General features: G+C 40.5%; 1 protein-coding gene across 2 annotated transcripts; it reads right to left on the bottom strand.

The window, feature by feature from the left end:
* Positions 1-5,076: 5,076 nt before the first annotated feature.
* LOC147152722 (TOX high mobility group box family member 2-like) lies at positions 5,077-114,214 on the bottom strand. Of its 2 annotated transcripts, XM_086051803.1 has the most exons (9): positions 113,606-114,214; positions 74,734-74,826; positions 59,339-59,398; positions 42,084-42,365; positions 19,251-19,481; positions 12,662-12,742; positions 9,839-10,231; positions 8,579-8,718; positions 5,077-6,588 (listed from the first exon to the last, which is right to left on the bottom strand). In XM_086051803.1, exons 1-9 carry the CDS (start codon positions 113,708-113,710, stop codon positions 6,546-6,548), a joined length of 1,428 nt encoding a protein of 475 aa, XP_085907929.1. In that variant the 5' UTR covers positions 113,711-114,214; the 3' UTR covers positions 5,077-6,545. The 2 variants fall into 2 exon arrangements, with proteins under 2 accessions (XP_085907929.1, XP_085907936.1); XM_086051810.1 differs by lacking the exon at positions 74,734-74,826.
* Between the last annotated feature and the right edge of the window lie 11,385 nt (positions 114,215-125,599).

The following is a 125,599-nucleotide window of genomic DNA, read 5'->3' as shown; positions in this document are numbered from 1 at the left end:
AATAAAGCTATTTTTGTTCAACATTTGCGTTGTATCAAGCGTACACAATCATGGTATCGTATATCTAAATTCAAAAGAAGCCTTTGTTTTGCATGTGTTAGTGCAACAATTGGTGTGAGATGGTTGCTCCTTTCGAGTCTCGTCTTATTACTTGCTTGTTTGTGTCTGTCTGCAAATGTCAAGAGAACTCATATCCGCCTGAGGGGGAAATGAAAGGCTCTGATGATGGCTGATAGAAGCAGTGCCACTGCGGGGACACAATATTAGACATAGTAGATAGGAGAGACAATACTGGATTAGTATTTGTGACTTTCTGTGTCAACTATGTTTAAATATAGCAGTCACAATTAAAAATGGAAGGTCTGCTTGAATTTGAAGCTTTATGTTATTGGTAGTAGTTGTCAATAATGACTGTTTATAAAAACAAATGAGATGCAGCATGGAAATAAAGTGGAATTTCTCCCGCTGACATTTCACTGCGCTTCATATGTAAACGGTGAACTGAGGGATAGAACATCCGTAATGACAGCATTAGATTTGGAAAGGTCAGGTATTTGTGAGCACAGGGAAATGCAAACAGGCCATGAGAGAAAAGAAATCAAAATACAAAATTCAGATAATCCAAGCATCCTTATTATATACCGCATGTCCTTTTCAATCAGCGTAGCATGGATGTTTTGGGAATTTCGTTTAAAATTCATGCAAGCGCGGGGGGAGAACATGCCAACACGAATGCCAAGATTCAAACCTAAAACCTCAGAAGTGGGAGGTATACACGCTAACCCTTGGGTTAGTGAATCGCAACAGTTGTGATTCTCAATTGTGATTCCCAACACAATTCACACTGAAAAAAAAGTTCTTAAGTTTCAAAGTGGCAAACGTTTGCAATTTTGTACTCTTTCCCTTGAAAATTTTCAAACGATATATATATTATTTTAACACATTTTAATCATGTGCAACCAAATTAAGTAAATCCAACAGATTTTTTTCCCTTCAGTGTAGTAACAGGCGGGGGCGGAGCTATGGGTGGGCCTGTGCCCACATTGACAGATTGCCCACCCAGTGAGAGTCATGATAAAATATATACTTTAAAATTTGTAGTAAATGATTATTAAATTATTTTTGAATTTGTGTTTCGTTGTATTTAAAATATATACATATTTTATTGAATATTAAGAATAGCATAATTGTGGTTGTCTAAAGAAGATCAGAACTTCATATTATTCAATTGCTCATTTCATTTGAATATACGTTGTGTCGAGATGGGAGGATCGTGCTCAGTGAGAGAAATATTCAGGCCCACCCAGATTTTTCCGGGCCCACCCATCAGCCACGTTCTGGCTCCGCCCCTGGTAACAGGCAAAACAGTTAAATGCGCTTCCACAAGATGGCAGAATGTACAATTAACTTGTCTGTCTACCTTCTGTCTTTCATTCAAAAGAAAGATTTTGCACTTACAGTAAATGTGTGAGTAAATTAAGACAGGATCATGATTATTATTTCAGGACACAGTGAACGCTATTCGCGAAAAAAAACTTTTTAGTTGGCCATAGATGCCACAAAATGGCCTACCTAAATAAAGCTTCTCCCCTCACTTACGACATATTCTCCTGTGTTTTAAAGTCTGAAAAGGCACAAAGATTTAATTTCATTTTAAGTGTGATATATATTTTCCAGATGGATCCCTATGGAATTCATCTTGCCTCATCAAAACTTCACGATAAGAAAATAGCGCCATGCATATTTAAACTTCACCGAACCACTCTTGTTTGGTGATTGCACTCACATTTCCTGGTTACCCATAGTGGGTGTGTCAGAAGTCCGGATGGGAGAATTGCTGCACCTTGAAAGTGTGCAAGCCAGGCGCATGAAAAAAAATGACTTAAGGGGCGAACAGGAGAATTTGAGAATTGAATAGCAATATGGTGCCAAAGCAATATCTTAATATTAGAAATGACTTGGGTCTGAGCACAAAAACAGTGAATATTTTCTTTAAGTCTTTCAGTCCCCCAAATCATCAAAAATGCGCTTGTATTTAGGTAACTGTGTTTGGCTCCAGTAAATTCATCATAACTTTATTTTATGAATTATTTACCAGTTTTGACATGGATTGGTTCGTTAAACACATCAGACATACAGTTATGATGTCAGACACGTGGGTCATTTTATAATCGTGGTTTTCACAATATATCAAATATAAAGGTAAGACCAAATACTTTCATTTTAAAAAAGAGAGATCAGGAAAAAAACATCAACAACAATTAACTTGGGCTTGAAGTATTTTTTTTTCCTTGCTATCACAAGAACTGTTGAATTGTTGAACAGTATGGAATTGGTTAAAGCATTAAATGATTTGAAAACAAATGAGTCATTAAAGGTAAAAATTGAAATACAGGATCATCTCCTCTTTTGGGTTCATATCTTTATATCCAGAGGAGTCAGTGCCTCACCAGTCATGATTAACCTCATCGCACATCACCGAGTGAGTGTGAATGTTATTATCTATCTGTCTGTATGTGTCCTGTGATTGACTGGCAACCAATCCAGTGTGTACCTCAATTCTCGCGCCAAATCTTGTTTGGTCCCCGTTTCACCAGCAGGTGGTACCAAAGCATTCCAAGCTTATTTACGGACACTGTTTAACTGTCATGTCCTACTTTACCAGCAAGAGGCGATATGGGTTTTTAAGGAAACCTTTTTTTTTTAATTTTTTTATAACAGCACGAATAGGAATGACTTTTTCTTTCCATGTTGTACACCATTTGACCAGTAGATGGTGATAGAAGTACATGACATTTGTGCTGCTCTTGTGCAGTCAAGTCATCATTTCACAATGTGCGCCATAACCTTGTATACTCCTTATTTCATTTGTTTTTGTCCAATCAAGCACATTCGACTTTATCTGTAAATTATGAAAAACATTTGTAATATCACTTTTAAATATACTTGGGTAATTATGTTTTCTAACTCAACTCACAACCAGGTTGCAAATGACTTACGAGGGAAGAAAAACAAAAGAAAAGAAAAGATAGAAAACCATAAACCCTTAAACGACCTTAAACCCTTAAATGTTCATATTTTTTTCTTCAATCATGTTTTTTTTCTTTTTTACAAATCCACCGTAGGGGGCACTGCCTGTTCATCATAATCATGAGAGAGGGATCGAGCGAGCGAGCGAGCGAGCAAGCGAGCGATTCCATTTCCATTCGATTTTTAATCCAACTGTGAAATTCAAAAGTAAAACGCTGTGCATGTGTGTGTGCGTGCGTGTTTTATGTTTTTCTCCTCAGGTGGCTCTGTCAAAATCTTTGCACTGCTGCATTAACTCCGAGTTTCATCATCACACTTTAATCAAAAACAAAAATGACCAGTGTGCAGACAAATGTTGCTTGATACGATATTGATTACGTCTGATGGGCAGGGAACAAAAATGCAGAAAAAAACGTACTTAACTTAAAAGGCACCATCGTACTACAGAATACCTAACAATCCATGTGATAAAACTCTTGTACATCCAGTGCCGGCGGGAATGGACTTACAGTTTATCTCAGTCGTTTTGGTTCATTTTCTCACATCAGAATTGAAACAGTCAAAACAACTTATTCAATCTTCACGTTGTAGTGTCACTTGTGCACTTCAAAAAGGGAGGCTCTCATTTATCTGAACAACTTTTTGCACATGCATGCAAATGATTCTGTACAATTCTGTCTCCTACATTATCAATTGTTCATGTTATGTTGATTATATTATATTATGTTGATTATATTATATTAAATTATATTATATTGTGTCTCTGTTGAATTGTTTCACACCCTACCCTACACCATTCTGGTATTACTTCATCGTATCAAGACATTACTTGCAAAATGGTTGAAGTAGTTGTCATAATGTCAAACATATTTCAAAACATTTCCATTACATTTTTCTCCCAGGTGAATCTTGAATTTTTCTACATTTTCTACAAACATAGGATAACCCAGTGATCAATCAGTTTGCTGCAATCGCTCATAGCAAGAAAGTGATGATAATTGTTGTGATGTGCATGAGCATTTGTGGGCCAAAAGCCAGGAACGTGAGGTGTTCAGACACGGCACTGTAATTGTTATTTAATGTACAGTTTCCCCCAAATAGACTGTACTATGATTACATTTATAGTTTTGCATTTCGTTTTTTCTTTGTGCTGTGCAAGGCCGTCATTTCCTTTCTGCAACGCAAGGAGATGGTCTGTCAACAAATTGCAGGACAAACAGTAAAAGCATCAATGTGAACCTTGAGCAGTCACTTGCAATCAATCTTCCACATACACTAAGGTGTAACTTACAATTTAGAAACATGGCCATCAAAACTCAAGCCGCAGTTTTACATCAGAACATCCTTCCAGAGTACACTGTTATATTGAGATGACTACTGTAAGTAATTTGACTGCCTTATCCATTAGGGCTGCAGGATATTGGAAAAACATAATATCGATATTATTGCGATATTTAACATGTACCTAAAGAAATGACATTTGTATTATCTAATAAAAGAAGTATATTTTTTTCATGCTTCAAAAGAAGAAAGCTAAGTGTGTTCTGAGCTAATTAATTGTAATTCCCCCAGATAATGTCTAATTATTGGGTGGTTAGCATCTGACTGGTCAAATTCAAATAAAAGCATACAATAACATAAGAAAATGATTGCATGTCTTTGCGATATGCACATTGCATAGGCCATTACAGCGATATCGATATTTTTTCAATATATTATGCAACCCTACTATCCATGCACAATAACACCGAGACTTGTCATTCACATGGCGGTGACATTTTCGATGGCACAAATATTTGGTCTTGAGAGATGAAGTAAGGATTTTGAGAATGCAACAGGCTTTTGCAGGGGATCCATGCTGTTTTGTAAGCCACACAAATTGTTTTGATCAATGCATTTTCTGTTTTGCAAATTTCATGAATGATTCAAGAAATGTACCAAAGCAACTGAGAAAAAATGTAATAGATTAAAATGTGATCAGGTTTGCACAACAATCTTTTAAATATAAGTGTTGGGATGCAGAGACACAAATACAATTGCTCCAAAGACTTTAGACATTTTATTACAGACAAAAAGAAAACAAAGGAATATTTGTGACACAAAAAGAATCCAATGCTGGTCAAGTGGTATTGTACCAACAATTTCTGAAAAATATTTGAATAACCCATGTTATAATAAAATATTGATATTAATAATAATAATAATAATAATAATAATGCACCCTGATGAAAAAAGCCAGCATCTTACTTCTTTATTATTTATAAACCAATGTGAAACCTTTTAACCAATTGAAACAGAAGAACCTTTTTGCAAAACCAATATTCATCAAAACAAAATGGATCTCTGGTGTGACAAAGTAAAGAAATACATTTGGCAGGATCTATACACAAAATTGAATTATACTGTATACCCCGATGTCCGTTCCTCTTAAATCCTGCTACAGTGAAAACCAAAAGATCGTTTTTTTTTTGTTTAATTCTTCACAAAAGATGATAAAGATGAGTTCAACACAATTCTAAAACACCTAATAAAACTAGTCAAAACTTCAAAACCCCACTGTTTTTTTCTTTAGTTAACATTTCACATTTAGCTTCTTTTTTTTGTTTGTTTAATTCACCTGTACAAGTGGTGTTGGGACAAAAAGAAGGTTGGGGGAGGATCAAAAGGGTTTGAAATCTTCCAACTCTGCACTTGGGCAACGTCCTGAGGTCACGTGACGAAAGTCGACGCTCCCTACGATCGGCAGGGAGATGGCTATTGTTTTTTTTGGGTGTCCTCGTCCTCCTCTCTTGTGACACGTTTTTTTGTGTGTATTCCTTCACCACATAATTCAATGAAAAGCAACTCAAGACAGCAAGGGGCTGCTGCTAAATACACACATAAGAAGGATTTGATTTTGGTGTTATATACAATCTCTGTGAGAAAGAAAGGAAATGAGAAAGTCCTTCATTAGGGGCAAAGATGGGGTTTGCAAACATCTCATGTGTTTGCGACTAGCTTGAAAATGTCCTGAAGTACATGCACCCCTACTGAGGCGTCTAATTTGGAGAGCCTTACTCTTTGAGGATGCTCAGAGCATGTCAACTCCACCGATGAGGCAATAGGAAAGCATCTCTAGGAAATTCAAAACTAAACGAGAAGAATTTTTTTTTTTTCTTTCTTTCCAGTATGCTGGCAGAAGCTCATAGCTCACTGCCCACGCAAAAAAAATGAAGAGTTCACTGACGAGAGAGAGAGAGAGAGAGAGAGAGAGAGAGAGAGAGAGAGAGAGAGAGAAAAGTGCCTCAGGCATGTGGCTGATCTAAGTGCTTGGCGAATAGGTGAAGATGCTGGAGCAGTCTTTGGGATTTTTAAAATCCGGCAGAAGAAGAAGAAGAAGAAGAAGAAGAAGCAGAAGAAGAAGAAGAAGAAGAAGAAGAAGAAGAAGAGGAGAGCAAAACGGTGTCGAAGCAGATATATTGATGATGTTACGTTGGAAATCTCCCTGGAGTCACACGTGTGGAGGTCTTTCAACTTCAAGTGAGGTAGAGAGGCTTGTCCCGGGCTCCCATGCCACTGCTGAAGAAGAACAGACGTTATGTTCACGTCATACCACTCATACCTGCAAACACGGGAACATCATTGTATGTTGTACGAGTACAGTAAGAGTACAACATTGTCAGAGAGGTACTCATTGAACGCGTATTATTATACTGGCTTTGAGATCATGTCAAAATATTAGAAACAGCACCCACTGTGGTGCAGTCAAGGTCTTAAGAATATTTGAGTATATACAGTATAGTATTAGAATATTCTCGTAATGCTGGTTGGTACTGAACATGCACTGTATGCGTGACTTTCCGAAAGTTTTCTTACCGAGCTTGTAACTCGACCGCAAAACTCACCATGATATCTATCCATCCACTTTCTACACTGCTTATCTTGCTTATTGGAGGCTGCGGCCTATCCAAACTGATGTCAGGAGATACCCGTAGCCAAATACAGAGACTCACACTTACTTTCACACCGCAATACTATCTGAAAAGCCCAGCCATATTATTGCCGTGATTTTGACAAAAATCGATATATATTTTCAAAAGCATGAAGAAATACAACACCGTGGCTGGCACAATACAACAATTACTCCCTACACTTGTGTTTTCAAGAGAGTCAACATGGATGCCCGCGGCGCTGCGTTGGTTATAGCCATTCTCAAGGCGCTTTTTGCTTACTTATTTGTCGGCAACCAACTACTGCTTCTCGTTGAAAGGTGTAAAAGCAGTTCCGACCTCTTGTCGGTCCTCACGAACGAGCCTGGCGCCGTGTTTTCGGTTTCGTAGAAGTTCCTTCTGAATAGACAGTATTTGGCTAACTACTGCCGCCTACTTGGCATGCGTTTGAAAACGTACTTCCGCGGTGTAGTGTTCGCTGCGTTTTTAACAAACGAGGATGTGTATTCCAACACGGAGTGGGGGAGAAATATTTGGTTGTTTAAAAAAAGCCCGGCTACGTGCAGACAAAGCCTAAAGTATATCCTGAATTTTTAAGGTTGTTGATGTTTGGTTTATGAAAACAAAATATCGCCGTGTGTCTCTCGCAGGCCAATGGAGACACTTGATAGCATATTTCAATGGGGTTTCATTTGCTCTTTAAAATGGACGGATGGATGGATGCATGATGGATAGATAGATGCTGAAGATATAACTATCTCCCAGACACAAACCTTTTTAAGGGATTCAATCGTTGCCTTTAACAAATGACAACACAGCCACCTTCATGCACCATCACCATTCATGAACCGATGAAGCCTGCTCAGATGAGAGGCAAAACATCTCCAAAGACAATCTGAATAGTCCACTTGCGATTGATTCAACGCCTTCAAAATAAAATGACCTGGATGAATGAGAATATTCACAGGCATAGATATATACGATGTCCTCATAGAGTGGACTTCAGCAGTTAGCTGATCTTGATAATTTGGATAATCTTTCACATCTTAGGAGACTTGAAGTGTCAAATGCAAAAAAAAAAAAAAAAACTTCCTTCAATGTATCTTTCCAGAGGCCGAGGGCCCTTCAAAGCATCAACAAGCTATTCAGAGCGGGAGAACATTCAAGCAAATACTCAATGTGCCTCAAAGAGCAGCAAACGTGATTTGACTCAGGCATGATCCTATTTGACCTACAGCAACAGAATGGGCTCCAAGTGGAGGAGCTGGCAACTTCCCGCCGCCCCACATCTCGGCACGGCGAAGCCGAGTTTCAGGTGTGAGACAAAACAAGAGCCCTCTTGTAGCCGCTTGAACGGCTCGATTCGATAAGGCAAAATGCGCTAAACGAACCACAGGCAGAGTTAATTGGATGTCAGGGCTGGTAATGGTGTTATACTGCTGCCGCGTATCACTTTTGAGGAGGTGCGTCGCTTTAAACGGGAAAATGAGAAGGGGATTATTAATGGAGTTTTAAGAGTTGGTCGTGTGACAGTCAAGCGGTTCATAGCAACTCATTTAGAAAAGGAATAAAATGGCAGACAATTCTCATTTGGTGACATGGTGCTGTGTTGAGCTTACCTGCAAGGGTTGGGTCCGCAATCCCTGTTGCAGTATTCGCTATCCCAGTCTGGGTTCTGGCCATGAACTGGGTTGGGGGCCCCTGGAGACTGTGAGCCCCCCACACTGTTCTGGTACTCAGCCTGAATATGGGAAAACCCCTGAGGGTCAAAAATGTTACAAGTAAAAATGAATGTGAAGATCTTGCACCGATGGACTGGACAGGAAATGCTACCGATTAAACGTGTAAGAAAAGACAAGGTATTTTGGGAACAAACATACAATGGCACCTCAAAGTTCAACCACTTTGAATTCTGTGACACTGGTCAAGTTTTGATTTGGTCTACTTTCAGAACAAAATTCTGCGCATGGTGGCCAAGTGGTTCGCACATCTGACTTCCTGTGTGGAGTTTGCATGTTCCCCCTGTGCTTGCGTGGGCTTTTTTCTCCACGTGCCCTAGTTTTCTCCCACATTCCAAAAACAGATTTCCGAGGTTAAGTGAAGCCTCGAAATCGTCCATTTGTGAACGTGAGTGTGAATGGTTGTCTGTCTAAATGTGCCCTGCGATTAGCTGGCGACCAGTTCAGAGTGTATTGGCCCAAGGCCAAATTCAATATAAAATATGAGTTGCACTTTATAACTGGAACTACTGACATAAATGGCGTTTTTGGAGGTATTCGAATTTAATGAGGTGTTCCTGAAAAGGGATGTTATAGGTCTCATTTTTTTAAAAATTTGAAGTGTCATACAAGTGTAACGTTAACACATAACACTCGCCTCTACCGGTTGATTACGGGCGACAATATGGTAGCTAGCCAGTTGTGGGCTACGTAGCTCATGACTAGCGCGATACGCTAATCTACATACCCACTCACTGCTCACAAACAGATGCGAGTCAAATGCATGACACCAGTCACAGCAGATTCAAATCAAGTATTCACAAACAGTTAGGAGTTGGATTGCTTTAAATGTGGCGGCAATGGAGCAAAAGCAGGAAGTAGAAACAAAAACAAAACAAGTAACAGCGCTAAACATGCCTTACTGGAGACAGCACTTCAACTCATTCATTTACAAGACTATGACTACCATGATATGGAAACACCTGAACAAAAATACTTGGACACCAGCAGTCCTTTCTGCTTACTTGATGGTCACAAACTCCAAATTGTAGAACTTTTGGAGCGACTTCAAGGCAGCACTGTTTCTCAATGAATTTGTACACAAGTACAGTAAATAGGATCAGACAGTAAATTAACCTTATGATGAAAGTGCACACCCACCTGTTGGCTGAGAGGCGGGGAATGCAAAGGTGGCTGGAGCCCCATTTGGTGCGAGATGATTGGCTGCGACTGCTGCATGCGGATTGGCTGGTTGAGAAGGGAGCTCTGGTGCAGGGAGAGCTGGGCATGGGGGTGCAAGGGTGGGCTGATCTGGAAGGAAGCAGGGGGCGAGGCACTCATGCTGGGTGGCAGCATCTGCGATTGGCTGAGAGTGGAGGCCAGGCTGTGGCGCGGCGGCCCCGCGTAGCTCTGGAGGTCCGACAGAGGGAAGGAGCCCGATGGGCCCAGGTAGGGTGACGAGGGCTGAGGACTATACAGGGGCTGCTTTGGGGGCAGCAGGTGGGAGGGCTGGCTTGTCTGCTGGGCACTTTTTGGCTCTGGATCATTATATGTCTGGAGATAAGACACCAAAATTAGTATCATGCAATCAAATACATGCCCCCACCTGAAATGCTAGGAAATGGTATATATTGAAATATTGCTGATTGACTGGCTACCAGTCCAGGGTGTAACCCGCCTCTCGCCATATTCTCCGTGGGCTCACCACTATAGAAAATGGATGTAAAGATATTGAAATCTGACGTACGGTAGATACAAAAAAAAAAGTCTACACTGCGCTTTTCAGATGCCAGGTTTTAGTGGTATACAAAAATAAGACCAAGATAAATCATTCAAAAGGTTTTTCCACCATTCATGTGAATTAATGTACAACTAAATTGAAAAACAAACAAACAAACAAACAAAAAAATGGAATACTTTTTGGAGGGGACGTAAAAAAAGAAATAAACAACTGACATAATATGGTTGCAACAGTGTGCAAACCCTCTTTTGACTGCGGATTGTTTTTAGAATGATCAATTTTCATTCAAACTCAGGGTAAATGGGAATCAGCACAACCAACCATTGAAAGTGATTCCGCTCAGAGGCGGTTTAATCCAGGTCCAGAAAGTAAAAATAGCCACAGGTGCTTCTAATCAACTGAGCACATTTACCTACCGGTTGAGTAGTGTAATGTACTTTAATGTGCCCCCCATAAAACATTAATTCCACAATGTTTACATTTGTAGTTTGCAGTGGCGTTGGTAGTAGAACAGCACCGTATCACATTTAGAGGTGTTTCTATAAATCTGCCCAGTGAGGTAGCTTCAAAAAAGGTGACCAGCATATTAGAAACACCTCTCAATGTAATTGCTGCAATTGCACACTGGTGCCAAAACTACAACCACAATAATAAGATCAGATTAAACAAAACAGCTCTCAGACAGTGTCAATCACGTCCGATTTGATTGTGCGAGTGACCGAAGGGGACTAAAGGAGCCGGCAAATGTAACAATCTTGCACGTTTTGTCAGAACTAATTCATTGTCAGATTTTTCCAATGAAAATCATGAAAAAAGTCCTCCTACAATTAATACTGGGTATATTCATATACAGATATATTCTTGCAGAAAAATGACCCCGCCATCCATTTTCTACAGCATTTGTCCTCCACGGGGTTGCGGAGAGCCGGAGCCCTTCAAGTGACTTTGGGTGAAAGACAGGGTACCTCCGTGACTGGTCGCCAGTCAGTCGCCGGCCACATGTCCACGTACAACCATTCACACTCACATTCACATCGATGGACAATTTCAGAATCTTCAATGAACCTAACTTGCATGTTTTTGGCATGTGGGAAGAAGTCGCAGAACCCACTCAAGAACAGCGAGAACATGCAAACCCGACACAAGAAAGACACGATCCGCATAACCAATGTCAGAACTGTGAAGCAGACAAGCTAACCACTAGGACACTGTGTCGCAGCTCCAAAATGAATCTCAACTTAGTTTTCAATCCATCTTCGGCTTGACAGCTTTCACTATGTATTTTCCATGCCCTCATTGTACTATGGCTGACGAATGAATGGGCGGATGAAATTTGATGTTTAGCAAGAGCTGCAATGGAGGCGGTGTAAAAACTCGCACAAACTCCGCCAAACAAAAACTTGGTGACTTGACCTTTCCCGTTGTGGGTGCGATGAACAAGAGTAGCACTGCACAGGGCACCCCGTTTCCGCCCTTTTTATGATGAGCTGTCACACTGCTCATCTCCAACCATCAGTGTTGATTAGACAGTAATGGAGCCCATTTGTATGAATAGATCTGCGGCTGGGGTAATGATCAATAGACACCTTGACAGGGATGGGAGAACAATACACGCACACATGTACACACGCAGGCAGGCACACACACACACACACACACACACACGCAGACAGAGACCGAGGCAGAGAAATGAGGCTGTTTGCTTGCAGAACAAATGGAATGACAAAAGGAATCTTCCTGGCACTATGTTGTGTTGTTAATACAAGACGGCACTAAACAATGCAATCCTTAGCCCTCCTCCTTGCTCTTCTTTATTGCAGCGCTGCCACATTTCTGTAAATCATTCCCGGGGCACGCAAATGCTACTCATCCGAATTAACAGGAAGCTAAAAATAAATGATCAAAGATCTAAGTCCGAACATCCTGCCTATTGGCATTAAAGAGTAATGTGCTTTCTATCTCTAATCCATCGTACTGTAGCCGTTATGGTCATATGCTTGCACTATGAGTGGTTGCCCCCCCCCCCCCCCCCCCGAATCTCACTATTGTATCTACAAGCCCCCCCCGACTACATCTGCGCCCGAAGGAAATCAGGTATTGTTCCAAATATGGATGATTCTTTTTGCATCTAATGCCCACCGCTCCCCCTCCCCACCACCGAGGCCCCTCCCAGCCCATTAGAGAGGCTTTTCCATCCAATCCATCATCAGTCTAAGCCGGGGCCTGTGTGTCATAAGCGTTACCTTGGAAACCAGACTGGCTCTGTACGCCGCCAAGGCTTTCAGGTACTCCTTCTTTGCCGCCTCAGTTTTTCTCTTGTAACCCTGAGAAGAAAGGTGAAAATCAAAACATGCAGTTTCAGGTGAGACAAGGGCTTGACATGCTCGTGCGCAGACGCGTGCACACACACACGCGCACACACGCACCCTTAATGTTTCCCGTTCCATCAGAGCCAATGGCACAGAACATTTTTATTTCCTCACTGCAGCACTAATACTGCCTCATCTCAATGTGTCTCCTTCTATTGTAGAAACACATCATTTCCATTCCAATCCACCCTGAGAAATGAACTGGAACTTCTTTCTTTGGCTCCTTTCAGCGCCCAAATAACAGTCCTATCAGCGCACTGACATTAGACACCCACCAGACTAGCTTGCTGCAGCCTGTAAAGAGGGTTTGCACTACCCTGCTTGTTATTACTGCAACAACTCTTGTCGATATTGGCTTTATTGTAAATGTAGACACATGCACGGGTTTTATACTACCTGGGTAGGATGTACGGGAGCAGATTGAATAGCCTATTATAGAGATGGGTAAAATAACTGAAGGTATATAAATAATCGAACGGGAAAATATTGCTGCAATTGCTTGTAATGTTGACTCTTCTACATGAATCAGCTTTTTTTTTTTTCATGACTAGAACGGTGTTGTTTTTCATAACAGAACAATTTCAATAACCCAAACTGACCCTTTTGCATAAATGTTGTGAAATGAAAATGAAAATAATAAAAGAAATGAACATTCTAAACATCAATACTTTGGATTAAATCTAAATGTATAATCACTTCTGTAATACAGTATGTGTTGAATATGGAATTATGTATATTGTGTCGGGGCGGCATGGTGGAGAGACTAGTGCACATCAGCCTCACAGTGCAGATGTCGCGGGTTCGAATCCGGCCCCGGCCTCTCCGTGCCTGTGTGGACTTTCACTGGGGTACTCTGGTTTCACTCCCACATTCCAAAAACATACATGGTAGGTAGGTTAATTGGATCGTCTAAAATTGTCTCTAGGTGTGACTGTGAGTGTGAATGGTTGTTTGTGTATTTGTGCCCTGCGGTTGTTTGGCAACCAGTTCAGGGTTTACCCCGCCTGCTGCCCGAAGACAGCTGGGATAGGCTCGAGCACGCCCGTGACCTTCGTGAGGATAAGCAGATATACACACACACGCGCGCACACACGCCCACACACACTGTATTGGTACGGCTTAACCGTGACTTGCTGGGTTTCGCTTCATATTTGAAAATGTATATCTTTGTTGTGAAAGCTCTAGTGCTCGACATGGCGTTTTTGGTACATCTGTGAAGTTTCAATGCCGTTCATCAGCGATTTAAATTTTGAAGCAGCAAAACTATTGGCTGACGATAGGCCACTCATGAAAGCCAGTGTCAGAACCCCACAGACTATGCAACAGTTCAGTCGGGTTAAGCTGAACACACTCTAAAAAAAAAGTCATCAGTTATGTTATTGTATCAACACGTCAATAAATGTTTTCAATTGTTATCATATATTCATATGTTCAAAGGTAAAAAAAACTCTTTTAAGTGAGTTTCCCAAACAAAGGGTAAAATTAGAAAAGGTCAACTTGACCTAATGTACTAAGTTTAACAGTAGAAACCGGATCCTGTTAACGCACAACCATATTAATGCGCCGCACATATAGTGCTTGAAAGTTACATTTGTAATATATTGAGCATTATATGGCCTTTAGGGCAGGGGTCACCGACTCCGGTCCTCGAGGGCACCTGTCCTGCAGGTTTTCAATCTCTCCCTGTTGTAACACACCTGTTAAAATGATCTGGATCGTTATCAGGCTTCTCAAGAGCTTGCTGATGAGCTGATCATTTGAATCAGGTGCGTTACAGCAGGGAGAGATTGAAAACCTGCAGGACAGGTGCCCTCGAGGGCCGGAGTTGGTCACCCCTGCTTTAGAGAGTAATTAAATACTTTTATAAAACTTTTGTCATCCTACAATTTAAGAAACACTAGTGAGGAACCGTTAATCTTGAACAAAGATGGCGACTTGGCGGAAGAACACTGAACATAGAGCTTTGTGACGTACTATGGCGGTGTAGGCGCGGGTGAGTAAAAATAATTATTTCTTCCTATTTTGTATTTCTTCATAATCTGTTTCCAGTGTGGCAATATAACGAAGTGAGGCTACAGGCAACGCTGCCATCATTTTGGGGGTGAAAAACCTCTGTTAGTGTTAGTGTCGCTAACAAGAACAGCTATTTTTTTTTTCGTTTAAAACAGAGTATTTCTGCCGTGGTACCGCGAGTTTCACGCGAATAAATTGTCTGTTTTTGCTATTAGGTTAAAGTGACAATGCTGCTCGTTATTTCATCCCACCGTGTGTGACGGGGGCCTGGAAAGACAGTTTATACAATAGGGACATATGTCAAACCTGGACAGAAAAAAAGAACTCCATCAATCCATTCAATGTTAATAAGTTAATCACCACAAATATCTAAACAGTGTGGGCTTTCTAACAATCTGTAAGATCCGACAAATAAGAAAAATGATGGGGGTGAAAGAACTATAATGTTTTACCTAATTAGAATCAATGGGAATCCTTCTAGGTTCATCTTTTAAGTCGCGTTGGGAAAACTGCGTTGTTACAGCTACAGCTGTGACAAAACATTTTTTTTATTTCATGAAATATCTTCTAATTAGTATATAAGTCAAAATTTCACAACACTAGTGTTGTGTTTTTTTTCATGTTTAAGTGAAATGATAGTTAAGTGTGAATACACAATATAAGTACTGTGAATATATTTCTGAGAAAAGCCCAGTGTGCTGAACTGATGTTGACAAAGTGATTGTTTTCCTTTTGTTGTCTTTATGTACAGTACAGGTTGTTTTAAAGATACAGTTTAGTTTGAAGATGCAGTATAGAGTGTAAGTATTTGTGACTGTATTTCGAACAAAAGACAACAAGCCTAACTATTGTTGATTAAGTGACTAATTTTCTTTTTTTTTTTATGTTACAGTGAAGTGACAGTGAAGTGTGAAGACACAATGTAAGTACTGTGAATATAATTATGAGAAAAGCCAGGGGGCTGAAATGATGTTGACAAGTGATTGTTTTCCTTATGTTCTCTTTATACAAGTTATTTTAGAGCTACAGTTTAAAGTGCAGAAAGCTGAAGTGTTAAAGGCTTTGTGAGTATATTTCTGAGAAAAGCCAATAAGCTGATCTGATGGTGACAGTGATTTCATTGTTGTTTCTATTTAATTTTCATAATATTATGTTATCATATTTATAATCATATTTATGTTATGTACTATTTTAGGACTTGAGGTACTTAATTTCTGTGTATTTTAATCTAACATTTTGTTATAATTTTGTATTTTTGCTGTTTTTAACATTGTGTATATTTTTCCAATGTTATACTTCAACAATTTGCATTTGAAAAAAGTTTTGTTTTAAATAAAAACGTGATCTATTGTGAAATTGCAAATATCCTGTTTGTACATGCAGAGGTATTGTCAACCGGAATTAAAAACACACTTTGTTTTAACTTAAACGGTTACGTTTATTTTTCGCCATAAACACGTATGTTCTCCTAACATAAAGTAGTGCAAATAGAAAAAGTAGAATTTTGTGTCGTAGTGACAAACCTCTGTCATTTTACTTAACTCAAGGGCATTAGTTCAACAATTATCCAACATAAGTTACTATGTGTGCTTAAAATGCTGTGTTCTCCTAACAGAAGGTTGTTTGTTAAAAAGCATTTCAACTTAGTCGGACGTGTTTAAAAAACATACACACTGGCATTAATATGAAGAAGTAACACCGGTTTGCACAACACGCGCTCAGCGGCAAGAAGTCATACCGTTATGTTGTAACAATTTGTATTTCTAAGTAACTTACAACGTATAACTTTGTTGCTTCGTTTGATTAAACATAGACTGGTATGTGTGAAGAACTTAGCGCATCATGGCGAATTCTCAACAAAGACTTTTATGTTGAACGACCTCATTTTTTTTTTTACAGTGCATGTCCCTGCCGTGTGGTGGGCCTTATACTGTACATACACAATGCAAAGTAACCCAACTCTCTAGGTGTATTAAATATTCCCCGAAATATCCAACGAGGTAAGATGTTCAGCTTCATTAACTGGGGCTGTTTTACTTCTGCTGTCGCCCTTCTCCTTCCTCTTTCAGTGGGTAGAATTAAATTTTGAGAGAAAATCATTTTAACGAGAGTCAGGGGTGTGGGGGATAAACGGGTGGATTATCTTTAGAAAGAGGAAAAACTTGCTCATTGAGGTGAGTGTTATCACAGGGCAATGTTCTGGTAATTACACAGTGGATAATGCTGCAAGACTCACACACACCATCCACTGGTGCGAGAGGAGAGCTATTGTGGGATGTCATAAGAAAAACAATAGTCCTTCGTATAATTCCTAGGAAAAAAAGCTTAATTTTCTTATCGATTCATGGAATGTTATACTAAAGCATTCTCTAATCGTGACCCCTCAACCTCAGCTGTTTTAAAGAGCATACAGTATTATGTTTTCGGCATAGCATGTACTCAGGTTTTTTAGTCTGCATTGTTGTAGAGCATATGTACTGAACAGGGAGCTCAAACAGACACAGTGATTCTCATACTGACAGAAAAGGCAATTTGCAAATACATTTCCATAATAACCCATTGGAATGATGGACGGTATCTTTTTGGGGTTTGCTTTTTTGGGGGGGGGGGGGGGGGGGCAATAATAATTGATGAATATTGGATGATAATTAATGAAGCATAGCATAACATATGGCAAATTAGCGTAACGGGCATTCCTTTCACAGGAGGTGACTGTAGTTCAGCCAAAATATTCAAATGGTTGTAATGGTTTCCTTAATTAAGCAAACCAACACTGCATATAAGGCAATGCTTTTTAGCTACTTATTTTGTTTAGAAATTATGGACATTTTTTTTCACCATATATGCTTCAGATGGTGATACATTTCACTACAGAAACCTGCAGAGGGCACATTAATTCAGCCCCATATTGTACACAGCATGAATGGGTGCCAAACATTTTTTTGGTCAATATTGCCATATAAAGCTTTGACACAGACTTGTTGAAAGTGGATGGGATGAGCTTCCCAGTGCCGGTGAAGTTTGTTCATCAATATAACATTGATTAACGATCCAGAAACTGCTTTAAGTAACATTTTTTAACATCCTTAATGGTCATATATGTGTAAAAACGAAGGCAATGGCAACATTGCAAAACTGAAATAATGTATAACGACTCACCTTTTCAAAGAGAGAGAGCGAGAGAAGAGAGCGAGAGAGAGAGACAGAGAGAGAGAGAGAGAGAGAGAGAGAGAAAGAGAAAGGGAATATATTGTAAATGTGTTTACAGAGTGCGCTAATCTTGTGCTGTGAACGAAAATAGGGCCCAAAGTCTCTCGAGTGGGGTCACTCATAATGATGTGTGTGGTCATACTGTATGTCTGGTTTGACTTTTGACACATATTTTTCCAGAAGGTTTTTGCTGCAACTCCAAATTGTGACACTGACAACGTTTACATGCAGCCAAGAAACCTTTTAATACCAGAATACTGGCAGTGTTTGGGTTTTTAAAAGCCATGCAACCCATGCGTGCAGTAACCCGAATAAGCCCTTATTTGGGTTTTGAAAATTCCAAATATTATGGCCGGGCTACTCCTTTTTTAACCCGAATATGATCGCATCTATACGTCAATCGGAATAACCCGATTGCACGGGCTACTCTGCACATGCTCAACCGCAAGGAATCTTGGTTTTCGTAGTACAGGAAGTGCTTGTAAGCGCATCCTCATCGTAGCAAGCCTTACTTGAATACAATGATTCCTTTGTGGCGTTTTCACAGTTATTTCTTTCTGTACCGCAAAAATGGCACAATGTGTACATAAACACATATATACGTCCATATGTCTGGTGCGCATCTTGCTGTAAACACACAAGCAGAGAGGTAAACAATCATCGAGAAACTCAGAGGCACACTTTTGGAACGCGGAGGAAACAGACCGCTTGATTCCTGTGGTGCATGACATGATTTTAATGTTTTTTTATTGACAGTGGAAAGTAACAAGCGGAAATGACGTCTATTTGCGTCGCCGTACACAGCGGGTTATCCAAATGCGGGAGTACCTCTGCCCGCTCACGCATGTAAACAGGTTTTTCTGAGTGTTTCAGAAATCGGAAATTTGACGTTAAACTGAATATTGACCGCATGAAAAAGTAGTCACTGTGAGGCCTACAACTTAGGTGGTTCCCTTACTGATTTAGTTTTATGTTTTTAGCTGTTAGGCATTGTAATGTTTATAGAATACCTTATTCTGTTTGGACACAGTTTTGTTAGATTGTAGAATATAAAATTGAAATAATAAGATTGAAATTGTGGACAAAAAATACTTTTCTTTCTAAACAGTTTAAAAGAAGGATTGGAAAAAAAAAAGAATTTACTGGTGCTTGATAAATTATTGTTCCAATTGCATACTGTCCATATAGACAGTAAAAGCGTTATCAACATGCACTTCCACAGACCCACTGTAGTTTGTACCTGCTTCTGTTCCTCTCCTAGGCTGTCCCACATGGAGGCCACAATCTTGGAGACGTCTCCAAAGGTGGCGTTGGGGTTCTGACCCTTAATGGCCGCCTGGGTATCTCGGAAGAAGAGCGCGTAGGCCGAGACAGGTTTTTGTGGCTCATTGGGATCCTTCTTCTTCTTCTTCTTTTGCGGTTTGGGTTTGGGCTTCATCATTTCTGCTGAGGACCGCTTGTCGTTGCTTATCTGCAATTGGGCAACAGGTAGGAAGACAGCTATTAAATCAGGTGATAAAAATAACTGTTTACATCAGGTAAGAAGATGAGAAGAGTTGAGGTACAGAATGTGTTTGGAAACACATGACATTGACTAGGTGGGGATATAAGGATGATTGTTGTGTTTAAAGGTGAACTGCAGCACACCCCTCAAAACAGCAGAGCGAGGGTGGAAACAGACACGTTCTGTGAAGTGCGGCCAGAGTTACTTCTAAGAAGAGGGAACGCATTGATTTACGAACTAACAGGACATCAGTGAGACTGCTTAGCCTCTGGGGTGGTGAAGAGCAAAACTGGCCAAAGATAGAAATAACTTCTATTTAATCTTCTTTGAAGCATAGCACTAGTAATATTCTTTCTTATATTCAAATAAATCCCAGACGTGCTTTCACACTGCAAGAAAATAGAGTGGGTGAAAAAATCTGAAATCTCTACATTTAAAGGCTGAAATCACATGGTTTGTCTACAATAACAGTGCAATCTCACTCCACTTTCAGGAGGCGTAAAGTGCTCACGTCCGCATGATGTGCAACATCCAACACACATGAATGCACTTTCATTTTCTGTGAGGGGGTTTAGACGGGGAGTCAAATCCAGGTCACCTGATCCTGGTTGTGATTCTTTATGAAAATTGCCTTCTTGGATGCAGAGAGAACACATCAAACACAAGAGATGGAGAGGGAGGGAGGGAGGGAGAGAGGAAGGGAGGGGGACAGAGAGAAAGGGAGCGAGAGAGAGAGAGAGAGAGAGAGAGAGAGAGAGATGGGGCATAGGGTGTGGGCGGTGAGCAAGCGTGAACACATTGCAAGGTGGACGGTAAGAAAGTAGTCGCTTGATTCTTCCATTTGCATCAGTGCAAGATCAGTTAACTTGATTTCTTGATGGTTCTAAAAAAAAAAATCTTTTTACTCATTAGCATAACAGCAAATGTAATGGCGCACTGCCCATTATGATCATCCCATCAACCCAGTCTGCTGTGTGCTTTCTCTGTCATCAGGATTTTCTCATTTAAGATCTTGCAGGAAGAACAAAGCAGAAGATGTCAAACGACAACTTGAGGAAACACACAACATTATACCATTTGCATTTAAAGTCATTCTACTATTTGCGTCAAATTATTCCAAACTTTTTGTTGTCAGCTTTAATTTGTTCTTCAAAAATGCATGCCGTGCTTTGTAATAATTACCTATTACTGCTATTGCTTCTCCTGTAATGATGATCTGACCTCATTCTCTCCCGGACGGACGCCAAATTTGTGGACGGACGGAGGACAAGAAGTCTATTAAAAAGGACGGACTAAGCAGTGGGTTTTCATCCCTACCTCTATTCGTCCCCAACCGGGTCAAGTACTGGCTGACGTGTTGTGTTGAGGTCCTGTAAAAATAAAGACCACTGTTCTCTTCCGCGATACCACAGAGCAGCTATGACTAACGCTGCATGACAATGGAGTGCTCTTTTTCAAGTGCGTTCCCTCCTTGCACTATTGTTCTCACAGGAATAGGCTTCCCTCTAGTGGACGCCAATTTCTTGGACGAAGAAGAAGGTGGATAGCAATTTTGTTTTGTTAACTAATTGTTAACCTTGAGTACAAACTTTATCCCTTTGCATGCAAAGTATGTCCTTGTCTTGGACAACTCTAGTGTGTAAAAATATATCCATACCAGATGACTCATGCCAGCTCCACCGTACACTGAAAGCTATGACACGGAAGTGGAAGACGTCCGTTGTTCTCCTCCTATAATATCATTTTGTAATTTTGCATAACTATTTTTATTGTGAATAATTATTATATAATAAATAATTATTTTTATTGCAGCGTCATTTTGCAATAATTATTTTTATTGTGAAATAACGCAATAAAAACGGAAAACGTCTTTGCAATAAAACGCCATTGCATTACGTATTACACAATCTTAAATATTCTCGTGATGTCTCCTGGCTTGCTCCAGTACGCATCATCACCATCACCATCATCATCACCATCATCATCATCATCATCATCATCTTCATTACATCTCAACGGTTTTGTTTTGGCAGCTAAATGCTATCTTGGTTAAACAGTTGTAAACAATTCAATCCACTCACGATACTCCCAGTCGGTAAGTGGATGTGCATAGGAAATTAGCCACGTAATGAGCTTTAAATAATGTTTATGAGTGCACGACCTTTTTTTTTTGTCAATGGAATGTAAGGACAGAAGCGCTTTAAAAGGACGAGGACAAACGGGGTGGAGGACGATTATTTTTATGAACAAGGACGGAGGGTACCCAGGTCGCGGACGGACGACAGACCGACAAAAAAGTCTCAAGTGCCCAGCTCTGGAATGTACAGGATAACAACTGTTTTGCTTTGCTTTGATATATTTTTTTATTTTATTTTGAAATTGGAGCTGGAAACTCAGTTGAGCACTAAGACAGTGGACAATATTGCGTTGGTTATTTTTTTGTCCTGCCTTCTGTTGTTGCCACCATATACCGAATGTACAGAATTGATTGTGAATGTACTAAAGTCAACTTGAATTGTTATTTTGCACTTAATTTGTTTTTATTGACTTTATTTGGGTTATTTCTCAGGGTCCTTTAGTTTATTTTGTTTCATTTTATGTGCAACACATTGTCATGTTTGAGGTTGAATTTACGTAACCCAAATGGAAGAAATGGGTCATATTTTCTCATACAGTACTTAGTGTTGCTGACTATACTTCTTTGTATCGTTCCTGCTGATATCGTATCAGATCAATATCGGTATCGGACAATACTCACGGCCGGAATATCGGTATCGCATCGGAAGTGAAAAAAGTTGTATCGGAACGCCCTACTGCTATTGCTGCTTTTGGATTGTACAATTACCTCACTAAATGAAATGCATACTTGCATCAGGTTAAAGCATCAGCAGCAGATGCCATGTTTATCCTTTAACTGTCAAAGTAAAAGCAGGAAAATGAAGGCTCTTAAAAGTCTCATTGTTTCGGCAGAAAACTCACCGGCAAATCAAGAGCTGTGCACAGCTTTACACAACATGAATTTAACTCATCAAAATTCAAGGTCCAGGAGGGCAATTGGTGGGAAAAGAAGACAAAAAAAGTATTGAAATGAAATAAATAAACATTCCCATTCAGGGAGATGAGAAACATTGCTTGTCTATTTCACAGCTTACAGGTAACATTCATTTCTTGTGTGCAAGTATGCCTCGTTTCATTAAAACATAATCAGCCCTCGCTTCCAGGCAATGAGGCAGAAGACAGGCATTAGATATGACATCTGTTCCATCCAAGCCTTTGAAGTGAAAAGAGACTAAAATGAAGGTAGGCAAAATTGAACTAGCAAAATGGGGGTGGGGGAAACAAAATACGGCTACAATATTTCCAGGAAAATTCAGATGCATTTGTACTCTGGAGAGCATGATGACAACAGCATGCAACAACATGCAATTAACTAGACGATGAACAATGGACGCATGCTTTCATTTCCTCTCTTGGTTCTCCTCTTTTATTGTACAAATGGTGATGAAATTACTTTAAAAATGAAAGAACAAATACAGTACTCAGAACAGTGCGCCTCAAAAGAAACCCACTGGACTCACGACTGAAATAAAAGATAAGTGTACAGTTGCCTGCCTGGCTGATTGAATCTCCTGTTTGCTTGAAACACAAACATGTTCCCCATTATATTTGCAGGCTAAAGCAATCTGGAAATCCACTGTGGCCTTGTAACAGGCAATGAGCTTAAAATTGAGTTATTCTTAACTATAAAGAAATCATTGCATAGTAGACTGATAAAAGATTGTTATGAATGTAAAAGAATCATAAGGATTTGCATTTCTTTTGCCTGCTGTACAAAGAAGGTTTAGGATGTCTCACTGTGCGTGGTTGTTGGCAGACACACATTGCTGTGTAGCCTGACAGCTTCTGGGTTATGCTGCATTATTTCTGTCTATCTAAAATTAGATCTGTTTAATTCATACTGGTTAGACTGTGTGTATGTAATGTTGTAACCGCTGGGTGCATTTGAACTGTTTTCCAGAGAAAATGTTGTCATTCCGCTGGAACTGCTATCTAGCCATCAACTATTTAAGGCCAGAACACACCGAATACTGTATATTTGGTAAATAAAACTATGCTAAACATATGCCAAACCTCGATAAAATAGAACTTTCCCTATGACGACCAGTAGGAGTCACTATTGAAGTGATGTCCCGTTGAGTGGAAAATCATAGATTAGTCCCCAGCATGTAAATCCTCACTTCACCGAGGGGAGAGGAGGCCACATTGTGTAATTAATATTACGACTGTACCTTTGATGATGATGATGATGATGATGATGATGGTGATGATGATCATGTGATTGTGTGCCATCATGGTGATGGGAGAGAAGGAGCGTGTGCACATCCGCTTTACAGCACAGTGCCATTTCTATTTGAGCCACACATTGCAAGCCTGTTCACATGCATTCAATCTAAGTAAATGTCATTCAGCATCAGAGCGGGCTATCATTTCAATTCATCATCTACGGAGATCCATAATAGGCCTGACAGACATTGTCAGACATTTTCTTGCAGTAAACTAGAGGACAAATTGTAGGTTGACACATCAGATTGACGCTGTGGTTATAAATAAAAGTACATTTTCACTTATTGCAGGTTGTTGCTGGGTAAGAGACCACCGCCATGCTCCATAAGGAGCAGTCAGTCAGTCTAAATATATATTGCACTCCACTTTCTAGTTTACCATCAAAAGACTGAACTATGGTGTCAGCCTCAGCTTGCTCATCCCATCAGCGTTTCTGTTGTCTGAGGGGAAGCGAGAGACGGAAAGGGGCGGGGGGTGGGGGGGGGGGGTGGCTGCTCCTGAGGAGGGTGGGGGTCGCTGTAATTCTGAATGGAGAGCACTGCATCGGCAAGACAAGATTAGAATTGACAGCCTGATAACTGCGTCACTACGAAAACAGCAGCGAGAAGGAGAAGGAGATGAAACAGAAAAAGGAGAGGCAAAACGAAGGACGAGCTCAGACATGCAGGCTGACAGTTTAAAAGACGTGAAAATGAGGCAATAAAAGCAGGTAACAGTGTGGGAGCCTGGGTATGAATGTGTTTGCTCACTAACAGTCTTCATGTTCGCTATGCATCATCATCATCATCATCATCATCGGATACACAGAGCAGCAGAGCGGCGATAGGCGAATGTGCGCAGCATTGACTTGATAAAAACAAACCTCTCGTTACACGATGGCCATTGTAGCAACGCGCGTCGCAGACACTCAGCGCACGCGGAGTTTACATTGTGCTCCAAAAACAACGATGATGAACACAACAATGTCCTTCAGTTGGAGTGCAAGCACCACCAAGGCAACACATTATGCATCCCTCTCACGAAAGCAAATATGCTCTGGCCTGAATAAGATGAAAAATGCTTAATGATGCACACTCGAGAACTATATACGGTGGATTCAAGTAGAACAAAAAGCCTTGAAAAGTTTCAAATGAGATCATACCTAGACCTCGTCGTCACTAAACGGCCTACATTCCTTTCATAAAAACAAACATGACGCATTCTTGTAGTAAAGAGCACACATTCCAAACAGAATTATAGCCGGCCGACAGAATTCCATGTTTGCGATACAGCACAGCGCAAGGCGCAGTTACTGCCGCTTTTTATTCTGAAATCCGAGCACAACACAGTGGCCACAAAAATTCCCACAGTGGAAGGAAAAAAAGACGTGTTCGCGGCATGTAAATGACTTGCGGTGCTTAGCTGCAAAGACTACAAACTCATAACAACTGTCAGTGATGACAAGAAATGATGATTCATGTCATCTTGTTTAATTTACTGCTCGTATAAGTCACACGGCGCTGTCGATCGGGAGTGCATTCTCACTCTCTGCAGTGACAACTCGGGAGACACAATGACAGGAAAAGATCAGATTTAATTGTCTTCGTTTGCAAAGAGTCCCTTGAGTTATTTGATTTCCAGATGTCAACAGCTGCCGATCTCACTCGGAGAACCGCAGGCGAGGTGTTAAGAGCCAACACACCAGTTGAAATCTTGAAGAGGGCCGCGCGCGCTACGTTTAGCTGTGGCACAGTTAGCAAGGATCCCAAAAGGCACGAATGTGTCTTGCCGGCAAAAAAAAAGAAGCTGTGGCTGCAGTAGCAAAACTCTTGTTTTGAATGATGTTGTTTAGGTGCTAATTGTGTAGGCCGAGCAGTCACAATAAGACCATTGTGCACCTCCTGATAGAAGGAACATCAACTGTTTGCTATGATTGGAAACGGAAAGCATCCAAACGCAAAGCCAGAACCTTTTGACTGTGAGGCAGGTGCACTAGCCAATATATGAGCATTTTTCTGTTGCATAAACGGCAATAGGTGGATACGTGTGTTCATTGCACCTTCTGCCATCTGGTGGAAGATCGTTTAATTGTCCTGCCTGTCAGTATGCAGCATTGGCATGGATAGATGAAGGAAGATACATTATTTGTAACAAATAAACAAGTCATAAATAAATAAGCACTTTTGGTCCGATTAAGTCAAACTGGATGATTTCCCATGGCGCACTTTCTTTCTCGTGGCACCATGCCAAAACACAGTGGTTGGGAACTACATTCCATCGCACGCCATGGAAAATGTTGATTATGAAAGGAAATCCAAGGTTGTCTGACAAATCTTGTTGTTTATGTTGAGCACTGTAAATTGTCAAAGCAAATAAGCAGGATTGTGAGTAACGCGCACAGAGAGTAACGAAGCGATGACACCAGCATCTTGGAAGAGGATAACATAGCTGCTCACAAAATATTCTATGCTGTGATATTTATTGAGCGTTTCGGGGCCTTGATTAATCCCTTTATCCTTTTTTTCCCCCTTAAACACATTTCTAATTAAGAAGTGACTTCCATTTTTAAGATATGGATCCAGTGACATCCTGTCAGTGCAAGTGTAGTGCACTCGAGAGCATTTCCTCAACACTCCAAGCATGGAGCATCGCAGTGCTCTGTGCAGCTGTTATATGCACTCCAAGCCTTAGTGGGTTTATAAATAGATAAATGGCCATGGTTAAAGCAGCCGCAGCAATGAGAATAATGCAATTTCAAAATGCCATACCACATGTAATTTTTCCACCACAAGATGTACCCTTAAGAGGAAAAGTGGGTTCCTGGAAAGTTGTGCAGTGCAATAAAATATCAGACACATGTTGAGAGACAAAGATTTTGCATGCGGCATGCACGTGTAAATATCCAGCCAATGATGAAGATTACACATCGCCTGTAATTTTCAGATTCAGGTTGGAAGAAAATAAAATGAACACGTTTCTCGTACAAGTAGCGGTCATGTCGATATTCATTTTGTTTTTATGAACATCTGCAAGCAATATGCAGCACGATCATGATTGGTCTTATACTGTATCATGTGGCCGACAAAAAGAGAGTGTAAACAAAGCTGTTTGATGCTTGAGCTTTCTGACCACGGATGGAATACAAAGTAGTAGTTCTTAAAACTACACAACATGTGATCATCTACTTAAATGTCTCCCCACACAATCTTCAGATTGTACGAAATCTATAAATCACCCCGCATAGGTGACGTTTGGTGGTTTTCGACATATCTTGAAAATACACCAGGCGCTTTTCATCTGGAAGCTATTACAGGGCCATGTCAGAGCAGCCATCTGTAAGCAATGAGCAGGACCGCATGTCAAAGCCACCTCACAGATCTCTGAGCTGAAAGAAGAAGGCAATCATTCCGAGAGTAGCACTCATCAAATAAAAATACAGCCCGGCCCAAAACAATCATCAACCGGAAGTGCGGATTCATGGTTGTGGTTTTAAAAAACAACACGAGAGGATCTAGATCAAGACTAAACGTGTACTCGGTCCTCATGCCGTTCGCCTCCGATCTATAGAGCTTTCATAAGGTACAATATGGCTTCGGACTGACAGGCTGTACCAGCGAGCTCCCGGCTAATATTACCTTTGCAGATATTCTAATTCCAACTTCAAACCAGAACCAAAGCAGAAGTCGGTGTGCATGATTTAACAGAGGGTGGGAAAGCACTGACAGCTCTGAGGATCTCCTCTCAGCACTGGACTGACTTAATCAGCCTAAATTGCAAAGTCGAGAACCTTGTATTCGGTAATGTGGTCAAAACAGTGGCAAGCGAGAGCTAATTAGATTAACGGTAGTTTAACGAGCTGTTGGAGGGGTCCATGCAGATTGGATTTTAATAAATAGCGGCAAAAAAGCATCTGCTGTGCACTTCCTGGCTCTGCTGGCATTCTAATTGGCCCCAGTGGGTTGCTGTAGCTCAGCGCTGCAGTGTGCAATTTAGAAGGGGAAAAGGCAAAAAGATGATTTTCCATCCAGGTAGAAATGAGACAGGATCTTTTTCACACGTAAGACTTGATTAGCACGCGTATAAAAACAAAGATTGTGTCGAAGCACTCACATTGTGCATTTCATGCGTGTCGCGTTTGTGCCGTGAGAGAGACAATATCAGAAGGCTCAAATGGAATAACCTTATCCTGCTGTTTGTTTTCAAGCTAAAATGTCGCCACGGTGAGGTCTTTGTAGAAGCAAAACGCTACGACAGGGGAAAAAAAAAAACAATTAATCAAACATGAATGAGCGACCATAGCAGGGTTATTTCCATAGCAACAGCCCGAGGGGACAACTTGAAGCCTTTAATGTGAGCTGGTGATGTCTCTTTGTAAACATCTGCGCAGCGGGGGGGAGAAAGCCAATGAGAGAGCCTGGCAACAGAGGCATCACAGGGCAGCAACCTCTTGGTGGCGATCGAAGTTTCCATTATCTAGTGCTGAAAGGACCGAAAAGCGGTTTACGTATTGCATGAGGTCGCTTTTTACATCATGACATGCTTCGAGAGCCGATGAAACAATACATATGCAAATGATTAGTAAAAGAAAAACTATTTCTCCTACTTGTGAAAGTAGCATCAAAGCTGCACAAAACACATTCTGATACGATTTGTCGACCACATTGCGCGATGATGACAGACATCATCGCTCTTAAGCTGCCACTTGATGGAGCGGGCAATTAAAATGGCTCTTCCAGCATCCAGCTGTGTGCAACAGTGAGCGTGCTAATGTCAAATGTAAAAATATTCACATCATAAAGGGATTCGGGAGAAACTGATCCGAGCGTGCTTTTTTTTCCCCCTCATTGCTGGACTGTCAAAACACTCACAGGCATATTCACAATGCAGGCACCTACGTTCTTACTGTGAAATCATATCAGTAGCTTCCCGTTCAAGTAGAAGCAAGCACTTCTTTTCTGCTCACAGCAGCAACCACTGTGACCTCACCAGAGCACTCGCACAACACGGGAGCTGTCGGGGCTGGTCCACCAGTAGTATTAAAGCCACGCCAGTGCAACATCTATGGGGCCGTTATTGAAGCTAAACAAATTGCAAACGTGTAACCAGAGTCACAAATATATCGAACCGGATTGGCAAATACGCAACCAGGTTCACAAACCGCTGGCAAACGAATAGCGTGAACAACGGCAGTCATAAACTCATCAAAGATCACAGGCAGTCTGCTGAAATTACTTTACGTCGTGTTACGTCATACCGTCAAATGATTTTATCCTATACTTTTTTTCTCAAAATTGTGATGTTGATGTGATCCCATTTCCGGAAATGCTTAATATGTTGCCGTTAATGTGGTCCATTGCTCAAATGTTGAGTAATGACACATTTGCAAATGTATTTCATGCGAGTCTGGATGTGTATTTGTGAATCTGTTTACATAGGTTTGTGACTCTGGTTTCGCATTTGCAAATAGTTTGCAACTATAATGGCCACATAAACATTACAATGATTTTGAAACGTCCCCCCCCCCCCCCCCCCCCGAAAAAAAATGAGGCCAGATAATTACATACACTTTAAATGTTCTTCTACTGTTCTCATGCGTGTATTTCTCCTTTCTCCTTGACTATAATGTATACCTCCAGTGGGCCTCCAAAGACTTCAGACAGTGGCTTCCTGGTGGGAGTAGAATAAGATCAGGGGGCCGGTAAAGCTGAAATTAACTCATGGGGCCTACCATTATGCTTTGACTGACAAGCTGTGATCTGTAAAATCGAGATCTACTTTTACAACAAAGCTCCAAAACCCTCTGTTGTGTCTGTTGGTATTGCGGGGATGTAAAAACATACAGTATGTTGTTGTTTCCCTGTCATTATTCTACCACTCCGAGGCAGATGCTTGGTTGCTTTTATGTCTCTTTAAATGCAGAGTGCAATTGTTGTGTCTGTCTGTCTGTCGGCTGCTAGGCCTTGTTAGAGGGCCTTATTACTTGCTATTCAGGTACAAGGGTAATTTTTTGGTCTTTTGGTTTATCAAATTGTTCAGCTTCCGCCAATGTATGATGAGGATTTTTCAAGAAATACACCCTCGAGCATAAGGGTGACACCTGGTTACAATCTAAAAGTCTGAACAACGTAACTGTACACTGGAGTAGCGGAACAGTATTTCAGTCAACCGCATGGGCCCTACATTTAAAGGTTACAAAGAGCAGTCAGCAACTTAGTCCTCTGTTATCAGTGGTTACTAGTTCTAGGGAAAGTCAGCCCAAGTCAGATAGTTGGAAAAGCAAACAACTGATTATTTCTATGAAGACAACGTGCAATTTTGTTCTCCTTGTATCCAGAAACAAGTAAACCTTGATTACATTTGTGGAACCTGGCAGCAGCACCGCAAGCGGGATGCAGGAAGCCGTCGCTCTCTCCCGTCCCAAACCTCAGAGGTTCCTCGGGCAAGAGTAATGGCTCTTCTGCGCTGGGCTGCGCCTTGCTATTGTAGAATCACAGAGCGGTTAATTGAAACAAATGACTCTAATAATGGGACATTATCCCCACAGGCTGACTTTGTGGCGGGCCTAATTAGCGTAGCGTCGCTGACGAGAAGGACGAGTCATCGCTCGGATCCCTCAAAGGAAGCAGCCGAGGCGGTGTGGGATTCTCCAACATCCAGCGCAAAAAGTCTGATGTACGTTCTCAAAAGCAGCGAGGTGCACTCAACACTTTTCAGATGCTTACATAATTGCCCCGTTCGTTGGATTATTTTCATTTTTTTAAGCAGCAACTTGAAGGATAACCAGTTTTGAAAACAAGTCAAAGAATAGTATCCTGCAGATTTCACATACTTAAGTACATTGTGAATTTTATTTTGGATAATGTTTGGCACCAAAGCATTTGATTATTTGTTAAATATGTTAAACTGCAGAAAATTACATTGAATCAAAAGTGAATACAAATTGCAATTGCAGTTCAAATTAACTGCCCAAAATTAAATGGACAAATGCAGGAAGCACGATCAGAAAGCAAATGGCGCTTATTACTGTATAATGGCAGCAACAATTAGACTTCCGTAATTTTCACAAACGAACTCGGCGAAAATTAACTCCTTTGAGACATACAAAGAGTCTCTCGCAACGGAGTCTCTACATACTTTTGAGACAACAATTACTATACTAGCATTTACCTATTTAACAGGCATTTGGCTACATTTTGTGCTATCTTAGGAGGTTTTAGAATGACCGCAAAAACTGCAAATAGGTGAGTTTTTATAATTTTTTTTAGCAAAATAGTTGAGCTTAGGTTGGTTGCACATAAAAACAACACGCAAAGGTCAAATTCCATGAATAGTGAAGCACAAACCTTGTATTTGATATTTTCTGTAAAACCGCCGTATTTGTGCTTAGGCTGAAGCATCGTCTAATAAAATCATACTCTGGCGCCACCTTGTGGCATTTTGATGCCAATGAACTATGTTGAAGTGAGAGGAGAAGCTCGATTATACAGCCCAAAGCGCTCACCAAAAACGGTAGTGGTGCTTTGCCGGCATTTTGTGGCATCTATAAGCAATTGTAAATCTTTTTAAGGGGGTGTCAATGATCCATCCATCATCCATTATCTGAACTGCTTCTCGTTACTCACAGATTTTCCCCATCCGAGGCAGGGCTCAGCCATCTTTCCCCACATATTTGCAGTTTGGCATTTGCGTATTCACCTGCTCGCTGAAAAACACACCTAGTTGCAATTTTCTGTCATTTGGAAAAAATAGTCACATAATATCTTTTGTTTCTTTTTGTGGAAAAATACTGTCAACAGTAGGCGTGATATTTATTGTGCCGTAGCGTCTTTTCAGATGATAAAACGTGGGCAAGCAGCAGTCGATCAACAACCTCTTTAAATGAGGAAAAACGAACAGCTTCTGCCGAGTGTAACTATGCCCCAAAAAGACACCAAACCAATCGTCTGCTCGACATTCTGCGTTCTACCAATAGAACACACACGCACGCTCACTAGCTCCAGTTCTTCTTGCCCATCGGCCACCTAACCCTATTGTGGTATATTTATGGTTTTAACTCTTAATGTAGAAAATTGTAGTAACTTTTAGGGGAGCATCATTTATTTGCGGAAATTCACGATTCACAGTTGGGCTTGGTCCCTGTGTCCCCCAAGAATAGCGGGCGGGGTGAGGTTCAATAATTACTATGCGTTTTGCCACTCTCCAGTTTCCTTGTCATTTAAACACAGTGGGTGCGATGCACATTTTCCATGTCATGTATTCTTTCCATTTTAGCAGGCCATATTTACCATCTTTCTTCTAATTACAGCCCGTTCCTTTTTGTACAAAGTCCTATTAAATTGCGGTGAGGCTCCACAATACGAGGACAAACGGAGGTGTTCTCTTTTTGTCATTCAATACTTTATTGACTGACAAGTGCTAGCAGCCGTACACGCGCTATTGTCTCTTGCATGTCATCGAAGCCTCCTTCTGTGTCCCGTAACAAAAGTGCAATGCAAACATGGGGTGTTGCTCAAATCATTTTTTCCCCCTCAAATGGTTCACCCTTGTACACGATGCTCCCGGAGAGTCAGCTGTAATGCAGTGTTCAAATTGCTGTGACCAAGCTGTTTGAAATATTCATTAGTCCTAACAGTCGCCTAAGGTTGTTTGCGTTAGTGTCATGAATATTCATGCGAGCCAATGAATGTGCATTTGTTTTTAATGCTCAGTCCGTTAATACTCCACTTCATTACTCCAAAGCCGGCATAATGAAGTGCCGCAAAACAAAGCTGTATTTTTTTTTTTTTAAAGCACCATTCTCTTTGCAAGCTTATTTGTTTCACTTTAAATGAAAAGGGAGCGCCCCGCCAATTATCTTGCTGTCATTTCTCTTGACAACCGCAAGACACATTGTTTGCCCCTGTGCTGGAGTGTAACACACCGAAGGGCATCTGTCTCTTCTTTTTTTAATGAAATGAAAAGGCACAACAGAAAACATTTCTACTGCTCCAAAAAGTGATTTATCTGCGAATGTCACCAAGATGTCATATCTGCCCCAGTGAAAGGCAGCAGAGCATGCAGGTCATATGAGATATGTCTCAAACCTTTGGAAATAAAGACAGCTGTTTCAATAAGCACAAGTAATCCAAGCAAGCAATGAACATGTGAAGTCAAGTGCAAACTGTGATTTGCTGCAACTTTTTAAAATTCATATTACTTTTGGTGGTTTATTTGAAAGAAGTTGTTTCATTGTTGCTCTACGGAACGCACTCAAACTAATTTAGTGTGCCTTTCTGCAGTCCGAGTGATCACGCAGGATTTAATTGCGATGCACTTTTGTTTCGGCATTATACGCGGTACTGTCCACTTTTTGTGCATGATCAACTACAGATGTGTCAATCCTCTAAGAGGATTCACAACAGTGATTTCTGCACAGTGTTGATTCACCAAGTCTGACTTTTATAATTGCTCCATTGGGCCCCAATCTAACAATCTCTAAGCTGCAAATAAACATAGTAGTCTGCATCGATTTTATGTCACTGTTTTAGAATTGGTATTCCCCCCATTATCGCCCCTGTCCTAAATGCCAAGTGATGCAAAATAAATTTCCTGTCAGATTACAGTAAATGAAGTCGAATGGAATCAAGCTCACATAACCTTGTAGCGATCAGTGACTCTGACAACGTCTGACATGTGCGCGCGCGCAAACACACACACACGCACACGCACAAACCTATGGTTTAATAACATTACAGCGCATTTGAAAATGCATGCTGTATTTCTGTCCAAAGTGGGCAGGGAATTACAGAGTAATTCTCAACACAAAACCGTATAACCATACCATACTTTGCCAATGACAATATCACATAGCAATTACACAATAATTGATGTATTCCACATCAAAGATACATCACAATATGTGACTGAGGAAAGGAAGGTACTTGTGGAATAGGTCTACATAAAATAGCTAATTGAAAAGTGGATTTTTATTACTGTACATGAAGTATAATATAAAGAACATAAATAAGCATTTTATAAAACCCTAACACAAATGGCAGTTCATTCAAAGCCACAACTGTATGATTTAAGATGTTTAAAGTGGAAGTAAACCCAAACATATTTTTTTCAAGAATATGTTCCCAGCAGGCCCACTAGTTGAAACACGGCATTCTAATTAATTTTGCGTTTGTGGAATATAAGTTAAGCAGCAAAATGCACTCATTTTTAGCCATCTCTAGGGGCGGACATTTTGTCTTCTGTCGACTGAAAATGACATCACAACTGCTCACAACGACCAATCATGGCTGACCTGTTTTCTGAATCTGAGCCGTGATTGGTTGTTGTGAGCATTTGTGATGTCATTTTCAGTCGATAGAAGACAAAATGGCCGTCCCCAGAGATGGCTAAAAACGAGAGGAGTAACACTTATTCCACAAACGCAATATTTATCAGAATGCCCTGTTTCAACTAGTGGTCTTGTATAGAACAAATTCTTGAAAAAAATGTTTTTGCGTTGACTTCCTATTTAAGAAGATTTATGTTTCATAATGTAGTACACAAGAGAACGTCATGAATCATACTTTTTGTATGTCATGTTTAGACATGTCGTGTTGACAATACACGGTGGAGCCAAGCAAAATCCACACCAAAAGTAAAATTGTCAATAAGTATGCAACTTTACATAAGTGGGCACTGGACAGCTACAGTATCAATTCAGGCCCGACCGATATGGATTTTTTGAGGCTGATGCCAATTTTTGGCAGAAAAAAAATACTGATTACCAGTTAATCGGATGATTAATTTGAATCGTAAACAATGCATAAAACAATATGTTTTACCCCCTCAGAGCATTTCAATGGGTGTCAATTATATATATATATATATATATATATATATATATATATATATATATATATATATATATATATATATATATATAACAAAAAGAGATATTCATATGGAAGATGTTGATTGAAGTTGTATTTTTTACCTCTTTGTTCTGATTTTACAGACACCCAGTGGAACATATAATTAAACACATTTTAAAAATTAAATAAATAAAATGAAACACATATCTAGTGGGCAAAAAAACCCTCCCAATCAAACTATGTGGTTGAACAATATATTTTTTCAAGGCAAGAGCAAAAAGTTATATTGAATACAACAGTGTTTCAAATAACATTTAGGATTAGGAATATCTACCATTTAATCTGAGTTTTAGTTTGTCACAGTTTAATTTAACTCTGGTGTCTCACTCTGAACACTGGGGGGCGCCCACGTAATGACGCACATGAATAGACAGTAGAAGAAGAAAAGCAACAAAAAAGAATACTGAATGAATACCGTAGCATCATGTGCGGACTGTTGAGTTGTAAATAAAATTAATAAAAACGAAATACAAGAGTGATTGTTGAAACAACATCGATCAAACCCGAATATCTGGTATAGGTCCAGACAGGGACCCCCACCCATTTTGAAACCTTTGCAGAGATCGGAGGCTTTCATCTACGCTGACTACAACAAATCTAGATGTTAATGATAATCGAAGCTGTCTATCAGGTCAGTGATTGGCAAGGTATAAGCTTGTTACAAAAGCACAGGCGCTTCAACTGGCGTTCCGACAATGCAGTAAAGCTCAGCAGTAATTTAGTTAAATCATAATCATTTGACAAGCGATTTTCACTTAGATTTTTACAAACACCAAAATGTGTGCTATCAATACAGAACATGCATCCTTGGTTTTTGGGGGTTTTGGTTTTGTGATGTCCACAAACATGGATCACATGGTCACACTTTGCTGTTTGGTCTTAAAGGTCTCCTTACAGACATGTCATATCAACCTATTTTGTGTATCTGTCGTTCCCAAAATGCGTGGTGCAATGCATTTAATTAATGAATTTATAAGGACGGTAATCCCTGTTTAACGTAGGGTTGGGCATCATTTGAATTTGGACGAGTCCGGTTACGATTCCGGTTCTTTGATAAGATTCCGGTTCCTAACGATTCTCAATTCCGATACTTAAAAAAATTAATAAATGAAAAAGTTATTTTTATATCAATTAAATCGCATGAACTTCTGTTTTTTCATTTCATGAACATTTTACTATTTGTGAACTTTACTATGGATTATTCAAAGGGCTGTTTTTAACCAGTATATATATATTTATATTTTTTGTATTATATTTCACAAGAGCTTTATTTTTGAGAAGCTCAAAACCCTACAATAATGAAGCTGTTACTGAAAGCATGGTACTGAACACTAATTAATGGGCTTACCTAATGTCTTTCTTTAGAGAGAAAAATATACATATGACAAACACAACGCTGCATTTTAAGAGAAAGCAAGGAAACCTAAGCAGTCTTCCTAACCATATGATGTATCTGTATGTACAGTATTTATGTATATGCTGCAGCTGTGTATGCTATAAGCTAAATATTAGCTGGAAATGTGCATTTGTGTGTTGAACTTGTTGGCTCAATGTTGGCATTAGGTGTACTTAGCCGATTCTGCGGGGTCCTAGCGGCCGCCGCAGCTGTGGTGATCCGTGTGGGCAGGGCTCGGTGCCCGTCCAGAGTGGCCGCCGCTTGCCGGCCGGCACGAAGCGAGCGGAGGGGCTGACTGAGAGGAGCAGCCAGTAGGGACGAGCTGCCGACCAGTGTGCCATGGTACATTAGTTTGCCTTGAGAGATCATCAGGTGTGTCGTGGAAATTATCCAATGTCAATTATTTTGACCAAAAATGTATATTTCCTAATAAAAAAAAATGCATTTATGCCAATCACGTACAGTAACAGGCAAAACAATATAATGTTCTTCCACTATATGGCAGAAGGTACATAAGGACACTGTATAGCCACTTTTTGTGAATCGTTTTGCTAAATGGGGTGGCGTGAGATTTTTTTCCAATGTCATATGTGTCTTGGCTCAATGAAGGTTGAGAAACACTGTAGTAGTTGAATATGTGTCATATTTGACACAATTATGTATGATTTCTGCTGCACTGTTTCGATTTTTTTAAACAAACCATGACTTTAGATTGTGTGTAAAATAGTGACATCCAGGTCAATTCCTTGCACAAATTGTAAAATTGTGCTTAGCATTATGTTGATAGGCAGGTCTAAAAAATAACTAAATTAAATTCTTCATACATAATTAAGGATATAAGGTTATAGTATAGTTTTACGTGTAGCAAACACTGAGACCAATGTTATCTAATGTAAATGGTTCGAGTACATATAAGTAAATACAATGGGCAAACAATTACTAACAATTATTTTGGCCGATGTTTGAAGTGGCCATAGTCGGCCGATTTAATCGGCTGGCCGATTAATTGGTCGAGCCCTAGTATCAAGATACAATGTTAGTGTGTTGACACTCTACTGTGAGCGATTGCGATGTAATATTTTCCACAGAGTGCAAAGCAATTCCTAACAATGCCCCCACCACCCACTCATTTTCTGCACCGTTTGTCCTTCTTAGGGTTGCGGATGAGCTGGAGAGCCTATCCCTACTGACTTTGGGTGATAGTTTGCCAGTCAGTCAGAGGACACACGATAGACAACCAGTCTCACTCACAATCACACTTGTGGACAATTTTGAGCAGGGGTCTCACTTTCAAACTCAACTAATGTGGGGGCCGTGAGAGACGCAGTCTAGGTGTGTCTGGGCCACATCAAGTATTCCACAAAAAAGGGGTTGAAGAACTATAAAACAACAACACACAACTAATCAATTATTATTCTAGTACTTTGCATAGTCCTCAGCATGTCTAGTTGAATAATGATGTCTGATTTCTTGAGCACCACAACTTTGCACATTCAAAACATGTCAGAGTGCCTCTATACTCAACAAAAATAAATACATCCATCTCCTGTTTTGCTTGAAGTTAGCTGCTTTTGTTGCCAACCTTTCACTTAACAGCAGATTTTGAAAAAGACATGACTGGGACTAAGTGATCTTCGTCTACCACTTGGTGTCATTTCAGCATTATGTTTGGCTGAAATCTGTCATGAGCCTGAGCTATGGAAGCCCATAAGTGGAAAAAACACAACACACACACACACGGGCACCGCACTAACATTAACCTTTGATGTCAAGTAAGCAAACCTCAAAATATCATCCTACAAAGGGCCCCCGGGCCCCATGTTTGAAACTCCAGATTTAGAGTCTTTAATGAACCTCACATGCAGGCTTTGTGAATGTGGGCGGAATCCCGGAGAATATGTGCACAAGCATAGCCAACGTTTGAACCCAGAACCTCTTGCTTGTGCCACCCCCAATGCCACCTTAATTCCATGAAACCGATGTATAGTACGTACTGTAGGCCTCTTCTTCACCCGTGCAGTGTGATCTTAAACTAACAACACACATGATATCAATAATAAGACCCCTTGATGAGTGGTTACCTCTGCACATTTCTATAAATCCAACGTCAATATGAGTGGGAGTCCTGCGAGTCAAGTGTGTGGCATACACAGTACAGTAGTTGTTAAACTGGCATCTGTTTTTCTGGCAGTCGTGGCTTTGGGCTCCCTTAACTAGCCTCATTATAGCAGTAATGAGACAGGGGCCGGTGCAGTGTTTCAATATTTAAACGCCGCTGTGCCCCTTAAGACGCTATTTTGGGCCCCTCCACGACCCCTCATTACTGTCTTCTGGCAAGTGTCACTCCTGCTTTATCTTATCAAAGAGCAAGAGCTTGCTGGCAACCATCCCTTCCACCCACACCCCAACAGCAGCCTCAAGCAGACCTGAGTGATCAGGCGGCTTGTTGAACACGAGACCCCTGAGTGCCACCTCTTCCCGGGCTGGCAGACATCCTGACAGCGAAGGATGAGACAGGGATTCTCCGGTAGTGCTCAGCATTCACACGCCAGCACGTTACATTTCGCAGTTTGCGCTCATCCAAGACTGGCCTCTTTCTGCATTGATTCACACTCGCTAACACAGTCGGTCAGCTTGGATGGGAGGAGCTGTGACAATGGAACCAAAGCTCGAAATAGCACTCCCGTGTCTGGCATTGACATCATTATAGCTTTCGAAACCAAAGGCCGGCTGCGGAGTTTGGCACAGTATTGTACATACGCCGACCAGCCACAACATTAGGACCACATCCACAATAAAACCATATCAAGTACAAGATATCATGCATCAAATATTCTGCCCTGACAAGAGAGCTTTGTCTAATATGTTGGTTTCTTTGGTGAGTTACATGACAAGGGACAAAATATTATAAACATACTGAAGTGTCATCTTCCACACCGCTTACGGGGAGGTGCTGGAGCCTATCCCAGCTGACTATGGGCGAAAGGCGGACTACAACCTGAGCCAGTCGCAGGGCACACACACATACACCGTCACAGAGTGGGAACCGATCCCACGCTGCCCGCGCAAAACGCAGGCGAGTGTGCCACTACACCACCAGCGACCCTAATAAACATATTGTTAAATTAAATGAATAGCGTTGAATAGAGATGGCACAGTGTAGTACCTTTGTAAAGGCGGCTCTTGTATTGTATTTTATTACATTATGCAGGTGGTCATAATTGTTTCTATATAGCAACAGGTCAGTAAACCCACTATTGAATACTTGGGTACATAGCATAAGGCCGAACCTTTTACATTTACATTTGGGCATAAGCACTGGCAATAACTTGCCTCTCTTACAGAGGAAGTCAACCCAAACATATTTTTTTTCAAGAATGTGTTCTATGCAGGCCCACTAGTTGAAATACGGCATTCTGATTAACATTGCATTTGTGGAATAAAAGTTTATCCATTTGTTTTTAGTCATCTCAGGGGGCGGCCATTTTGCCCACTTCTGTTGACCGAAGATGACATTGGCCCAATCCCTATATCCACACTTGCACTCTACGGTCTTCGCTGAAGTGCACACGTAGTCAAAGTGTACGGATATTAAAAAGGTCTTGAAAACAGCAAATCAAATGGCGGCAAATGACTTTTGCACAGCAATACACACAAAAAAGAGACCATATCAGGTTTGCTGTACATCACATTCAATAGTGTTGTGCGTCAGATTTGAGACACATCTTGCGATTTTGTGGCTAATGTGTGCAGCAGGTCCCAATCGTAAGGATAAGAGGAGGCTGGCAGGATGACTTGGACGCTCGTGTGTAGAGCCATTTAAAGTGAACATTTTGTACCTAAGCAGCATGAGGGTGGTCAATCCACTGCTCTCATTCCTGAAATGATTTAACTCTGTTTGCCGTAGGATCGATGTGCGCTGAGAAAGAGAATCCCAAAGCAGAGAGAAGTTTACAGAGCTTTAGCCTAAGGCTACATGTTGTACAAAAACCAGCAACAACATCCCTTGAGAAGAAGCGAATCTGCTGCTCCAGCTGAGCTTGTACTTGTAGGAGGTTTATTTGTGCACTGAAGGATAGCTTTTATTGCAGAGAAGCGTATCCTTAAGGTACAGATTTTTATTTGCTTTTTTTAAATGTATTTTTTTTTTACTGATGGCGAACAAGTCTGCAAACGATTAGTATTTTGGTTGTCAATGCAGCGCCGAATGTTGTTTCTTCAGACGTGACGAGTCACACCGAGACCGAGAGCCTATTTCGATCCAGCCTCATATTTCTTGAAGCATTCAGCAGACAGAAATTCAATCTTACTTATTATATCCTTATCAGTATGAAATTAAGGTTAATTGGCTTTGTGCGGGAAACATCAAATGAAACATCCCTAATGGAAATAAAATGAAAACAACGTCATCTTCAATTTATTTAAATATTTCTCACTATACAGCCTATTTTCCTATTCCACAGCCTGAGAAATAAGCTCCTCTTGTCCCAGGAGATAATAAATGAATTGAAATTCCCCCCACCCCCACCGCCACTCCCACCTCCCATCCCCTCCTCTTTCTTTCTTATCGGTCATCTATTTTTCCAGAGTAAGCTATTACTTGTGGCGGTTGCCAGGCAACAAGAAATATTATTAGTGGCTATTATTAGTGGGGCTCTGCAAGAGTAGTACTAAAATGTAAAAGTGGGAAACATGAATGTGTTGCATAAATCTTCGGCACTTTCAGCTTGCGTGTAAGTCTGTGTTTGGGCAGTGATTTACTGCGATGATGGTCCATTTAGGAGAAAAGGGGGTGCGAAATAAGAAAATGGAACATTACTCCAAAGGGCTCTATTTGAAGGTAAATGCAAAGGTGAAACCAAAGCAATATTAAACAATATTATTGTACAAAAAACAGTTGCTTTATTGCAAATTCATCAACCTGGGTTACACACTAATTCACCTTCGGCAATCATGCACCTGCGGGGAGCGCTAATCTACTTATCCGCGTGACTCTATCGCTTTCTCAAGCCAGCAGCCACTATATTGACCATATTAGTCAAAAGCACCTTTTTAGGGATTGAGAATATTCAGCACAGCAGCCTGCAAAATGTGACCTAATCCCGACTAACAGAGGCCCTTAGCCACCACCCACAGTGAAAACAGAGCAGACAACTTATGCCGTTTGAGAAAGAAAACCACATAAGACCTGATTAACAGAGGATAAATGCCACGGATGCTCACATTAGAGCATACATATTCATGAGTGGGTGTTAGAGTGGGGGAAAAAAAAGTCATATTTATGTCAGATGAAAGTATATGACGTTGAATAATTAACCACACGGGGCATCTATAATTCATCGGGTTCGATTCTATGATTAAAGCATCTGACTGTTCAGCAGGGGTGTTTACATGTTGGGTCTGAAGCATGTTTGACACAAGAAAAAGTCCCTTTGCTTTCACAGAGGGGGATGAGGGTCCCTTTTGGAAGAGAAAAAGTAGCTGACAAGGGACATTCCCTCTTCTTGTCGAGCTTTCTGTTCAAAAACCTCCCGCGCCCCTTCAACCTCCTCTTTTTTCCCCCCTCTCTTTAGCTTCGCCGGTCGTAGCAAACGAAAATGTGAAACGCTGAGTTTCTCGCTCGCTTTCTTGGCTCACTTTGAGGTAATGAAATCTTTGAGACGCGCAGCCGAGGAGATATTAGAGGAGCTGTGCGCGGCTGCAGCTCCGTGCACTCTGTTTATAAATGTTTCATAGTCAAGGCTCGAGCCTCTGCCTTGACTTCACTGTCTCGGCTTCCATGGCCTCTAACCGTGCTAATTATCACGCTAATGGATGAACGCTTTGCCATTATGAAAAAATGATCACAGACAATCCAGATAAGCAGCGGGAGGCATATCGCACCACAGCGTTAGATGACAAAAGGGGCAGAGGTTGGAGAAAGGCGAGTGAGGGTCTACTTACTGAGTGCATAGGCCCCGAGAGGAGGTGGGTGTCCTGACCCAGCATGTTGGACATCATAAGCGCGGGCAGCTCGGGGTAGGAGTAGGTGTTGAGGAGGCCATTGTGAGGCAAGGAGTGAAAAGGGTACCCTGACTCGTGCTCCATGAGGTGCAGCAGAGAAGGGTCAGCATGATTGGGGGGTGTAATTGGGGGGATCTCGTAGTCTTCATCCCCTGCCCCTCCTCCTCCTCCTCCTCCACCGCCGCCGCCGCCATTGCTGCTCCTGCCCTGACTGGAATAGCTCTGCAAAAGCATACGAGACAAATTAACAGTGATCTTGACTTATCGGGGCATGCTTGTCAACCAGTCTGCTGTTGCCAGTGAATGTTGGCATTAGATTTTAAAAAAAAAAAACATGAGAAATGCAGGTTACCAAAAGGACCCGCGTTCATACCCACGGGCAATTTAGAGTCTCCAACCCACCGACATGCATTAGCATATCTTTCGATACGTGGGTGTGAAGTGGAGCGCACAGAGGAAATGCACAAAAATAAAATTAAAATATTAAAACTGCACCTGCAAAGCACAGCCAGATACTCAAGTTAAAATCACGTATAGCTTGCCATTTAACGGGTTTCGCTACAGATGGAACTTCAACAAGAGCAAAAATACAATGCTCGAGTCAAATGCCCAATTATTGCAATTCATCTCGCTTTCAGCAATTCATGTGTTTTTGGCACAGATTGCTGGAATTCCACCCAGCAAGAAACTATTCAGCAATAATTTGATACATTATTATCAAATACTTTGAACTAGGCACACCCCACATGTGTTCAGCAGAATATTTTGCCTCACAAATCCCAATAACAACAATAAAACGTCAGTTTGTATGCAACGGAAAAGAAATAGCATATTTCATAATCTGATAAATATAATCAAACCATTGCACGTTCTTCATTATAAAACAAGTCCAGTATGCGTAAATGAGCTGTAAAAAACACGCACATGGGGTGATGCATGAGCAGAGACTGAAGTTGACATAATGCTGCACAGAGAAAGATGGTTTTCTGCTCTCAAAAGCATACTGAGGGTATTCACCAGGGAATGAAAAGCAATTTTGTCAGCGGCAATCTGATGCCAACTCCCCTTTATAATGACTGAAGAAAATTAATCATCACAAATAATATTCCAGTGTCAGCCATTCAAGAGCTTTTTAATAGAATTTTTATTATTCATGTCTCGTGGTACACATCAACTAGTCCGTTCTGCAACATTTCAGGAATCAATTCAATATTGTCCTGATGTAGCCTGTCATCTCGCCTGCCAGTGCAGCAATTCATCTTACAAACAAACATTTAAGCAAAGAGAAAATGTGGAAGAACAGCTATGATATCGCCCAAACACAACTGGTGCCTCAAGTTAGGCTGGAGCGCTCCTAATGCATGCCATTATTGGAGAGAATGTAATAACACTAAAACATTTTATTATGAGTGCTGAATGTGCCTTTTCTTGATGATTGCTTAAAATGATCACTAACAGTTGTTTTTCCCCCACAGTAAAAGGTTTTTGCAATGGCTGGTGTCATTTCGAATTATGGTTGCCAGGCACTTAGTATACAAATAGAAACAAATCTCTGAATTGTTACGCTTATCCAATGGTACAAGATGTATGGCATCTATCAAAGTGCTCATTCAGCAGCATGAGGACATTAAAAGTGTGGCTACCGGTTCTGTATTGTATTTTGTTTGGTACCTTCCCATGTGACAAGTGGAAAACTAAAATGGAAAAAAAGAAATGGACAAAAATAGCCTGCCCAGGAAAAAGCCTACTGTCCCTTGCACTGCAATGATTCCAAAGTTGTTGCAATCCCTTATTAATTGTAAAGAAAAAATTCATGGACTTCTACTGTCAGCATGTGCAAATACTAACACACAAATCATAGAGCACAAGTCAAACACCACGTTGCATGTAGTACTGCTAGCTTTGTTAGCTTAGCTGGCTAACTATTTTGGTTACCGACATAACAACAACAAACCATTATTTTACATTCATAAATGGATATAGGTTGTTTATTGCCGTGTAATTATTATCTAAACAAGGCAATCATTCAATAGCAATATATATCGCAATAGAGACCTAATCAATATCAATAGAAATTGCACTATTTACATTATAATATCGATTTAAATAAGTCAGAAAGCAAACCCTGACCCTGGCATTCTGCGTGCTGTAGGCGGAGGTTACATAATAACGTTAGATTTGTGCTACACTCGCAAGCGCCTAAGATGAAATTTGGAGCACAAAAGTGTGTTTTGAATGCACAAGAATTGTTTTTGTGAACCGTGTCCGCCGAACAAGCAAAGATATGCCAAACCACCAAAGAAAAAGTGCACGTGTGTGTGGCGCATACGTACGCTGAATGAAAGTGTGGCTTAACGTTAACGTCTTTAAAATAAATGACCAGTTGTCTAATTGCGACTCTAGCAAAAATATTAGCATGTGCATACTAACACAATCAAACACCTTCGAATGGATACGTCGTGTAGAAGTAAAGGACTTGCGAGTTCTGCTCGTACTGCTCTGGGAGTACGAGAGCAGTCATTTTGACTGTTTTCAAACTTTGATGTGTTATTAATCTGTGTATATTGATATACATAAAGTTGCTCCTGGCCTCTTGACTTTTCCTAATTCTGTATACATATATCATTTCCATGGTGCAATTGTGTAGTACTAAACGATATAAAAATCAGTCATTTTTCTTTTAACTACGGCGTCCCAGTCATTTTGACGGTCCTATTTACTCTAGCACGGTGCGCTGGGAGGGCGCCGCCGGGTTTCTATAGCAACCAGTGGTTGCTTTGAGAAACGCTGCTGGTCACCATGATCGATTAAAAAAAAAAATCTTATAGAGTAAATTAGGTGTTACACCTGCTTCAAAATACTGATGAGTCTGAGGATGAATTGCTCCACTGACACACAAGTCAGAGTAAAAAAAAATCCTGTTGCGCCGGCCAGGAAGAGCCATTTCTCGTGTCGTATAAAAACCTGTTAGATGTGATCGTCATGATGTTGTGGGTAGTGCATGCCAGACAGTCAAAATGAATTAAATAATAATCTTATGTGGTGCTGGTTGACATGGAAAAAAGAGTTCCTGGGTGCGATCACGACGGAGTTGTTTTGTGTGCCGTTCTTGGGATTTACTTCCTCTTCATGGATGTAAACAACCAGAGCTGGGCATCGTCTAACTGTCACCACCTTCCGTCCTGCATATTTAATCGATTACGTTCTCGACGTCGATTGGCTGTCGCCGACGAGGGATGGACCGGAACCACGTGGGCAATTAAATTTGCAGGACGGAACGCGGTGACGGTTAGACGATGCCCAGCTTTCTTAACAACATTGCACGTTACACTACATTACAATGTACAAAGCAACAGTGTCGATTCCTTGAAAAATGGTTTTTCTACCAGATAATTTCATTTTTATCTTTAAATAGTTTATTCTCTTTATTTTATCTGTAATCAATTTGTTTTTGTATTTTAAAATGTATTCGTATTACTGTCATTATTAAACTTACAAATATGAATAATTATTGATGGACTGAAATGAAATACGTACATTGTGATTCGCCCAGCACTACAAAGCACAATTATGTTTAAAAAGACATTTATTTAATCTTTAAATTGACCGGTTAATTTGACTTTTTCATAGACACCTTATTAAAGTTTAAAGTTTAAATAATACATTTTAAAATCAAATGACCTAAATTCAGCTTTTTTTCCTCTGGGTCCTTCTTTTTCAGACAAAAAAAAATTGAATATTCAATACAAATCTACATCGACTGATTTAATGTACTTATATCATCATTCACTTTTCAACCATATCGCCCAGCACTAATATAAACGTACTGTATAAACACATCAGCAACACAGATTTCTGAGATTATCGGAATGGCAGCTGACTTTGACCGTGCTAACAGCTAACATCTGAACTTGAAGCCAATGTTAGGCCAAGTCAATGCTGTTTGAGCTAAAGTAAGCCAAGCTGTCAACTATTCCGATCATTGAGTGAAACAGCCGTCTCAGCCGTCATTGTCGTTTGTCTTTGCACACAGTTAGGCGGTGAGGGATGTTTGAATTGTGTAGCGATCATTATAACGACCACAGTCATCACCGTTGCATTTTAAGTTTCTCTACACACTCTTGTCTACTTTTTAGAACATCTTTTAACAAATCTGAGAAGGGAAAATGTAAAACACATCTGATATGAACTGATTAGGGTTGTACGGAAAAAAACCTGAAAAACGAACATGATTTGGTCTACTAGTCTTTCCATTTCAAGTCTAGCTTATCATCCCGATGTCCACGTCCAACACGACAGAAAAAATATCGATCACCTGATTGAAAACTAAACAGTAAAATAAATAAGGTCCTGATAATAATTCATACATTTTGCCCTTAAGAGCGCTGACAAGAAGCCTCTTTGGATACAGCGAATGCAGCAGTTCTAAAATGCAATCATCAGCTAATTAAGCTATTGTTAGTGGCTGCCTAACACAAGAATAACCTGGAGAAAAAAAATGTAAACATAAAAGCTGTCATTGTTCTTGTGAGGAAAGTGCAGATAAGGAGTGAATTATTTGAGGTAGAACTAACTCCAGTCTGCTTGTGGGCGCGCATGTGTGAGCGCGAGTGTGCGTGGGTGAGAGCGTGTGTGCCCTTTTGTGATTAGTATAGTTAAAATTTTTTACTTTGGTCAAAACTGAACCATTCAAATTGATGTCCATAAAATAAAAGCATTGCATTTAATATAAATGTAAAAGCAGGCAAGGCAACATGAAATTGTAGGCAATCATTCAAATGGCCAACTCAAACACAAAAAATGATTTGGGGTTAATATGTTGATGAAATTATGTTATACAGGATTGTACTTGCTGTATTTTGGACACCTCTCTGTGATAAAACATAAGTGTTGACGTTTGCAATTTCTCTGGTTTAAATGCTGTCAGAGGCTATTCGATAGGTTTTTTTTTTTTTTTCATCTTTAAGGCTTCCTACGATGCCCTTGGAGATAAGCCACGAAACAAGGACATTTCATGTTTAATATTTTCAAATGTAAGATAAATAATTCATAAATATACTGTCTTTCAGGACATGAGGGAGAGTAGATCAAAGAGGGGTCAGAATAAAACACCAAATGTTGATTCAGCCCTCTCCTTCTAACCTTCACACACCCCCTCCAGAGGTGAAATTTGAACAAATGTGTCATTTTCTCAGACAAGGGTATTCATTTGAATCTTAAAGGGCCAGCACATAACTTAACAGCAATGATAACTATTTTATTTTTTGTTCTTGTGTAATGGTGTTTGATATCAAAGAAATGATCGGGAAAATGTAACTGCGGACAAAGGACAAAGTTGGAGCATTATTTTAGTGCTTGCATTTTGTCGATGTTTTGTGCCAGCCGAAAAAAAGGGATAACACGTTTTAATGCCCGATGTCAGTTATTTGGAGTGCATAAACCTGTCAGCATTACCGATTATGCTCATTCATATATCAATATATATCTTCCTAATTCAATCCAAACCACAAAACATTTGGAACTTAAAAACATACCTTATTTGAATGATTATGTGAATATGCTTTTATGTGAGTAAAATAAAGTGAGTGATATTCTCTAACAACTGAGACATGAATAATATGGTAGTCTTCATTTTTGAAGGATGCGTTATATGTTATTATTGCACTGGGCTGCGTGGTTCACATTATGTACATTACTGAGGTTTCATTAATTTCATTTTTGTCATACGTCTTTGTATTACAAACCACTGTCTATAGTAAATATTCAAACTGCTCACATTGTAAAGTTCTCTCAAATAATGAACTTGTCTTCAGTGGCAACAAATATATCAGCCTTGTGGTGGGGAAAACACTTTTGACAAACATCAGCGTAAGTCATGGGTATGTTGATGGAGTCATTTGTGGCTGATGATAGACAGCTCATATGGTAATGATGACATGTTAGTTAAAGAAAGGAAAACAAAATGTTGCTGAAAACACTCAAGAGCCTGGCATGGTTGATGGCTGGGACAAGCAGTCCAGTGATTGGAAATGTGAAGTTTAGAATTCCTTACGAGATTGTGTAATGAAATAGGACACACTAGAAAACGTGATGAAAATAGCTGAGAAGAAAAAAAAAAAGCCTTATCAAACTAAATAACTTTGAATGAGTATACAATGTCCTATGGAAAGTCATTCAGCCATATGCTGCTCTGTGAATAAAATGACAGTGCAGCATGGTTTTTGCGACAAACAACAGCTGGCCATGCATACATAAAGATCCTCACGTCCAGTTTGTGCATGCCAGATAGACACATGGCAACAGTAAACCTTTAAAAACATCTTATGGGGAATTTCACAATTCACCTTCAAAAGCAACCTTGTGGCGCACTCAAAAGGCAGAAAATCAAGCTCATCATCAGCTCCACGGATGAAAATCCTGCCTGACCCGTCTTTGAAAAGACAAGGGAGTTCATTTGTATCAACAGGAGCGGACAGTGTGATAGAAAAGAATGAAATAGCACCCGGTTGACTGACAGCGGGACAGAACTGGGATAAGTGTGCGAGTCGGGGTGGGTGTTACGACAGTACGGCGGGGGCATAGTTCGTGTCTGTCATTCAAGGACAGGTGGGCTATGGAAAGCCTCAGCCAATGGCGAGGCAGTGAGCTAACCTCTTCCCTGCTTCACGCGTGCACTGGTAATTCTCTCAAATGTCACATCAAAATGGATCTCATTTAAGAAAGGCCCGACTCTCAATTGCAGATGTGGGTGGACCTGAGCTGGACTTTTCCACGGTGGTGGAGGATGTACTGTATTTTGAAAAGGTCTAGAAAAGAGCAGTTTTTCACACATTCATCCTTTTTTTTCCGCCCTTGGAATTCAAGGAGGTAAAGTTGGAATTTTTCAACAAAACATCTTTCATCTTTACAATGGAAGAGAAAGGTCTGCACCGCATTTCCTCTCCTTCTTCTCATTTGCAAAGATATATATTAAAAAAACATATCGTATCTCAGTGGTTCATCTCCCCAGGGCACATGCAGTAGAAGCCTCGGTAATCACATATGGCACAATAGCTGGCGTATAATCGCCTTTATTTTTATTTTCATGATGTCACTCTTTTAGCCCCTTGCTTTATGACTCGCAAACCGAGCGGAGACAGCAGAAGGGGAGGGGCGCCGGGGAGAGGAAAAAGCTAGGGAGGGGTGAAAACAAATGATGTGGATCCCTCATTGTTCTTTCTCTATGCCCTCATTCCAGTCAGGGTAATAAGAGAACATTGTGATTTACTGTCAGCGAAGCGCAAGAGTGCATCAGAGAGAATCCACTGCGGCAGGGGCCATTAAAATAGATTTAACTTCCCACAGTATTAGGCCAGATGTCTACACTTCTATTATATTTCAATCAGCCATGACCTTGGCCTCTCCATGTGATGAGAAAGATCACAAGGAGAGTGAGAGAGGGTGAGCGTGAGTGAGGGCAAATACATGGGGAAAACCAATAGAAATACCAAACTACTTAGTCCCGCTAAATCCCTCCGCTCCATCGTGCTGCATTTACAGCGAGATGCTGGGACCGAAATAGAGGCAAGGCTTCAAGTTCTGTTAAAAGAGTCTATGAATCATTGAGTGCTCTCTTGGTGCTGATAAGTTGCTGCTTTTTGGGAGGGAGTGCTGCTGTTCTGCAGGAAGACGCATTTTAAGCAGCATACCGAAAAGAGTGGGGTCATTTTGATGTTCTTCAGTTCTTTCATGAAATGTCACCATTAGTCGCTGTATCCCTCTTCTATCCACCGTTCACACTCAACTCCCGAATATGACCGTTCTAAACATGTTTGCAATTCAGCCCCCCCCCCCCCCCCCGACCCCCCCGCGTCCCACAATGTGCCATCCTTGCGTCAAGTCCTGCATCCATTTCATGCTCATGAAAGCGGAGCAAAGGTTGCTGCTTGTTCTATTTCTGAGGCTGACGGTAATTGGACTTATTGGCGGGCATGGACTGACCTACATAAAGAACTACAGATCCCTGGCTACAGCTCTTTCCAATCCCTCCAAGCATGGGCGTGGATGTTGCGCCAATGTGACTCTGATGTTCCTCCAGCACTGTTTTCAAATATCGATTTGACTGTGATGCCTTTTGTGTGTGCTAAAAACAGTGTTTAGCCTGACATGACGACACTCAGTCTGAAAATTTGAATATATTGTGAGACCCTCCTGACCTTGCCAACGGCTCTATATGACCTCATAGAGGGATTGAAATGTGTGTTGGCGTTTTCAGACACTTGATTTGTGTTTCTCATCCTTTGTCTTAAATGTCCCTTTATGGTGGTGAGAGACAAGCAGAGTCACTGATAAGGGTGAGAAGAGTGGCACTGGGGCTATAATGGTGCACTGTGAGTCACTATTGAGTAACGAAGCCTTCGCCTACATCGGGGTGTGTGGATCCAGTGTGTGCCGAGGTGACTCAGAGAGGGATGGCGAGGAGAACGAGGTGGTGGTGATAGTGGGGCTTAAAGGATGACATCAGCTGTTTATAGAGGCTAAACCCCATCTGGATATCAATAAATGGGAGTCGCAATAATCGTGTCGAATAGTTTGAATGGAAAAAGTTTACATTGGTTGACAAGTTAGCCACGGTGGAATTAAAAACAGAAGCATGTCTCTTCTCTTGTTTTGAGAGCCTTGGAAATAAATGATCTTCCTTTCCATCCACCTCAAGGTAACATGCAAATAATATGGGAAACATCTAAAACGCTTTCCCTATGGAGGACATTGTCTGCCATATCAAAGAATCAAAGGAGAAATAAAAACAGCATCTCTGAGCCAAAGTGGAACATACGGAGCATACGAGTCCAAACGCTCTGTGCATCGTGGTGCTGATCGACTAGTACTCAAGAAGTGAACCCCATAAACACGCCTTTTCATTTGCATAATGAGCACATTTGTGCAAATATGCATATTTCGGGTGAGGAGACTTTGACTGAGAAGCGGACAGGACACGGAAGTGGAAACTTTATATGCAAAAATATTAAGTAACAACAGTGAGCCAGGCTGGATGCATGCCCATCATATTTCTTTTGCTATGTTGCTAGACTTTGCACAGGGTAGAATTGGGCATAACGGGGCGTTTATGCTGTTGTGGGATGGAAGTAGCGTTTTACCGGATAATCGTAGCGACATCCCTCATTTGCATTAAAATCAGGGCAGTCGGAGCGCAGGACGCCCTGATTTGTATTGTGCCAGCAACGGTTCTGTGTTTCTTCATGCTTTTGAAAATATATATAGATTTTTGTCAAAATTACAGCAATAATATGGCTGTTTTTTCAGATAATATTTCATAATAGCAGTCACCATAAATAAATGGAAAAATATACAGGTATTCCAGGTGATCGGAATCGCTATCGGCCGATCTCACTCATGCATGATCGGTATCGGTGTCATAAAACCTGATCGGAACATCCCTAATTGTATTGCATTGTAATTATGGTTAGAGTGCCCCTAGCGGTGGAAGAAAATCCACAGAATAGACGCACCTTTATATAAGCCACATGGTTCAAAACCTCGGAAAAAAGTAGTGGCTTATAGTCTGGAAAATACAGTAATCATAGTTGGAAACATATACCGCACAAGCATAACAAACCACATTGTCAGCTGAGCATTTATTAGGCTGATATATGGCGACGTCGTTAACTGAAGGTTTATTTATTTTTTTTAGAATGACTAAAGAGGCAAGACATGGCTTTTATGAAGTTAATTCCGGTGAGAGCTAAATAAGTTTAAAAGAGTAAAAAGCGTGAGAAATATATAGCCAATAAAGGACTTCAGACAGTATCTGAGTCTAAAAAAAGACCAAAATAAACAAGAGCAAAATGAAAAAGGAACATGGAATCAGAGGGAGCATGAGACCAACTACAGAGCTTTCTATTATAATACACAACATCGGCCACAGTTCTCTTGCAGTTGGCCAAATCAATAAAGACACATACCACAGAAAGACACCTGCGAGCAGAATTCACAAGAAGAAACTTAGAGCAGTGGCCCCTTGCTCTGCTACAAAAGAACACAAAGCAACAGGTCCAACACAAGCGAGGGACACACGCAAACTCCTTTTAACTTCCAATGTACTTATCTTCACAGCTGCCTCTCGAAATCCTCTTTTGTTGTCTCTCATTTTCAAATCACTATCTCAAATATATCATTTATACCGTATGTACATGCATGCAGGCTAATTACAGGGTGAGTAGAAACTAGGGCTGCCAAGATTAGTCGACTAATCACGACGACGTCGACGATCAAAATCATCGACAATTAATTTTGATCGTTGACGCGTCGTTTATTTGTATATTTATTTATTTGGCACACTATTTTTTTTTTCGAGAGTGCTGCGTCTCGCTCTTCTCCCGCTGGCTGTTTTCCTATCTGCAACGCACATGCGCAGTGGTGGTAATCCGGGGGATGTAAACAGAAGCATTGTGGGTAAAGTAGTGTAAGCCTTATACTGTAAGGGCTAATTCGTGTTGGCAACAGAGTTTGAAAGTTACGGCGCATTTCACCAAATATACTCAATACAATGCAAACTTGTCTTTCATGGCAGCAGGATGGGGATGCCCAATCATTTAAAAAAAGGAAGCAAGTTTTGGCTTATGCCTGATTTCATATCTGACATAGGCACAGTTGTGTCTAGAAGCTAGCTGCAGTTAGCATACACACGTTACGATTTGTTTGATGTAACGCTCCTATTTGGTACGCTAACACGTCGTAGCATCTTCTATGGATTAAGCAGCCATTATTCAGTGAACTCGCGTTGATGAACAACCAAAACTCTGTGCCTGTTCATGCCTGTGGTGGACATCGAAGCAGGAAGCGCACGCTTGCTCCCTCTCTCTCTCTCACTCGCGAACGGAGTGATGCGTTCATGAACTGGGAAATATCAGCACTCAACACAAAAACGACGTATGTGCCACATTATGTTAGAGTGCAAAAAAAAAAGGTCCTCCTTTTTTTGTTACAGGTGCATACCACATTTTGATTGTGTAGATCAATTTACTACTTAAATTATGCATACTAGTGAAAACAATAACGAAACCTTTTTGATAAAGTTTAAATTAACACAAAATTAAAAACCAATACAAGTGTTTATTTTCGTTTTCTTTAGCACAGAGCATTTGCCCAATTTACTCCTCTGATTTCACTACCTTTCGTAAAAAAAAAAAAGTCTTGGTGCCCAAGAAGAGTCAAATATGGAACCGGGCGGGGGCCGACAATGTTTATGAATATGGCCGGAGGGTCGCGGACCGGCAAAAAAGGGTCTTTTTTGTAACATAAAGAATTCAAGCTGTAAGCGAATGATGCTTATTATAAGAGCAGCAGCTTGCTGCTGCGATTTGCCGCGATTTATATATTATCCGATTAGTCGACTGATCGCGACTACTGTTAGTGATTAGTCGACTAGAAAATAATCGTTTTTGGCAGCCCTAGTAGAAACCAGACAAAACTTCCTAAACTGTACATGGAGGATATGTCTGCACACAAACGCCAACAAATCAGGCCTGACATAAATCCAAAAAAACACTTATTGTCCATTGAACCAAATTAGAAAATGTGCGATCGGTGGTGAAGGTAGCCATTTTGGTTTGGCGGTGAGCCGTGTCACGCAGCTATTACATTGCTACAAAAATATACACTGCAATCAGCATTTTATGACACACGCATGATAATCAGAATAAAGTGAGATGCTTTCAGTGGAACGCCAAGGGGTGGGGAAGCTGTGGAGGGGGGTTCTCTTCTGCTCAGAAGTGACAGACAATTTTCAGTTGCCACAAGAATAGCACTTAACAAGTAATCGAGCAGCCCAGACAGTTTAAATCGTTATTTCTGTGCACTGTTCCGCAACAAAATAAGATGTGCAATGTTTCTATTCCTAATTCCTTGTAAAAAAAAAAAAAATGATTGTCTAGTTTTATCAAGCAAGGGACAATCAACTGTGCGACTGAATAAAATACGTTGAAACTATATACGAGATGCAATGTGAACTAATGAATCACCCAACCAAAATAACAGAAAAGAATCATTTATTGCCCTACTGGTTTTGGATACATTATATACACAAACAGAATAAGCTGTCCACAGTTTGACACTATGAGATGAATGAGACACATGGAAAACATCACAATGATATAGAAACTGTACAGTGGTCAGAACCTTGAAAACATCTTGTTTGAATGAAGTGATTGCGTCTAAGCAGACAGTAAACGGTCCCCTTTCAAGCTGTTTTTGATTAGCGGTTCTCTCTTTTTAAGAGTGCAGAGATGTTATGTGTAATGCAATCTCCTGGCTGTGTCAAACTGCTACCTCACTGTGTATGCTGTGGAAGACGCAAACAATGGACTCTCTGTTCTGGCTCCATACACCTTTTTCACTGGCATGCATCATGGTTAGGCTCCTATATGATCCTGAATCCAGTTAAAAATGGCATAAAGGGACTCTTCTGTTACAAAATGAGATCCTTTTGAAGGTAGAATGCTGTATCGCTTGAGCCTTTTTACAGAAGAAGTTATAAAAGACAAATATATACACATGCTCAATGATTTAATTACCATTAGAGTAATCCCCATTTCAAATTAAAGCAGAAAATCATTCCCTATTCGAGACTTTGATTTGTCGGATGTGAAGTCAAAAGCCAGAAATATTTAACAAGCAAAATGCATGAAATGAAGCATCCATTTAATAAATGACTCACATGCACAGCAAATTACTCAGATTTCTTATTTTGCATGGTTTTCAAATAATACAGACTTTTTAAACGCAGCTGTGTTGAAATTAATCTTTGCAGAACTTGAATCATTGGTGCTGTGATGTCAAACAAGCAATTCTGCTAAAATCCACAATCCAAACCTTGGAATAGAATCAATGAAAATCACAAGTGTGCAGAAGCAAAGTAAATTGTAAATTTACTCCAAAATAATCAAAACATTTTTTGGAATGATTTTGACAGGACACTGGCATGAAATAAAGAGAAGCGCATGTCTGTCATCGGCATGGCCGCCAGAGATCCACAGTAATATTATTACTTAACCAGCCAGGAGACCTGAAAAGATGTGTTAGTGTGGGTATTTATACTAACTTCAGAGCTATGTGCAATGCCTGCACAGGTATTGATTTTTTTAAACAGCGTCTAAATGTGAATTACAATTTTTGCACTGAAAATCAAATCAAGCAACAAATGCAACTCGAACGGTTGCTAAGTGTTGTTCCAGCAACTTGCTACTGCATAATAAGGAACAACATGGTACAAGACTGACAGGCGGCTTAAAAATGGTCCTTTTATAGACCTTTGTGCAAGTGAAGGCCAAGTTATTAATCATTCTAGTATTTCATATCACTGCTTAATATTTGAAACCATCAAGACTAGAGCAGAGCCATGCAAACGTCACCCCACTTTCCCATTTCAAATGATTGTGGTGCATTAAAGGATTTGGGGAATTAAAGCCAGAAAGTGAACTTTGTGTTTGTGGTGGGGAGTTTTGGGACTGGTGAGTAAGCTTCTCTTTGACATCACTGACACAGCATCAACTGCAGCTGAGATGTTTTGAAAAGCCCAAATTGCTTTATCCACTAAGAAGCTATTTGTTGACACAACAGTGCAGACCTGCCGAGGGAGTCCGTGATTGACACGTGGCTGCCGCAGCGGAGAAAGTACAAAGCCGGACATTTATCCCAATTAGTGTGCACACATGTATGCATGCAAAGTGACATAATTAGGGCAGGACAGCAAATGTGGCTAACAATAATGGACCCCTGCTCTGTGATGTGAGCTATAAGTAGACAATAAGCTTTAAAGCTCCCTCTCGACCTCTCATTACAGTCACTCAATCGCAACATCAAAGGTAAGACAACCTTTTGACAATATTACAATCGTCTGTGTGTGTGCGTGCATGTGCGTGTGGGTTGTTTTATGAGCATGTTTTGGTGTTTGTCTTGGAAAGAACAAATTTAGGTTTTACACCAAAACATTGACATTGTCGCTGTGGATACTATTGGTCTGTCCCCACATCATTGGTATTTGTACTATTAACCAAGTCAAGTGTTGATATAACTGGAGAACAAATGTAGCAACTCTCTTGATTGCTCAGCTGTGTTATCTAAAGTGTTATCAAACTCCGCCTATTTCCTCCTCTGAGGGAGCCATGGAGCATTATGTCACCCCGAGATTGAAAGTCTGGCTGTTTTTTCGACATTAATGAGTGAAATAGTTAGCTTAAGTATTTTTGAGTCTGCTTTGTTAAAAGTGTAATATCTGTGATGCTCTGCGGCAGAAGAAATTCGTCGGCCACAAAGGTAAGTCCATGTAGATTCATTTCTGCCTATTAAATGGCTTAATCAGCTCATCGTTTTATTTATTGCTCAAATCATGGCTCAAAGACCTCTGAAGAAGAGTAGGGGAGATGATAACCACAGATGTTTGCTTTTGAGAAGTATTAAAGTTTTTTTGGTCGCATCAGCACAGACGTGTTGGACTACCATTTTAATCAATGACAGCGTAATATATTAACATTTTTTTGCCACGTAGATTAGTGATGATTTAGGGTAGTGTTGTGTAAAACTCAGCTCAGCTTCATAAAACAGGTGAGCCGTGGTCGGTTATCTGAGCCCTGAGGGTGTGTGATGTCATTTTCAGTCGACAGAAGTGACAAAATGGCCGCACCGTGAGATGGCTAAAAACGAGTGCATTTTTTTTTTTTTTGCTTAACTCATATTCCACAAACGCAATATTAATCTGAATGCCATGTTTACACGAGTGAAGGCACATGGAACATATTGCAAATAATTTTTGGGCGGGTTCTTTTTCTTGAAGTGAAGGATTACCAATTCCAAGCAATCAAAGTGTACCAACAAATACCGGTAGAGCAAGCCCATGCTATCTGAATTAGCAACAAAGAATGTGTCACTTTCTATGCACAATAAGTGACAAGTTCATGTGTGTTTTTCTGCGTGCCCGATGGTCTTGACCGGTATTTAGCAAGGCGCTAATTGATGAGGAGGGTCCAGCTCACCATGTTTTCACTCACTTTTCTGACTGCTGGAACAACAAATCACAACGTTGCACAATTGGCCATATGTCCAGCCGTGTGTTCCCGCCTTGCAGCTGGGAGCACTCAACGCCCGCGCCTGTGCTTACCTCCCCGACTGTGAGCGAGACTGTGCATCCGTAGCAAGCAAGCAGTGCATCAGCGACGCTGTGAGCTGTGTGATGTGGCTGCTATAAGCTGTGAGTGACCTGTTGACTCGCGCGGCGTTAACACTGCTGATGGTGTAATCCATACGCTATGTTTAAAACAACATAATCTGTCAAACGGCATACATTTGCGGTTTGTGGAGATTTACATAATAGTGATCGCTTACATTAAGAAAAACAGGGCAAACTCAAACATCCCTTTGAGTGAGTGATGTTCAAGACAACTAAATATGACTATAATCAATCTATTTCTACTCATTTTTTAAATTATTGGTTATTCAAATGCACTATTTTAGTTGTTTAGTTCTTGGTCAGTGGTCTGCACTGCTAGCCCACAGTAGAATGTTTACAGGTATAATTCTGCAATAGTGTGACAGGTGATTTTCAGCAATTCGTCCATTTTTATTCGGACACGTCAGTTGTGATAATTTTAAGAATGGTGCAAGTGTTGTACATTGTATTAGATGCCAATAAAAGTCCTACTTGGAGATTATAGACCTTCATTTGCCCCTTGGTTTAAGACATAAATCGGTTAACAACAATGTCTGCTATTGCGAGTTCTGAGCTGTTAGAATTTTGTAAATTCTGATTACTAACTAACAGGCAACACATTTTGACTTTCCAAATTAAACCCGATGGAAGAATTATAACATCCCAGCAATCACAACAACAGCACACATAAACAACTCTCACTGACAGAAAGCTTTCAGCACGGAGCTTTGCGTCCAAAGCCTTTTTTCCAGAGCGACTGAATCACAACCACAACCACAACCAACATTTTAATACAGTAATGATAAATCAGAGTTTGTTTACTTTAATACAGAAAATGAACTCATGTATTAGGGCATAGGTACAATTTGGGAAGTAATGATGGAAAATCTAACCAATACTCCAATTTCCAGAAACAAACAAAAACTGATTTTTCCACTGGCAGCATGAGTTTCTGCATGAGGTTAGCACATCTGTCTCAAAGCCAAAGGTTCTGAGTTCGAATCTCAGCTCTGACTCTTATTTGTGGAGGCTGCATGTTTTCTCTGTGCGTGTGTGTTTTCTCCAAAGTTATTCTTGCCCCCCCCACACACACACACATGACATGTTAGTTTAATTGAAAGCTCCAACTTGCCCATATTGTAGCTGTGAATGCGCAAAGTAATCTGGGATGGGGTCCATCTTACCTGTGGTCCTCAGCAGGTTTTATGGCTGCACTGCATGGACTATTGTGATAAACATTAACAAGTAGGGTGTGACTGTGATTGCCCTTATTTTGGCCAAATTTACGAAACCTTAATGTATTTTCTGAAGGTAACTTTTACAACAGATCCACATGCATGTTCTGGAAAATATTTTTCATGCATCCTATCAATCATTCTCCCAGCTCTATAAAATTCAACATCTTTCATTGCCAAATGTGCTTTCATAACTGCGCTACTAAAACACAGACAAAAATATTACACTGACATAAATGTAGACACTGTTTGTTTTGTTTTAAAGGGGAAGTCAACCCAAACATATTTTTTTCAAGAAAGCATGCAAGCCCAGTAGTTAAAACAAGGCATTCTGATCAATATTGCGTTTGTGGGATAAGAGTTATTTCACCTGTTTTTAGCTATCTCTTTAGGGCGGCCATTTTGTCACTTCTGTCGACTGAAAATGACATCACAACTGCTCGGGTAACGACCAATCACGGCTGACCTATTTTCTGAAGCTGAGCCGTGATTGGTCGTTACCCGAGCACTGAGCAGTTGTGATGTCATTTTCAGTCGACAGAAGTGACAAAATGGCCACCCCCTGAGATGGCTAAAAAGGGGTGGCTTTTTCTGCTTAACTCATATTCAAAAAGCGCAATATTAATCAGAATGCCATGTTTTAACTAGTGGCCTCTGCTGGGAACATATTCTTGAAAAATATATGTTTGGGTTGATTTCCTTTTTCACGTCTACAGCGTCACATAAATAAAACTGGTGACAGATGCGGGCACACCTACCTGGTTTGGTGACCGAAACTCTTGGTTATTGTCATTCATGTACATGTTGTCACCATCAAACTGTGGGAAGACACAGAGAGGAGACATTAGCATACAATCCAAATAAATATCAATAAATAAATAAATACGCCATGGAGGATCTGTGCAGCGGAGAAGCCCTTTATGGGTGGCCTGAAGTGTGAGACTAACGACTTTGTCACTTTGGTTAAACCTTATATGTGTGGCATGGAACTGTCGGTAATTACTGTTCATCAGTGGGGCCGGTAATGAGGCTACATGAGCTCAGTAGTGAAAGATAGGCTGTTCCCTGTGGGCTCTGTGGCGTGTGAGAAGGAGTGTGAATGAATCAGCGCGTAGCGGCGACACGCCGTGTCTTCGAGAGCGAGCTAACAAGGCATTGAAAGATCACTTGCTGCAGGTGCCAAAACATTGTCTGACGGGGGTTAGGACTCAAACGGTGACCCCTAAGCCCCCTCTCCGAGAGTGTGGGGAAACAATCCTGGGCCACCACTCGAGTGCTACATGCAACACGCTAGCTCTGATGTCAAGTATGCTGGAAGGATTAATCCCAGAGGAATTCCCAGCAAAGATCAGCTGTGACAAAGAGGGGGAAAAAAACAACTCACATTCTGTTTTTAGCTCAGGAGAAAATGAGATTCCTCCCCACAAACAGCTCAGTAAGTGAACAGGTGCAGTGTCAAGGTGACGGAGAAACTGCTACCCTGTTAAAAGGAGACGTATTGTGAAACGCCCTTGGCGTCCAAAGGCATCACACTTTTTCATGGCAAGCACACAGCAAATGGAACAAACCTTGACTGGGCTGGATAATAACAATCGTGCACACAAACGCGTGCACACCCCCCCCGTACACACACACACAAAAACTCAATGTGTCAAATGAAGCCCCCTTTTTGTTTGCTGACTGAGGTCACTCTTTGTAATATCACTGCACAGAAGCCAGACAGCAGAGACAACATGATCAAACTCGACAGCGTTCCACACCAGATTCCTCAGATATGAAGCTACTGGGAGCCCTTTTTTATTCGGGTGGCCGTCTTTGTGCACACACAAAAAAAAGAAGCCTTGAAGACAAAATAAACCGCACTGGGAAAGAGAGGACAAGAAATAAGATATGACATACCTGGTTAAAACAGTGACCAACAAGAGAGCAGACCTTCATCAAGGTTTAAACATTTGTCATCTGCAAAATCAATAAACTAGGTTTTAGAAAAAAATAAAAGTCATTTTTTTAATTTGCATACTTTCTTCCGAATCCAAAATAAAATGACCCTACATATCACAACGTAATGTATATTGTTGCAACCTAATCTTAATCTGAGTCGTGTACAATTATGTGGCAAATGCGCAATCTGGATCAGATCTTTGTTGAAACAACTCAAATGTTAAATGCATAATTGGAGTTGGAACCAAAAATCAATAGGAACATTCTTATAAAATTACCAATAAACCTCCAGGTCGATGAGGTGTAAACAGGAAGTTGCATACACACGCAACATAATTTCAACCCTCAACACGTTAACTTGACTAATAGACCATATTATATCGAATCATCTTGTTGATATGAGAAAGGTAGCTAAATGAGCAAGTGAGACGCGAAAAATAAAAATGTCGTTATTGGACATTTCCTGGTTAACGATGCACAGCGTAGCAGCCCTATGGAGATTTTATAAGGCTGTAAGAGACATTATACAGTGGTGCCTTGATTTAACTAGTTTAAGTAGTTCCATGACCAATCTTGAATTCCAAACACTCATATCTCCTTTTCCTACCTTTTCCCATTGTCTTGAATAGAAATTCCATTAATCTGTTCAACAAAACTTTTGTAATGTGTTTTAGATAAGAAAAAAAGCACTCTAAAATATTATATATAATCAAAACATAAAATAATAACATAATTAAGCAGAATGTGAAACCAAATGCTTTACTTATCATTATTAATTAATTGAGCAGGTCCTTCTACTGTGTGAGCCTTGGCCACCTGGGGTCAGTATAATATAGACATACAGTACATGATACACAAAATTCAAAATTAACTGACCACGTAAACGTCGGTAAGATTAGTCGTTTTTTTGCAAAAAAATTCTAGTGAGTATTGTTATATTGTTTGGTTACATGTGTTGCTGCACTGTTTGTGATCAAATATGCGATGCATAAAAGGTTACAACACCGCAATATCGACGCTATTTGTAGCCCATCTATGACATTTTATTTAATTGCGTGTTAGCATTACGTTAGTAGACTTTTCTAAAGCAAAGCTCTGTGGTTGTTTTACATACACAACATATAACTGTCATTATTTGGGCTTAGTTTGACAGAAAAATTCAACTGCGAGTGATAATAAACAGCTTGAAGCAAGCTTTTCGCATCTGTTTTGAAAGTTTGCTGCCACCATCCAGCACAAAAATGTGAGCTATTAACATTTTTGCTTGTGTATCAAAGTAAAAAAATTGGTCGAGAGATGGCTGGTCATGCTGTTGTATTATTTGAATGACTTTCAGCAAATGAATGGGTCATATTCAACTCATCACTTACCAACTGGTAACTGGAAAAAAGATCAACATTTTGCGAATCAAGATCATGCATCACAGAACCTCAATGCCTCAATAAATGTACACCTTGCCAATATTACTTTTTAAAGAAATATAGCTCAAATCATTGCTTCTCTCATGTTGTATTTTATTTTATTTGAGAAAAAGCATTCAATTATACTCACGGGGAAAGATAAAACTGTGAGCAGTGAATGCTACACACTTACTCCAAATGAGATGCTGACTAATTTACTTGATGCTTTGGCGAAAGAGCAAATTTGCTTAATGAAGCACGGCGTGTGGAGTTGGGGAGGGCAGTTTAATTTGAAAACCACTTTCATATTAACCTCGCGAGTCAGATGGACCCAAGGGAGGTTTATGTCCATCTTGTCAAAGTGTGTCATAATATTGAATATACAGTACCAGTAGCAGGTTCGTTCAGTGTCCTCTTGAAAACGGAATTCGAGTGTAAAGGCACCCGTGAAACTTTGGGCCCTGTTTTTGTGCCCAAATCAAGTCTAACGCAAAGTGCAGATGCGCATGGGGGGAGTTTTCTTTCTTTTGGTATTTTCGTCGACAGGTGCAGATAGAAATGGTTGTTTGCGCTGTTGTGGGAGTGAACACAGCCGACTTGATTCACAGCCAATCAAAGCGTCTCCCCTCATTCCCTTTAAATTCAGCGGAGAAGGGGTGCGCGCACTACATGGCATAAGCATAACGGACTCGCTGGAGTCCGTGCAGGAGATCGTGTACAGAAGCTGTCTGCCTGCGTCTGGATCACATCCACCTAAATCTCATTACAGCACCCGCGCCAAACCTTAGACCTGGTTTCATCTGGTCTAAAGTGTAGTCTACTTTCTGTCACTAAATTATCATGTGGGGGCGTGTAGTAAAAAATGCCCTCCATCCACCGTAACGCCGCAGCATTACTCTGTGAAAGCAGAGCCCTCTAAGTTCCAAACACATTCAACTCGACAATGCCGCGAGTAATCTATCCATCCATCCATTTTCAATACCCATTATTCTGGTCAGGGTGACGGGAGGCCAGAACCAGTAACAGCTGACTTTGGGGCGAAAGGCGGTCTACACCCTCGACTGGTCGCCAGTCTGTCGCAGTCTACATGAGACAAACAACCATTCACTTTCAACATTCACATCATCACTGAGTGGGAACTGAACACACCCAAATCATGCAAATGTACCACTGTACCATCAGTGACCTGCCACAAATAAGAATAAATGGCATCAAACATGGGGAGAAAAAGTACCCATCAAAAAGATGAAATGCAACCTAGAAAGGTCAGCCATTTTGTGCTTCAACATGGCTGCTCATATATTGCAATGTAAAGCACCCCCCACCCCCATTTTCAGCTCTACTATGCACTGCCTCACTCTCACACTTAAAATGCCAATTTGTCCTGGACTCAATGCTATCAGCTCTGCCATTACTCCACATTTACAGCAGAAATCATCTTCTCATTCACTGCTCTTCCATTTCTCTCCACCCCCCTCCTTTTCTTCCTCTCATGTTCTCATCGTCTCCAACCTCTCCTTGCAGTTGCAGCCTGCCTCTACTTCTCTCCCCTCTCTTTCTTCAGAGGGCCTTGGCATCGCTCGCGCCCCGGCAGTCTAATTGGGCATTCTGCCTGAGACAAGGGCCTCATTAAGCAGTAATTACACACATGTTGTTTTCGGCAAACATCTCTATTTGGATTGCTTTGCATAGTAATTGTTCAGCGGGGACCACTGCTTGCGATGTTTCCCTGCATGACACGTGGTGTGCAGCGAGAGAGGAATAAAAAAGGATTTGAGAGAGTAATAATAGGATGTGGAAGAGAGATAAATTGGGAACTTGGGAAGAATGCATACATAAAAGGATAATAGGGAAGACTAAGGTAGACGGCCAAAAAGGATGAAGGTGAGACCCTAAATTGAGAGAGACGATAAATAATAGGGATTTGTGTGAGAGGAAAGGTGGTGGAGAGTGAGGAAGTAGATGGGGAAGAAAGTAGCGCAGATAGCGAGGCCCACAACTAGGTCATGCCTCGCAATCATCGACAAAGCTCAGTGTCTCAAAGCTAATGAGGCCGCAAGGTGGAAGTAATGCTAACTAGGATATCCAAGGAAAACGTGGAATATGCACACCGCGCTAATAGCGCGACACACTGCTCGGAGCATTTCATCCAGTCACAGGTGAGACGGAGGGCGGCCGAGTGACGGACATGCATACAAGCTCGGGTTTGATTGATGGACAATACATAAGCTCCACAGAAAACCTTGGAGGCAACATCTGTTTGTGATGGGGTTGGGTACAGAGCGAGAGAGAGAGAGAGAGAGAGAGAGAGAGAGAGAGAGAGAGAGAAAGAGAGAGTGTGTGTGTGTGTATGTGTATGTGTGTGATGCATCTGTTTTTTATGTCTCTTTCCAGTGAAGTCCCACTGTCAGATGAATATTATTATTTTTCAAACTAATTAAACTTTTATCGCCATGTGCACGGTACAAAGACTGTTACGTATGCCCCGGATTAAATTATTCAACAAAGTAGTCTAAAATGCACACAGCAGCTGCCACATTATAGTTTTGCTGCATTTTTTTTTTTTAAAAATCACATTAACAATCAGCCTGTAATATAGCATTACATTAATTACAATGCAATACGTGCTTTCATGGAAATCATATCTTTTATTCATATTATCTATGAATAGTACAAGTGTTGCTATGTGAGAAATTTTAATTTCCAGCAACAACTAAACTGAGACAAAGTTATCATGAATAGTGCATACTTCCATGCCATGGTAGTGTCGTTATAATTACTGTTGTGCATCTGAGGGAACAGAAGCACAACAAACACACAACTAATGTCATCGTTTTGAATTGGTTTACATTTCCGACACCACTTATATATTAGGTATCGTATTTAATGTGACCGGCTATATCTCAGAAGTCGGATTGAATTCGATCTGTGAACTACACGTCCATCAACATTCAAGCTAACATTTTATACATATGTCATATACTGCTGTATATGACATATGTATAAAAGGCACATAAAAGCAGGGTCTATTACTGGTACAGTTGTACTTTAAACTCATTCTACATCAAAGTGGATCATGGCTATGGCAATAAAGGTGGAGAAAAAGTACAGTTTCTTAACATTCAACAAACTTTTAGAACTTTTCAATGTATATAAGAGAATCTCAAGCAGAATGGGTAATACTTGTGACTTTAAAAGCCTTTTCCAGCACACCAAGTCTCTAAAAATAATTCTCTCACCGAGCGGAATTAATAAACCCAGAACAGAACAGTACATAGCCATTCTGTGAAGAAAGGGGTGTGGTGGTGCTGCTGCTGGTGCTGTGGTGTGGTAGAAGGGGTGGGGATGAAGGGGGGCGGGGGGGAGGGTCCTCATGCAATATGCATGCCTGTTTGAGCACCCTCCTTCCTCATCTTCACCCTCTTCTCTTGATTTCTCTTTCTACATCTCTCACTCGCTCCCTCTTTCTGTGTTCAATTAAGCTGCAGGAGAGACCGAACAAACCTCAATGTGAGACAATGTGCCCCTGAATTTTGATGTTTCCCAACACACACACGCACACACACACTCAAAATATAAGAGGGGAGAATGCAAAAAAAAAAAAGACAGCAAGTTGCAAGACTAGAAAGACTACAGTAACAATCCTGCCACCACACCACTAGCAAACAAAGAAGATGGAAAATGCATGCAAATGCGCACACGCACACACGTAAAAACACACACATGGACACAAAATTGTAAAGTAATGTAACAGTGTACCTGTATTTATTACTTCATTATTTACATTTCTGTCAACTTTTCACTTTTACTCCTCTACCCTACGGGTCCCCAACTACCGGGCCGCAGGCCACTTTGGAGCGGGCCGCACAGATGAAAGAAAAAGAAAAAAGGGGATCTCCGTTACTTCCATCTATGACTAACTCTTTTCGCATGTCAAGTTGTCTCCCTCGCGTATCGCTAATATTAAATGCACAAGCTAGCAAATGAGTAAAATAAACAGACGTAATGACATACTGTCATTTTCGCCGTGCGGACAGAAGATAACATGAAAACGCCACAAAGAAATCAATCCATTCAAGTTAGGCTCGCCACGGCGAGGCTGCTGCGCATGCAAGCATTTCCTGACCTGTACTACAAAGACCAAAATTCCTTGCGGATTGTGCAAGAGCATGCACAGAACTGGAACCAATGCCACGTTCGAAGGAGGTAATCCCATTCCGTTTTCATGACAAAATATTTGGGTTAGTAATCCAGAGGTTTTACTCACCAGAATACTGACAATATGTGTGTTTTAACAAGTTTAGTCACTGCATGTAAACATAGTCAATGCTAGGAGACGGTAATGAAATGAGACACAGGTAATCAGGAAGTCCTTATTTGGGCGTACTTTGTGCGTGTCTCTTTCTGTCTCTCTCTCTCTCTGTCACTCCTTTTGACTTGAGAACAGTAGACCGCAGTGTTACGTGATTTCCAGGCTAACTATAAAGGCTAAAATTAAAATAAAATTTAAATGTATGAATACCTAACTACATTTAATATCAGAAAAAGGGTTTTTTTTCTACTTTTGCTCAAGTAATAGTCAACAAGATGACTTCGACTTCTCCGAAAGTTGTGTTCTGTTAAGATACTTATACTTTTACGTATGTATCCAGCGGCATAGCCAGAAACTTTTCAGCGGGGTGCCCTGGGGTGGCTGCGCATGCATCCGTCAATCTTTAACATACCAGCCACAGTCAGGAAATACAATTCACACAAATCCAGAACAATACACAACACACTCATAATCAAGAAGGAACAAATGTAAGTAAAAAGCAACATTTTGCTGATCTTCATGAACTCGATAATTTCCATTTGCTTTGCAGTGGCTTTGCTTTTGTGCATCTCATAATCTTCTTCAATCTCATGCACGGATTCGCTAGCTAACCGCCAATCAGAGTGATCAATTGACAGCCGGCGCCATTTGGCATACTATGAGCAATGGCTCATTCATTCAAATCATGTCGATAAGCACAACGGCACTAAAGTCTCGTCATGCTTCACAATTCTAAATGTTGCTTTTTACTTTGTTTATTCTTGCTTGTATTATGAGTGTGTGTGCAAGATTGGAATATGTGTGCATTTTACTTTATGAAACCATGACTGTGAATTGTATGATAAACAATTACTTGCCTGCCATGTTAATTGATTGCTATGGTGCAGAACGAACGATTTTGATTGATGGCGACTATAAGAGTGGAATGTACTTTACTTAAAACAGACGACTTTAAAGTTTGCATTCAGATTAATTGTAGATTCATTCTTTAAATATGTAGTTAATATTAAAAAAAAAAAATACTCCAAAAATACTGCAGCCGTGTGAAAAAGGTGGAAAAATCACAGATATCAAAATGTTCCCCTACGTATAGGGCCCTTGTCGCCCTGCAAGTATCGCTTTCAAGTTTTATATACAAGAGTGCACACACACACACAAAGCCTGGCAGGGGTGTTAAACTCATATTTGTGGTGGGCCACACTGCAATTACGGCTTCCCTCTACGGGTCTTTATGATTGTGCAACCAAATAAATGTTTAACCATCTCATCTTATTATTACATATACACAACAAATTGATGGATTACTAGCATTGAAATCAAATAGGATAATAGTTTGTTCAACTATTGCTCAAGTGACTGTAAATAGCACAATAAAAGAAATATTGCAAAATATCAACATTATTATTTATTATACATGACAATTTGAATTTTTTTGGAAAGACTTTCGCAAGGATCAGTCGACACGCGTGATTTACTTTTGGGGGCTACATAACGGACTGTGGCGGGCCGGATCGGGCACCCAGGACATAAGTCTGACAACTGTGCTCTACAGCTTGTGGCCATGGCGTCACATGCTGTTGTTGCTGTAGTTAGATAAGTGAAACAGGGCCTCTTCCTGGTTTGACATCACGCCACACGCACCTAAAACACACCCACACTCCGAATACAGCTGGACCTGACTGCCACACAACAAAAGTCCTACGTCTTGTAAATTGACTCATTTTTACCGGCTTTGTATTCATATGCAAAAAGTCACAATATGTTTATGGAGGCAAATTGGTTAATCGACAGCATTCCTAACTTGATCAGATATGGGACAAGATAAAGATGATTTACCGACTTTGTGTCATCTTGGAAACTATTAAGTGAGCAGGTCAAGGGTCTGTTGTTCAGTGTAAAAGCTAGAACCCCCCCCCCTAAAAAAGACATACTTATTCTAAATTTTGAACTGTTCCAAAAGCACCCTCAAGTGACATGTCACTCACAAAAACAGCACATCCCCTATCAGAAGCTGGGGAAAAACATTTAACACCCACAAAAAACAAAATACAGGTTTCAACCACTTCCGACACCACCGATTTAAAAATAAAGATGGTTGCAGCTCTCATTCATCCGCTTTCTGTTACAGGGGAGCAGCCACAAACGCATCCAACTTTCAACTGCAGCGCTAGTGACAGAAGTAAAGCAAGACTGAGGAGAACGCTTCTGTTTCCACTCTGAACTCGTGTTCAGTGAGCTAATGAGCTCTCATCAGAACCGATAGGACCTCAAACTATTTTAGTGCAATTCAAAGCTTCGAGGTTGTCCCCCCTCCCTCCCCCCACCACCACAAAACAAAACATGTAATACATAACTTGTATTTGAAATGCAAAACCAAAGAATTGAGTCATTACTGCACAACATGCATAATTCCGACAATTATTCACGTTTTGCGACCCAATGAGACTTTGATTGCTTAGCAAAGTACCAGCTGAAAAGGAGGCAACAACATTTATTTCACCCTTGTTTTCAAATCAATGCATGGTGCACTGGCTAGTATAAAATAGCATACCTATGGTTGTCATAGCAACCAACACATCTCATGCTGTGATAGGAGAGTCGCGTGCAGTCCTTGTACAAACTTAGTCACCCAATAACAGATCAGACATGTTTTACCTCCAGTTGCTTCGTCTTCTGTTAGCATTTTGTACATTCCTTCATTGGCTGGAAGACAAATGTAGTGTTTTTAACAGCACCTGACATCTCAACTTGGGCCAAAAATGAAATGAAGTCATTACGCTTTAATGTTAGTCCCCCCCAAGAGAGTCACACTCAAAATGCTTTCATTTGACATTTACGTTTCATTTTGACACAGACCCAAGTTGAAAGGGGAAGTCAACCCCCCCACCCAAGTTATTTGCAATAATATGTTCTATGAGCCGTCACTAGGCTAAACATGGCATTCTGAATAATATTTTCTTTGTGGACTGTGAGTTAAGCAGCAAAATGCACCCGTTTTTAGCCATCTCAGTGTGCAGCCATTTTGTCACTTCTGTTGACTGAAAATGACTTCACAGTTGCACCGGGCTCAGGTAACGACCAATCACGGCTCACCTGTTTTCTGAAGCTGAGACATGATTGGTCGTTATCTAAGCCCTGAGCAACTGTGATGTCATTTTCAGTGGCAAAACGACCACCCCCTGAGATGGCTAAAAACGTCTGGATTTTGCTGCTTAACTCATAGTCCACAAACACAATATTAATCAGAATGTCATGTTTAGACTAGTGGGCCTGCATAAAACATATTATTGTCAAGAAAATATTTGGGTTGACTTCCTCTTTAAATATGTATCCAAATATGGCGTTTAATGGGTGCATTTTCAAGTTGTAGTATACAGTACTTTTTCTATATTCCAGAGACTCGAGAAGTTTTACATTTCCCAACTCCAAGTTGGAGATGCAATGGCACCCAACCAAATGCAGGTTTCCAAATCAGTGTTGACTGACTTGAGCAAAACAATAACGCCACTCTACACAGACACTTTACAGTATTGCTGATAAAAGACTTATCACAACCTGGATATGCCACTCCTCTCTCTATGAATTTATTCAGTCAAACGTTGGATTCAAAACATTATGTTTGTATTTAGGATTGGTGTCAAGTCAGATTATCCATTCACAAACCCATCAGATATTATCTTATCGCCTTTGTCAGCTGTGTTTTTACTTCATGTGTGACTGGAACAATTTAGGCTTTAGGCTTTTGTTATTCCTTTCAAGAGTGAATTGATGCTTTGGACAAATGCCCCACTGTCTGTTCAACTCTATGTACAATAAGCACAAAGCAACCATGCTACCTCTCTCCATCGGACCATGAGAAATAATGTGTGCTTCAAAGATATAAAAGAAAAACAAAACGCAAAAAAATACAAGACTGCTCAAAGTGCTATCCCCACAGCCACGGTGGATAATCGATAACCGCGTGCTAACCGGCCGAAACACCTGAACAGCTTCAAGCGCAGCAGCATCACATGCAACGAGCTGGGCCCAGCAGGTGCAGGATAGTGCTATATTTAACGACATGGGCGCCACTAGGAAGTAAGTAGTTATTCCACCAGTCTGCCTGGCGGTTACACATTCTGAGGTGAGAGTGTGTGTGTGTGCAGGTAAGTGTGTACACGTGCGCCCATACAATACTGTATGTTGTTGAGGTTTCTCAGGAGAGGATGCAGCACACAAGGCACTAAATGAGGTAAACAGTGATGAGGAGGAGATAAAGGGCAGAGTGAATGTCACATTAGCCCAAGCCCTTTGCCTCAGTGAACCGCAGCATCAGATAACTAACTGCAGCTAGGAGGGGGGGGGGGAAGTCTGGTTTCCTCCATCATATAATTGGTTATCTCATTGCAATCTACTGCTCGCTGCCTCTGCGCAGAATAGCAAAGAAGCAAAAAGAGTTTGACAGTTGTGGTAGTGACAACGACAAATGATTACAAGCACAGGGAACACTCATCTACTTCCATAAGTGTTTCCCTTGTCTGTTCGACACTTTACAAAACGAGGAACTTTTGCCCTATCCATCAACAATAACAGATGGAATCAAACACTATTTGTGCATTTGAATGGAAACAATATTGCAATATGTTCATAAGTCACACTGAATGCCCGAGAGATATTGTTTGTTCTCTGCTCAACAATTCCTTGCCACATTTTGAATTAACAACTAAATAATAATGTAAACATTTACAAAAAATATCTTTTACAGGTATAAAGTCTGTGCTTATTTTCACGCATGTGCTTTTAAAATTACATACTAGAACATTGAATATAAATTCTGGTAGGTGTGCCTTCCTTCCAATACAAGCAACATATAACTGTGGGGACTATTTGCAGCGGAAAGAGTACAACAGCCCAGTCATAAGTCAGCTAGCGTATCGACGTGAAAAAATTGGGCCAAATTTAATGTCTTAAGATGTACCGTTTAATGAAGGCATATTCATTTGTTCCAGGCTCAAACTGCTTCCACACATACACACACACACTCAAAATTATAGATAAGTTAACCACAGTGCAATAAAATAAAACTAAAATTACTCATTGAAGATAACTGAGAAACACGTAATTGAAAACGGGACTGGGAAGTGTTGGCTGTCTTTTATAGGTATTCAAACACAATGTAGTTTACAATAAGAATACATTTACATTAGCAAATGCTTGTATGTATGTGATTGATATTTATTTGATTTAGAGGTGCAACGATTAATCGATGAATTGACAACTAATGGATTATCAAGTTAATAAATATTTTTTATAATTGATGAATCATTCAGATATCTTTTTTTAATTTAAAATTCTCAAAATGTTTGCTCCTTAATAGTAAATATTATCCAATTTCCATATTCCTCCATGAAACTGGAGTGATATTTGTGTTGACCCAAAATAAAACATTTTGCTTTTACTTTGTAAAACATTGATCAACATTTTTTGCCCATTTTTGGGATGTTACAAACCAAACCAGTAACTGAGTCATAATCAATGTATGTTTGTGCATTTTTTGCATTTTCTGCACTGTCAATTTGAAATAATGGCATGTTTTAATTAAAGAGTTGCAAATTAAAACATGTTTTTAAAATCAGGTTCATTGATTAATCAGCAAAATAATCGACAAATTAATCAAATAATCACTAGTTGCAGCCCTAATTTTACCAAATACCTCATACTGTATGGGAGCGGCATGGCTCAGTGGTGGAGTGGTTGTCTCCGAATCTGAAGGTGGTGGGCTCGATCCTCAACCATGTGACCATGTCAAAGTGTCTTTGAGCGAGATACTGAACCCCCATTTGCTCCTAGTGCTGCGTCATCAGTAGGTAAATGAGGAAACTGTGTTTATCGCTTTAAGGTAGAAAAGTGCTTTACAAATGAACGCCCATTTGTCTATGTCACAGTAAAATACATTTTGGGGTCTATGATTCATGACACTTGATCATTGAGATTCTCAGTGAGTTAATCCCTCAAGAGATTTTCGACCATCTCGAAATTGTGTTTAGCTGTGATTGTGACTGTAAATGGTTGTTTGTCGATGTGTTTCCTGGAAGTTCCCTGATTGACAGGTCAGCTGGGATATGCTCCAGTTCACCCGACCCTAAGAGGACATGTGCAATAGTAAATGGAAGGATGGATTTTAAGACTATTAATAGGGATGGGCATTCAACTACATTTTTTTTATTGACTAGGGGAAAAAAATGACCAAAAACCATTTAATTTTATAAATGCAATTTTGGGGATTGGAGAATCTTTATCTGTGTTCTTTTTCCATGCCAGAATAATGCTACTTGGACAGGTAGCCATTAGCAGAGAAGTAGTTGAAGCTGACATCACAAAAACATAAATCACGTTGACTTCTTCAGACAGCAAATTAGTGGAACTGAATCAACAGCACCTCTGATGGTTGCAGGGCGGTAAAGCATTTCATTTTGGTATAACTGCTTCAAAGCAAGACTTTATCAATCAATCAATTCAACACAAACAACCTAACTTTTAATGTCAAGAATGTGTTCTATGCAGGCCCACTAGTTGAAAGACGGCATTCTGATTAATAGGGATGTTCCGATCAGGTTTTATGACACCGATACCGATCATGCATGAATGAGATCGACCGATACCGATTCCGATCACATGAAATATCTGTATACTTTTCCATTTATTTATGGTGACTGCTATTATGCAATATTATCAGAAAAAAAAAACAGCCATATCATTGCCGTAATTTTGACAAAAATCTATAAATATTTTCAAAAGCATGAAGAAATACAAAACCGTTGATGGCAAAATACAATAATTACTCAATCACAAAGATAAGTGAAAAACTTACATTTACCAGCTTTTAGTACCACAGTTTTTAACAGATCAAAATAGTCAGTCTCAAAAGACGTCATTATGCAAAAAGTCAAATAAATAACATGCCACCTAAACATTGCATGGTTCAGAATATAATCGAAGTAGGAAAAATAGTCACATACAGGCTTCACTTCAATGATTTCCTAAATTGAAACGACTCAGGAACTTTATTGTCTTGTGCATAGACAAACTATGTTGTGCATTTGTCAACAAGAAAAAAGTCACCGTTAATCTATTTGTGAATTATAAAATGATATAGTGGGTCTGTTGCCCACAAGTGACCTACAATGCATCTCCCTGTGGCAATAATGCCACTTATACTGCGCCGTGTCCGCCTTGACTTTATTCAATGCAGTGAGCCTCGTAAACTCACCATTGCTTGCTCTTCAAATGTCGGATTAAGTTGGTTGTGTTGAAACTTTTGGCCACACCCCCCGCGCGTGGTACCTTTTCATGGCATATACAGTATTACAAGATGCAAACTCCACACACACAGCAGACAATGCTATGTTCACACCAACTGCTGTGGGAGCATTTCTGGCGGCGCGCAGTCAATGTAGCTTGCGCGGGCGGGCGCTGTTGCGTTGCGGGGCGGCGCGAGTGATACTTTTGGATCGATGGTACGTCATCGCTTATTAAACAAATCAACTTTTATTTTTTTTAAGAGTTTTTACAGTGGCTCTGTTTGGCTGTGCGACGTAGTATGCCCGATGCTGATTGGCTGCCGCGAGGCGGAATGGCCAAAAAGTTGACTTGTTTTACACGCGACGAATAGGGCGAATGGACAGATTTTCGGTGCTTCCCCCGCGAGCTACATTGACTCCAATTGAAACGCGCCGCCAGAAAGGTTCCCACCGCAGTTGTTGTGAACGTAGCAGCCGCGCCTCCGCAACGAGCAGAGGGGGAGGGACGCAACACAGCTGTAGGCTGCAAAGCATGAGCTGCGGGTGATCGGATGTTTTGATCGGCAATAAAAGGCTTTGATCGAATATCCAGATCACGTCATTTTTCACGAAAATCGACCGATCGTGATCTGTGCCCGATCGATCGGAGCATCCCTACTGATTAATATTGTGTTTGTGAGTTATGAGTTAAGCAGCACAATCCACCCCTTTTTAGCCATCTCAGGGGGCGGCCAACGACCAATCACGGCTCAGCTTCAGAAAACAGATCAGCCGTGATTGGTTGTTACCTGATCCCTGAGAAGTTGTGATGTCATTTTCAGTCGACAGAAGTGACAAAAAGGCCGCCCCCAGAGATGGCTATTCTTGCATAAAAATATGTTTGGGTTGACTTCCACTTTAAAGATTAATCTGGCATTCTTTCTTTGTTAAAACAATTAGCATACTGCTACCAAGGTCAGAAAGAAAAATCTAATCAAAACAGATTGCTATTTTTGGATGACCAAAAAACTGATACTCCTTTGTAGAATAATTGTGTTCCCACAAGTCTGCGTCACAATAGTTTGTGTGGTTTGTATTAGAAAGGTCTTTGTCAGCTATCTTCATTACAACTTGACATCATCATTTTAGGGTCAGGGCTGCGGGGCCAAAGGTCTCCAAACTACTGGGCAGCACAAACAGGAGAGGTTTTCATAGAGTGGCGCTTGGCTAATGTATCTCACCACAGCAGTGGGTAGTCTTTTCCTAGCTGGACTGATGCCTGGAGGGGGGGCAGAGTGGAGCCTGACCCCTCGATCACCCACACTGTACCGGGCCTGTGGTTTGAGAAAGAGAGACGGAGCGAGACAGAGAGAGACAGCAGGGAAAGGAACAAGAGGAGAGAGAGAAGACAAAAGTGGGGAAGGAAACGACATGGTGGGGCTTTAGTTTGCAAGGTACAAGCAGGGCATTAGTAAAGGAACATGTCAAGCCAAACAACCCCGACACACACACACACACACACACACACGCCCACACACACCAACCTTCTAAATCCTCCACATCCTTTACACCCTTCGTGCCCAACGCACACAAGCAAGGGAGGAGTAATGGCATGAGACAACACAGTGGTTCCACCTTGGGGGCTGGGTGGAGAATGGAGGTTAATGAGCTGACATCCCATCCGCCCAAAATACACGCCCCCCGCCCCATAACCACCCTTCACCCGTTCCCCTGCGCTCCTCCTCACACTGACAAGCAGATACACAAAACCCGACAAGGCAGCGGCACTGAGCCAAGACTGTGGAGACTAAAGGTGCATCGTGGAGCTTTGAGTGAACTCAGCATGCCGCTCGCAGCAACGACTGCTTTTGAACAACTGCAACTGCAGTCATTGTCTTGTGCAATCAGATTTAACTGCAATTCTCAGGGAAGCAGGTGTGCACCAGCCCATCGTTTTTGTAAGGCCGCAAAAACTAAACAGGATATGGCGAAACTTCACTGTCAAATCGGGCTATTGTGTACATGGTTCGAGGACATTCCTTTTGTAAAACACACATAATGGTGTTTAATGAAACCATTTAACAAATATAAGTCATGATTAACATCTGTATCATATCTGAACGTATTTCATCGTTGGGGAGTAAATAGCACTGTTGACAAATCCCTGCATGGCCAGTAGCCTATGAGCCACAAGGTAGCCCAAAAATAACTACCATGGGGCAAAAACCTAGCCGAATGGTTGATTACAAGAACACAAAAAATGTAGTCTAGAAATAGCTCCGAGATAGACAAATGTTTCCAATTCCGCAAACACGTCTCAAACTTGCTAAAACTGAGCACCCGAAAACATTGTTTACAAAAACTAGCCTTCAATTAGCTCAAAGCAGCCTGAAAGCAGACATTACTAACCTAAAACAAGCCTCAGTGTGGACTTGCTTTTATCTCACCAAAATTACCACTGCTGAATACAATCGAAAATGTGGCTGTCCTTGATCATTGGAATTTAAACTGTATGACCAGAAAAGTGGAGACCATTTTAAATGGGTAGCGCTCACTGCTAGCATGTACTGTATAATATTTGTTTGCCAGTGAGATATCCAATGACTAGTGGTGTAAAATCTATGTAAAGTATAATAACATAAAGCCTTGTTATTCATATATCACCATAATTTCATGTTGTTTTCCAGGTCAACAGTTGCATTACACTCCTACACAAAAGAGCGTGCAGAAAGGATACAGCCATCTACAAAACTAGAGTTACACTAAATGGAAAAAGCACAAAAGTAAAATAGCATCGTTAAAAAGAGCATTATCAAAAGCACATAGAGGATTGATGAAGTCACTAAATGGGTTGAAAAGCACAAAGAGGAAGTATTAGTTATCAGAGCCCACCGAGACAGTCTTAGGAGTGAGTCATTTGTGGGAAGACTTGTGCATTTTTAATATCCTTAAACTGAAGAGCCAGAAGAACACAATCGACATGAAATAATAACAGGCATTTCACCTTAGCACTATCCGGGCCTCTCAATTATTTACCACTAATGAATAGCCTTGGGCAATATTCATCTTAAGTACAATATCAACCATCCCAGAGAGGCTGAATCAGCATGCTGAAATACTTAAATACATTTACTCAATTATGCTCACTGTCCCTAACGCCAAAGAGACAAGCGTGTACAAGCTTTCTCCCTCCCCACCACTAGCACCCCCGCAAACGACCATCTGCTCACAGTCAAGCAGGAGACTTCAAGGAAACAAGCACAACAACACTGGTGCTTCATTCAAAGAAGCAACAAGACTTTTTATTTATTTATTTATTTGTTTTTGTTTTGGGGGGGGGGTCCATTCCAGCTTGTAGTGTAAGAAGACGACACTGATCATTACTGCCGAATGATTGTTTGACTAATATCACCATCCAATGCAGCGTCTTGTGAAAACAGACATACATTAGGAATGGAATATGGCAATATTTGTCCAAAATCTGAAGTTAACGACTTTTTAATATGAGGTCAATCTCATTATTTCCCTCCTCCGTGTGCTGTCGACATGGCGCATATGACCAATGTTTTTACACATCGCGGAGCCCAACGTTGTCACTTTGTTTTGATCAACCAAGTGTCGATTCCAATGAGCAGTGTAAAATATGTGAAAACATGAAAATGTACAAGTACGACATACATTGACAGATTTACATTTGTAATTCAATAAAAGTGTTAACTGGACAGATAAGCTTGCATTGGGAAAAAAAAATATTTATGCTTGAAGTGAAAAAAAGTCTGTTTCTACAAGTTTTCCCTTCTACCTTAGCTAGCACGCTATGGTATACATTTTGTTGTTGTATATACAGTATGTTTATCGCTGTATAGAGAGACACTTGATGCCATCACTGGGAAAATATTGCAGAAATATGGAATGATGTGTGACTTCATGATTCCCACCACCATTAGATGTGGCTTTCAAATGATCACTGCCAAGTGCAAAGAACTGCTTGACAACCTTCAGTATATAAACATCAACCCTGTGCATGTTAATAGACACCGCCATCTGTTACGTTCATCTATAAGCAACAACTTGTGCTTGTATGCACTTATACTTCAATCTGTGCTGATTGTTAGCCTTGCTGATTACTTGACAAAGCACGAAATACTCATGCAGTTTCAAAAAGACAAAAAAAGGAAAATACTGTATATGAGGCAGAAGAAGGACTGCCAACTTGTTTGTGGCCTGCAAGAAGGAACGGAAAGGAAAGGAGTTCGGAACATTGGATGTGAGATTCTCCCATCCTTATAGAAAGTAAAGAGTTTTATCCAGGCTAAAAAAAAAAAGGTAGCACAAAAGTATCGCCGAATTACTTCAACTGTGTTAATAATTACTGCTGGACTGATTGTCTTGAGACTGTTTTCATCCTCAAGAACTGCATGTACTTTATTTTATTTACATCCATGTTAAACATATTTGCAGCATAGCTTTTCTTGGACCTTAGGAAAGACTTGTCTCAATCTCTACTATTTCCTTTTTTTTTGTGCACACAAAATCCACTCAAATAAGTAATGAGCATTGCAGTTTGGGATGACAAGGTTTGCTCATTTTCTATTTGTCAGTGTTTGGCTGTAAATATACCAAAATGGAATTACACTGCTGAGGATCTTGTTCCTAGAAAGCCTGTAAATAACGGCCAAGGAAAATAAAAATAAATAAATAAAAATAAATAAATTAAACAGAAAGGGAATGAGGGAGAGTTTGAAAGAAAAAAAAACATTCTATTTTCATTTCAACTGCTTTAGGGATTAAGGCTTGGGTTCTAGAAAAAAAATGCATTAAAATAATCCACCATTTGCATTTTTTTTTTATCTCACAAAGGAGGCAAACACACACACACACACACACGCGCGCTGGCACACGCACTAACCCACTGAGCCCCTTCCACCCTAACCCCACCTCACTTCTTCTCATCCTTCCCCTCCCCCATTCTGGGTCAGCACACATACAGACACGCGCAAACTCATATGCATGTCACACATACACAACTGTCATCATTAAATACACAAGGGCACACACGCGCGCGCGCGCGCAAACACGCACACGCACGTCGAGATCAACCTGCTGCCATCTGCTCTGTGCGCTCTGTACAATCGTGGCTGAATATATTATTCACTACAATATATCACATCACATTCCCTCAATGTCACAGCACCATACTGGAGAGGAGCGAGGGGAGGGGAGCAAAGAGCAAAGCAGCAATTGTACTCGGAGGGGTGGGAGAAAAAGGTACCACACACCAGTCGCAATGCCGGGCTCAATGCCCCTTTCCGGTCCCGTCCTATTTCCTACTTGTTTAGTCCCTTCGTCACAGGGTGAAGCACTACAATCCCAGTCCACACAATACACAGAGAACCCAACTCCTGTGTAACGTTAGCGCAGCCACATTAGGGTTTTGTTTATACTGCTATTGTTCTCTGTTGGTCTTTTCTGTTCTTTCAGCTCTCTGTCTGTGTCCTGTCAAACCTTGTTCAGTCTGACTGCATTTCCAATAAACATCCATCACAATGTATGTACCCTACGTAACCACAGAAGGAGTATATCAAACGGCCCTGTTGCACGGAAAAACATTCTGGCATTAAAAGGGATAAAGACACCTCATTCTGCTGGAAAAAAAAAAAAGGGAGTGAAAGACATGAGACAGTTGTGAGCGAAAATCAAAACCAGTTGTGCATTGTCTTGCTTATGTCGTTTGTTGAAAAATGAAGGCTGGCAGAGTGAGACAACTGACTGGACTGACAATTTGGAGCCAATCCAAGCAGAATTAGGCCTCAACTTCCATCGTCTATGACGACAGCATAACACACGAACTGTCGCATCTCACCTGATTTCAGCCAGCATCAGAGAATTAGCTCAGTGCGTGTTTGACCTTTTCTTGCGGCTTTTTGCCACACTTGTTCTGAAAGCATGGCCAAGTAAGTAAGCACATGTAGAACCTTTATAAAGCGTTAGCAAGTGTTTCAAAGTCCTAATAGTTGGAGATCACCAGTAGTCGTGGATGACTAAGAGGAAGTGTCAGTTCTGTTGAGCGATGTTTCCAGCTTCGAAGCTGTTTGCTTCCTGTTTTTGTTTCATTGCCGTTGGCTTGATAGGACTCTCAGACAGCATTTGTGAACAAAGGTCTTTGATTAGAAGCTTCGCTGACAGGTGTGCGTATGAGTCCATCTGTCTGGCATCAAGGAGCACTGAGTGATCATGTACGCGGCTATTTCAGCTCCTTATGCTAGCCACGAGTTATTTTGTTGCCATATGCTCACGCGTCAATTGAGGTGCAAAGGTAGACTGTTATGTCTGTGTTACATTTTGGCAGATTTCATTTATACTTTGTGTGACAGAGGCGATACATTCAGCTTTTTTTCACAATTTCAAATAATTCTGACGTGTGTCAATAGCATGTCTTTCTTCCAAATCATCCAAGGATCAAATATTGTAGCACATGTTTCACACTGCATTGTAGCCTTTCTGAAATTAGCCTGGCCTGAGTTTGTGGCCCTGTCTCAGTCAAATGAGATGGCACTCACCTGCCATCCTCTAAAATGGCACAATTACCAAGTATGGCCTACGTTACCATGATGCTAGTGGCAGAAAAAACTATTGGTGACATTTGTGTCTAAAGAAAAAACTAGAACAAACTAGGAAGGGCAAGTGAGCCCCAATAAAGACAGTAGAAGCATCAAGTGGATTTTCCCTCATTGAGGTGGCACTCCACTAAGATGCAAAGTTAGTTAAGTCGTGAGAAAAAACGTGTATGTGGTAAATGCCAAACTGCCAAACGTAAATTTCAGACCCTCCACCCTCTGTTGTTCATTCATGGCATATTGATAGACCGCATATTTCAGATCCAAACATTATTCCTATAAATGGCAGTTAAAAATGACAGTTGCATTTAGTAAACATTTTCTGCTGTGTTTGTTTACATCATTTGTCCCTGTTCTGTATTGCTTGCATGCACATTTATTTTTGGCAGAGCAGTGGGACAGAACAGCTGGCAAGCCCACACTTGTCTACCTACTGACCTGCTTTGTATTCACCTGCTATTCGGTCCAACATATTCTTTCCATTTAACTCTCTAGAGCCGCTGAGTGGCAATTAACCTTGCTGCAGGAAAGTCTTAAGCAAGCTTTCAAACTTTACAAAATGTCATGTCGGCTAAACCTATAAAAAAAAAAAGGAAATATTTTTAAGTTATGCGCCCGCACTAATATATTTTACAGTTTGGACAGGTGATAACTAGACTATTAAGGGGCATCTTGCTTGCCCAAACAGATCTTTGAAAAGGAACATGATGTGTGGAATTCCTCTCTCCCTTGCGATCATCATTTTTTCCCACCCTCCACACCTCCTCCATCCTCCACCCAGCTTTTCCCAGATGCTCCCGGCTCTTGTCTGTGTTTGGGCGACTGTGCGGGGTCACCGCCTGCCTTGTTCTCACACACGGAACACTAAATGTGCGTGTGTGTGTGTGTGTGTGTGTGCTCTCGACTGAGCGAAAGACCACACACATTGTACAACAATGTTTGTGTGCGTGCACAAGTGTGTCAAAAACAAGCGTGGGGATTTCTCCAAATATAAGAACCTTTTCCAGTGTGTGTGTATGTGTGTGTGTTCGTGTGTTGCAAGCTCAGTGCCAGGCCTCTTTAATGAGTCTGTCAGGCGCTGTTAGCGACGGCGTGCTCCCCTGGCTCAGCACACTCCTGCAGACACACTGTGATTAGCCGGGCCAACGGCACACCACCGGGCCAGATTAAACACTCACCATGCCGCCAGGGAGCGAACACACACACGCGCGCTTCAACACACACACACAGCTTCGTCACCATTGCGCCTATTAGCCAGCTCTGATACATTAACATGCACTTTCCCTCAGAACCAGGTGTCTAGCTCGCTAAAAGAGAAGAGAAAAAAAAGGCTGAAGTACAAACAAAATAGTAGCCTGCAGCGCTAGCAGAAGGTGCTAATATTTTGATAATAATCTGTCCATTTTTATTGAATCTCTCTCCGACGCTAATCTCAGAGCATCAGTCTGAATTAAGGTTACCCCCTCTGACTCCACCAGCCTTCTAGGGCTTTATTAAAGCGACATGATACACTAATTACAGGTAATTAGCCGTTAATGAGCGTCCTCGATGAATGGGCAGATAAGCAGATGAGGGGCATGCCCGAGGGCATGTCGTAATCGACTCCTCGAGGGCCTGATGGGTTTTACAGATTGACCGCTCAGACGTGATCTTCTAGATAAACAGAACCGACTTCCAGCAGAAGGACATCGTTCCGTAATACACGACATTGACTAAAGTATTTGGCCACTTCTACAACGGTTAGACGACTCTGAAGAAAATGTTGTTCAGTCATCCAGAAGGGCATTTGCATTTATAGTTATAGTTCTACTCGAAGGTGTTTGATAGGCTTGAGTGTAGTGATGGGCGGATACCAGGTATCTGTATCGGGCTGATACCAGCCTTATTTAAAAGTAGGGCTGGCACAAACGATTATTTTGCTAGTCGACTAATCACTAAGAGTATTCGTGATTAGTCGACTAATCGGATAATATATCAAACGCGGCAAATCGCAGCAGCAAGCTGCTGCTCTTATAATAGGCATCATTCGATTACAGCTTGAATTCTTTATGTACAAACTAATCATGAAGACAAGATGATAGTACATTCAACTCGTATTAAACTCAACTCAAGCCATCATTCCTGACATGTTTATCAATAAGGGAGCGACTTAAATTGATGGTGATACTCTGGCCTTAAAACTTTTAGCTGTAATACTTTAGTGCATTTTAAAATGGAACCAAAACTATACACTATGCAGAGTTGCACTAATACAGTGAAATTATCTATGAATACAAAAAGAAGTACTTGTATTCATTTTTCACTCTGGGCACCAAGACTTTATTTTTTTTTATGGAACGTAGTGAAATCAGAGGAGTAAATTTGGAGAATACTCTGTGCTAAAGAAAACTAAAATAAACCCTTGTATTGGTTTTTACTTTTGTCTTAATTGAAACTGTATCGAAAAGGTTTTGTTTTTCTTCACTAGTATGCATCATTTAAAAGTAGTAAATTGATCTACACAATCAAAATGTGGTATGCACCTGTAACAAAAAAAGGAAGGATATGAAATCAGGCATAAGGAAGGACCTCTTTTTTTGCACTATAACGTAGTATATTGCAACAAACTTAATTATGGGTTTTATTGTCATGTGATGCCGATGAGTGGCACATATGTTGTTCTTGTGTTGAGTGCTGTCATCTCCCAGTTCATGAACACATCACTCCGTTCGCGAGTGAGAGAAAGAGCAAGCGTGCGCTTCCTGCTTCAATCTCCACCACAGGCATAAACACACAGAGTTTTGGTTGTTAATAAATGCGAGTTTACTGAATAATGGCTGCTTAATCCATAGAAGATGCTACGATGTGTTAGCGTACCAAATAGGACATTGTGTTACAGCGTTACATCAAGCACATACGCGTGTGCTAACTGCAGCTAGCTTCTAGACACAACTGGGCCTATGTCAGATATGAAATCAGGCATAAGCCATAACTTGCTTCCTTTTTTTTTTTTTTAAATGATCCGGCATCCCCATCGTGCTGCCATGAAAGGCAGCTTTGCATGGTATTGAGTATATTTGGTGAAATGCGCCGTAACTTTCGGACTCTGTTGCCAACACGAATTAGCCCTGACACTACTTTACCCACAATGCTTCTGTTTACATCAGATAGGACCCGGATTACAACCTGTGTTGTGCATGTGCGTTGCAGATAGGAAAACAGCTAGCGGGAGAAGAGCGAGACGCGGCAGTCTCGAGAGAAAAATAATGTGACAAATAAATAAATATAGAAATAAACGACGCGCCGACGATTAAAATGAATTGTCGACGATTTTGATCGTCGACGTTGTCGTGATTAGTCGACTAATCTTGGCAGCCCTATTTGAAAGTGTCGAGTTCTGGCTAAGGCTACCCATATCAGTCACCGTCACCAGTCACTGGTGCCCGCTCGTGGCAACTCTCCTAACAGGATGTTAATGGCATGCATGGCTGACCGAACGTTTTTTTCTCAGCGAACTCCATCCCTGTCAATCCCAAGAAAAGTATAAGGATGTTTATAAGGTTCCAATTAATACTTACTTTGCTCGTTAAAGTCGTCCTAAATTTGCAGTCGGAATCGCTAACGGACGCTCCGGATTAGAGCCGAAATGGGCAAGACGAGATCAGTCTAACAAAAAAGGAGTTTTCAATTTTTTTTTCCTGTATAAAAATTGTTATACGCCGTTCACAATTTGAAATGATCAAAAAACGTACAAAATACGGGGAAAACGTACAAGTTGACAGGTATGCTAATGTGTTACGGAGATGTGCGGCTTTTAATAACGTAACATGATGACGATGACATTGCGGCAATTTTATTTTTTGTTGTTACATCCTTATTTGCTAACTCAATTTGGGTGGCATGATGACTTTCTCTATTGCATTATTTAATTTATATTGTTGCTGTCCTATAAAAAACACTTATGTCCATTTTTTTCAATGTTTTTATTTTTACGTGAATGGGGTTTCTGCATTACAGACATTTCATTGCTGTGAATTGTTTTTATTTTTTTTAAAAAAGCTCTGTTATAAGTCACGGCAGTGATATAGACGACATGCTCGCGAACTTTAAAGCCGTGAAACCATCCAAACGTGATGTATGGTTAAGATATATGTTCATAAACAATGACGATTTCAACGTCTTTGTAAGAGAATACAGCATGGCAATTACCACTCAATTTTTTAAAAATAAAAATAGTGCTTCCACTTGCATCTTAGATTGAAACAGTCAAGATTAATACATTTGTGCCTGTGTGAAAGCCACATGTCTAAGCTCTAAAATTATTTTAGAATTATGTTTCTATCTGCTACAGGGGCTGAGATATTAATTATTTTGTAGGTGGCGAAAATGTCAGGTTTTCAAGGATGACTCCAAAGACGAGCGTAGGTTTTAGAGAGATGTCACACAGGGGCCTTCAGGCTTTAATGGGTTAATAGAACTTTATGTATCAAAAGTACTAGTGATATTGGTTAATTGGTGTTGGTATTGGTGAGTACTCAAGAGATGAGTTATCGATCTGAAAAAAAGTGGTATCCACCATCCCCACCTTGAGTACATGGGCTAGTCAATTTTTTCCACACTAAACTCATCTAGACATGCCTTTATAAACACCATTGTGTGTGCTAGAATAAAAAAGGGAAGCATATAATTGTCTTAAAGGGCGTGATGGGCATCATTTTAAAACTGTTTGTAAGAGTATGACAGCTGTTACAGTCACGGCCGTGTAAAACGTGCTGCAAAGTCTTTTTTTTCCGGTGCTGAGTATTCCAAATATGCCGCGAGACATGCAGCGTTGCTTAATTCACAACTTTATCAACTGGAATTGTGTAACTTTTTTCTGATATTATGCAATCTAGCATCTCTTTCCTCTTAACTATAATCTGCTGAGCCAGAAACAATATCATTAAGGCATATTTGCAACGACAGCACATACCCCGTTGGCTGCAGAAAGCTTACTACGCCCATTTATGTGGTCAGCCACTAATCACGAATATACTTTACATAAAGTGGACAATACTTTCAAAATGCATATAGCACACATGAAAATGCAAGTGCGAGCATATTCAGAATTCTTGCCGTGACACACAATTGTTGAATGCTAAATAATGTATTCAAATCCATATAATTGTTGTCAAATAACATTCTGTAAGTATTATTCTCCTTCCAATTTTTTTTTAATTTTGTCTTTAAAAGTCAATGTAAATGTACTCACCGAGCCATATAAAGTTAGATTCATTCGAATTTATTCAGGTACCTTCTAAGATCTCGACAATAATCTCTATCAGTTAGTATTGAAAATGTTCAGGAACAGCAAGAGAGTACTGAAAACACAAAAAGTTACCAGAATAATGCCACACAATAATCCAACCTCTGTATTTTACCATATGAGCGTCAAAGTGGTTCAACTTTATGTGTCCTGTCAAGCTCAGCACATTGTGTCATGTCCAGTTTCCATGACAACAGCCATAAACAGAAGGTCCTGACCCATCACATGAGGTGAGGCTCAGTCAAGTTAAGTATTTTAACCCCCATAATAGTTCAGCCACATTCATAACACAGTTAAGAAAAAAATGGAGGAAAAAGTCCCTACAGTAAAATGTTCCTTTGCGGTTGCGTCTGCTCACCCACTCGTATACCGATTGGCCTGATTTTGCCCCTCCGTGTGGCGCATCATGGTTTTCCTTGTCACCACCTCATTTCCTGCTGTCATTGGGGAGGCCCAGTTAAACAGTGCACTTACCGAATAGGTCTAACTGACACTCTCCGATGTGGTGGCAGCTTTTCTAAGCCTCTTCATAATGTCCTCTGTTTTCCAAGACAGACGAAAAATATAGATATTTTAGCTGCTTAACCTATAGTTTGTTAATCCATGCCATTTTGCATTATGATAAATGCTGACGACCAGTCCGGGTCATCTTGGATAGGCTCCAGTTCAGCTCTAATCATAATGTAGACACACACTTTAGAAAAAGGACGGATATACTCAGTACACCACCCTGAACTGCATTTCACCTCCTCCTGAAGCGGAGTTTACAGGGTGCCTTGTGACCCATCTTAACAGTGCTTTTTTTTTCACTGCCTCAACTCTGCACAATTGGGAAGAGCACAATGTTGTGTTTTGCCCCTGGAGGGGAACTATGAGTTGCAGTTGCAAATATCCAAGCCAGATGTATGTATGCTTTGGAAAAACCCACAACACAATCCAATTAGGAGCGGGGCCATCCTATGAAAATATAAATGAATAACCTCACCTCTGATCCACAGCTGTCCTGCGTGACCTCAATCAGAGAGCACATCGATAAATACTAGTGTTGAATTGAGTTTTCTTCAGCGCAGTGCTTTTTCCTAAATTTCTTCTGATGAAAATAATATCGATGACTCAGAAGAGTGATATAGGTTTAAGTATTTCTTTTTTTTGTATTTACAGATAATTGTATTCATAGTGCAAGTATGCATAGTGTATACAGCAATTGTTGGTTCCATGTTAAAATGCTCTAAACATTTACAGCTAAAAATGTTTGTTTAAATTGCTCTATCGTTTATGAACATGTCAAGAATACTGGTACAAGCTGCAAAGTTTAATCGGAATTGAATGTACTATCATCTTAATTGTCTTTATTTTTAGTGCATTCACTAGTCTAAACAGTCTGATTAATAATGTGCTTGTGGAATATGAAGTAAGCAGCAACATTTACCCGTTTTAAGCCGTCTCAGGGGGTGGCTATTTTGTCACTTTTCTCAACTGAAAAAGACATCACAGTTGTTCAGGGCTCAGGTAAGAACCAATCATGGCTCAGCTGTTTTCTGAAGCTGAGGTGGATTTTACTGCTTAACTCATATTCCCCAAATGCAATGTTAATCAGAATGGCCTGCATAGAACATATCATTGTAAAGGAAATCTTTAGGTTGACTTCCCTTTTAAAGAATTCAGGCTGTAAGCTATTGATGGTTATGTGAGAGCAGATGCTTACTGGTGTGATATGCTGCGATTTAAGGATTGTTTTATATTTTTATTTTATGTTATTTATATGTATTTAAACCAGCTTATTCACATGACATACATAAAACTTGAAGAAAATGAAACCTGATTTACAAATAAGTGTCTGCATGCATTGTGTGTGTTTGCATCTATTTGTGTGTGTGAGTGTGTTCGTGTGTGTGTGCGTGTGTGTGTGTGAGGGTGGTGCTGGGTGCATTATAATCTCTGCACTCCCAACTGAACCTACTACCACCCCCTCACCACCCCAGGTATAGTGTCTGCAGCCGTCAGTTTGTTGTATTTAAATATATAATACATGTAATTATTTTTGTTGTGTGCGTGTAGTTTCACACTAACAGCACAGTAACAGTTTTACAATAAGTGCCCATCTTCTTTCTTGTTGGGCTTGAATTTGAAACGTTGCAATAATAAATATATTTGGAGAAGGTAAGAATATTTGTCCACTTAATAACATCATTAAAAAATTCAAAAATATCCTTTTATTGCATATTTAGAAGAAAATATATGACAATACACACATACATACGTCGCTGTAATTTTTTTCATTTTTCTTATTTTTACATGCATGGTGTTTCCGCGTTATAGACATCGCATTAATTAAAAAAGTTTCCGAAATTGGACATAAGTGTTTTTCACAGAACAGCAACGATATGATACATACAATGAGTGATTAATTTGCGATTAAGCATGAGTTAACTATGGAAATCATGATTAATCCTAATTAAAAATTGTAATTGATTGACAGCCCTTGTTTACATACAACAACAAACACATTGTATAGAGAGTATCGGTGCCATACAATGAAAAAAACCCAGAGTAAATTCAACACCATTTTGTCAGTGTACTTGCAATGACTTTTGACTGGAATTAGCATGTAAACATAACAATTGGGTTAGATGAAGATGTTAAATTGGCTAGTTGTGTAAATATAAGCAGTTGTATATGTCTGTATGTCTAAAACTCTGTAGCAGTACATGAATTTCTTTCTCCCCGCAGTTCTGTACAATATCAAATAATATAGCCTGTACAAGGATGCATGGATTACATAGTAATAAGTTAAGTGTTAAGTCAGCTGCTACTTTATTTGCAAGCTCTGTGATTTTAACTGAAACTACTTTTTACAGTGCTAAAGTAATGCCATTATGTTATAATGAATCTTGGCTGACCCTGGAGAGGAGAGACAGGGTGTCAATACATCACTTGCAGCCAATCAAAGCATTTGCTGATCAAATACTCCTTGGCTACTTTCTTTGGGCAACATATGTGACTTATTCCTGATCTAGAAGAATTTTACAAATAGATGCGTATGGTTAGTAGAATTACAAGTGTTCAAAAGTCTGAAATATGGGACCTTAATACAAGGTCTCATTGCAGGGCAAACGGCGAATTGGGCTTTTGTAGTCTTAACCGGCTAAAATCTGTTCCAGATGTTTAGAAGTGGATAAAATTCTTCCCCCAAAAGACAAATATACATTGAGATTTGAAACGATAAACAATGACATGCCACAAGGCTGCTTGAAGTTTGCTGTCCTCTTTTAACTACAGCTTGCCTCCAGTGTGACATACACTGCTTCTTTTGTTCTGCCACTCATTGCTTATGTTACTGTAGAGTGCTAATGCACGTAGATCGATAGCATACTTTCCATTTCAACACATCCAGCTGATGTTCGTACATCAAGTTAGAATTGATCCTGTCCTGGCTACTCAAAATGTGTGTTTTTTCTTTCTATGCAAAATAAAGTGAAGCCTTTTTAGCAACATGGCCAGAATTCATTTGTAGCCTGACATTGTCATCTCTATGTTAACATTTGGTAAAGCTGATAAAAGGTAAGGTGGCAGTGGCAAATGCTGCAAAAAAAATATCTGTTCAGATCAGATCAACTTTTCAAGTATTTTCAGCAGCTTTCTCTTTCCAAGTAAAAAAAAAAAAAATCATCCACGCACAGATAAGAGATGGTTTATCAAACAACTACAGTTTTTCCACCAAAGGCAGAGGATGATGCAAAAAAAAAAATAAAAAAATGGCAAGACAGAAAATTTTACCAATCTGCACCTCTAACAAGGTCAATGTTGCACAGAGTCCCAATTGACTATGAAACGCAGAGAACAGGAACTGGTGGCTCTCATTCAAACAATCCATTGTAGGACAGAATGCAAGCAATGTAACTTTGTATGGAATCAGTTTTGTGCGTGTGTGTGTGTGTGTGTGTGAGTGTGAGTGTAGGCGGAATCCCTTTCTCAGAGCACAGCGCAAAGTATGAAAGCAGGCACAGCAGCATGTCAGTAGAGCCACGTCAATTCATTCCATTTTTCATCTGTAAAGTGCTGTTTTAGCAGATATGTTTGATAACAAATAATGACACATCGCAAAGTTAGTCACCAATGCCTCCTGTCTCCTCATTATTCACTTACTTTTGCTTTTTGACATTCACTGCGCACTGAATATTTAGAGCCAATGTCTATAAGCTTATGATGGCGTTAGTTTAGCTGTTTATTTGTCAGAGACCATGTGTAGTAAACATTAAACTCGATTGGAGAGATTCACTTTACTCTCATTTCTATCCGCCGTCCCTAGGGAATAATAGTATATTACTGATAACAATTTTCACACTCCATCAATTATAAACATTAGATGTCCAATTAAAATGACACCCAAGCTTTTGTTATATTACACAAAATACAAAAAAAACCTACAAAAAGCATTTGTAATGCTTAATAATAACAATAATAATAATTACAATAATAATAATAATTGTGATGTGAGGAGCAGAATTTGGACCGAGAAGCAGAAATGACATGGAAGTCACATAGTAAACGTCTTTGTATACCAGTACAAACCCTAATCACCCAAAAGGCGGTGAACGGCACAAACAAAGTAACAATAAAAAACAGGGCTGGTCTTGGCAGTGGTCAAGCAGGACTGACAAGCAGGCATTGAAGGACACTAGATGTTCTGGCCACGTGTGACGGTCGGAGCAACCAGAGTTGATATACTCAAAGACACCAGCCCATGGCCAATCCTGTGACAATATAAAGGACCATAGCTAGCGACCGACAACATAACGGACCCAAAAAAGCGACAACAAATAATAATAAATATAATTTAGACTTATACAGCGCCTTTCAAGAGCCCCAAGTCAAAGATGCTTTTAATGTTAGAAGAATGAAGTTGCAATTCAACCAAGTGATCTTCAACCTGTCCACACACACACCAAAAAGCAACAGCCTCCACCAGCAGCAACAGTCTCTCTCTGTCTCTCTTATAATTTCTCATAATATTACGTCTTTGCTCCCATAATATTTCATAATAATGTGTGGGGGCCGACCATTCAGCTTCAAGTTGCTTTAATTTTTCACTGCGTTTATTACCAGTCACCTTGTCGTAGTTTGCATGTTTCGTCTGGTAGTGACGCTTGATATTGAATTCCTTGAAAAAGCCTCAGTCTCTTCGCAAACTAGAAAGACACAATTGTTTCGTATTTCTGTGAAAAAAATTCCACTTGTCCTGGAAGCAACGGCCTTCTCTGCCAACTTTTTTTTTCTTCACTACACTCTCTATTTTAAAAATGGGCTGCAAAGGGCCACACAAAACGGCATGCAGTGAGGTGTTCACTCCGACACCGAACACGACTTTGAGATGGGGAGTTCAGAGAGTCACAGTGCTGTCTGAGCCTATTCCCAAAATTACCTGAGAGGGCAACCACAGGTCTGCTGTCATCTGGCAGTCAAATATAAAATACCTTTTTTTACATGTGTATTTTGTACTGTGGTCAACACTACTGACGGGCCAGTAGAAATTTATAAGCGGGCCGCATTTGGCCCCCGGGTCGGATTTTGGATATGCCAGTTCTAGTATAACTGTTATGTTTTGATTTATGTTACTGATGGTGTTAGACCGAACGCAAACCTTGCTAAAAATAAATAAATCAATAAATCATCTCTCCACAGTAATTCAAGTAGCAATATAACATTCTTTTTTCATTCCAAGCCTCTCCATTTGTTTTGTGAAATTTACAACAAATGATCAATTAGTAAGGTTGCACTTGTTATTGAAGTCAATGACAAAACGTATGCGTCTGTGTATAACATTGCTTTGAAATTCCATTGTCTGAAGTACCGACATACAACATAGAAATCAGCTGGCAGAGAGTCAGTAAAGCTCTGCAGTCACTTTAAATGCATGTTTATACAGTTGGGAAGTTACCTAACACCCACATGACCCGGATAGACTGTTTCATAATGGTGTCGGTTGCATAAAATAAAACTGGCATCATTTATGGAATTCAAAAATCAGAGCCATTATTATTATGTTATGCATTATATTATGCAAGGGATTTGTTTTTTTTGCAAAGCTCTCAGCCCAGACAATACAGAAGGTAGCACTAAGACCTTGATAAGACACCTTGTGTGGTAACAATAAAACAGTTCGTTTTGGTTCGATGAACCAAACAATCAGCTCGTGAAGAGAAGAGAGAAGCACTAATCTCATTACCTTCTCTTGTGACCATGAGAGAATACTTATTTCTCCGTAGCAATGTCTGGAGGGTGATGACCAAAAATAAATAAAGGAATAAAGAGAAGCCTCAGTTGCACATCACTCTAATTCATTTTTCATGTAATTAAATCAGCGGAATGTTATAAAAACATGTAAACTCTGTTAGCGACTCTGGGCCATTTGCATTTTTAATCAAACCAGATTAATTCTAATAGGCGAGCCAGGCTAAGGCGATGACAGAGCAGGCCTATTGTGTGTCTGTCACACTCATTTAATTCTGTCATTATGTCCCATATCCTATTATGATAATTGGCTTTTTATTCTCAATCAACAACCAGCACAGGCTATTCAATTATAATCTCTGACTGGTGCACTCTTCACCTTAAACATGTACGAAGTTTACCATCTTAAAAACCAAGGAGCAGGGAACACATCCAACATGGACGTAAATGAGACAACAGCTGATAAAAATCAGATAATGGACTGCAGCTTCCAAAGTGCCCAAAAAACAATACAAGGCTACATTATCATATCAAAGTCATCATTTGTAATCACATTGGATTTCTTTCTGCTTTCTTATTTTCACTCTGGCACCAAGCAGTCAAATGTTAGTGCAATTGCCAGTTAACCCACAAAAGAGAACAGGAAAGTAAAGTGAGTGTGGACTTTTTCCTTGCTTTAGTTTGCTTCACTGTTAATAAGAGGTTAAAGTTGTTGTTGTTTTCAACTTTAAATGGTTTGATTGCTTCTTTTTCTCTCAGATTTTGCTACTGAATAAAGCTGGAAAGTATTTACTCGCTGCCAAAACATTTTTTAATGCAACACAATGGCATTCTTATTTTGAATGAAGTATATGCCCATTGGCAGCAACAAGAGGTACACCTGCAAAATCGAATGGGATCCAACTCAAGAGCTCCAGTACATGTGTCACATGTGACAGTATCACTATTAACTGACTTTGGTGTCCTAATCAGAATCACTCATTATAAAATGCCTCACTCATGGTGTAATATATAGGGGTGTAACGGTATACGTGGGTGTATTAATACGGATAAATGGCATTATTAACAAGCCAGAGCCTGAAGGTCCCCCCGTGCACTGCGGTGTTTCTTCCACGAGGAAGAAAGCAGTCTTTTTAGCCAAAAACTTCAAACTTATATAGCGAGATTTATCATATGCTGTTGAACATTCAAAGATTTCAATGCCTAATATATGTATGTATATAATTTCATAAAGACTTTTTTAAAGTTGCTGTATTTTTTTCATTATAGAATAGTTTTAATATAGTTAGCAATAATTTTAACTGTTATGTATTTTTTTCATCACAAAAAATGTATACATGTACTGTAATGACTTGTCTTTAACTTGAATACTTAGATGTGTCATAGTCATAGGCTGTTGCTGCTGAGTGTTTAAAGATTTCAGTGTTTTAATAGTTTAAAAAATTAAGAGACCTTTATTGTTAGTGTATTTTTTATTCTGGTGTAATTTCTTAGAATATCACCCGAATGGTTCGCGCTTATTTTTATTTTATTTTATTTGTAAATGTACCGTTTACTTGTCATCTTTTCAAAATAAACATATTTAAAAAAACAAAATAGAAATGTTGTACCGAAAATATACCGAACCGAACCATGATTTTAGCGTACCGTTACACCCCTAGTAATAAAGTAATGAAACAGCTCACATGATGCAGTACAATTCTACACAACTGCAAACTACAAACAATATAAATAATAAAAGACGTCTGTAATAATTCTGGCTAAACTTTACACGATCGAGATCCAAACAGATGATGGACCAATCCATTTAAGCAACGTGTTTATTTACTTTACAGTCACCCCCCACTATTGGCGGGGCACCGAGCCTGGTCCGGCACACGAATAGCCACAATTCATAAATAATTGACACCCAGTGAAAAGCATTCAGGAAAAAATAATAACAATTCAACCGTAAAAATTCTCTCTTAAACACTGATAAACATTCATTACAAGGGAAATGGAGTGGGGGCGGGCTGGGGTAGGGTTACAAATGCCAAATAATGGCATCACTTAAAAGGTAGACAAAGGTAATTATGTACGAAAAGATGCTGTCATGCGTGGCTATTCATTTGAAAAGGCTTAAATACCAAACGGAAACTTTGCATCATTTTGATGCCGCATTTAACTCCTCAGGGTGGGCTGGTGGGGTATGTGCTTAGCACGTCTGCCTCACAGTCAAGACCAGGGGTCACCAACTCTGGTCCTCAAGGGCCGGTATCCTGCATGTTTTAGATGTTTCCTTCCTCCAACACACCTGATTGCAATGCAGAAGCCTGATCATTTGAATCAGGTGTGTTGGAGGACCGGGGACATCCAAAACATGCAGGATAAGGGCCCTTGAGGACGGGAGTTGGTGACCCCTGGTCAAGAGATTCTGGCCATACTGGTGGAGTTTGCAGGTCCGACCTGCACTTGTGTGTATTTTTTCCAGGTGTGAAATGTCTTCACTCACACTTAATGACCACACTAATGGCACTACCGGTAATTCTTTTTTGTTTACGCTTGAACATTTGGCTACAGTGTGAATGTGTTTGGGTCAGCCCTCCCTCTATTAGGAACTAGAGCAACTATAGAGAAATGTGGTCATTCAATAGCTCAGAATGTACTGTAAACAAAGTCAGGAAAGTGGTGGGGGCAGAGTGGGGGGAATTCTGGTGTTGTTTCAATCGAGGTCACGCTGGTGCTGTTGACGGTGGGTCATTAATGTGTGCGCTGTCTTACAATCTTCTCTTGTGACAAATGCACCTCAGCCTTACTGTTACCTTTGGCTGGTGTGGAGTGCAGCTCGCAGTGTGCGCGGATTGAGTCAGACAAGTGCAGCTGGAAATATACTAATTTTCTCACTGTGGCCACCACTTTGCCTAAATCCACGTGCATTAGTGTCCTTATGAGGAGACACTTTTACGAGAAGAGGTTTTTAGAGCGATTATTGCGCTTCCAAAGGACAGATGCTAAAAAGCAAAGTAGGTACAGCCTCTCCAAACAGTTCAGTGATGAGTGTTCTGCTTTATCAAACAGAAAAAGCCAAGTCCTTAACACACATTTACAATTTCACACCCATAAAGCAAGATCACTTTTAACATCACAAAGACGTTCATTGCAGCCAAAATGAAAGGTATGCTGTACAATTTACACATTTCCTACGGAGGGCGCTATATTCTTTCCAATGTGTATTTTCTATTTAATACAGAGCAGTAAGTAATCAATATACCAAATGAACATATATTAATTATACGTAGCATGTGTCAATTTTCTTAATCACCAATGAGTCCCGAGAAATCTATTTAGCAACAAGTGATGACACAAAGATCAAACTCTCCATTTTCTATAGCATTTTGTCCTCTTTAGGGTTGCAGGTGAGCTGCGGGGTACATGCTGGACTCATCGCCACGCGAGCATGAGGAGAACATGCGAACTCCACAAAGCAGTGCCTGAGCAGAGATTTGAACCTGGTACCTCTCAACTCTCGTGAGGCAGACGCTCTAACCACGATACCGACGTGCTGCCCACTGCGCAAACATCAGAGGAAGGAATACAAACGTTTTTTTTCCTGTAATTACAACTTCATTTCAGTTGTGATGTTTTACAATAAATCATGAATAATTTGTGCTGTCAGTGCAATTAAACACATTGCCATTGGAAGATAAATTGCAATTTAAAACGGATGACGCCAAACCAGAGTATCCTCTAGCTTTCCTGGTGCCCCACTATTTGTTGATCACTATTTATTTGCTATAAAATACTACTGACTGTACACCATTTACATGTGACTCACTATTATTTCCATGAGGAGGACTTAATCATTTCCGTCTTGAGTACGCAGGGTGGTGTTACTATGGGCACTGAGGCCCGTTCCTTTGTGGCTAGAGACAACAGCTGTCTTTACCTTTGGCAGGCAAACAGGCTCATTAAGGGCAGCCATGTTTGTTTTTGTGCCCGATACCTAGCCCTAAGCAAACACTGCCATATCTCTACTGTGCAGCCCTCGCAGTCTCAACATTTCCTTCCCTATTGTGAAGGGGGTGGCTGGCACGCCGAGCCCGCCATACTTTTTTTTCCCCGTGGGCTTTGGCCGAGCCGCCGGTGGCTCTCAAAGAATGCACGCTTAATTGAGAAATTTAGTCGAGGTTGGAGCTGATGCAATGCTGAAATGTTGTTAGAGATGCTATGAATGTTACATGCATAATGTATGCCATGATAGCAGCTGATATTGCATCTTTCCGCACATGACACGAAAGGCCTCTTTGTTTGTCGTGTGGCAGATGAGATAAAGGCGTCATTATTTGGTGCGCTCACATTGAAAATGTGTGCTGAAAGGTTCCATTCAGATATTCTCTCTTCTCTCACCACTGTCCCGAGCTTGAGTGACAAGGCAGGTTGAATTCGGAACGTTTTGAAAAAAAAAAATCCATTTTAGGGGGAAAATGGCATTGGCTGTGATTCCATTAGTGTAAATGGCAAACATGGGAACACTTTAACCCAGAAGCTATTCACATTCATTTATATATGGAAAAAAAAAAAAAAGCAGACTTTTTGGCTCTGCATGTAGCAAAACTTGAGGATTTTCATCTTGCAAATTCCAAGAGAAGTCTTGCAAAATGTACTCACTTATTTGATTTCATCTCCTTTCCCCATTTGTCATGGGCAGAGTCACAATGCATTGTGAAATGAGTTCTTAATGTGGAGTAATGAGACTGTCATGGCAAGGCAGTCTCTGCTTGTTTGAGTTTGACTCATGTTGGAGATTCAATTAAATCAGCTGAAGTCAAGCTGGCCTCGGGCCAGATCGGTAATGGGTGACCTCATTCAAACAATGCTCTGACATATTGAAACAATAAGAGGAAGGGCCTTGAGCCAGTCGCAAAAGCAAACTGCATTCAGAAGCGATAAGGTAGAAAAATTACAGTGAAGTCACTAAAGTGTTTGAAAGATTCAACAGTCATTTGTCTTCGGGCAGATTTTTGTTTTATACAGATTTTGGTACTTGTAAATCACTTTACTGTGTGTGTGTGCGCGCGTGTGTCATTAACATAACAGATCTAAAGGAGGACAGTACTGTGTAATACTACTCAAAGGTGATAAAAGCATATGTAGCAAAGGAGATGAAGGATATGAATCATCAAGATTTGCACGACAGAGGAACCTGAAAAGTCCAGATCATTTTAAGGAAGATTGAGTATATAAATGAAATGAAAAAAGAAGTTAACTAATATTAAAACATACATACAATAAGAACAAAAAACACTAATGGGCCCTATTTTCATAGACAGCCGCATCTTTATTTTTGTGCCGGGGCAAGTCTAGTGTTTGTGAATTTGGTAGATTGCGCTATGCGCTACCTGTGTTTTTAGTAGGACACCTCTGGCGTATCTGGCAATTTGGTGACCAAAAGTACACAACATTTTAGACTACCTAAAAGCAGGTCTAAGTTGTGGCGCAAGTGTTTTAACGTGATTTTGCTGGATTCAAAAGAGAGGCAGGCAGACACATTTTGAGCTTCGCGTAAGCGTAGTGGTGGATGTCATTTCATTCATGAATATGACAACAGCAAGGGACAATTCCTCTGAATCATTGTTGAAATCTTTTAACGAATTATCATCATTAGAATTTAATGTCATTATCATCACAGTACAACTATGGGTGCTGTTGGGGTGGGGGTTCACATTCGGACGCACAATCGAGGGTGAAAGGCAGTCTCCAAGTGCTCATCCACATTGGCCAACTTTATATTATCCACAAGTGGAGATCTTGAAGTTCCTTTTAAATGTTCTCTGCGCATGCCGATATCCTGCTTCGACTGGCTGCGAGTTGGCTGCGTTCTATACCACAATGGCGGCCTCTTCTACCTGTGCGAGTCTACGAAAATGCCAAAAGAAAGAAAACTCCGCCCGTACACACAGTTAGACTGCGCTTTGCGCTAGACATATGCTGGGCCCTCAAACTTAACGTTACTGACGAGAGAATGTGAAGGTGATTTGCTCATGAAGCTCATTAGAAAAAAATCTTACAAGTGTAAAAATAAGTTAAACACACCATAATGTAAACACAGGCCTTTGATCATTTTAATCATAAGTGAGTAACATGGCCCTGCTTGGGAGGCCACTAGAGTCGTACTGCTTTGTACTGAATATTTGTATATTCCTGTTCATCCGTTAATCTTTCTACATCAAACATTCCCCTTCTTTTAACATTCCTTGCTGAAGCCGGTCCTCTTTTGAAATAAGTGTTGCAAACAGTTGCGGAAAAGCAAAAAAATTCCACTTCATATGAACGTGCATAATGGCCTTCGACTGGTTTAGCCTGGAATAACAATTTTTAAAAATGCTCAACCTTAACACTGCCAAATACAATTCAAAAACAAGCACAGCTGGTGCATCTGCTCTGTTAGAGGTTTACTTGTCTGTTTACAAGTCAAAGGCGATTTATTTGGATGTTGAAATGTCTGGACTCTAAATCAAGACACAAACACTCCCAAGGCTATGTAAACAGCCTTCCCATTTCCAGCCTGCAACCACGCTTACCGAGCACTAACTCTGACGCCAAGGCCAAAAGCCTTTGGAAAGGATCCCCATTGTCACACAATTTGTAAGAGAAGCTTTTACACCATTTCATCTTAACCCAAATCCACTGTCACCATACAGGCAGCGATGAGGCATTTGATGGCGCATGTATCCATCATCCATGGTGTGTAAATTTACAGTTTGGAGAGGTGCAGGCATTCTCCGAGTGCTTTGTGGAATAAACAGAAACAAGTTTCAAACATCAATATGGAACATCTTGCTCTACTCACTCTTGTTTCCCTATGCACTGGGGCCAAATCAGTTACAGTAAACAGATAAAAGAGTGCACGCACTCACAGTAAGTGCATCTCATTAAGCTGCGTTCCCTCCGGCCCTAATTCCATTAGAAATTAAAACTAGAGACAATTAGTGGCAGATTGGTCTCAGCTCAGCACACTACAGAGTGCTTCTCAAGGCTCCAAAATGACTTAATTACAGGCTCCTCTGGAAAGCGTGCCACGGAAGAGCACACTGTGACTACACGCGAAGAAATCAAGCGACCTAAACATAAGTCAAAGGTGAAAGAGTAACCGTTTGAAACGATGTTATCATACTGTACATTTTGGACCGAACCAGACCCTTCCAAAATGTTTGCTGAGGTCAAAACTACTACTACACGACTAAAATACAACACAAAACCCTGCACTGCCTGCAGGTTTGTAAAAATCAATTTGGAAAAAAAAGTGGCACTTCCATAATAAGTGGAAAATTAGTAGCTTTTAAAGAAAGGTAGACCCTAGAGATGAAATCATGGGTGTTGCCAGAGAAGCTGTTTTATCAGAACACTCACTTTTCGAACAGTTGACTTAAGCAAAAGTCAGTGGCCGCTGTCGTTAACTCTTTTGACTTGCTGATCTCATTGGCAGACAGAACGTTCATCCAGTCCCTCATTGTTTGACAAGAGTGCTGATATTATAATCCAAGGGGTGCCAGACTAACAAAAGGTCTAATCGTGAGTCCAGATTCAAAATAGAGCTCTGAGGGACGACATCTAAATGTCAAGCCGTACTTGAATTGTACGTAAACAGAAATGACACTTTCTGGAGTTTGTGCATGACATTGGCAGATACACTGCGCAGCGCCCAATCCGTCTGCTTGCGCCTCGATTTAATACACCAAAATCGTGTTGGACGACCAGCGCTGCAAAATAGACCACCTTTTAACCAGTGAAAAATGTTGTCTAATTTTGGTCACCAAATTGTGAGATGTGCTGGGGGTCGTAGCAGGAACACTCAGTGAGGTGAAGCACATATACCAAATTCACCAACACGTTGAACTAGACCAGGGGTGCCCACACTTTTTCAGCCCGAAAGCTACTTATGACATGACCGAGCCAAAATGACCTACCACCTACTAAAAATGCAAAACACATCATTTTAAAATACATTGAGAATTATTTGTATATGTACCGTGTATGCTGGTGTACCTTGCATGACTGCATCAACCTATATAGCACAATACAACAACAAAAATGTTTCGTAATTACCTTACTCTGATGACTTGCACTGAATGGAATCAGCCAGGGACGCATAGTCCGGACAGTAGCTGCTGATATAGCCAGCCTCAAGCAGATTTGCAGCAACAACAACCCGCCCATTCGCTCCATTCGCCGCGTATAAAACAAGTCAACTTTTTTGCACACTATGCTAATGCTATCAATATTGCTGTCTTGGTAAAGTTCTAGAAGTGTTAAAAAAAAAAAAAAGCCGCCGAGTGAACAGGACGATGTGTGGCTGTGTGTGACGTAGTATGCCCGATGCCGACTGGCTGCCGCGAGGCGGAATGGCCAAAAAGTTGACTTGTTTATACGCGCTGAGTGGAGCGAATGGGCAGATTTCCGGTGCTTTGCTCCGCGTCCCACCGCTTCAAACGCATCATTCGCGCCATCCCGCATGCAACCGCGCCCGCCCGCACAAACTACATTGACTCCAATTGAAACGCACCGCTAGAAACGCTCCCAACGTGGACGTAGCAATACAGTAGTGAGGACGGATGATAGGCTGGCGATCTACCCACCATCGCGATCGACGTAATGGGCTGAACTAGACAACTGCCCCGGCACGAAAATGACAATGCACCTGTTTTTACGCCGAGCACAGGCTACTTGCTGTCAGTAAATTATCAGGTGTGTCCTGGGTGAGGCCGCTTGGTGTGCCGGCCCAGAGAGACGCAGCACGGAACCCAAACAGACTAGACTAGACTAGACTTCAGCAGGCGCAAAATAAAGTTACGCCCGATTTAATGCTGAGCGCACAAGCGCCAGTCTACCAAAATAGGGCCCATAATGTTTAAAAAGACATTTATTTAATCTTTAAATTGATCGGTTAATTAGCCTTTTTCTGTTACTTTAAAACATCTTATCCGTCCATTCACTATCCAAACCACTTATACCCAAGAGGGACGCAGGCGTGCTGGAGCGTATCCTAGACATATTAGGGAATAAGGCGGAGTACACCCTGAACTGGTTGTCAACCAATCACAGGGCAAACTTAGACAAACAACTTTAACCTCTTATTGAAGGTTAAATTTTAAAATAAAATTACGCCCTTTTTCACGGAAGAGTAATAATAATAACAATAATAATAATAATAATAATAATAGTAATAATAATGTTAATAATAATAATAACATATTCACTATATTTTGTTTAATATGAAATACTTTTCAACCATATCACCCATCCCTACTTTCAAGGATACAAAACACATTTTTGGGGGATATTTGAACCAATTCTAGTTTGCCCTTCAAGACAGAGACGCGCAGAGAGTGATTTCATTGTTCCATGTTGCTGGTGTCACGTGACACCATGTCCTATTATATTGTGAAGTTGTCATTGTAGGAGAGGAAATGAAATGCCTTGAAGCTATATGCGCCGTCTGTGTGCGTGTGTGCGTATGTGGGGAGGGTCCTGTAGGGTTCAAAATTTACCACTCTAATTGGGCAACTTGGGATTATTATTTTTCTTTTAGCTTCCCCATGCAGCCATTGCACCTCATGCACTGGTCCAAAAAGATGTGCGGATTTGAACGGAGGCTTTCATCAGAAGGAGTTAAGAGCAAAAAATGTTCCAGCACAATACTGCCTTGGACATTACAGTTGGACAAAGTTAATTAACAGTGTGCTAATATCTGTCACCCTTACATGAAAATATATTTTGAAGTTATTAAAAGCAATTAAATTGTACAAGTGAATCAGATTTGTGTCTATGGATGTACAAAACATGAACCAATCAATCGAAGAGAATTGACAAAACGAGTGAGGTAAAAATTCCCCCTCACTAACACATATTGCATTTCTACGCTGTTGTTTTCTTGCTTAGTTCTGATAACAGCCAAAAACAAGAGCCAACAATCCATCAGAAGGAATTTGCTTGTCAAAACCTAATCCCATACACTACCGCCATGCCGCCATTAAGTGTAATGAGACTCAGTCAAGACATATCTACTGTAGGTAGATTAGGTTTGGTATTTTACTTTCATCTATGTATTATTTTTCCATCATTACTTGAGTGCATTCTTGCATAGGCAATAATTATTTGACAAATCTAGATGCAAATATTTTGCATTTGAATACAATAAAACGCATATGCCCTAAGTGCTTGTACTGTATATACAAGCTGGTTTCCTATATGACAGCGGCATAATTTATCTTATATGCCCTACTCCCTCTGTGTTTGATAGAATAATAATTTACGAGATCTCATCTAGTGGCTATAGAGGAATTGAGGAGGTTAATAAAGTTTAGTGCGGTGCAGTATGAACAGTGTGAGTGGATGTGATAAGAATGTCATGAATAAAGCTGGTAATAGCGAAACACCGTTAGCTCGGTTGCCAACCAAATGTAAGTCCACACAAGCCATCCAATATTATGTACATAACCTGATGCAGTTTTCCAAGCCACGTTCAATTGCAACCTATTGGTTTGTTTGTTTTGACTAATTTGATTACACAAACTCATGTTCATTTCCCTATTTTGAATTTTCAATACATTTTTTCATCATATAAAATTTGATTTTTCAAAATATACAATTTGACTAATAACAGTAAAAATTAAGGATAGAATTTTACCATTAAGCAAATATAAATGCAGTAACATGAACAATGAATATTACAAAATACAATAATATTACAAAATATAATGTGCAAAGCTCAAAGTTAAAAGTAATACAAGGAACAAAGATAAATAATTGGATTAGTGTTGTTTTCGTTTCTTTTTCCATTTTTTTTTTCCAAGAACGCAAGGCCTGCAGCACCGAAATGCAGGGAGTCCTCATTGTATGAACGAGTTCCGTTCCTACACTGGCGATGTAACACGAATTTCCGCATATGTCGGATTTCACCATTAAAGTCGAAATTTACGTCAAAATGCTTGGTATAAAAAAACGAAAATACATTAAGATAAAAAGCATAAGATGCTGTACTTAGCATTACTGCTGAAAAGTGGATGGAGAAAGAGGAGAGGAGGGCGAAAAAGGCAAAGATACTGTCGGCTCGCAAACAGACATGTGATCGAGAAACTCTGCGCATGAAATGCTGGTCTTTGTAGTACAGGAAGTGCTTATATGCGGAAGTGCGTTGTTTGGAGCGAAATCCATCGCAAATACACAAGCAGAGGTAAACAAGCTCAGAGACGCACCACAAAAGCACACTTTTGGAGCGAGGAGGAAACCGGATGCTTCATTCATGTGGTGAGTGACATGAATATCGTCTTTTATTGACAGTTGAAAGTAACAAGCGGAAATAACATCCATCTGAGTCATGACGCCGTGTGTCGCCGTACACAGTGGCTTATTCAAATGTGGGAACAACTCTGTCCACTCAATCATGTGAACGGTATATCCAGAATGTTTCAGAAATCGGAATTTTGACTTTAACCCGAATATTGACTGCATGTAAACGTAGTCACTAAAGTGCTGGGGACAAAATGGAGGAGGAGGTACGGGCGTCGTAAAGTCGAAACATCACACGTCGTGATTCGAGGACTGCCGGTATAGTTTAAAAAAAACATTTGGGAGATGCCGTGAACGAGAACAAAGAAAATAACTGGGATCGTCATCAAATTCATCATTTGAATGTACCCAACGCAGTCTGTAATGCTCGCTCCATTTTGGCTACAGGCTTTCACTATTTCACCCATATGAAATTGTAAATATGGTCACCATCGCACCAATATACTTCATACACTGCATTTGTTTGGCTTAGCGGCGGGCAGGTCGCGCAAACCCAGAAATGTTTTTTGGCATGTTTGAATTCCTGCGTAACTGAATCTTAATTAATTTCTATTTGTGCATCCCTCTGCATTTTCCATTTCAAATAATGTCCTGTTTTCTAATATAGGGATGGCAATCGAAACACAACATCGACAACATAATCGACAGATTAATGGACTTTTAAAATAATCGTTAGTCGCGGCCCTAAATTACAAGAGAAAATGCTTTTGTTTCTGTGCAAAATCAATACATCATTTATCTAAGGAACAAATGATTTCAATCAGAAGAAACAACAGCTATTAACAATATGTTTAATGGTCTTGGTAGTTTGCAGTGGTGTAGTGGTGTAGTCTACTGAGAGCTGTCTCAAATTGTGCCACCATCAAGTAGCTAATTAGCTAATGCAATAGGGTGCAGTGCAATTCTGCACCACACCACACGCCAACTACAGCCACAATAATGTCCTTGCATCCATTTTCTAAACATTGTTAAATGAATATCTCACTGACTGTGTCATCATCATCATCATTCCATTCTGCACAAGAACCTTTTTAACCGGGTAGACATATTTACTATTTTTGGGGGCTTAATACGAATGCAAGGGACAAAAATCAGCATGATGAGCTCAGGTCGACATAAAGTCCAAGGCTAAGGTGTTTTCTGTATCAAGTGGCAGTGTTTAGGTCATAGTAAACCTGGGGCACTTGCCAGCAGGGCTTAAGTCATTCATCTAACAAGTTCCACACAGCACAATGGCCTCCAATGTCGACTTCCTCTGACAGAATTGTGAGCAAGGAAACATATTGTAGGGTATATACAGGGTATATGTGCGCGTTTTGATGAGTAGATCCCTGAATTTGTTTGTTTACATGCGTGCACGTGTTTTTTTGACAGGAAGCCAGCTCACCGGGAAGCATGAGGAGGACCTTGTGCAAGTGACAGAATGAGCGAGGGGAAAGAAGAAAGGAGAAAGGCGGAGAGGGGGGGGGATTAGGGTGGAGTGCACTTTTTCAGCAGGCCAGGCAAATGACATGATCTCTAATTACCCACAAAAGCAATGTGTAACCCGAACCACAGATTAGGCGGTATTATCAGGCTTAATAAAACATGACCATCTCTCAGTTTCACTCGCTGGGACACAAACATTTGTTGCTGCTTATGACGCTGACAGCGCCTTTGCACACAAGTATGTGGCTTCCTTCGTCTTCTTCTGTAGCCCTGCTTAAATAGCGAAAGGCGGTGGTATTTTTGGGATGAAAACACTCAAATATAGTGTGTTCCTTGGCTTAATTTGACCTTAAAAATAATCATGATAAAAAATAACCCTTCCCGAAAACAAAATTCCCTAAAACTTTATTGTATTTTTCATGCGGGAAAGAGATCCAGGGCAAACACCGTAAAAGCGTTTCAGCATAGATACAAAATGAAAAAGAAATTGGAACAGTTATTTTCTGTCTTCAACTCAGTGGTACACAATTGTATGATCATTTGACTAAATATAAGGATGTTGCAGATCTTACTTTTTGTCGTACACCAATGTGGGTCCAGCTGATTTCTTTCCTGGTCAAATGACACCAATTGTTGCTAGGCAAATTCATTGAGCCCAATCATATGAACCCCTAAGCAAATTGAACAAACATAGGCCCATCATTCACACTATGCTGTTTGCTGTTGTTGAGAAAGGACAGGGAGAGGTGGCAGGGATTAGAAATATTGTCAGAAAACACGACAATGTTTATGAGATTCATTAAGGAGTTAAAGCACTAATCTTCACTATAACATCTGAAAGAAAAAATACTAATGAATATTTATATGACTCCGTATGTGGTTGACATTAGCATTAGCATTAGCATTAGCGCAGCTCTGATTATGTTGGATCTGCGAAGCCGGTTCGTTTTACACACTGCACTCAAAACAGAGTCACTTATTTTGTGTTACATACACAATACGCTGCACTGCTTCCATTACACAGAAAACAGAAGCACACACGTGCATAGGCAAATACAAGCACACACACAAGCATGATACACACATAGACATATGCTTTCTTGGATCTGGCGGGTTGTACCAGTAAGTACTGCTTTAAGCTAGAGGGTGCCTTTTTTTTTTTTTTTTTTTTTTTTTTTTTTTAACTGTCTACTGTGTTATTAACAAAACTATAAAAAGATCAGCTCAAGTTACCCTTTCCTGTCTGTTCACAACCCTCGCAATGGGAGCTGAGGCTGCTGAAGCTTGAAAAGACCTAAAACGGTCCCCGAAAGCATGACTACGTTAACCTTATGTCATTATTTCAAGAATGCTGTTTGTCTTTCCTTTGCAGGGTCATCACTTATCTCATCTGCATTGCTCACGGCCATGTGAACATGTATAGTTTGACAGCACCAAAAAAGGGCCTTTTTTTCATACTTTCATACCGTGATATTCTCCACTCTCTAACCTCTGTACTTCCTTCTTAACAACCTCAGTTAAGATCCTTTCTCTTTCCATAATTGTGCTCAATCCAACTCCCATGCTTTCAACCAAACGTAATAACAGTGCAAAGAGCTGACGCCGCGGTATTACAACTTCCATGTAGCCGACTTTCTCAAACACTTCTCCGGCCCTTGTAAACAATCATGAAGCTCATCATTATCTCTCCAAAAGGAGCCACAGTTGGATTCCCTTCGTTGTTCTGTGGGCTCCCGCGGCCTCTGCCACAATTTCATCCTGGCTCAGGCAATTATATCAGCCTGCTAAATATGTCAGACATGATAAAGAAGTACTCTTGACAGGTCCCATGGACTTCGCCACCCTCTCAGCATTGAAAGTATTTCACTTTAGCTCACAAAAGGTGCGTCACTTCGACTTCCGTGCGTGTGCTATCCCTTCATCCTGGAGCGCAAACACTGGGGCCGATTATATTTGTAAGGGATATTGCATTAAAACAAGGGAGTCAAAGAGCCTTACAACCTTGGCAAGGAGCTTATAGCAGGGCCCGCTGTGTTTGCACAGGGCATACCTCAGGAAGCTGAGACAACCGGGAATGTTTGTCCAGATCCCTGCCTCTTCCATTCATACGTATATGCATACATGTCCAACATTTACAGTCAGTACATTGAGTGCACGTGTGCAGAGTGCAGACAGTATAGAAACTAATATCACGTGTCATGTGAATTAAAAAAAAAAAAAAAAAAAAAAAAACCTTCTCCAGCTTTAACACTCTGTCACACATGGTTATGTCAGACTCTGTGCAGCCATTAACGAGCATAATCAACATTTAACTAAACACCCAGGGGACAATTCTGCAGCAGGTGCTGGCACCATTTTCTTCTTTCTTCTTCAGTCGTAGGAATGAGGATGCCATTGCACAGCCCCATGGGAAGGCCCTGGCAGACGAATGTAAGCACAGCACACAGAGAGGCACGTCTGGGCTTCGTTATGGCTAAGGGGGATGCACTTGTACCGACCAATCAGCAACCGTGACACTGCCACTACAACACATATCTGCTGTATCACAAATTCTTCTTTTACAAAGATAATAAGACTCAATTTTGACTGACACCCTCATAGAACTACAGTAATTCCTCCTCCTCCATACGTTTCAGACCAACCCCGCATTAGATGAAATCCGCGAAGCAGCGACCCCATATTACTGTATTACTTATTTACATTTTAAACATTCATGCATATAATACCAAAATATACACATGTGAGGTTATTATTTTTGTCCACTTGGGGTCACTATCCTTACGTTCTGCACTGTAGTATCTATGACGTTGAATGTGCGTGACGTTAAAAGGCGGGTCTAGCCCGATGAATGATGTGGAAGTCAGTGAATGGGAGTGTACAGTTTAGGGCTGCAGCTATCGAATATTTTGGTGTTCGGTTATCCTTCTGAAAATTCTGTCAAATAATCAAGTTCTCGGATAAAAATAAAAACTTTTTTTTTTTTGCTTGGTTCAAGAAAAATAATACAGAACAGAAAATAACATTTCATTCAATGAAACACCAAGTGTTTTTGTTATTTTCAGCAAAAGCTGGCAACAGGCGCCATATGCCTATATTAGCATAATTAATTAAAAGTTTTTTTGCATCCTTAAGTTGCGATTGTACGTGATTTGTGATGATGCTATGTTAATATTGGTGGCAACAGCAAGCCTCCACAAAAAAAAACAAATTATTTGAAAATACAGTTGTTGTTTGTTTGTTTTAAATCCAACTGCATATGCTGAAAATCCTTGGATTATTAACGATGGCAGCACAGAACGTCCCTGGAGTGAACAAGCTTGTGTTTGTGTCATGTCTTATTTTGCTGATTTGATCAATGGATTAGGGTAAACCTAACCCTAACCCATTGATGGATCGGCAAATTATGACATTACAATGATCGCTGATTTTGCATAAAATGCTAAATATCTTCCTATCTATCCAGTATCCAGTCCATCAGATCTGTGTAAAGTCGAATATTAAATAAGATAAAAATATTTACTTTACCATTGACGTGCAGTTAACTTAAACCATTTGTAGTTTGCAAAAAGTACATTGCACTTTAGTTTCTTTTGAAATGATCTCAAACTTTGTGCATTGTCTATTTAGGCTTCTTTTGAAATTATCCCAAATTTTGGACATTTTTTTTACACACTCTTTCCTCCAGACATGAGCCTATTGCTATGTGAGTCTGTAGTAGGGCTGACCAATTAATCAGCAGGCCGATTTAATAGGCAGATATTAGTGCTTTTCAAATCGGTTAAAATCGTCCGATTTTTGCCAACTTATTTTAAGCACACGTTTACAGTATAACACAAGACAAAGATAATGATATTCAAACATTTACCCCCCCCAAAATAGAAAAAAATGAGAGATTTTTGCCCAAATATTGTCACATTTTCTGCCTATAATTCATATCTTTATTGTTTTAGGTGTTCAGGGACCAAAGAAGTTATTTTATTCAGCCAATTCATCTTCTATCGGAAATTTGTTCTGTAAAATATCGTAATCAGACTAAAAAAATCTGGATCAGTCAGGCTCTACTCTGTGGTAACAGTCCGTGTGGAAAAACAATCAACACATACTTTTTAATGTGCACCACCTATAATCCTGGAGTGGAAAAGCAAAAGGGGTACGTCGCGATTCGACAATCAAATGAGTCAGACAGCTGGGTTTTGGATTCTTTGAACTTGCCGGAGGTTTGTTCTCTCCTGAGTGCTATTCAAGTTGTTTTTGTAAAGGAAATAATTTTGATACAGCTCTTGGCACTCGTAGTGGATGTGGACGTCTCACTCTCTCTTTTTTTTACTTAGCTTTATGCAATACAAGTCACGTTTCGCAACCTTTATTGAGCCAAGGTACTCATTTTTCTAAAGTAAAATCTCACATCACACTACCAAACAAAATTGTCATAAAAAAAAGTGTGAATAGTGAAATAATGAAGAGTTTGTCACAATTTGTGATATACGATTGTTAAAAAAAAACCCGGCTACGTGTAGACAAGGCCTTATTCTGTTCTGTGGCTGGAAACAGGTTTTAACCGAGTTGATTGTAACTTCTGACAGCTAATGGAAGAGCATTTAACCGTTCTGACTTCGACTACACATCAATGGCATAGCTAGATGAACAAAGATATATCTGTTATTAAAAAATAAATATTTTGGGACAAATCAAGTGAAACTGGAAGATCTCCCGTGGAGGCACCCTTGATGAGCTCTCTCAGCACACTTGGGTGCCACGCCATGATGGGTGGAAATCACTGGGTAAGTGACATAAGGTTAGCAGTAGTAAAATAAAGTCACCAAGGTGAAAACATAAAGCAAAAAAGGAAGCTCAGACTGTGTGACCATGTCAGAGCCAATTCCAGTTTTACTGAAACCATCTCGATAAATATTTCATTTGGTCAGAGTCCCCAATAAAAAACCTGTGTGTGTCAAAGTCTGGGGAATATGATGTAGTGTCTGTTTGTGCTTGCCCCCCCCCCCCCCCCCCCCCCACTCACTGTGTGTCACCAGCTTTTCCACAGTGGTAATCACAGCCTTCCTCTGCGCAGGGCTATGAAAGCAATTGTGATTGTGATTCCGGAGTCAGCAAAACGCTTGAATGGCCCTGACTGAGCATGACACACACACATGCACACGCACGCGCACGCAGGCACTGTCCGCATACCGGGCCACTGATTGCTTCAACCCATTTGACTCTCACTCATCATTTGATTCTCACTCCCCGCATCGCTGTCACATGCCACAGAATTTGTCATTAGCTAAAAGCGACAAACGGTGGACACGCAACATGAATATGCAACAGCCCGCCTGAGTGACGGATTCAAGCGGTTCATTTGTTACCCCTGCCTAGCAAAAGATGTCTTAACTGCACTTTTGCAGGCTTGATTGCGAGCAGCATCACATCAAAACTGCTCAACCAACTCCCACACACCTTTGTGGAGGTGTAGGGCACGAGGAAGAACCCATAACAGCTCCAGGTGCAGATCCAAGCAAAGGTCTTTTGCCCACTTCGAAATTTATTTGTAATGTATGTAATGTCAAGTGTGTATGCAATGTATTTGTACACCTGCGTAATATTTTCATTGCTGTTTCTTAGTTACTTTGTTTATGCTGAATTTTGCAAAATCTAATCTGAAAAAGTTTTCTGGTGCTAAACCCCCATGAGAAAATTAAGCACTTGGATGAGATCCACACTCTACTGAGAAATATTATAGCTTCAACGTTTATGCTGTTTGACTCGAAATGGCTTACTTTAAGTACGATAGGTGGCAAATTTGGGTCTGTCCCTAATTAGAATTGGTGTCTTTAGCTGAGGATCACCTCAGTTTCTCACCTCAGATGATGGACAAACATAACAATTTTTGTAGGTAGGAGTCCGTACTGAGAGACATTCTGGTTATAAATGCTTTTATGCTGTATGCAGCCATAAGGGTGAACAGAATGATCCCATCTATTCACTCGATGCATGATGAGCCTGGATGGAAACTGTCTGAATATGTAAAGTGAAAGTAACCTTTGCACCACACAAACAAAGACACACACACGCACACGCACACTCTCGCATGCATACAAGGCAGTACTGTAATAAAAAAAAAAAGGAGCGCGATAAGGCATTCAAATGGAGCACATCATTCCCCAGCTTATCAGAGGCAGCGAGGACCACCAGGCAACAAAGCTTCAGCTCTTCAGTCATGTCCTATCGAGGCAGATATCAGTTGTTGGGAGGATATATGAGCTGGGTGGGGCCTGAGTGTATCAACAGCGGGCCCACTCTCTCTCTGCACTCTGTGCTCTTGTACTGTAGGTAGCGCCTCACCCGAGCGGCTGTAGCAGTCACCACTGTTTGATTAAGGTATTCAAATAAAGGAGCAGACAAGGTGTTCCCTTCTCCCAGAGCAAACGAAGGGAGCCTGACAAACAAATAGCCTCGGCACAGTAACAATTGTACAAGTGTGGGGGGACGGGGGGTGGATACTGCACCTAGGTCCTATTCAAACTGCCTTTTTGTGCATCACATGAGTAATACATGTAAGCATGCAGCCCGTGAGGCAGCAGACAGCATTAACAAATGACACAGTTTCATATTATCCCTGTTCAAAGCTGCTGTGGAGCTATTATATTCAGTATAAATTCTCCCAGGCACTCCGAGAGCGCCACAGAGATAAAAGACGTGAACGCATAGTGAAAATGAAGTGGGCACTGAAAAGTAGTGAAGTAGAAATCTTCAGGGTTATTTATGGATCTTTCTGAATCATCTCATCCTGCACTTGAAGTATCCCCCACAGTTCGTTTTATGCTGCTTTTTCTTCGCACCCAGTTGCAAAGCATCATAAATACAACGTTGTCACTTTTCTTACCAAGGGGGTTGTGCTTTGCTGAACAAAAATGAAATCAGTTAAATGGTTTACATTTTTTTTTTTTGCAGAGAGGTAGGGCAAGTACTGATATATGTAGACGTGTCAGCAGTATCCAGTTTTTGTGAGAATCTATTGCAAGAATCTAAGTGGCAACAATTAAATCAGGAGATGGACGCTGCACAGTTTGGTGCTGATCCAAAGTGGGGTTGCTCGGCTCTGCGCTCCACTGTTGTACCGTCCGACTTATCGACCATATTGGAGCTATAAACAAACAGGTGATTCTAACAAGCCCGAGGCCAGGAAATGTGCACTTTTTGATGCTGGGTACTTTTTGTTGTGCTTTTTGACTGATCAACACTGGAACGGATATGCTTCCACTGAACGAGGTGGGCGGGGAGAAATTAAAAGTGCCACCGCCAATCGAACGTGCACGCAAATGATTATGAATGAAAGCAGCTGCGGTGCCAAAATGAGCAGTGGGACGGCGCCTGAAAGCATGGCGGCGGCGGCACACGTGTTAGCTGTCACATAAACTTGCTAATTACTCAAAGTGGCATCAGCGCAGCATCAGCGCAGCATCCAGCGCGAACACAGTGCAGGTTTGCAAATAAACACTGTAAAGCTCAAATACAAGCACACGCTCAGGTTATACCAATTAATCCTGCTCACTATGTGAGAGAAAGACTCAAAAGTGAAATCTCAGCATGCTCACCGCATTGTCTGACATTAAGCCTTTTGCTCAAATGACTTGCATTCCCTATCAAGACTATACCAAATAATCAAAAAAAAAGACCATGAAATTGTGGTAATATACAAAGCGGAGACTATGGAAATTTCATTTTTGTCTCCGTAGCGGACACGGAAGCGTAGAATCAAGATGTCAGGCGTGATATTTTGATTTACAGCATTTTGAACGTAACGGATAACAGTTGTCTTTTAATGAGCGACAACCTTGAACTTCATTGTGTTAAGAAGACAAACAAGGCATTGATTGCTATCGTAGCTTACATGTGTTATGACACCTGCACTTGAGGCCTTACTCTGCTATTTCAATCATTATGTCCGAGTCATGTCACCACATCCAGAGTCTTTGGCGCCAGGACTATGCACTGAGCATTTTCTTTGGATGTCCCTAATCCTTTTCATCGACAAAAAAAAATAAAATAAAAAAGCCTGCAGAAGTGCAGACTAGGGGAAAAATGATTGAGTCACAGGTGTGAATACGTGATTGACTATGAACTGATCGTCACCAACACCTCTCTCTTCTTTCAACTAATTACTGGAATGTTCCGTTCAGTTACACTTTCCGTTGCCCACACAGTCAGCCATACAGTTCCGAACAGTGTCATGTATCATTCTCTTCACTGTAAAGAGGGGAACATCATCTTTAGGAAAGAAAGTTCATCAGTGATCAACATACACGTCTGACCGGGTGAGTGGCAACATTTGAAACATGAAACATTTGGATAGATGAGCTAGCGATTGGTACAAACTATAAACTCACTAGACACTTCATTAGGTACCCCTGCACAGTCTAATGCAAATCTGAATTTGTAAAGATAACAATGACCAGTTTTAGATCACTATCATATGGTTGAGGCTTGTAGTTGTGTGAATTAAGCGGAGAACTGTTGCTAACATTTTGTTTCTTGTGATGTGGTGGAACAACATTGTCAATCAAACTGAGCTCTAGCATCTTTGTAAGCCCTAATGAAGTGGCCAGGAACACGATAAAGTACTTGGCTTTCTTTTGTTGCGTTATACTGAACTTGAGGTACATCGACATACGTCGCTGGCCCAACTGTGTTCCAACATGACAGCTAGTCCCCTTCTCGGCGGCTTTTATATTAAAACGTTTACTGTGAAATGCTAAGTGCGCACTTGGTGCCAGTCATAGTATGCGATACGTATCGCAAAGCAATTAAGAGTACATTATTGCTAGCACACATCCATTCAAGCTATAAAGAATCAATGAGCCCACTATGAATTCTTAACAGCCTCGATCTGCTCCTTCACACCGGGGTGGGACAACTAAATTGCAGAATGGAGCGTAACATCACCGTGGAAATGTCACATCATAAGGACAAAATACTGCAAAAGTAAAAGTTAAACTAAACTTGAATGCATAATGCCATGTAAAAATAAAAGTTAAAGCTTTTTTTTGTGGTGTTTTAGGTAAAACAAACTATGGGGGGAAACGGCGCAAGTAAAACGCGCGTACAGCAAAAAAAAAATGGAAAAAAGAAAAGAAAAACGTCGCAGGTTGGAAAGACGTTGGCGCGTGTACACACATTCACACGCACACACTCACACAGCGTGTTATATACTTATTGCAGGTCTTTTACCTTGTTGGAGTGATAATAGTCCAGCGAGCTCAAGCAACTTGGATCAGCAGGTAGGGAGCATGAACCCACATTGGCCGGGGGAGCAGGGTAAAATCTCACGTCCATCTCAGGTTGAGCGAGCCTGAACGCATCAAATCACTTCCAGCTTGGACTCGAACTCACTGTCGTCTCGGCGAAAAAACACACACACGCGCCAAAGCAAGAATAGAAAGAGACAAAAAAAAGGGAGAATCTAAGTTGTTCTCGGTGCACTTTCCCCCCTGTTCAGTGCCGGGCTGGTGCGCAGTGGTCCTCAGCGTGACAAATGGTCCCTCACTCCAAACACAAATGTCATGGATGCACACGTGCTGCCACAACTACTGTATATCCGGGTATTCCACAGCAAAACAAACCTCCCAAGTTAACACTTTCTCTTTTTTCGCTCTTTTTTTCCCCCTTGTTTTTTTTTTTTTTTTTTTTAACTCCCCCCGTCAAAGTCAACCTCCTCTGTGCGCTCTCACACTGGCTTTGTTATGGACGTGCACATATTTTCGCACTGGTTCCAGTACGCATAAGTGGTCGGACTTCCCTCTGCCATGCGACCTCTGCCGATAATACACGGGAAAGAGGAAAAGAGAAAGAAAGAGGAGGGGGAGGGGAGAGGAGATTGGTTGGCTGCCTTGGCAACCGTGTGCTCCTTTCTGCAACTGCGCACTCCCGATTAGGAGCAAATGTAGTGTAGCGCTCGCGCGCGCGAGTTCGTGTGTGTGTGTGCGCGTGTGTGTGAGGGGGGGGGGGCTGCGCGTGTGCGTGTGTGGGGGTGTGCGTGTGTGTGTGTGTGTGTGTGTGCGTGTGCGTGTGTGTGTGTATTATGTGCTGCTTCTATACTGGTGTTCCATAAAGACTCCCATACGGATTATTGTGCCAAAGCAGAGTGCAGGGGGATGCACTCGCTCGCTGAGTTCATGTGCGCTTTCAACACATTTCGTGTACGTGTGTGTACACGAAGTCAATAATTTGCATGACTTTTAAAAGTAAAATTCACCTGCTGCACTATGCAAGCATATTAATCCCGTTATTGTTTGGTTTAACGCTACCTACAGAGGACCCAACACAATCCAATCTGAGGCGACCCCCCCCCAGGCCGCCCCCCTACACACACATAAGTAATGAACATGAACCATCCAAGGCATCCATCATCCAATTTAAAATTGTGCATCTTCTGAGGCATTCAGAGGTAGAAGCAAAATCTATTTATTATCACCATTATAGACTAATACTATCATTTTTAAAGGTGTTACAGAATTCATCCGAACACATTCGGTGCATCTCCCTCCCCTGTACTAGTATCCAGTTTAAACCGACAGTACACAGTATACATGCCATTGCTAGAATATCATGAGTCATTTTCATGATGTATTACTTTTATAATTACATTTAATCATAAAACGTAATACCCATTCATCACTGAATGCATTTGAATGACTTTAAAATATTTCTTTACTCTAATATCTATATAGGACATTTTGACTTTTGTGACTTTCTCATTTATTATTCTCATTAGAGTCCAGTATTTTAATCACAAGATATTGCACTGGCCTTCCATCTATTTTCTTCACAGCTTATCCCGTGCAGGGTCACAAGGGGCGTGCCTAGCGCAGATGACATTGAGACAGAGTTAGCGATATCTCATTATATTACATTAGGTTCCTTGCCAAAATCGTGTGGTTCTACTGCCTCATGTTTTCTCATTTTGGCTACCTCCACATATATGATGTCTTGCATGATAGACCATCAAAGCAAAGTTTATGCATTTCATTGAAAATTCCAGCACTGCCCGAGGTGCATGTACCTGTGATAAGTTTAATGCAGGAAGCGTTTAAATACTGCAAACGCAAGTGCACAACAATGCACGATGTGACGGCATACATGCTCAAATAATGAGTCAGCTCAGTAGCTGGTGTAATTATGTACAAGGAGCTTTAATCTTGTATCGCCATACATTTGCAAATGTGTGCCGAGAGAAGCCGAAGCTGGGAGAGCTGCCTCTGACAGGTCTCCGAATGTGATGGATGGCATAGCCTTGCCCTGTGATGTGCATGCACATTTGATGTTGAACGGGACCATTGTCTTTCAATCATGTCAAGGCAAAGTACAGAACAGAGCACATTTTCTGTTGCCTGACATTATTACTGTGCTATACACTTTACAGCACAATCCTCACACCGCCGCCTGCACGCAAATGCCTCACTCTCATAACTCTCCTCACTTTGATTTTGCCTGTTTCTGGGATACATGCTTGTAATCATATCAAAAGGTCAAACTCAATTTGTATGACCAACACATTCCCCCAAAACCATTTCAGGGTCAAGCTATCGCCATCTTAAAACCTTTATGAACTGGACATGCAATTTGAACATTGCAGTCATACAAGTATATCAATCAATCAATCACATTTTATTTATATAGCACTTTTCATACATAAAAATGCAACTCAAAGTGCTTTAAAACATTCAAAGCAAAACATAGAATTATCTTCAATCAAAAGAAAAGATAAATTATTTAAAAGTTGTTGAAAGCCAAACTAAAAAGGTGTGTCTTGAGCTTCCTCTTAAAAATATCAACAGTCTCTGCAGACCTGACATCCTCTGGCAGGCTATTCCAAAGGTGAGGACCAAAATGGCTGAATGCAGCCTCGCCATGCATTTTGGTCCTCACCCTTGGAATAAATAAAAGGCCGGCGCCAGAGGACCTCAGGATCCGCGAGGGCTGGTATGATAAAAGCAAATCAGATAAATAAGATGGCCCAAGACCATTAACACATTTATAAACTAATAAAAGTACTTTAAAATCGATCCTGAAACACACAGGGAGCCAATGCAGCAATTTCAAAACTGGCGTAATGTGCTCCCGCCCTCTGGTTCTCGTCAGCACCCGAGCGGCTGAATTCTGCAGTAGTTGCAGTGGTGAAATGCTCTTTTTCGGGAGGCCAGAGAGCAGGGCATTACAGTAATCTAAACGACAGGAAATAAAGGCATGCATCAGAACTTCCGTGTTAGCCTGAGAGAGAAACGGGCGGACTCTGGCGATATTCTTAAGGTGATAAAAACCAATCTTGGTTACATTTTTAATATGAGGAATAAAACTGAGCTCAGAGTCAAAAATGACGCCAAGGTTCTTGAGGGATTAAAAATGTGTAGTTTTGGTAAAAGCTTCTCTCTCTGACCTTCGGGACCGATAACTGAAACCTCAGTCTTGTCCTCATTGAGCTGTAGGAAATTATCTGCCATCCATGACTTGATATCTAAAATGCAATTTAAAAGGGTATCAATGGGTCCTGTGTCATCAGGAGACACGGCAATATACGTTACGTATAACGTTGCTGTCCTGTGAAAAACACTTATGTCCAATTTTGGGAAAAAAAATTACTTTCACGTTAATGCGATGTCTGTAACGCAGAAACACCATTCACGTAAAAATATGAAATTTGAAAAAAAAATGACATAAGTGTTTTTCACAGGACAGCGACGATAACAAGAAGTTCACCACTGCTGATATTAAAGGGTGAGTTTGCAGTTTTAAAACTGCTAGCAAGAGTTGAATGTAGCTTCACTTTATTGTCTGTCCAACCACACGCCTCCTCGAGTCTCTGACCAATGCCACGCCCCCTCACTGATGTGCATAAGCAGCATTTTTCAAACATGGCCATTCATAATGGCACGCCATTTTGAAAGTGCACCATGGTGAGAAGTAGTCACAGAGAACACTGTCCAGCTTCAACAGCAGTGCTGGCAATACTAAGCTAGCATTAGCACTGTAAACAAGCCGACGTGAGCCAAAGCTGCTTCATTGGCACTAAATGTTACTGATTTGAAGTTTTATTTTTGGGGGGTCTGTACAATCAATTAGCACTGGGAGTTTGACTGTTCTGTGTCATTGTGTTATGTGTCACTACTCTGCGTATATAGATATAAGATGCTCCTGGCCTCTTGACTTTTCCTAATGCTATATATATTTCATTGTAATGGTGCAATTTTATGGTTTTAATTAACCCATTAAGGGCGGGAGCGCATAACCATGTTTCTATAGAATTTTTTTATAGCCGTAATTGCGGACGCCGTCGATCACAGGAGCTCTGAAATAAGTAATAGCGGTGATAGAAACTATGCGCTTGTGGACTTTGAACCAGTGGAACTAGTTGAACGTGATATATGGTTAAGATATATGCAGATCTGGGCAGTCCGCCCCGGGGCCGGACCGGTCTGCAAAAAGCTTTAAAAAAAAAACATGATCGATCTGCACAAAGAGGAGAAGAAAAGGAAGATGGAGACAAAGGAGAAGAAGATTGAGACGAAGAAGGTTGAGACGAAGAAGATTGAGACGAAGAAGAAGGACACAAACAAACAGACAGAACAGAGGGGAAGCTCAGAAAAAAATGGAATCATTTTTCAACAAATGGAGATACGGCGCGAGTTCTACAAGTGGTGGTGATAATGACTGCCAAAAGTAAGGTAATACATTTTTAATAATATTCAAGTAAACTACAGTTTTTTTCGCCGTTACTTATGATGTCGTTTTAGAAAAAAAAATGCTCTAGCAGGTAAAAATGTGTTTCCCCCCACTTTTCTGCATCCATTTTTAGATATGTTACAGTACTGTATACTGTAATCCCCTTGTTGCCTCGTTTTAGATGTGATGATTTTATGCAGTATTTCTATTGTTTATCGCAGGTAAAAGCCGTTAGCATTCATCCCGCGGACGCTTTTTTTCAGGGGGGGGGGCAGGTTCGGGCGGGGGGCAGAATGGGGTATCGGGGCAGATCATTTTTATGAATAAGGCCGGAGGGTCGAGGCCGGAAGAGTACCCAGGTCGCGGCCGGAGGGCTGGTGTCTGACCGGCAAAAAAGGGTCAAGTGTCCAACTCTGTGAAATACATTTATTAGACACTCGAGCAGTGAATAATAATCACTTTAGTCGATGACGTCTTTGCTAGAGCGCACCAGAGCGCATTCCGTCAAATTGACGGGTCTCATACTTCTTGTAGTGTAAAAATCGTGAAACTCCTCGTGTTAAAAATCCAAAAGTGCTTTAAACGTAACTGTTGATCAGAAATGCTGCTAATACCACATCGCTTCTGATTCTGAATCCTCTCAGCTGCGTTAGGTCCCGTCACTCTGCTTCTGTTTGCTAGTATTATGCCGAGTTGTTAGCATATGAGGGATGGCATTTTTCTTATTTTCCAATGGTGGATATTCTAAAATAGTTTCAGCAAAGCTCCAAAAGCACAAGCTAAAAGGTCAGCTCAAGGTGTGCCGGTGACTGACTACACGTGTGCCAGAGAGGACGCAGCAAATACTGTAACTGAGACCGCATCAGTAACACGCCTTCTTTCTCTGATAGGTTGTTCTTCCTCGGCCAAAGTGTTGTCTTTAAAACATAATTACAAAAAAAAACAGAGAATGGTTTATTTTCATGCCCAGTGCAAGTCTAGCACATGGTGCAGTATAAATCCGCTCAGAAGACTGGGTTTTGGTATTTTGGGGGAAGCATGGTGCAGTTAAAAATTGGCCTTTTACGCTGTTGTGGTTGTGAACACATCCGACTTGAATCACTGTCAATCGAAGCAGCTTCTCCATTCCATTTACGCCAGAGGTACAGTTCTTGACATGGCAGAAGCATATAATGATAAAATATAGTAAAGATGATAATAATGATGCATTTGGTGAACGGATTTCTGCAATGATTCAGATGGTTTGAGGTATGCTGTTGTCATATTTATGAATGAAATTCAATGACATCCACCACACGTTCGTGGAGCACGTAATCCGTGACCCGATCAAATTCACCAAAATCGCGTGACACTACTTGCACCAATTGTTAGATGTGGGCCTATCAGGCGTAAAGTTGAGTCAACTTCCAGCCACAAAATTGTTAGGTGCGTGCATGTCAAAGGAAACGCCCTCTGCACGCCAGAACGTCCAACATGCAAGATGTGCCAGTTTCTACGCTTGAGCACAGCTGCGATGTCTATGCACACACAGTCCGAGTCTTCCATTACTTGATAAATGACAAAGGCTTAAGTCAATTGTGTCACAATTATGTCCCTCAATTTTTAACATTCTCAATTGGCACACAAAGGTAGCATAAAGCCAAATAAAAAGTAAAACACATGTTGAGTTAATCCTTTGAGCCTTGACTATCAGGGGCATTCATAATAGGGTTGTAGTTCCTGTAGTACTTTTTTGTTGTCTCAGACTTGACTCGGATTCCTTGGCATTTGACCCAAACTTAAGCTATTTGACTCACAAAATATTTTTATCGACATGACCAAGTCCTACTAAGTTTTTATTCCTGAAAATTAACGTTGTCCTTCAAAAGAAACTTTTTCACATTACCAAAATATCTGATTGGTTAACTTGACCTCGAGGGAATTGGGGCCAGCAAAACCTGCCGCAACAGCGCGTTCATGTTCATTCATTAGCTTTGAGTTCAGTGGTGTTTTGAAGCCGCCTCTCACTGCTCGGTGCACTTTGCTGCTTCCCGGTGCTCAATCACAATTGTTTTCATGTAAGAATGCCACCGGTTGTAATGTATTGTCTTTACTGTAGAAGGGATTCATTAGGTGCACCTGGATGTTAATAAAAGAGTGTATAACAGTGGTAGGGGTGCATTTGTGTGCGTGTGCGCATGTGTGTTTTTGTTGTTGTTTTTTTGTCAAACACAAGCTATGACGGCAGCGTGTGCCCGCTGTTGTGGCTCTTGTCTTGTTCCCTTTAGCTTGTCATTATATCAGCACCCCTCTTATGTTAAAATGTAAGCTCTTTTATTTTGCGGCGAGGGCGTTGGATTGTGGGCACAGTCCGTCCTGCTTCCAACCCACCACCTCCACATGATCCTCCGGCCTAGCACACTCAGGGTTAAACATATGGCTTGGTGCCATGGCTTCATGGGAATGGAATGTGGAGTGCTGTGTGTGCACGGCTCCTTTCCCAGCATCCTTCACTGCCCTAGCGCATGCTAATGATCAGTATTATTGAAGCACAATTGATGGGCTAGCAAGCAAACAAGAGAAACTAATTACTACTACGGCTTTATTGTCCTTTAATTACTCAAGCTCTGTGGCAATTAGCGCTGCACAAAGGCGCAGGCCTACTTTAATCTCAAGTAAAATGTGATGCAGATGAAAACATTTGGAGGATGAAAGGTAGATAAGATCTTTAGATTTTGGTCCGTTCTGCAGAAATGGGGGCTGAAAGAATGGAAGAACAAAAAACTGCTGAGGGTTCATCTTAATTTGACCCAGAAAAAATCTCAACAAGGAATAACATATGCCTACTAGCATTTATAAAGAGTAGTACCTCAAAATTTCAGCACTACAGATGTAAATTGCTATCATCATATATATATATATATATATATATATATATATATATATATATATATATATATATATATATATATATGTCATCAACATTTGATGATAAATCCATCAACAGTGACTCTCCTCTAAGTTTGGCTGCAGAGTGAGCAGAGGCCAGCTGCTACAGGAAGTAAATAAAACGTAGCTAACTGAGTTTTTTTTTTTTGTGCGTTGGAAATTTATAATTATCTCCATTATTTTCCATTTTACTAAAAATGTTAAAATTGAGCATCCGTTATTCATCATCCGTCTGCAACGTGGGTTCCCTTCCCTCGTCCGTCATTCGTTCAGGGGGAAGAAATAGTACCCGTCTATAGGCTGGTCTGCCTCTAATTAGAAACGGGCTTCCGTCGGTGATTCCGACTAAACTTTCACTCGAACCCGCCTCCTTCCCAACTGTTTTAAAAGCACACAGCATGCTTTTGTATGTGCAGGGGTGCACATAATTTTTGTCATGGGGTACTCACATGAGTACCAGGAGATTGTCTTTGGCACTCACTAGTGGTCCCACGGATCACATGAGTCACGGTTCGGATCGGTCACAGATTTTGAGTCACGTATCGGATCGTTTTTTGGATCAGAAAAAAGAAAAAAAGATATATAGAATTTTGTCTTCATTTATTTTATAAAACGTTTTTGCCCATAAAAAAAGATCAACTCCTAATGTCTAAAATGGCCACTTAGGATATAAGAACGCAACTTAACACAATACAGTATAAGGCAGGATACATTCTTATTTTGTAAGTGGTACAGTGTATAAATTCCAAGGTATCCTGCCAGACATTTTGAGCTGAATGTTTTCTTTGAATTATTTACTGAGCAAAAGTGTTTTTATAAAATAAATGGAGACAAAGTTAGATTTTTATTTATTTATTTTTTCATAATGAAAAAGACCTTGAAGTGCAATTTAAGGCACCTTCTTTTTAGCATGGGCAGCGCATTACAAAGTAATCTTGGTCAACAATATTGAAAAGGTTAAAAAAAAAAAAAAAATACAGTACTATAAGCCAAGGAACAGCTGTTGAACAACCAGCTAATGATAACTGCTACTAGCCACTAACACCAGAGACTTGTACCGTATCATATACAATGACAGCGCAATTAACCAGCGGTTTGTTCACGTACTAAATTAGGCACTGAATATGATTTCGGGACAACATTGCATTAGTGTTGGTGGCAAGCGTTAAAACTGCCGTAACGTCGAAAATGGAAGTCATGTTAGCCGTTACACCACCACACGGGCCAACTTCAAAGTAAAAGTCCACTAAGGCATTGGCATCAATGACTTAATATACTATATGCTAAGCTTTATTTTGAAGTTAGCCTTTGCGGAGGCGTTGTTTTCATTGAGTATTTTTGCAAAACGCTATTGTACATGCGACTTATTTGTTATCTTGAGGTTTTTCAACTTCCTTTGTTGAATGCAGACTAATCACGTTGCCTTAATGTGAACGCGCACAGTTTTTTTCACCAACCATTCTGCGGATTGTGCCCGCCCTTCCTGAACCGTGATGCTTGATCCTTACCGATCAAAGATGATTGGTTCCACTGCACCACTAGTGTGTACAGGTCCGCAAATGAGCGTCGTGACGCAAATGACGGTACGCATAAGTGATTTCTGTTGCGCATGCGTACCTGCGCACCAGTTATGTGCACCCCTGTGTATGTGTTACTGGCCTGTGGGTTTTGACAAGCTTACAATATCAAGTTATAGCTTCATGTTTCATTTGACATTTTTTGGTTGTTTTAGAAATCGACACACCAAAAAAAGTGATGTATGTAGAACGAGAGGTTGTGCCTGTTATTTGTCATGCACCACCTGTCTGTGGTGACTGTGACTGCAAAACTGAGGACCTTCAGGGCATTTAAAACTCAATTTAACTCAGGGGCAAGATAAATGTCAAGGATTTTTCATTTACTCAGAATAATTTTATTAAATGTCAGTGGACCTCATGGCTTCAATAAATGTAGTCATGTAATGTATCATTTAACGTTTGCGGTGGAGAGAAAAAAATCATTTAAAAAATGTGATTCTCGATGTCTCTCTATTACATACAAATATATATATATTTATATATATATATATATACATATTCATATGTATATATATATATATATATATACATATACATATGTATATGTATATATATATATACATATAGATAGTATATATATATAGATAGATAGATAGATAGATAGATAGATAGATAGATAGATAGATAGAGTATTTCTACATATACATATAAATAAATAAGCTAAATAAGTATTTAACACGTCACCATTTTTATCACTAAATATATTTACAAAGGTGCTATTACATGATTTTAACCAGAAACCCCAAGTAATCCATACATGCAAAGAAAGCAGAACAAATAAGCTTTGAAACTAAGTTGTGTGTGATAATGTGAAATGACACAGGGAAAAAGTATTGAGCACACGAAGAAGGGAGGTGCAAAAAGGCATAGAAAGCCAAGACAACACCTACAATTAATCAATAATCAAACATCAATCCAGCCCCTTGTCAGTGCAAATGAATATCAGCTGGTTCAGTCCTAATTGATTGCCTACAAAAAGGTCTTATTGCCAAGGTGTGAGTAAAGATACATCTAATAATGGAGAAGAGTAAAGAACTATTGCAAGACCACTGCAAACTATCCATCCATCCATTATCGATACCGCTTCTCCTCACAAGGGTTGCGGGGCGTGCTGGAGCCTATCCCAGCTGTCTTCGGGCAGTGGGCGGGGGACACCCTGAATTGGTTGCCAGCCAATCGCAGGGCACACAGAGACAAACATCCGCACTCACAATCACACCTAGGGGCAATTTAGAGAGTCCAATCAACTTACCATGCATGTTTTTGGAATGTGGGAGGAAAATGGAGAACCCGGAGAAAACCCATGCAGGCACGGGGAGAACATGCAAACAGGGAGGCCGGAGCTGGGATCGAACCCACGACCTCTGAACTGTGAGGCGGACGTGCTAACCAGTCAACCACCGTGCCACCCCACTGCAAACTAATTGTTGCAAAACATAAAGATGGCAATGGTTACAGGCGCATATCTGAGCTGAATGTTCCACTGAGCACGGTTGGAGCCATAATAAATAAGTGAAAAGCCAATCATACCCCCATAAATTTGCCTCGATCAGGTGTTCCTCACTAGATTTCTGACAGAGGAGTGCAAAGAATAATCAGACGAGTTGTCTAAAAGCCAAGGACCCCGTGTGGAGCGCTTTAAAAAGACCTGCAATTAGCAGGTACTGTTATCACAAAGAAAACAGTGCGTAATAAACTCTGCCGCCATGGCCTGTATGCACGCTCACCATGCAAGACCCCATTGCTGAAAAAAAAGCATGTCAAACTCGTTTAAAGTTAGCTGAACAACATTTGGACAAGCCAGTTAGATACTGGGAGAATATAGTCTGGTCTGATGAGAGGACAATTGAGCTGTTTGGATGCCATAATGCAGTGTTTTTCAAACTTTTTGAAGTCAAGGCACATTTCTTTCATTGAAAAATCCTGCGGTACGCCACCATCTGAAATTGTGAAACAAAAGCCTTATTTTAAATGTATTTATTTGTTATATTGTTTATATAAGCTTTTTTTAGCATTGAAGAATGACGTTATATTATCACGTCTTGAATATGAATTAAATAAACACAAAGAGAAACGTGTTTTATAATGTTTCATATTGATACTTACGCAATGTGAAACATGGGCATGTTTGGATAAACATGCGTCACTATTTCGCTTGTCTATAAACACAGACAATTAGCTACCTGCTGATGCTGCTACCTGCTGGTATGGAAGAGTACTATAGTAGTAGTAGAGTAGAGTAGTATAGTAACAACACTGGCGTAATGCACACCACGTTTGGAGGACAAATGGCTCTGCACATCACCCTAAAAACACCACACCAACAGTGAAATTTGGTGATGGGAACATGATGGTGTGGGGCTGCTTTTCAACAAATGGTACTGGTCGACTTCACATCATTGAAGGAATGATGAATGGGCAAATGTACCGAGACATTCTTGACAATCTACGAAAATGATGAAAATTGAACAAGGGTGGACATTCCAGCAGGATAATCATCCAAAATATACTGCCAAGGAAACTCTCAATTGGTTTCAAAGAAAAATAATAAAGCTGTTCAAATGGCCCATCCAATCACCTGACTTGAAAATCTATGGAAAGAACTGAAACTCAAGGTCCATAGAAGAACAGAACTGGGCATTTTACAAGAAAATGCGCGGTCCGTTTATTGCCTTACGTCTACAGCCGGGCTACCCTTCTGCCATTTTGTCCAGCCGGACCAAATAATAATTGACCAAAGGCAGGTCCGAATATCATTTTAACCCATTAAAGCTTGAAGCCCCTCGTGAGACATCTCTCTAAAACCAACGGTTGTCTTTGGAGTCACTCTTGAAAACCTGACGTTTTCGCCACCTACAAAATAATGAATATCTCAGCCCCTGTAGCAGATAGAAACATAATTCCAAAGGAATTTGAGAGCTTAGACATGTGGCTTTCACACAGGTTTATTAATCTTTACAGTTTCAATCCAAGCACTATTTTTAATTTAAAAAATGGAGTG

Source organism: Filicampus tigris, chromosome 1 (assembly GCF_054856515.1).
Source record: "Filicampus tigris isolate MCC_2025a chromosome 1, RoL_Ftig_1.0, whole genome shotgun sequence".
In the NCBI taxonomy this organism is placed as follows: domain Eukaryota; kingdom Metazoa; phylum Chordata; class Actinopteri; order Syngnathiformes; family Syngnathidae; genus Filicampus; species Filicampus tigris.
This window is presented reverse-complemented; position numbering and strand designations above follow the sequence as displayed.

Bases quoted from the DNA above. Each gene is read 5' to 3' on its own strand.
- LOC147152722 (XM_086051803.1), bottom strand. From the start codon at position 113,710: ATGGACGTGAGATTTTACCCTGCTCCCCCGGCCAATGTGGGTTCATGC. The intron at 74,827-113,605 runs GTAAAAGACCTG...CTCAAACCACAG, and splicing joins ACTATTATCACTCCAACAAG to GCCCGGTACAGTGTGGGTGA. The intron at 19,482-42,083 runs GTAAGTAGACCC...GCCCAATTGCAG, and splicing joins TCTCGGGGCCTATGCACTCA to ATAAGCAACGACAAGCGGTC.